Source organism: Haliotis rufescens, unplaced genomic scaffold (assembly GCF_023055435.1).
Source record: "Haliotis rufescens isolate VD_foot unplaced genomic scaffold, xgHalRufe1.0.p SCAF_16, whole genome shotgun sequence".
Lineage (NCBI taxonomy): Eukaryota > Metazoa > Mollusca > Gastropoda > Lepetellida > Haliotidae > Haliotis > Haliotis rufescens.
The window spans coordinates 20700639-20815569 of record NW_025963846.1 but is presented as its reverse complement, the minus strand read 5'-3'; the positions used below and the strand labels follow the sequence as shown (position 1 = coordinate 20815569).

Sequence of the window (114931 nt, the reverse complement as noted above, 5' to 3'; positions counted from 1 at the left end):
CTCCCCCACCGTCCTTGAATAAGAGATGCATCATAGATTTAAATACCCTGACTCTACGGTAGGTCCTACATTTGTATGGCGGATGTTTCAAGAAAATAGACTTAAATTCTTTTTACTGTTCTGTTTTAAAAATAACTGACAACAGTATAATTTGTTCATGACTGACAACACAGATTTTGCTCAAAACTTTATTTGTATTTTGACATTATACACAATTTTCATTTGAGCACTTGCTTCATCACATAAAAACAGTTTCAACACAAATGAAGTTCATACAGTTTACACCAGTATATATAATATAATGTACACAAAAAGTATGTACCAGCAATGTTCTAGAGATCAGCTATCACAATACATTTCAATTCAGTCTATTAACAATAACAACATACAAAATCAACGTGTCAATATGTTCCACTATCATATTTGTACAGATATATAGATACAGGTTATTCATTTACTCTGTTGCAATGAAACATTCCCACAAACACTTTGTATAGTGACAGTTTTAGTCATCTGAGTTTACACTGATATATGACCGTAACACATGTTCATAACATTTACTATTTAAATTACATTATCTGTTAACAGTTCAACAAAAAATATAATTAATTTCACTGTTCAGCAATCTGTGCCAAAACCTCTTGTGTCTTAGTAACCAGCTCTTAACATGATTTTCAGTAGATATTAGTGTTATTATATGGAATATTAATTAGCTCAGCTTACTAGACAGAACAGACTTTGACAAGATTTGGGCTTTGGACTAGTGGCTAAAGTCAGTCTATCTCATTAAAATCAGATCTTAGTTCTGATTTTAATGACATTGATGTCACAGTCTGGTACAGTGGGGTCAGTGCTATGCTTTGTTCACTGAATCTTTATCTACATATTGTTGTCTACAATGATAGTGAGTTACTGAAAGCACTGTTAAAAACATGTCCACTTTATTCTAACAACATATTGTGGTCTACAATGGCAGTGAGTTAATGCACTTATAGCACTGTTATAACCATGTTCACTGACTCCCTACTGAACCTATATACCATAAATCCTTGAATAAGTGCTGGAGGTTAATTTATGTAAGAAGTTCCTGACACCAGGCATTAACTTGGGGCAGGCGATTACTAGTATTCATAGATGTGTTTTCATTATTTTCATCTAGTTTCAAATGTGTCTTCTTGATGTCATGAAATATTTCAATCAAGATTTCACCAGGCAATTTTTAAGGCAGGTGCTTATTTATGGCAGGCATTTAATCGAGGATTTATGGTAGCTGTTGAAGCTGTTCTCCAACTGAAAGCACCGTGTTTGTTTCAACCTTGCCATGCCCAGTCTACAAACAGGCAGTGATAGAAATTATATATATAAAGCATGTCCTAGAAGGTTATTGCTATACAATTTGAATAAAGTGACCTCTAATTTTTAACCTTAACATTAGGGTTATGATGAGGGAGTCTTAACTTTGATACTTAATTTCAAACTCTATACAGGCAGATAAACCATTGTGTTATTAGTAAAATACTTTTATATTATCAGAAGGTTGCAGACAGACTGATTGTTCACACATCTAAGTACACATACATGGGTAGTAAGGCCATAACAGTAGAGAGTCATCTTCCAGTCTTTATTAATACACTTTGCTTCTACAGGGGTCCTCACATACAGGAATCAGTCAGGGAAGCAAACTATTACTAATATATCTTTTAGATCTGTGGACAAAATTGAAAAATATATTTAATAACAAACAGTGTTTTTCACCAAATATTTAAATATCATTTCTTTTAGGCATTAGTGAATTTTCAAAACTTTATTTTTGGCAAGTTATCAAGAATAAGGTCCTAGTGTTCTTAAATACTGCTTTTAGCCACATTAGAATATCTACTGTATTTCCTTGAATAAACGCTCGGATGTATATTTCTTCGAAACACACTTTATCCCTGGCGTTTAATTGCAAAGATAATAATGATGAGAATACCGGGCACAAAAATTACCAGGCGTTTAATCAAAAAAATATGGTAGCTATCTGATAGTTGTAAATTCCCAGAGTAGAGATAAATGGTTCAGTGCTGATTTGTCCAAGTGTGGCTATATTATAAGGCAAGTATGTTAAGATCTCTGCCTACAGATGTACAGAACCTTCAACTAGCACAACCTGTTAATCAGTTTTCTCTTTTTCCATTTCAGCACCAGGGCATATTGCTACATTGATGTTACATATACTCATGCATATAAATCTCACCAAAAATATCTTTAATACAATTACATAATCTAACACAGAGAGCAATGGTACTAGGTTTCTAATTCAAAGATTAGTACAAAATGTAGTTAAAAAAGTACACAAACCTTGGATTTGATTAAAAACATGTTTCAAAAAAGCATATCTATGTGTTAAAGCTATACACATGGTGGCTAGAAATGGATGTTCATCAGTGGGATCATATTCATATCCATAACCCATCACTACAGAGGCAATAGTAAAATGATGAAAACAACATTAGTTAATAGGTAACCCATAATATCAAGAACTGATCAAAATGAGAAAGTGCAGTCTATTGTGGCCTTGGAATAAACAAATGTCATAGGAATCACATCTATTGGTTACATTCTATTTAATGATGCTGTGTTTTCTAATGCTATGCATAGTATGTGCGTAGCAATACATCACCAAGTTCTTGAATCATGCATGTAGGACTCCGATCTATGGCAGGTCCTAGAACCATGTATGTAGGACTCCGATCTATGGCAGGTCCTTGAATTATGCACGTAGGACTCTGATCTATGACAGGTCCTTGAATCATGCATGTAGGACTCCGATCTATGACAGGTCCTAAAATCATGCATGTAGGACTCCGATCTATGGCAGGTCCTTGAACCATGTATGTTGGACTCCGATCTATGGCAGGTCCTTGAACCATGTATGTAGGACTCTGATCTATGGCAGGTCCTTGAACCATGCATGTGGGACTCCGATCTATGGCAGGTCCTTGAACCATGTATGTTGGACTCCGATCTATGGCAGGTCCTTGAACCATGTATGTAGGACTCTGATCTATGGCAGGTCCTTGAACCATGCATGTAGGACTCCGATCTATGGCAGGTCCTTGAACCATGTATGTAGGACTTCGATCTATGACAGGTCCTTGAATCATGCATGTGGGACTCCGATCTATGGCAGGTCCTTGAACCATGTATGTAGGACTCCGATCTATGGCAGGTTCTTAAATTGCCCCCGTTACTATCTTACCCCCCAGACACCCTGTACTATACATATAGGGTCAGTTGTATCTTAGGGTAGTCTCAGGACTAAGTTGTACATCATGCTTACAGGTCATAGTAAGATCTACTATTGAAAGATCTGAGAATCTGCCCTAGATCTCAGTCCTACCATAGATCTGACTCTCACATATATATGCTGTCACAAAGTGAGGTAAGAAAGTCCATACATGTCTAAGGAAAGAAAGCTACTGAGAAATGTTGTCACCAAGTATAGGAACGACACAACAGTCGTCAACAAAATGTATCTTTCTAAGTTGATCTAACATGGACTAAGAGACACACAGACGTTTTTCAAGTTACCCAAATTTTGGAAAAAGAAAAATAGAAAGGAAAGTCAACTATAGTGTTCTATTGAAAAAGAAATTAACCATAAACCAACACTGGCTATCCTTTTTTTGGATTAAATTTAGACTCTTGACTCAGTGCATAGTAACCAAGAAAAAAAGGAAAACAAGAAGTTCAATAGGATTAGAGACATTTCAAGAGATTCACTACCCTTCAAAGTAATTTACTGTGAGTCTTTCATGACAGGTGATTGAACTCAACTATATAACATGATGACAAGCCAATTCTGGCCATAAAGTTAGGTATCACACGTTTGTCAGTTCATTGTAGTACATGTATTTATTTTAGGTTATCTCTGTACCGGGAATGTGACACTCTGCCCTGTAGATAACACAAGGATGGGATGATCAGCCAACCACGTAATTAGGTGAACTCGTATTTGGACACAATCGCAAAATCAAATTTCAATAATAGATAGTGTGATCTATAAATAATTGATAACCAACAAATATTTTGGAATTCAGCAGTAAATGAGACATATGGTACATCTGCATAAGGTTTTTTATTATACCCGAGACCTAAAAGGTCGGGGGTATATAGTTTAACCAAGGTTCCGTCTGTCCGTCCGTCCGAAAACTTTGTCCGTGTGATTTCTCTTAAACTATTCAGTGGAATCATCTCAAACTTAGTACATATAATCTGTGTCATATGGAGGGGTGCAGTCAAAAGAAAAAAAATGTTTTTATTAATTTTCCATTTTTTAATGAATTTTTCAAACCCTAACCCTATCCATTATTTAATTTGAAACTACTGACACACTAGGTGGGTCGGGGGTATTAGTGAGCCATGCTCACTTTGGCCCTTGTTAACAGACATTTGAGACTGTCAGTATTTGTATTTGTCACAGTGTTGATTGTCATGTGTATAACTGATAACATGCCCTAGAAAGCAGGGAGGTCAGCAACATCAGATTACATATAAACTTGACCCACGTGCTCTCTCCTTCCACGTTGCATCATTTTTATCAGATAGTAGCATGTTTCCCTTGTTTATGGTCCACAACCATTGCATACGTTGTTCTTCACATTCGTGAGTCAAAAATAGTACATCTGAGAATGCTTGATATCTTGGTTGCACATCCAACATTTAACACCATGAAATGCCCAAATAATAAATGTTAATGCAGCAGCCTGTTCAACTGATGAACAATGCAGTATGTGATGGCATCTGCCTCTATCATAGTTTATAGCTGTAGTGTCCAAGTTCACTATCATAGTTTATAGCTGTAGTGTCCAAGTTCCCTATCATAGTTTATAGCTGTAGTGTCCAAGTTCACTATCATAGTTTATAGCTGTAGTGTCCAAGTTCACTATCATAGTTTATAGCTGTAGTGTCCAAGTTCACTGTCATAGTTTATAGCTGTAGTGTCCAAGTTCACTATCATAGTTTATAGCTGTAGTGTCCAAGTTCACTGTCATAGTTTATAGCTGTAGTGTCCAAGTTCACTATCATAGTTTATAGCTGTAGTGTCCAAGTTCCCTATCATAGTTTATAGCTGTAGTGTCCAAGTTCACTGTCATAGTTTATAGCTGTAGTGTCCAAGTTCACTATCATAGTTTATAGCTGTAGTGTCCAAGTTCACTATCATAGTTTATAGCTGTAGTGTCCAAGTTCACTATCATAGTTTATAGCTGTAGAGTCCAAGTTCACTGTCATAGTTTATAGCTGTAGTGTCCAAGTTCACTATCATAGTTTATAGCTGTAGTGTCCAAGTTCCCTATCATAGTTTATAGCTGTAGTGTCCAAGTTCACTGTCATAGTTTATAGCTGTAGTGTCCAAGTTCACTATCATAGTTTATAGCTGTAGTGTCCAAGTTCACTATCATAGTTTATAGCTGTAGTGTCCAAGTTCACTATCATAGTTTATAGCTGTAGAGTCCAAGTTCACTGTCATAGTTTATAGCTGTAGTGTCCAAGTTCACTATCATAGTTTATAGCTGTAGTGTCCAAGTTCACTATCATAGTTTATAGCTGTAGTGTCTAAGTTCCCTATCATTGTTTATAGCTGTAGTGTCCAAGTTCACTGTCATAGTTTATAGCTGTAGTGTCCAAGTTCACTGTCATAGTTTATAGCTGTAGTGTCCAAGTTCACTATCATAGTTTATAGCTGTAGTGTCCAAGTTCACTGTCATAGTTTATAGCTGTAGTGTCCAAGTTCACTATCATAGTTTATAGCTGTAGTGTCCAAGTTCCCTATCATAGTTTATAGCTGTAGTGTCCAAGTTCACTGTCATAGTTTATAGCTGTAGTGTCTAAGTTCACTATCATAGTTTATAGCTGTAGTGTCAAAGTTCACTGTCATAGTTTATAGCTGTAGTGTCCAAGTTCACTGTCATAGTTTATAGCTGTAGTGTCTAAGTTCACTATCATAATTTATAGCTGTAGTGTCCAAGTTCACTGTCATAGTTTATAGCTGTAGTGTCCAAGTTCACTGTCATAGTTTATAGCTGTAGTGTCTAAGTTCACTATCATAATTTATAGCTGTAGTGTCCAAGTTCACTGTCATAGTTTATAGCTGTAGTGTCTAAGTTCACTATCATAATTTATAGCTGTAGTGTCCAAGTTCACTGTCATAATTTATAGCTGTAGCGTCCAAGTTCACTATCATAGTTTATAGCTGTAGTGTCCCAGATCCCTATCATAGTTTATAGCTGTAGTGTCCAAGTTCACTATCATAGTTTATAGCTGTAGTGTCCAAGTTCACTATCATAGTGTAGTGTCCAAGTCTAATGATTTGTCTTTGGAGATAGATTAAAACATTATTGTTAATTTGTAGGACCAGTGCAGAACAAAATAAATGTACATTGAATACTCCAAATACAAACAGAACACTCTCTTGTCTAAATGCATGAGGTCAATTATGATATGAAACCCTCTCAGGTGATTGACAAAATGTTCAAAATAAGAAATAATAGAACAGTTTGTCAAAATATTAGACCAACAGCCACTTCAAGCAGCAAAACAGATTCCTTCCTAACAACTATCATTATTGTGAAAACGGCCATGGAAATGCAACATTAATATCAATATCTATGTTCCACACAGAGATAAATCTTGAAGACCAAGTGAAACATGTTTCACATGTGACATACATCCGTCACATTTCATTACAACACTACTGTTAGTATTCAGCATGTCATTGGTGTCTTTTGACAGAATGATACATGTATACAAAGAACAAAAGAAAATGTAACTACCTATATCAACTCCTTGTATGTACTGAACTATCAACACGGGCTATCTACACTATGCTACATTTATACACAATATAGCATGATAATATAATTCATAAAATAGAATTTGATCACACGTATCCCATATGATTTGTACACCCTCCAAGGATGGACACCATGAATCACATCCAATTAGTCCATCACTCAGTTCGGACAAGTGCTTTATGTGACACAACTACGGTATTTATGTTAGACAACAACTTGTCCATCCAAACCATCACTAGTTTGCGACTATCTGACGAGTGTCTGTGTCTAACCCTGCTTTCAGTAAAGTGTCATAAATGTTTGCACTCCCTATTAGACACTACAGAATGAGATCAAAGGTGAAATGACAAAGTTTTTGTATGAGGATTTTATATACATGAATCCAAATCGTGTCTCTTTCCCTTCCTTCCTACAAACATTTGGAATCAGCTTTAACACGCATAGTCACCACCTTCCTGTATTGGTATTAAACATAGTATTTTTCAAGTTAGATATGCAACATATTTCAAAATAAATTATAAACATATCCATTGTCGTAAAATAATATTTGTTCACACTCAGTTAAATTCACATCCTTTACTAAAGCAGAGCAGGTATACATATTTATATCCAATAGATCCCTCATTTGGTGATATTTCAATCCTAATACAATTCTAATACTTATTGTTGTGTAGTGTAGAAGTTTATCTCTTTTCTGAGTCAGTTTATCATCGCCGGGTCAACAGATTCAAGTCGTGGACAGGTCACTCTGGGGACTCTAGTTCGGATTCTCGGCCATCCCGATTGAGGCCACGTATGTGGACGTATTGAACAGTCTTGGTGTTATAGTTGACTGGGGGTCCCTCCCCCATCCATGACCGAGCAAACAATCCTTCCACTTCCTCTAGTGTCTTGCCCTTTGTTTCTGGTAATATCATTGCCAGTATTATTGCACCAAGAAAAGCCAGGCAGGCATACAACCAGAAAGTACCTGAAAGATGAAAATATACAAATTTTATACATGGGATAGTTTTGTTGTGTGAAGTAAATTTTGATGTGTGAAGTAAGTTTTGTTGTGTGAAGTAAATTTTGTTGTGTGAAGTAAGTTTTGTTGTGTGAAGTAAATTTTGTTGTGTGAAGTAAATTTTGTTGTGTGAAGTAAGTTTTGTTGTGTGAAGTAAATTTTGTTGTGTGAAGTAAGTTTTGTTGCGTGAGGTAAAATTTTGTAAAGTCAAAGTCCTTGGGACCATCACTGATATTCAGTAACAACAACAACAACAACAACAACAACAGTTTGTTGAGCGCATAGCTCCACATGCACTGTATACTCTAAGCACTACGTTATTAACTGTCAATGTATCAGTGTTAATTGATTATTTATTCTCAGCTGTATGTGGAGTATACAACCCAAGCTGCCTGTGAGGTGCTAGAAAGTTAACAATCCTGTTGCTATTTCATCCTACCGGGTACCCATTCAATGCTGGGTGAAAAGTGTCCTATTTAGAACAAAGTCCCTTGCCCATGAAGACGGCACATGTGTTGCATGTGCTTCAGTGTGGGGCAGGACGGAAACCCAAGAAACTCCCAGGAGCCACACCGCTGGACAGGGTAACCCAACCAATGACTCTCTGTGACCAACTTTAAGTAACTTCACCTCATTTGTGACCTGTGCACTGTACACAGGATGACAGGCCAACGTAAATCGGTATAATTTTTTGTCTAGAAAGATTAATCAAGTACAGCCTGGCCTCATGAGGTTTCACTGTGTATCAAGAACATCACTGTCATACATTGAACTAACACATTACTGGTGTAATACATTCAACAATAACACCATACAAGGGATCTTTTATAGTGATAAGCTTTTAAAAAAATCTTACTTCATATCTATTGATTAGGAAATCATATCTTGATTGTAAAAAATATAGTTTAAAACCCCCTTGAAAAGCAATCCAAAATATACGGTATTTTACGGATCTTCACTGATGCAGAGTCATTGAAGGGAGTTAACTCTGTTACACTTGTTTACATTTACAGACAAGGTATGTGGAAGGGCTGGCACGAGTCCAAATTTACTACCCGGGTACCTGACGCCCTATTACCTGATCCTATCCTGTTAATCCACTGTAGGTCTTGAGAGTTGGGAACAAATATTCTGATTGGGAATTGTTTTACCAGAGTCCTGGCAAAAACTATTCAGAAACACATATAAAACAATCTGATCATGCATACACTGAAGTTGACTAAAGCTTTTTCTTTACTGTAACATATAAAAGTCAGCAGGAATGCGTACATAGTCAGAAGGAAATGTGAACATTAGCAGATTGTACACCATGGAGTTTTATTCTTTTCGTCATTGACCACTATATTATGGACTAACCATGGTCCAGGTAGATCTGTGGGTCCAAGTCAGGACCCACTTATCCCGAGTATTCAGAGCTACCCCTCCCAGCCCTAATGGGGAGTATCTTTATCTGTTTCACATTCACACCAACGTTTTCACTTGAAGTCATCCAGCGAGTCAGTGAATTTGATTTTTACACAGCTTTTAGCAATATTTCAGCAATATTACAGCGTGGGACACCAGAAATGTCTTCACACAATGTACCCATGTCGGGAATCGAACCAAGGGTTTTCGGTGTGACGAGGGAACGCTTAAACCACTAGGCTACCCGACCACCCCACCCTACTTCAGTAAGAACACTATGTATTACCATATCTTGTGAGTGTCTCAGTGAGACTGATGAAGGACATGGACACAGCCAGGTTGAATGCCCAGTTGGTGAAGGTGGACACTGCCGTCCCAACGCTCCTAGCCCACAGTGGGTAGATCTCAGAGTTGATGGTCCATGGCATGGGACCCATACCTTCAACACAAACAAATCAGAAATATTTCCTTCTTAAGTAACAAGTAAATAATATTTAATATTCATAACAAAATCACAGCCTTTGCTTACTTCAGAATTCTCTTTCAGATTGATTTAGCTGAAATTTGAAATTATTGTTCATATTGTGACAGGATGCAGGAAATAGATTTACAGAAATAATTGGATAGCGGGTCCTTGACTATGACTGTTCACAAGCCAGTAGGCTTGCTCTTGTAGAACGGTAACAAATTAGTTTGGCCAAAAATAAATTACAGGGACTGGCTGTTTCATAAATGTGCTGTAGATAATTATTAAAGAAGTGTTCACTTCATGTCTTCACTTGTTTAACCGTTTAGTTTGTTTGTTGTTTACTTCTTCACTCAACAATATGCCAGCTGCATGTAAATAATCAAGTCTGGACCAGACAAATCAGTGATTGATGTCATGAGCAGTGGGCCAATGAGGTATGATGGCTTTGTTATCACTGAGCCTGACATACCGATACATTGATTTCTTACAACCAACACAGGTTGCTGGGTACCAATCACCGAGTCTGACAAACCGATCCATTACGTCCTACAACCAACACAGGTTGCTCGGGACCAATCACTGAGTCTGACAAACCGATCCATTACCACTTACGACCAACACATTTTGCTGGGAACCAATCACAGAGTCTGACAAACCGATCCATTACGTCCTACAACCAACACAGGTTGCTCGGGACCAATCACTGAGTCTGACAAACCGATCCATTACCACTTACGACCAACACATTTTGCTGGGAACCAATCACTGAGTCTGACAAACCGATCCATTACGTCCTACAACCAACACAGGTTGCTGGGAACCAATCACCAAGTCTGACAAACCGATCCATTACGTCCTACAACCAACACAGGTTGCTCGGGACCAATCTCCGAGTCTGACAAACCGATCCATTACGTCTTACGACCAACACAGGTTGCTGGGTACCAATCACTGAGTCTGACAAACCGATCTATTACGTCCTACAACCAACACAGGTTGCTGGGGACCAATCACCGAGTCTGACAAACCGATCCATTACGTCTTACGATCAACACAGGTTGCTGGGGACCAATCACCGAGTCTGACAAACCGATCCATTACGTCTTACGATCAACACAGGTTGCTGAGTACCAATCACTGAGTCTGACAAACCGATCTATTACGTCCTACAACCAACACAGGTTGCTGGGGACCAATCACCAAGTCTGACAAACCGATCCATTACGTCTTACGATCAACACAGGTTGCTGGGGACCAATCACCGAGTCTGACAAACCGATCCATTACGTCCTACAACCAACACAGGTTGCTGGGGACCAATCACCGAGTCTGACAAACCGATCCATTACGTCTTACGATCAACACAGGTTACTGGGGACCAATCACCGAATCTGACAAACCGATCCATTACGTCTTACGATCAACACAGGTTGCTGGGGACCAATCACCGAGTCTGACAAACTGATCCATTACGTCCTACAACCAACACAGGTTACTGGGGACCAATCACCGAGTCTGACAAACCGATCCATTACCACTTACGACCAACACAGGTTGCTGGGTACCAATCACTGAGTCTGACAAACCGATAAATTACGTCTTACGACCAACACAGGTTGCTGGGTACCAATCACTGAGTCTGACAAACCAATCCATTACGTCTTACGATCAACACAGGTTGCTGGGGACCAATCACCAAGTCTGACAAACTGTTCCATTACGTCTTACGATCAACACAGGTTGCTGGGTACCAATCACCAAGTCTGACAAACCGATCCATTACGTCTTACGATCAACACAGGTTGCTGGGTACCAATCACCAAGTCTGACAAACCGATCCATTACGTCTTACGATCAACACAGGTTGCTGGGGACCAATCACCAAGTCTGACAAACTGTTCCATTACGTCTTACGATCAACACAGGTTGCTGGGTACCAATCACTGAGTCTGACAAACCGATCCATTACGTCTTACGATCAACACAGGTTGCTGGGGACCAATCACCAAGTCTGACAAACCGATCCATTACGTCTTACGATCAACACAGGTTGCTGGGTACCAATCACCGAGTCTGACAAACCGATCCATTACGTCTTACAACCAACACAGGTGGCTGGGGACCAATCACCGAGTCTGACAAACCGATCCATTACGTCCTACAACCAACACAGGTGGCTGGGGACCAATCACCGAGTCTGACAAACCAATCCATTACGTCCTACAACCAACACAGGTGGCTGGGGACCAATCACCGAGTCTGACAAACCGATCCATTCTGTCTTACGATCAACACAGGTTTGCTGTGGACCAATCACCAAGTCTGACAAACTGATCCATTACGTCTTATGACCAACACAGGTTTGCTGTGGACCAATCACCAAGTCTGACAAACCAATCCATTACGTCCTACAACCAACACAGGTGGCTGGGGACCAATCACCGAGTCTGACAAACCGATCCATTCTGTCTTACGATCAACACAGGTTTGCTGTGGACCAATCACCAAGTCTGACAAACCAATCCATTCTGTCTTACGATCAACACAGGTTTGCTGTGGACCAATCACCGAGTCTGACAAACTGTTCCATTACGTCTTATGACCAACACAGTTTGCTGGGGACCAATCCAGCCCAAAATGCCCACAGGGTTCAGTTATAGCACAGTCCAGTGATTTCACTCACCTGGAGCAAAGAAGACCAGGTACAGCACAAGTCCCACCATCGGCATCCAGGAGTACTGGGTGGGGCAGTAGTCGTAGGCCCAGGTGATGGTCCCTGGGAGTTCGCTGGAGTTGCAGCGACCCTGTGTTGCCAACCAGGGATTGTCGTAGCTGGTTGGTAGACATGACGAGTTGGCAACAGCGTCACCAGCATCAACATAGCAGAAGCCACAGTTTAGGTCACGACGGCAGTCATTGCAGATTCTGGAAAAGAGTTGTAGCTAGTTGTATGCATTCAGTATGACTTCAATCTTGAAAATTAACCGCAGTGACACAAATTGTCTGTAAAAACAAATAATGGATGTTATTAAGATTTATCATCCAAAACTGGCTTCCACAGAAGATATTGCTTGGGTGAGATCAATGAAATTGCATCACAATTCTTTGCAGACCATCGTGACATCATATGTTACCATGACATCACAATGAAATGACATCACTAATCTATCTGCCACTGATGTTGGTTTGTACTTTTTCCACTTATGACACAAACAACTTACAAAAGTAGGAAGGATGATTTTGGATGATAAACAGAATCTTGTGTCTTTTGATATGAAATATATATACTCGTCGATAAAAAAGTTAAACTCCTCGGCAAGTCTTGGAGGTTTATAAAGGGCTTATTGACTCGTTTAACTGTAATCTGTTCATACTTCTTGATGATATATTGGATATAGCTTTAGATTGTTCAGTTGTTTGATCCCCTGGCCGCGTCCTACTGAAGGAAGTTAAAACATGGTAGTTGTTGTTACCCTACCTATAGCACTTGGCATCAAGGGGGAAACACAAGGACTGCTTAACTTGGAGTCAGTAGTATCTCATTTGGGTGGCACTATAAAATCGATATTAGAATCTTCAAAACAATGCTAAACCCCATGTCATCTCACCCCATCTTTATGAAATCCCCTCACATGGCACTCACCTGTATCTTGCACAGTGGGATTCTGCAGTGGAAGGCTCTACCAGATCTATAGGGGGCGTGTTGAGGGCAGACAGGTGGAACCCAACTGCTAGCCAAGCTAAACTCACTATGGCGCCTGTAAAGTCAGAAATACCACATGAAACATTCATCCAACAAAAATATTGTACAGAATGCAATCTGTTATGTACTTAAGTGACAAAATACTGTATTTATCTGAAAAAATTGTTAAGATTGATATCGCACTCGAGTGAAGTAACACTTTATGCTGGAACTACTTTCAATCTGCTTCAATGACACAATGCTTTTTAGTGTAAAATTGTGAAGATCCATAAGAAAATACATGCAAAAAATGTCTGTAAATACACACACACGGCTCCGAAACATAAGATGTATTACACTTTCAGATGTGAAGACTCAAGACTTAAGGTAATGTCAATAAAGGAGACATTAAAGTATTAGATACTAGATCTAACATTTCAATAAATGAATGGTTTCAGTTGAATATTGGTACCTCAATTATCTATCAGAAGCATAACAATTGGAAATAAACTGATGAGAAGAAATAAGGGAACACAGATACAAAGCAGAAACTATTAAGGGGTAGTAGGAGTGGGGTGTGAGTAGAAGGTTTGTGATGCACTAATGTACAGAAAATAATCACCCCCCCCCATATCCATGTACATTTTTTTTTCATGAACCTTCCTGAAAAGACAAAATGTAAAGCACTTTATATTTTACCATAAACTGTCCATTTCTTCATGACCCCCAGCCCCAACTCTGAATATGTGTATAATTTTTATGACCCTCCCCTAGAGACTGTCATATTTTTTGGTGACCCTCCCCTGATTCCCTCTGCCCCTTCCCCCACTCCATATAAAAAAAATAAAAAAATAAATGACCAGTCCCTAAGGCAACAAAAGCATTCAGCAAAAACTTGTTCTCTTGTTGTTGGAAAGAAAATGATTTTTTTCTTCTTATGTACGATTTCTCCAGTATGACTGCACCATATGCAGTTTGGAGGAAATTGGAAATCCTGTCCAAGAATATGGTGACATACCCATAAGACTTCCTAATGTCAGTGGGCGTCGCCCAATCTTCTCTACCAGATACAAGCCAAGAAGAGTAAACAGGAAGTTGACTGCAGCTGTTACCGCTGACAACCATATTGCAGCTTCATCACTCTTGACCCCAGACATGCGAATAATGGTGGCACTGTAATACCTGGAATTATAGGAAATGCATGAGACATAATTACTCCAGCTCCACAACGGGCTGACTTCCCTGAAGCAATAATTACGTAATCAGTTTTGGTCAATTTCACTCAAATAAACTTCCTTCATGCTGGGTATGACTGGCCTCCGTGCTTATTGAACACATTACCGGCCTGACTGACACCAATCTCCTTCAAAAGCAACTTCTCATGGTGTAGTGACTGAATGAAATTCTGAGACATATCACTGGACAGGGTATCGACCGATTCATTCAAACTATGCACTTTATATTGACGAGGAAAAATCATTCACAGACAAGGTCGATAACAGACTCAAGGCAATTTACTCTGAATGAATCTCACTGATTGAGCCATCTAACAAATTATCGCTATACTCTTTCTCCGTCTCCTACTTTTATGAGATTTACAATGAACATGGCTTGGTAAATGCCTTTATCTCAATTCTGTCTGCACGATTGTGAAAGTTGAGATAACAGTATGGTATGTTTTAATGCAGCGGTGATTAGGGAAACAGAGGCATTTCCTGGACAGACAAATCACCCCATGAGCTACAGATGCCATGACTGTGCATGTCCATGTCGGGTAGCATGACCAGTTGATAAATACAGGCATGGTTCAGACATGCCATGGGGATGTCTTACAAACTGAACAAGTATCGGTCTAGACATTGTTCTGTAGTAGAGATTCTCTCAAGATAATTCCTTTCATAATGAAAACAGATTCTTGTTCACAAATTATTCATGATACCATCACACTAAAAAAGGACAAAAGCTTTGTTTAGAGAAGTTTTGGATAGTGACAAATTCTGTTGATATAAATAATCAGTGTGAATGTCTTGAAAACGGATCTGTCATAACTGTCTTTGTCAAGAGTATATGGATAGTTGAAACTTTCTCCATGGCAACTCGAGATCTTGATCGAGTGCAATGACTGTCATAACTCCAGTCCTCCAACACTGATTTAGGAGGATTCAAATCATTTACAAATTTATTTGGCTAGCTTTCAGAGTTTATTGGGATCCAAGTAACTGATATGAAATGTGTCTGCGATATGCGTAATTCCAGAAGTGATGAGTGAGAACATCAATAGAACTTGGTCCCTGTGTACAGCGCTTCCAAAAGATCATGCAAGACTTACATGACTGTGTTGATACCAGCAACTTGCTGAAATATCTGCAGACTGCATCCCACTATCAGTGCCCTCCGAATGGCTGGAGTCTGGAGCATCTGGATGAATATTGGTTTATGTGCTGAAAAAAAAAAAATTAACTGTAAATATGCTCTTCACAGAAAACAGTTTCTGCATCACTAATCCAAAAAAGGAAACACATACTGCTCACTTTTGCTTGGGATACCATCAGAAATTATCAGTTATGATCTGTTATAACACATGTTATGAAGCAAGCTCTATCACATTGCATGTTCATCAACGTACAGCTTCAATAAGTGTGCAGGGAAGGAGGCATCAGTGTGAGGAGCTTTGGTGGAAACTTTCTAAGTTGATGTACATGCAGGAGAAGAATGGATAACAGAAAGAAGGAAGAGCGGAGAGCAAGGGGGTAGGGGGTGTTAAAAGAGAGAGGTAGAAGAAGGAAAGAGAGGAGATTTAGTCTGGGATGTTTTATAAAAAATAAGATAGTTTGTCCTCAGGTTTTACAAAATAATCATCCACTGGACATCCTGGTTGTTCTAAAATAATGTTTTTGCTTCCAAAACTAATTGTTTGGCTCTCCCATGCAATTTAAAAAAATGGCAACTCTTCATGTCTGGAAATGCTCTCTCTCTCACACACACACACACACACACACACACACACACACACACACACACACACACACACACACACACACACACACACACACACACACACACACACACAGAGTATCTAATGGTTGGTCCACTCATGACTGCAAACTGACCTCTGGATGCCTGCTGCTGTTTGATCTCGGTACATGTACTCTTGATGCTGTCAAACTCCTCCTCAATGTCCAGCTGCCCCCTCATGGACTGCAGCACCCGTCTCGCCTTCTCCTCCTTCTCGGTGATGATCAGCCATCTTGGACTCTCCGGCATGAACATGAAGCCAATGAACTGGATCATAGATGGTACACAGCCCAATGCCAACATGTACCTGAAACATCAAACCAGTCTCTGTCATGGACAGATCAAGGATAAAGCAATCAACTGGATCATAGATGGTACACAGCCCAATGCCAACATATACCTGAAACATCAAACCAGTCTCTGTCATGGACAGATCAAGGATAAAGCAATCAACTGGATCACAGACGGTACACAGCCCAGTGCCAACATGTACCTGAAACATCAAACCAGTCTCTGTCATGGACAGATCAAGGATAAAGCAATCAACTGGATCACAGATGGTACACAGCCCAATGCCAACATATACCTGAAACATCAAACCAGTCTCTGTCATGGACAGATCAAGGATAAAGCAATCAACTGGATCACAGACGGTACACAGCCCAGTGCCAACATGTACCTGAAACATCAAACCAGTCTCTGTCATGCACAGGTCAAGGATAAAGCAATCAACTGGATCACAGACGGTACACAGCCCAGTGCCAACATGTACCTGAAACATCTAACCAGTCTCTGTCATGCACAGGTCAAGGATAAAGCAATCAACTGGATCACAGACGGTACACAGCCCAGTGCCAACATGTACCTGAAACATCAAACCAGTCTCTGTCATGCACAGGTCAAGGATTAAGCAATCAACTGGATCACAGACGGTACACAGCCCAGTGCCAACATGTACCTGAAACATCAAACCAGTCTCTGTCATGCACAGGTCAAGGATAAAGCAATCAACTGGATCACAGACGGTACACAGCCCAGTGCCAACATGTACCTGAAACATCAAACCAGTCTCTGTCATGGACAGATCAAGGATAAAGCTATTAACTGGATCACAGACGGTACACAGCCCAGTGCCAACATGTACCTGAAACATCAAACCAGTCTCTGTCATGCACAGGTCAAGGATAAAGCAATCAACTGGATCACAGACGGTACACAGCCCAGTGCCAACATGTACCTGAAACATCAAACCAGTCTCTGTCATGGACAGATCAAGGATAAAGCAATCAACTGGATCACAGATGGTACACAGCCCAGTGCCAACATGTACCTGAAACATCAAACCAGTCTCTGTCATGGACAGATCAAGGATAAAGCAATCAACTGGATCACAGACGGTACACAGCCCAGTGCCAACATGTACCTGAAACATCAAACCAGTCTCTGTCATGGACAGATCAAGGATAAAGCAATCAACTGGATCACAGACGGTACACAGCCCAGTGCCAACATGTACCTGAAACATCAAACCAGTCTCTGTCATGGACAGATCAAGGATAAAGCAATCAATTGGATCACAGATGGTACACAGACTAGTGCCAACATGTACCTGAAACATCAAACCAGTCTCTGTCATGGACAGATCAAGGATAAAGCAATCAACTGGATCACAGACGGTACACAGCCCAGTGCCAACATGTACCTGAAACATCAAACCAGTCTCTGTCATGGACAGATCAAGGATAAAGCAATCAACTGGATCACAGATGGTACACAGCCCAGTGCCAACATATACCTGAAACATCAAACCAGTCTCTGTCATGGACAGATCAAGGATAAAGCAATCAACTGGATCACAGATGGTACACAGCCCAGTGCCAACATGTACCTGAAACATCAAACCAGTCTCTGTCATGGACAGATCAAGGATAAAGCAATCAACTGGATCACAGATGGTACACAGCCCAAATAAATATACTAAGTTTAAAAGATGAAAAAAAACCATATTTCCTTTCAGAAAATACACATATCAAAATTAAACTTTCCACTGCACCTCTTCTATTAGTATGGAAACTGTTACCTAAGTTTGTTACCTGATGAAACATTAACTCTAAACACATCATTTTTCCAAATGATGGAAAATTTCACCTGGAAAAGGATCACAATGTGTGCACGTGAAAATTGGGGAAGTTGTGCTCCATGACGAGGGGTATAGGGATGACACAAGTGGACATAGCATTTGCCTCTTTGTGTTTTTTCTGAGACATTTGATATGCCAAGTTTGTGGGCATCTGTTGTATATCATTTTTATGTTTACCACAGCACCGTTTCATGCCTTTGAGGGCGTTACCAACAACTTGGATCCACCCACAACCGACCTCGAACTGGGAGGCCAAAGATAACAACTGCGGTGCAGGATCGTTACATCTGGGTGTTCCATCTTTGCAACAGGTCGGTCCCAGCAACTGAAATTGCAGGAACTGTCCCAGGTCTAGGGTGAGTGTCCACACAGACAATACGGAATCGCCTACAAGAAAGTGGAGTTCGTGCAAGAAGACCTTATGTTGAACCTGTGCTGCAACGTCATCATCGCCTGTCACACGTTTTCTGGTGCAGAAACGTCCAAAGACGGAATTGGAGAAACTGGCAAAGAATTTGGTTCAGCAATGAATCATGTTTCCTCTTGCAACTTCATGATGGTAGAATCCAAGTCTACAGACGTCGAAATGAGCGCTACGCCCGTAACTGTGTTGTTGAGGTGGACAGATTTGAAAAGTACGGACCAGACAATCCAGTGATTAATATTGTGAGCCACAGTCCACGTCATCATGATTATAATCAACCAAGTCACCGAGCCTGACCACTTGATCTATTTGGTCATCTTTCACGACCAGCATGGGTTGCTGGCAACTATTCTAACCCTAGTGAATTGTAGCGTCTCACTCCTCCACTCCTGCCATCTTGTCAAGGGTATAATGGTATAATAGCCCAGAAGTCTGGATACCTAACTGGGTATATTCCTGAATTCAGCCATTAACATTTGGTACTCATGCCAAATATATATATTCCCATAAGGCAATGCTTTATCATAGTGTTAATTAAAAATATATATGGTTTGCAGCGGTGGCCTTAAAAAATATCTGGTTTCAAAACAAAATCCAAGGCCCTCCCCCTTGCGAATATCAAATCGTTGGTCCCTAAAGTCTTTGCAGCGTAAATAAAAAAACTTGACGAACAAAAGAAATATGTCTGAAATGAGACCAAACCTTTAAGTCTGTGATTTTATACAAGAGCCAGAAAGCATGAAATACAAACTATCCGTACCTCCATCCGTTCTGAGTGTCTGACCCAAATATTCCATCCACAACATTGGCCATGAACTGTCCAAACGCCACCATTGCGATGTTGGTGGACACCAGTGACCCCCGGGCATAGGAAGGGGAGCATTCCGCCAGGTACATGGGGATAGTTGTTGACGTCAGTCCTGAAACACACAAACATACAAATCTAAATCTGACCGACTCGAGTCTTCGGCGGGACGAGTGAACGCTTGAACCACAAGGCTACCCTATGGCCCCATGTTGCTTCATGCCGTGACATGAGTTAGGTAAGGTCCTGCATCAACACAAGAAAGACATAAAAGAGTATAGGACATGTTATCTGGTGTGAAAATGAATTTTCATGATCTGTACAAGAGTTCACAAGCAACTCATCATGTGTGTTCATTTAAACTTGTTTCCATAAAAAACAAGTGTATAGTTGACAAAGTCATCTTTATCCCCCGCCCATTTTAACACGTTATGGTCCCAAACCAGGTAACTGACCCAACATTTCTCTTAGCCTATGTCAAAAAAGCTGCAATGGGAATTCTAAAAAAAACATTTCTAAAACTCCTTAATATCAAATGGCACTAGTTCAGTATGCGCTTTATATATAGACATGCAATGTTTGGCAAGGAAATATTTAACAGTTTATTTGTTATACTACTTAAGTAAACCAATCCTATATTAAAACTTAAATCCAACTTGTTGTCATGGAAACATAAACAATAAAAATTTCTAAAAGTGCTATATATCAAAAGGCACCAGTTCAGTATGTGCCTGGTAGACATGCAAAGTTTTGTAAGAAAGTATTTAACGGTTTTTGAGTTATACTCTGGAAACGAACACCACCCCTGTAGAACCTAAGTCCAACTTATTGCCATGGAAACGTGAAAAATAAAAATTTCTAAAATTCCTAACTAGCAAGAGGCACCAGTCCAGTATGTGTCTGGTAAACATGCACAGTTTTGTAAGAAATTATTTAACGGTTTTTGAGTTACGCTCCGGAAACGAACAGCACCCTTCTAGAACCTAAGTCCAACTTGTTGCCATGGAAACTTAAAAAATAAAAATTTTTAAAATTCCTAAATAGCAAAAGGCACCAGTCTGATAGACATGCAAAGTTTCGTAGAGAAATATTTAACGGTTTCTGAGTTATGCTCCGGAAACGATTTCGGGACGCTCACCCCTCCCCGCCCCGCCCCGCCCCGCCACGCCACGCCACGCACGCACGCACGCACGCACGCACGCACGCACGCGGACGGAACCCATAATGTACTCAAGTGAAAAAAAAACTCACTAAAGTGCCACTGATCTTAAATATATCATAACTGTTACTTAAATTATGAGATTCTGTGTGGATTCTGGGCAAGAATTTATAGGTCTCCAGTAACCAATGCTTTTTGTAAAAGGGGCCAAAATGGATCGGGTGGTCAGGCTGACTGACTTGGCTGATTGCATGCCAACAGCATACAGATCGACTCAAAGGTTTAACAAATACTCAGTTTTCTATGGGAGCTCTGGATCTATTCTGACGACAGCATAGAGCATGAAAGATTCGTGAATTACTGAGTTTTCTTTGTGAGTTCTGGATCTTTTGTGTAAATAATCTGTCAGATACACACCACCTTTTATCTTTATACTCCATCATGTTTCCAAACACTAGTCTCCTCTGATAACACACAGAGCAGAACGTTTGATCAGGGAGCCAGTACGTAAAGCCAAGGAAGTGTCAGCTACAGTGCAGGAGACATGGCTTCTTTCAGTAACTCATCCTAACTGACACACCGTGTGGTAATCATCAAAACATTAAAGCAAAACATATGTAACAAGGGGAAATGAGCTCTTTCATGCCATGGCAACAGAAGAAGACATTGATCTGCCACTAAATCTCAGGCTGTGTCATGAAGCACGACAAGAGCAGCCTAATCATGTGTTTCAGATAAAACTGGAAATGACATATACAAAAAAAACCCCAGATATTTCTTCCTAGGCAATTTAGTAGATTATCATCAAGTTTTTATCCTGAACATGCGAGACAGGATACATTTAATTTTGTCTTTTAATTTCTTTCACAGAAAAATCATACACTGAAGTACACTTGGTGCAATTTGATGAGGCGACGGTCACACATTCTTGTCTATTACGATTCTCTTGTCCTGTGAGGCAAGGGAGCTTCCACAAAGTGATAGCAGCACTACGTCTATCATGAGCCTATGTTAAAATACGGGAGTTACGATCATCTTAGCACTATGCCTATCATAAGCCTAAGTTAAAATATGGGAGTTACAATCATCTTAGCACTACGCCTATTGTAAATCTATGTTAAAGGATGGGAGTTACGATCATCTTAGTCCAACGTCTATTGTAAGTCCATGTTAAAGTATGGGAGTTACGATCCTCTTAGTACAACACCTATTGTAAACCTATGTTGAATTATGGGGGTTACAATCATCTTAGTACAATGCCTAATGTAAGCCCATGTAAAAGTATGGGAGTTACGATCATTTTCGCACTACACCAATTATAAGCCTATGTTAAAGTATTAGAGTTATCATCTTAACGTAAGCCTATAATAAGTTAGGGGAGTTACAATCGTCTTAGCATTACACCTACTGTAAGCCTATGTTAGAGTATGGGAGTTATGATTGTCTTAGCACAACACCTATTGTAAGTCTATGTTAAAGTATAGGAGTTACAATCATCTTAGCACTAAGACACAGTACCCAAGTAAGACATACATGTACTTCACTATTCCTTATCTTGTGTCCTGTAAGCACAGGGTCCTATTCTACAAAGTGACTTTTTTTTGGATGTTTCTTATAGATTTCATATCCAGGACTATGTAAATATAAGAGTAACGCTATTTTTCAGGGCATTATCATTTGCAGAAGCCTGAGGTCTTCCATTAACTGAAATGACGGAGGGCCTTTGCAAATGATAATGCCCTGAAAAATAGCGTTACCATTATCATAGCTAAAATGGATAGAATTTTGTATCAAATAAAAAGAAACAACAATATCGGGTTTGAAACATTTACTGCAATCAACCAGAATGTCACTGACCCACTTTTACAAATATGGAAACATCATAGAACAAACCAGATGACGTCACTATTGAACGTGACGTCAGCTATCCTATCATATGACATCACCTAACAACGGGTGTGATAATGGCCCGTCGTCAAACAGTATGAGGGCATTATCAAGTTACAGTGGCCCGCTCATTTCTGATAACATGCAGGCAGTTTAATGATAATTCTATCCATTTTAGCTATAAATTAATCATAAAATTTTCATCCCTATCCGTCTCACTACTAAACACCCAACAGTTTTCTGTCCCCAAGAAAAGAATCAAATGTCGCTTCTTTCTTTGATTCATGAATTCCAATATAAACCTAATCCACCAAACTTTCATGAATCAATCTATCAACAGATGATGTAACCACAGACACCTTGAAGATCATGTTTGAAACAAATAAAATAAAAGAAATAAAATGTCTTACGACTCATAATCGAAATAATCGAATAATAAATACATTGTACTCCAACATGTTTTTTCAAATGGGATTCTTGAAATTCAGAATGGTGTGTAACATCAATAACATTTTGAAACAAAGATTTCAAAATGAATTGAGTGCTGACCATTTTATTTTCAAAGAGAACAAATTAAATTTTTGCAAAAAAAATTTCAAACAAAAGTGGTTGTTGTAGGGTTGGTAATTAAATGCTTATATTTCCATTCTTAATACATTCAGAATCAGTTTTATCCAAGTCAATTTTTGAATATAATTTCTTACCAGAGTGAAGTGAAAATATGTTTGTTAATGCTTCATGCCAGACTTTCTTTTGGGAAAGGGCCAGGTTCCCAGCCACCTTCTTGTGATTTTTCCAATCTTCTTCCTTTTCACACAAAGCTGCATGTTTTGGAAGCATTCAAGATGTATTGACCCCTGTACATATTTATCAGTCTTGTGCCTTCATCAGATTCAAGTACATACATTCTTGCAATTGCCTCGTCAGCCATCATGGAAAGTGTACTTTCATTAATACTGAAGTAAGGTATAACCCTCTCTATTTCTTCAGGGACAAAGTTTCCTCAACATCAAATTCTCTTAATGCAGCTAGTAGTGTTTGTTTAAGGGGAAATTGGTCAGAGTCATTTGCTTAACCGAATTTCTGTTCCTCAAACTACCATCAAATTGAGTTATCTCCCTTTCCACCTGAGTAAAATCAATGTCACTGTCCTTATTTGGGCACCACCCCAATAAAAGCATGTTCATGGAGTCCAGTCTTGCATTAACGAATCCCGCCCGTCCCGCGCGTCAACCCACACTGATTGATTGTCTGCCATGCGACAGGTTATCAATGAGAATCTACATCTAGTGGGAGCAGACGTACAAATAATCAAGTAGAACTCACAAAGACACCCAGGACACTTGTATTTCTATTCTGGCACCAGTTCCTGGTATATTTAGCTCTTGGTGATGTATTATTGATAAGGAAGGTGCTTGTAGCAGGTTCAGTGTTGCCATTGAATACTGAGAACAATACCAGTGTTGAGTCAAGCATGGTTTAAGACCACAAAGACTCTAGGTCTTTTACTCAAATAATGGAGTTGTGTTCGCTTATATTTTGTTAATGTGCAATTTAAAAGTATGAAATGTCTTTTCAATCCCAGATGTGTTATATTGCTGTTTGATATTTAGATTTTATTTCATGTATAGTTGTATTGATTGGCCCATTTTTATTTATTTAATGATTTGACTTTCATCCCCGCCATTTCACGACCAAATCCCCAGCCACACATTATTTTATTGTTCCCGAGTAGCTACGGATGAAACATAAACCACTTGATGAAATATGTTATATCTATATAAATAGTCCTATCAAACAATTAGGCTTCAAGTGAATCATGTAAAAACCTCACAGATGCCTTGAATAGCTTGTTTAAAACAACTTACATAGAGCATAAAATTCATCCTGTATTAATACTAAATGTATTATGACCCAGATGACCTTATGTTAAACTGTTGAAAAATTAAATTGTCAATTAAGGGATAGCTCTTCATGCGGAAAGATTAGAAACTTCCCAGCCCGCTGCAACGTTATGAGCTTTAGACCGGTACAGCCAGGTAGCCATATCTTGCTCAGGTATGGGCAGACATATGTTTTATCAATGAATCAGTACAACCAAACCCCATGGAAATCGGAAACAGTGAAAGTTTCGTGCCGAAATACTCATCAGGATTAAGATAAGTAAACATTCAATTGTTTCAAATTCCGACTTGTTTCCATGGAAACAACAATGTCATTACCTAATCTGCAAAGGCATCACTTCATTGTATGTTAATACATGTGCAGGATTTGCAAAGATGTAATGGTTTAGCTGTCTGATCACTACATATTTTGGTTCAAAAGATGTACCTGTATTGAAAATAATCGCAAACAAACAAATCTGTTATCACAAGGGTACAGAACATGATACAAATTTCATTAATTAAATATGATGTATCAAAACTGAGACTGCAATGCATGGGTGTCGGATGTATGACTGCTGTCATTTCGTAACATTCAGAGCAGCTGCAACTTACGACCTAGTGCCAGATACTCATCTCTAACAAACCCTGCTTAGACTACCCAAATACCTCTTGATCTCCCCTTAATGGATAACAACCTTCTCTCGTGTCGTAAGAATTGATCCCCCACTCCCATCCACTGATTACTCAGTGAGCTCTCCCCCGCACACCTACGTCTGTCTATCATTGCTCCATCTCCCAGGGTTGCAGGAAATTGTCCATCTCTTATCAGTGCCAATGCCCCTCTCAGTCTCTCTTTTGAAGAGTAGGAGTACCCACACACTCAAAACTGATGGCAAATCAATTGAAAATGGCTCCATTCACGTCCATGCAAACGTTACATCAAGATGGTGATTAATGGTTCATTAACCCATACAGGATGTATTGAACTGAGGCAGATCCTATATCAACATCAGCAGCATAAAAACTAGGGTGTATGATGGATGGAGAATATTGCTCAATACTGGGCCATGACTAGCAGGTAGGAGTGCGTGGGTGAGTCTTCCTTGCCTAAACTATCTAGGTCTGAAATCACCCATTTACCCAACAGCCAGGAGTCGCAGTCTGAGCAACAAACTTCGGGACACAAAACCAATCATGTCTTGAGGTATCAGAAGAGATTAATGTGTCAATTCCATTCCCACCACTACACCCATCAACAAGTGAAAGGTCTATCTAAATTATACGTTCAAGCCTAGCTAAATCAATTTCAGGAAAGGATAAATTCATGTTGTTGAGATATAAGATATTTCACTGTAATCCAATTCATAAGAAGGCCATGCATTGGCAAAGAAAAGGAAAAGCCAATAAACTTGGAAAGGTGAAGTCAAATTAATATTGCCTATCTCCGCCCAATTCAATTTCACATCACTAGACAGTATTCAACACAATGGCCCTGTTTCAGAAAGTGACCAAAGTGCTATGACGGCCTTCATTCTTCAGCATAGACACACAGCTGTAACCCTACAATCTCTTCTTTGTGAAACAGGCTCCATAAGTTCAACCTTTCCATTGCCCAAAAGGAGAAGCATGTTTATCATCCAAAACTGGCTCCCACAGGATATATTGCTCGGGTAAAATCAAGCGATATCTACACTGTAGATATCGCTGCAATGAATTTGCATCACAATGCTTTGCAGACCATTGTGACGTCATTGGTTACCATGACATCACAATCAAATGACATCACTAATGGCTCTGCTACTGAAGCTGTTAGCAGTACTTTTTACACTAAAGAAACTGCTTATTACTGTCTACAAACTGAAAGAGTTGGAAGAATGATGATGAATAAAATCTTACCCTCGTGTCTTTTGATATCAAATATATCAACACTCTTTAATAAAAACGGAAAAACTCCTTGGCAAGCCTCCATTTTTATTAATTTGTGTTGATACACTCGGGTGAGATTCAGTTTATCTTGGCATAAGGAGTGATCAGTGTAATGCCCTGTCTTATGGACTATCTTGGTCAGTTGCTAAGAAACAAGTGAAAGAGTGAGTGAGGGAGTGAGTGAGTATGGTTTTACGCCCCTTTTAGCAATATTCCAGCAATATCACAGCGGGGGACACCAGAAATGGGCTTCACACATTGTACCCATGTCGGGAATCGAACCCAGATCTTCGGCGTGATGAATGAACGCTTTAACCACTACGCTACCCGACCGCCCCAACAAGTGAAAGAAAAAACAAGACAAATTGTCATGGTTAAATTGAAGATAATAACACAAAAAAAGAGTGAACGTAGAGCTAATATAAGCTAAGTGTTCAGGACAAACATCTAATGGGCATAGGGGCGGTCGGGTAGCCTAGTGGTTAAAAGCGTTTGCTCGTCACGCCGAAGACCCGGGTTCGATTCCCGACATGGGTACAATGTGTGAAGCCCATTTCTGGTGTCCCCCGCCGTGATATTGCTGGAATATTGCTAAAAACGGCGTAAAACCATACTCACTCACTCACTCTAATGGGCATATGGTCAGCGTTTTTGTTTTTAAAAATTAATCTCAACATAATTGAAAGATGACATAATAACTCAAACAAAATATGCTGTAATTGATAATATTGTCAGTGAACACAAGTTGTTTTTTAATGTTGATAAGAAGGCTATCTTATCCACGAAAATAAGAAAACAAATGGCCTGGTCCTTAAAATGTTCAGAATATTGTCTTCTATTTGCACTGAATGAAATACACACAGTACTGCATTTACAGAGAGACGCTAGGGATTCCTTCTGGGACATAAAAAGACACCCATCTATATACGTACCATCTGATACATACCATCAATATCTATATCAGTCACTGCTTGGAATAGCTGCCACCTACATACAGTCTTACACTGGAGTCATGGCTGGAAACTGCACTGACTTCGAAGATTCTATGAATGTGAAGACAATACTGATGATCTCTTTGTCCTTGACTACCAAGAATATACTGTGATATCTTTGTCCTAGACTACCAAGAATATACTGTGATATCTTTGTCCTTGACTACCAAGAATATACTGTGATCTCTTTGTCCTTGACTACCAAGAATATACTGTGATCTCTTTGTCCTAGACTACCAAGAATATACTGGTGATATCTTTGTCCTTGACTACCAAGAATATACTGTGAAATCGTTGTTCCTGTCTACCAAGAATATACTGTGATCTCTTTGTCCTTGACTACCAAGAATATACTGTGATATCTTTGTCCTTGACTACCAAGAATATGCTGATATCTTTGTCCTTGACTACCAAGAATATGCTGTGATATCTTTATCCTAGACTGCCAAGAATATTCTGGTGATATCTGTGTTCTTGACCACCAAGAATATACTGGTGATATCTTTGCCTTTGACAACCAAGACCGCCTCCATGGTCTAGTGGTAGAGCGTCTGCCCGGAGAGTGGTAGGTCCGGGGTTTGATCCCCGGCCGCGTTATACCAAAAGACGTTAAAAGATGGTACTTAAGGAGCATTAAGGGGCTACAACAAGGACTGGTCGGCTCGGAGTCAGTATACTGTGTCTGAACGGAGTATTTATGTTAAACTGCGGCATGGTATCTCAATGGGCTAGCACTATAAATCGGCATCAGTCCTGACTAGTGCAAAAAGCCACACACATATCTTTGTCCTAGACTACCAAGAACATTCTGTGATATCTTTGTCCTAGACTACCAAGAACATTCTGTGATATCTTTGTCCTTGACTACCAAGAATATACTGGTGATATCTTTGTACTTGACTACCAAGAATATACTGGTGATATCTTTGTCCTTGACTACCAAGAATATACTGGTGATATCTTTGTCCTTGACTACCAAGAATATACTGGTGATATCTTTGTACTTGGCTACCAAGAATATACTGGTGATATCTTTGTCCTTGACTACCAAGAATATACTGGTGATATCTTTGTCCTTGACTACCAAGAATATACTACCGTATCTTTGTCCTTGACTACCAAGAACATGCTGTGATACCATTGTCCTTGACTACCAATATTATATGAATAAGAAAAATATTCTGAGGTGATATCATTGTCCTTGACTACTAAGAATATACTGTGATATCTTTGTCCTTGCCTACCAAAGATATACTCTGATACAGTTGTCCCTGACTTCCAAGAATGTACTGGTGATATCTTTGTCCTTGACTACCAAGATTATACTGGTGATATCTTTGTCCTTGACTACCAAGAATATACTGTGATAGAGTTGTCCCTGACTTCCAAGAATATACTGGTGATATCTTTATACTTGACTGCCAAGAATATACAGTGATAGCATTGTCCTTGACTTCAAAGAATAGACTGGTGATATCGTTGTCCTTGACTGCCAAGAATATACTGATGATATTGTTGTCCTTGACTACCAAGAATATACTGTGATAGCATTGTCCTTGACTTCCAAGAATATACTGATGATATTGTTGTCCTTGACTACCAAGAATATACTGTGATAGCATTGTCCTTGACTTCCAAGAATATACTGGTGATATCATTGTCCTTGACTGCCAAGATTATACTGGTGATATATTTGTCCTTGACTACCAAGAATATACTGTGATAGAGTTGTCCCTGACTTCCAAGAATATACTGGTGATATCTTTGTCCTTGACTGCCAAGAATATACTGTGATAGCATTGTCTTTGACTTCAAAGAATATACTGATGATATTGTTGTCCTTGACTACCAAGAATATACTGTGATAGCATTGTCCTTGACTTCCAAGAATATACTGATGATATCATTGTCCTTGACTACCAAGAATATACTGTGATAGCATTGTCCTTGACTTCCAAGAATATACTGGTGATATCATTGTCCTTGACTGCCAAGATTATACTGGTGATATCTTTGTCCTTGGCTACCAAGAATATACTGTGATAGAGTTGTCCCTGACTTCCAAGAATATACTGGTGATATCTTTGTCCTTGACTGCCTTGAATATACTGTGATAGCATTGTCCTTGACTTCAAAGAATAGACTGGTGATATCGTTGACCTTGACTGCCAAGAATATACTGATGATATTGTTGTCCTTGACTACCAAGAATATACTGTGATAGCATTGTCCTTGACTTCCAAGAATATACTGATGATATTGTTGTCCTTGACTACCAAGAATATACTGTGATAGCATTGTCCTTGACTTCCAACAATATACTGGTGATATCATTGTCCTTGACTGCCAAGTATATATTGATGTGATGTCCTTGTCCTTAAACAAGGTTTCTTTTTATACTGCCAACGGTAAATTTCGCAATAGAAATAATCAAAAGGATTTTTTTATGACTAAAACAATAAAACGTCATTTTGTTTTATCACCAAATCAAATGACAGTTTAAAATCCAACAGAAATGGAATAGAACAAATCAGATGCTATCAAAACTGATTGACTTTTACAGATCAGCATACTTTTAATTTAAAAATCTGTTTCATGCAAATATCCTCTTTAAAGTTTTTGTGTTTTTGTTAGAACATTTAATTCAAGTGTCCTTTTTTGGTAATTAACCTCAAATCAAACCTGATAGGCTTTATCTGATAAAATTTGCCTCCCTCTTGACATATTGACCACGCAAATCTTTAAAACAAGAAAAAAGCAGTACGATTTGTTACACCTTGATGGATACTACTCAGAAGAAGTTAAAAGATTCTCGATTTTTTCATTTGACTATGGTCAATCTGTCATGGTCAAGGTCCTTTGATGTATGCATACATGTAATCTTTAGTACAAAAATGTTAAAAGAAAGATCTATTTTTTGTTTCCATTTCCTTTGAGAACACCTGTTTTATTGTGGCATCATGACCAATTATCATTGAGCTGAAGGCCACCTAAACATCATTATCACATAGTTGCACTGACGTAAAGAAAGATAAGATTCTTTATTTGAACACAAATAGTTAATGTGAAAAAGTCTCTGTAAAAATGTTTGTTAAGGTCGATGATAATTGATAAGGTATCCTTGTGTAGGCGTTGGGAAAGTTCATTAAGCTCAATGAAGGAGGTACATCAATAGATCGGCTAACTTGGCTTAGTCCGGTGTTGCTGATGAGATGGCCATACATATAAATCAGTAGCAGCAGATTTACTGGACATTTTATCAATAACGTATTGACAATGTAGACCATTTCGTTGGCACTTCTACTGGAAGAGATGTTAGGTTTCCTACATTGTCCTTCATGAGTTCTGAATGGCACCATTTTACATTACACATTCTCTGGCCATAACTAAAAGCCGGAGTTAGGGTCTTAACTTTTTTTTTTCTTATCCCCTGAATGGTATTTAGCTTGACAGAGCATAAAATGTGCTTTTATTTGGAATGCCACATGCTGTGGTTCCATTTCAACCAGAAGATTTTATAGTTTCTGCGCGACTTCAGCAAGGAACGTAATGTACCACAATAAGCCATATTGATTCTGGTCTCCTCTGGACTCGTAAAATACCCATTGAGCATCCTATCTCATTGCCACTGTCCATCTCTCCGTCCCCACCTCAGTGTTACTAATATCACTGGTAAAAGATCAATGGGGGCCAACATAAGAACCCATGATAAACGTTTTCCCCTCAACTCCCAGCTTGGCCCCCACGTACAGGCTGATTGGTCTTGAGGCTAATGAACACAGTGAACAAGGTGGTATTGTGAAACTGGTATTATCAATTAGGGATGCTGGTACTAATTTGTTAAGACAAGTCACAGGGATCAGCCCCATGGTAGCCATAAATGACCAGATTCAATAAATCAATACCAACTAGCTGAAAACGCACGTCCCTTCTCTGCCACCAGTAAATATTGGGGAGGTAGAGAAGCTATTTCAGGGCAGATTGGACCTGCCAACACTCCCCAGTCTGTCAATACCTCAACCATAAACAACTAGTAAGATTCTAACAAACCTAATACATTATGGATACGACTGCTGAATTACAGCTCAAAGAAAGAAATGTCAGTTTAATGGCTTCACAGAGAGCTGCTCCTGTTAAGCATACACTTAACAAATGCTCTGTGCCATACAGCCGATATAAAACATGATAAAAACAACTTGATATAAAAAAAAGATATTTTATATGATAACAGATAGAAGTTATATATTATTATATATTTTTTGAATGGAAATTGCCATGTTACTTGATCAGGAGCCATAACAAATTGTTTTCTTGGTGTTTGATCTGTTCCTCTGTCCTTGAGGAGATCAGTTTGACCTTGCTGGTCCCTATCATGAGGAATATCACTTACACCAGTTGATCTGATCTTCAATCATAGTGTGCTGACAATACGAGATGTCACATAAACAGGTAATGGCATCCTCGCCCTCGGTACAACAAGGGTCATCTCCACTGACATCACAATCAATTTCACAACGCCACTACGAATTTCTGCTAAACAACATCAAAAGTTACGTTGGATCACGACTAAATCTCTAATTTCCGTTCAATCACATGCAAATTCCATTTGCAATGAAACATGTCTTTATCCCCTTTAAAAATTTCACTGCTAAATTTGCCCTAATGTGATCCGTCAAAAGATCAAATAAATATCTGTTAACGGTTTGCTTCCAGAAGATCTCAGGCAACTATGAAGAGTCAATGCTTAATTCTAAGAGGGACGAATCTTCTTAGTGGCTTTATTTCCTTCTACCACACACGGTTATACCAATTGTTGTACAGTCCGATATTCCTTGTTTAGATAATCTAAGCAAACAGAAGGTGGGTTGTACAGTCCGATATTCCCTGTTTAGATAATCTAAGCAAACAGAAGGTGGGTTGTACAGTCTGATATTCCCTGTTTAGATAATCTAAGCAAACAGAAGGTGGGTTGTACAGACTGATATTCCCTGTTTAGATAATCTAAGCAAACAGAAGGTGGGTTGTACAGTCCAATATTCCCTGTTTAGATAATCTAAGCAAACAGAAGGTGGGTTGTACAGTCCGATATTCCCTGTTTAGATAATCTAAGCAAACAGAAGGTGGGTTGTACAGTCCGATATTCCCTGTTTAGGTAATCTAAGCAAACAGAACGTGGGTTGTACAGTCTGATATTCCCTGTGTAGAAAAATCTAAACAAACAGAAGGTGGGTTGTACAGTCTGATATTCCCTGTTTAGATAATCTAAGCAAACAGAAGGTGGGTTGTACAGTCCGATATTCCCTGTTTAGATAATCTAAGCAAACAGAAGGTGGGTTGTACAGTCCAATATTCCCTGTTTAGATAATCTAAACAAACAGAAGGTGGGTTGTACAGTCTGATATTCCCTGTTTAGATAATCTAAACAAACAGAACGTGGGTTGTACAGTCTGATATTCCCTGTTTAGATAATCTAAGCAAACAGAAGGTGGGTTGTACAGTCCAATATTCCCTGTTTAGATAATCTAAGCAAACAGAAGGTGGGTTGTACAGTCCGATATTCCCTGTTTAGATAATCTAAGCAAACAGAAGGTGGGTTGTACAGTCCGATATTCCCTGTTTAGGTAATCTAAGCAAACAGAACGTGGGTTGTACAGTCTGATATTCCCTGTGTAGAAAAATCTAAACAAACAGAAGGTGGGTTGTACAGTCTGATATTCCCTGTTTAGATAATCTAAGCAAACAGAAGGTGGGTTGTACAGTCCAATATTCCCTGTTTAGATAATCTAAACAAACAGAAGGTGGGTTGTACAGTCTGATATTCCCTGTTTAGATAATCTAAACAAACAGAACGTGGGTTGTACAGTCTGATATTCCCTGTTTAGATAATCTAAGCAAACAGAAGGTGGGTTGTACAGTCCAATATTCCCTGTTTAGATAATCTAAGCAAACAGAAGGTGGGTTGTACAGTCCGATATTCCCTGTTTAGATAATCTAAGCAAACAGAAGGTGGGTTGTACAGTCCGATATTCCCTGTTTAGGTAATCTAAGCAAACAGAACGTGGGTTGTACAGTCTGATATTCCCTGTGTAGAAAAATCTAAACAAACAGAAGGTGGGTTGTACAGTCTGATATTCCCTGTTTAGATAATCTAAGCAAACAGAAGGTGGGTTGTACAGTCCGATATTCCCTGTTTAGATAATCTAAGCAAACAGAAGGTGGGTTGTACAGTCCAATATTCCCTGTTTAGATAAATCTAAACAAACAGAAGGTGGGTTGTACAGTCTGATATTCCCTGTTTAGATAAATCTAAACAAACAGAAGGTGGGTTGTACAGTCCAATATTCCCTGTTTAGATAAATCTAAACAAACAGAACGTGGGTTGTACAGTCCAATATTCCCTGTTTAGATAAATCTAAACAAACAGAATTAGTTAAATGTATGATTGCCCACATCTTGTCATGAGTGGACCATTGAGGGAACATTTCAGTTTTATGTTGGTTTTCTTTCCAGTAGGACACAGCATTTTAACCCTTTTCACGAACACCTGGTGTCATCACTGATTTTCAGTGATCTATTAATATAACTTTCACCACTACTTTACCTTTTACACCCAACAGAATCTGTTTCCTTGCATATTTGGGACTGCTTATTCTCTGGTGTGGACGTTTGATATCATATTTCATCTGAAGTTTCCAAATTGGAGACAGAGGTGGTGAAGAATTTTACAAAGCATTAATTGTGATGAAGGATCATGTTGACAAAATTCACAATGTATTTGAGCTGAATCCTCTTAGAAAACTGACATTTCTTGTATTTATTGTGTTTGATGACCTTCTTCCTGCTGGTACATGCATGTATCCCTACATCTCAAATCAGTGGCAGCTGACTGCAACATTCTGTCAGCGTCTCTTGATAAAAAGTAGCACAGTGAATCATCTCGTTTTCTGTCATTACAGCAACTTCAAATTATGAAGACATATCAATGTCAGAAATGTGCCTAACATAGTTCTTGCATGGCACTAAGTTGATCAGAAACCTGTCCATCAATCCAGATTAGTGAACACAATTGGCACAACATTAAAGATAAAACAACATTCTGCCGATGAAAAGACATTGGAAATATAATTTTATGCCTTGGTTGCCTTTGAGGAAGATGCCAATGGTGGGTATTGATTTCAGCCAATGACAAGCATCTTGTTCATCTATTGAGGTGCTAAACGAGAACAATACAAAAACATGACAGTGCCGCATAGGCACAAAACAATTCGAATCTGTTTTGTTTGTCATCACCTTGGACCACTGGATCCAGTCGCCGCTTATGACCAGCATAGGTGGCTGGGGACACGTTTGTTTATTTAGGAGAAAAGAACACGGAGACATTGCATCAAGGACATTATATCAAGATGACAATAAAAGAGGACATTATATCACGATGACAATACAAGAGGACATTATATCACGATGACAGTACAAGAGGACATTATATCACAATGTCAATACAAGATGACATTACATCGTGATGACAATACAAGATGACATTTTAACCACAATGACAATACAAGAGGACATTATATCACGATGTCAATACAAGATGACATTATATCACAATGACAATACAAGAGGACATTATATCACGATGTCAATACAAGATGACATTATATCACGATGTCAATACAAGAGGACATTATATCACAATGACAATACAAGAGGACATTATATCACAATGTCAATACAAGATGACATTACATCGTGATGACAATACAAGATGACATTACATCACAATGACAATACAAGAGGACATTATATCACAATGTCAATACAAGATGACATTACATCGTGATGACAATACAAGATGACATTATATCACAATGACAATACAAGAGGACATTATATCACGATGTCAATACAAGAGGGCATTACATCACAATGACAATACAAGAGGACATTATATCACGATGACAATACAAGAGGGCATTACATCACAATGACAATACAAGAGGGCATTATAAACACGATACACGAGTTTTATGAGGAGAACGAGAACAATACAACAAAAGAGATCAATTCCATTACCAAGACACACAAAGAGAAATTAACACAACACTGTTCAACTAGAGGACCAGATCGATCGGTGAGATTCCAAGAATGGCCGAGTTGGATATCTCATCTCCTCCTTGGAGATTTCACAATTTAGATTTACCATTTTAAGGAATTTACAGTATTTCTTGTTTCTTTGATGAACTGGAGAAATAGAACCACAATGCTCTAAAGCTCACATGACTATTTCTGGAATATCATATTAGATCCGATCCATGTATGACCAAACAAGATTAAGACTACTCAGAAGAAGTTAAAGAACATTCCATTCATTGCTGAGTGGAGAACCAAGAACATGCTCAACAGTCTCAGGGATGTGTAAAATTTCGAAAAATGCACCAAAACCTATTCACCATTTTCCACTTATTGTATAGGAAAATACATAATGACATTTCAATATGGCTGACTCAGGAACCATATTTATAATCTGGTCTTAATTCTGTGAGCAGGGCTTAAGTGTGTGAGTATGGTTTTACGTCGCTTTTTCAGCAATATTCCAGCAATATCACAGGGGGGGACGCCAGAAATGGGCTGCACAAATTATACCCATGTGGGGAATCGAACCCGGGTCTTCGATGTGACGAGCAAACACTTTAACCATTAGGCTACCCCACCGCCCTGAGAAGGGTTTAAACGCAGCACAGATGGGATCAACCACAGTTGTAGCATGGCAACTGTCTCTTGGAATGTTCACAGTATCTTCCAGCATAGAAAAACTGTTGATATTTGATATATTTCCTGCACGGAAACTGATGTAATATTTATAGATAATCAACCAGGGCTCTAGCATGCAGCCTCCTACACCAGAGAAACATCCCTCCAAGGTCACACACATATCAGTGTTACCAAAGTGTTACCACGACACAAGAAGAAATTGCAATGTCAAGAATACTAAACCTTTCTAAGGAGCAAAATGCCTCCAATTAATGTTTACATCAGGCCCCACAAATGAACCTCTCATATACAACAAAACAAACATTGTATCTTATTATGAAGGTAACTAACAAGCTTTAAACAGACAAAAACATACCACACACAATGGAAGATGAAGCCAGCAAATTGGTAACATCATATTTAAGGAATTATTTCAATTCATTCACTAAATTCATTAAAACAGTGTTTTTTAGTGTCTTTGAACTGGAGATAGACAGTTTCAAGTATCCCCGTGCTATGTTTTTTTTAGGACGCTTAAGTAAAATTCGTAGCTTTCTCTCTAATCACATGAACAACTGTAAAACATCTCATTCACTTAAAAAATAAGCCATCATCTGAGTAATTACAATTTCTTTGTGATGCTACATTTCCTGTCAGGCTTAATGAAATAAAAGAACTGGTTCTCAGGCAATGGCTTTTGAAAATAAAGTGCTGCTAGGTGATGTTTATTTTTATTTTTTTGTTCAAACTAATATGTAACCAAATAAACAATTGTGTAACCAAATAAAAAGTTGTTTACAATCAACTTGGGAAAGGGCCTCCCTACATTAATGTATTCCTTGATGAGTAGATACTGGAATACAGGATGTGACGACTGTTGGAATCTTTAAGTATTTTTAGTTTTTTTACAAATGGAAATAAAAACGAAACATGCGGCGAACTTTGTGATGCGGACGGTGCCCGAGAACCAAGATTATTAGTTTTTTTTAGCCTTATAGTGCATGTAATCGCGATAAACAAGGCCGTCTGAAAACTATGATGTCCGAAAACATATGATCCGAGGATACTTGTACACACTGTAAGGTATGGGACTCATCAAGTGATAATTGCTCATTATGTCGTGTAAATATGTACAAGGATGACTGATGACCTCCCCTGATGAACTCTTCCAAGGTGGAGGTAGAAAAACTACCTATGAGGGAATGGAAGGTTACCACAGTCATAGTGACATGGAATAATTATCTCCCATCCAACACAGTATTGCTCCAACTAATGGACTTGATGACACAAGACTCCTCATGAATAGTTTAAGACAAACCGATGAAGAAATAAAACTGCATTCAAAGAATGAACCTTAACACAGAAGTATTGACCATTCTGTGACCTGCTGATGTTAACATGTTGGACCATTCCTGAGCCATGGTATTTATATAACACGGCATGTAGATTGCTGGTCATAGATACCATCATGTATGATTATTCAACTCCATGTTACCAAAACAGGCGCTGTGTGTGTGATTTAAGGGATAAATAGCAGGTTCGATCTTGTAAATGGTATATGACATATCCTAGGACTTGGACTCGTATAAACATCCCCTGATGGCAACCCAGATAACAGCGAGACAGCTCTATGCATATTGAATCTCAAAATGGCCATTGATGGGAGGCCTAAGAGTTTTGTGTGGGACAAAATATTTTCTTAATACATTTTGAATATTATAATTGGGCATGAGTTACAGAACATGCACTGAGCATCCATCATACATCAATCATCATTGTTGTCTGTCTGGAATCTGATTTATTCCATCAAAAGTGGAGATTAATATTTTCACCATTTTCAACCGGGTATTTTAAAAGAAATTTCCAGTCTGGAAGAAGATAAAATGATTATTTTTAAACATTGTCGAACAGCCAACTATAGCTGATACTTGATAAATTACCATACTGTTGATCCGATCATTTACTCATTTTGCACTGAGATGTGATGGCGGATGACTATAATATGTCTTGACCTTCCATTCAAAGACAAAGCAATATTGCATATATGATGAGCTCATTCAGACTTGCAGAAGTTCTGCTGTAATGGTGAACCAAGGCACTGCGACATATGTTGATTCCTGCTATTTGATGGTGAGTAATATCGGTGAGCAATCTTGAATAAACATCCTGACAGGTGAGGTGAGGTGATTTAGGGTTCATCGTCACGGTCAAGATTATACCAAATACGTTAAAATATGTCAGTGTCAGTGAAGGCATCTTCCCAAGGCAAGAGAGTTAAATGACTTTAGAAGTCCAGTTTCCACCCTTGTCGAACTAGGCTGGAATTCCTGGGCTTGATCGTAGCGCCACCAGTGGTTATTACGAGTTATTACGAGTTATAAGCCTCTCCTATGGACCAATCGGGTTCCACCTATCATATCACTTGCATTTGATTCAAACAAAATGGCAGTGCACAGTCGAGACGATCTGATCGATAATCAAGATCTATATTGTGATAAAACGAGACTTACATCGCGAAGTGCATCAACTCACGTGAGCACCTTGATTAAAATCATGAAAAGATTTGGAAAATATCTGTTGACAATGAGCTGGGGGTGCACATGCTGCAATCGACCAAAATCATCACAACAGTTTGCGAACCGGATTTTGATTATGTTGCGCGATTTTGTTTGGACTATGCACAGACTCGTTAGCCCAGCCAAAATGTAACTCCATAATACCAGCCTAGTTCGGCAAGGGTGGAAACTGGACTTTTATAGTCAGTTAACTCCCCTGCCTGGGGAAGATGGTGAAGACCTTCAATTTTACTTGTTTTGGGTCTGCTTATCCAAACCATGCAGTCATTAATATATGCAAGTGTGCACCTAGTTAAACCATCAAACATCTAAATCCTGACAAGACATATGTAATAATTTTGATATTTATTATCTAGACTGCACAAGCTGCTTGGGGTGGTGTGGTAGCCTTGCGGATAAAGTGTTTGCTCATCATACCAAAGATCCAGGTTTTATTCTCCACATAGAAACAAAGTGTAAAGACCAATGCTGGTGCACTTATGACATTGCTGGAATATTTTCAAAAGCATTGAAATACCATACCCATGACTCACTCACTCACTCACTCACTCATGCTATTACCTGTGCTATCTTCAGTTTATTGGGTACATAATCGCTATCAATGCTAGAATTATAGAATTCAGTTCCAGTTTGTCGTCAGTGTTGGCAAATAAATAAATAATCATAGAGCAACAATTTCCACTGACATGTTCTCAATGATCAGGTCTAAAAACTCCAGTAGTCATGAGTCACACCACAAAACAATTATAAAAATTTAACACATCAAGATAGCCATAAACATCATGTGACACTAGGTGTAACAGTCTTACAGCTGCAGTCTTGATGGATCTGCCTCATAATCAAATCTAACTCTGAGAAAGCTCAGTTAGCTATAATATCTGTCCAAAAGATCCGCTGTGCTGCCTTTCTGTACAATGGTATTGTAATGGCTTGCAACATACAACAGACAGATTGCAAACAGTTTGGGACGGTCCACACTCAATTTCCCAACTTACTGTAAGAATTAGACTGAAACTGGCCATATTTGTGGATTAAGCAATCCAAAGATGACATTAGTTCACTCTTGATATCAATATTTGGCCTATCATTTTCTGATAATGGCCTATCATGTTTTTAAATGTCTGAGATTTTGGAAAATGGTGCTCACCAGTCCTGTAACACAGACAGTGGATCAATACACATACACTTCAATGGCCATCAATGACCTTGACTTATTCCTGCATATCCAGGTACAGCTGCACTGAAGATCAACATACTGTTATTGAGTATTTAAAATTTGTACTCGTTGAAACTTTTGTTTTATTACTTATTTAAGAGACTTCACAGGAAATGTTAAACAACTGACCTGGTCATATGCAGCCATTTTCAAAATTGCAGCCATTTTCAAAATGATATGTTGTCATATAAATAGTTTTTCCTTTGTATCCAAGCAACCTTTACTCCCTGCATTTTAGAAGAATGGAGTAAAGTGAGTAAAACATGAAATAAAACTGGACACAGCACCGTTCCACAGAGTGATCTCAGCACTAAGAAGAACGTAACTCCCATACTTTAACACAGACTTACGACAGTTGTAATTCCTTTGTGGACAAGTTCACTGGCCTAAAGGGGAAGACTGATAAATGTTCAGAACAAATTTCCATTTCTTTGTGATCATCTTGGATGAGTTCTTTTCTGAACAGGGTAAACATGGTAATTTGGACAGGTACAAGTCCAGAAGATAACAAACAGATGACCTGAAGTTGTGCGAGCATACTGGTGATTAAACTTCAAACATTGTGGGTGTGTGTGTGTGTGGGGGGGTTGGCCCAGTCGTCTAAGGCGTCGCGATTCGCTGTGCAGAGTGGCATCCCTTGGGCACGCCAGAAACCTATGATTGTGGGTTCGAATCCCCGTTCTCCCCAATTATGTTTCTAGGTTTGTCAGCACCATACCCGTGCTCGTGGGTTTCACGAAGTGGTAAATGTCTGAGACCTGCATCACTTCAGGCTTTCCTCCCACATTAAGCTGACACGCTGTGATATAACTGGAACACTCTTAAAAGCGGCGTTAAATCCAACTCACTCACTCACTCACTCAAACATACTGTATTGAATAATATGGGTATCTGCCTCAAACGTCATCACATTTTTCTGCCACCTGAACTTCAACAATAAGTTGATTGAGGCAAATGGTGATTAAACTTCAAACACACTGACAGGACAGTGCATATATAACATTACAATATAAGCCCATAATAGGGCTGGGACGGGTAACTCGGGTACCCGGGTCGGGTGGGTACTGAGTAGGACCCGGGTTCCATAGGATTACCCAGACTTGTGTTTAGTCACGTGATTATATTGTTTAATGGCAAAAATTATCTAGAACTCTATGGTTACACTATAAGTGATAAATGTTCAGATTTCTTTCTGACTTTACACACATTCCTTCTGACTTTATATGTTTGCATATGATAAAACATCAGTCAACTTTAGTGTGTGCATGACCAGATCGGTTTAAACGTGTATCTAAATTTATTTTGACAGGAGTACGGTCAAACGTTTCCCAATCAGACATTTTGTACCTTTCTCTTGAGACCTACAGCGGGTACCCGGGTAGGGTCGGGTAGTATGGGGGTGGGTACCCGGGTAGTAAATTTGGACTTGTCCCAGCCCTAGCCCATAAGTTGTTTGAGGCAAATGGGGATTCAAACATACTGTATTGAATAATACAGGTATCTGCCTCCAATGTACCTTACATTTCTGTCACCTGACCTTCGTCTCTTCGACCTCATTCCCATTTTGAAAACAGCTAAGACTGGATCATGCGCTGTCAGCCTTAGACCTGACATTGTCTTCGCTAAACAATTCTATTGTGGGATTTACCGACACTAGTCCAATATATTACCTAAGGGTAATACATCTCACATAACCAAGAAGCATTTCTCCAATTTACTTGTCCATCTTTTACAGGTCAGTTAAAGACAGAAGCCTATTACTACAGATTGATTCAACGCGCTCCCATTCTTCACGCAATCATAGCTGCAGCTCCCTTAATGATATTGTTAAAACAACAGAGTGCAATTTTGTTGGTTCAACTAAACAAATAAAATCAACCACCATATTCCATTAGGATCTTAATGTTTTGAAATTGGTTTTTGACATTAAACAATTGGATGGTAACTTGCAGTGCTAGAGGCTTAATGCCTGCATCGCGAATCAAGCACACTGATGGATGGAGGTAGTTGCCGGCAGCAAATCCATAGGGAAAATCACACCATTCTTCATCCCACTCTGACACATTAACAGCTTGTAATTTGATGAGGAAAACACATCATTACCCACTCCCTGGCAGTTATTCACTCTATTTTTAGCATCTGAATAAGTGAGTGAGTGAGTTGTGTTTAACGCCGCTTTTAACAGTATTCCAGTTATATCACGGCATGTCAGCTTAATGTGGGAGGAAAGCCCGAAGTGATGCAGTTCTTAAGATGTTTACCACTTCGGTGAAACCCTCGAGCATGGGTATGGTGCTGACAAACCTAGAAACATAATCTGGGCGAACCGGGATTCGAACCCACAATCATAGGTTTCTGGCGTGCCCAAGGGACACAACTCATACAAAGCATTAATGGCCAAGCTTTCATCAATCAGGACACAGTATGTCTAATGGGTGCTATTATTATTGCTATTAGGATGCCATTAGTGCTCGGTTACCAAGTGATCAACTACCAATGGTTTACCTTTATACGCATGCACACTAGCCATTTTCTCTACAAAACTTGATAAACATTTATGGATTTTCCTCAAATTACATTGGATTAATTTGTTAAAAAACATAGCTAACCCATACCCTACCTCACAACTAACACTAAGGAAGGTCAATGTGTGCCTATCCCTAATGATCGTAAAGTGTTGTTTGATCAGCAAGTCGTGCCCAACCTGAAGGATCGTGAAGGGGTGCTTGATCGGAAATGGGTGCCTTACCTTAAGCATCGTATTGGGATCCAAGTGAGTGTGAGTGAGTGAGTTGGGTTTAACGCCGCTTTTAACAATATTCCAGTTATATCGCGGCGTGTCAGCTTAATGTGGGAGGAAAGCCCCAAGTGTTGCAGGTCTCAGACGTTTACCACTTCGGTGAAACCCACGAGCACGGGTATGGTGCTGACAAACCTAGAAACATAATTGGGTGCGAACCGGGATTCGAACCCACAATCATAGGTTTCTGGCGTGTCCAAGGGACGCAAATCTACACAGCGAATTGCGGCGCCTTAGACGACTGGGCCACCCGTGCCCCTATGAGGATCCAAGGGCAAAGGATAGAGTTGGGTTAACCTACTCTAACCCTAACACAATTAACCCTAAGGAATAAAGAGGCATGCGAGATCTGTGAAGCGCAAGCCGGCAGCTGGAGCCAATTGGCGTTATGTAAGCAGCACCCCATAAACTGTATTGTTGCCAAAACTTGTTCACAAATTTACATTTGTCTCTTGCCTTGGTTGATTTGATATCATAATCACTGATGTTTACAAGCATGTTTCCCAATCTCTAGTTGTCAACTGTCACTGTTTCATTACCTAGAACTGATGTAGATTCATCTGAGAGTTTTCAAAGAAGTCTGATTTAATGAGCTTTCTTTGCTGCAGAAATTTTCCCTATTTCGCGAGTTTTCGCCACATGAGATATTAAGGCTCCAATAACTGTCAGAAATGTTTGCAGGCATTGCTGATCAAATTTCAAAGAAAGACATGCACAAATCAATGCCAGGATTAACCAATTAACCGCTGTTACAATATCTACCAAATAGCAAGACAACGAAGCACTGCCAAATTCCATGTAATTAGCTATTTGTAGACATGGGATTTCCAAGATATTTGCTCATGATTTCAAATGCATGCTTGGTGAAAACAAATGTCGTTTACTGGAAACATGCGACATTATCTAATACGTAATGTAGTTCCAAATTATCGTTTAGATTCGACAGTCAAAGTTCACTGATGGTTCACTACACATGAGAGGTATCATGTCTGTGAAGGCATCTTCAAATCCTCATGCTCAGAGGTATCTATCAGAGCAAAAGATCTGATTTCAATGGGAGGTGGTTTAGTTGATGAAGTGTTTGCCTGACTGCATATATATGTCATAGCGACTGATTTACGACACCCATTGTCTGAAGAACATTTAATTGCAAAGGCTCATTACCCTGGAGCCATGACATCTATATGCCTTGAAACACTAAATGCTGTTATTTATAAGATGCTAATCCTAATTGTTAATCTCCATTTTTGTGTACGTCGACTGTCAGCCATCCCGAACGAGATGTGCAAGTATGTCACTGATGATTTACTGTTTACATTCATATTTATTACTTACTAAATGTCAGGTGACCTTGGCTATATAAGCCTTGGTCCAGAGAGATTGAGAAGAACGAGAAAAGAAAGGTCTTACCCTTAGCCTAGCTAGGGTTAGGCTGGGTGCTCCGGGGCACCTAGATAACAACCACTACCACTATGTGCTGACCTGGCACATAGTGTCTTTTGTATGTATATATCTACATGTATAAAGTAAAACTGTATATACCGCAAGCCATCATCTCCAAGTTGTCACTTCCTACTGAGAACCATACTTCGGCCCCTTGCATATACGAGTATGCAAATTATTCATTAATCAACGTCAGACCGACACACGATGTTATATATAACACACGACATTCTATTGTGAACAGCTTACAAGATCACTGTGGTTAGCATGTCTCCTGCATATATAAACACACATTCATAAACAAATCAAGATCTATTTCTACAAGGGCAGGGGGATGGCCCAGTGGATGAAGTGTTCGCCTGACTGGACAATGCACATGACACGCCATTGTGAACAGCTTACAAGATCACTGTGGTTAGTATGTCTCCTGCATATATAAACACACATTCATAAACAAATCAAGATCTATTTCTACAAGAGCAGGTAGGTAGCCTAGTGGTTGAAGTGTTTGCCTGCCAAACCAAAGATCTAGGTTTGATTCCAGGTAAAACATCATGTCCACAGATGAAAACATAATATACTGTATCTAAGAAAATAAACAAGTGAGTGCATTAGGATAAATTCCACTTTGAACAGAAGGCAACAATGGGCACAGCAATTATAGAGCTATTTGGCTAAGGCTGGTGACTGTGGCTATTGCATCACAGATCTCGCGTGCCTCTTGGATCCTTAGGGTAGGTTACCCCAACAACCGATCAAGCACCGTTACGGTCATTAGAGTCAGGTACCCTTTCCAATCATACACCTCTTTACAATCCTTAGGGTAGGGCATCACTTGCCAATCATACACCCCTTTACAATCCTTAGGGTAGGGCATCACTTGCCAATCATACACCCCTTTACAATCCTTAGGGTAGGGCATCACTTGCCAATCATACACCCCTTTACAATCCTTAGGATTGGGCACCACTAGCCAATCATACACCCCTTTACAATCCTTAGGGTAGGGCATCACTTGCCAATCATACACCCCTTTACAATCCTTAGGGTTGGGCATCACTTGCCAATCATACACCCCTTTACAATCCTTAGGGTTGGGCACCACTTGCCAATCAAACACCTCTTTACAATCCTTAGGGTAGGGCATCACTTGCCAATCATACACCTCTTTACAATCCTTAGGGTTGGGCATCACTTGCCAATCATACACCCCTTTACAATCCTTAGGGTTGGGCACCACTTGCTTATCAAACACCTCTTTACAATCCTTAGGGTAGGGCATCACTTGCCAATCGAACACCTCTTTACAATCCTTAGGGTTAAGTACCACTTGCCAATCAAACACCTCTTTACAATCCTTAGGGTTGGGCCCCACTTTATGATCCTTAGGGTTAGTTGTGAGGTAGGATATGGGTTAGCTATCTCTTTTAACAAATTTATCCAATATACTCTCGAACAGTCATATCCCAGTGTCATAAATTTGGAGCAAAAGTCACAATGATGCAGACTGTTCACATTTACCGATTTAATGCAAATTACAGGTACAATGCTGGCAGACCAAGGAGAATATTAGAGAAAAGAATCCAAACATTCATGAAATATACAAATGTTTAAATGAAAGGGAGCTACTTAAAGGGAGCCGAACTTAAAAAACATGACATATAAGAATTGACTTGAGCTATATTCAGAAAGCATGACTTATGGTAAGGGTTTGACATATGCCAATAACAGGATAATGACCATACAGATGTTTTTTGTCATACTCTTTTTTCATTAATATCTGACACAGTTCGCAGATGATATATGTGCTGTCTTCCTGATACAAATTCCATCGATCATAAAGTACTATTTTCAGCAAAGTGTGATACATCATGGTCCTCTTACATCTTGCAACCATGCTGACTAGTTGCCAAGATGATAGTATGCTTGTTATTGTGCAAACTTGTTTTCAATTAAAGGGTTATTTGTTGATGTGTTTGAATGTTGTCATGCAGATAGTATTATTTGTAAGTGCTGGCTAGTTGCCATGAAGATAGTACATCCCCCTGCAGGTTTGTAGGTACCAATGATCAAAGTCTTTTGATGGACTCGAGGGAACAGTGTTTAAAATGATTTACTTCTTATTCATTCAACAGCCTGGGGAATAATGTAACCTAGCTCTCTCTTTCAAACATCACAGACCACTGAGCAAAGGAACAGAAACATGGTGCTTGAAAATCTGTAATTTAGAAATGAAAAATTTCATAAATGTTTCACATTCAAGATCACAGGTGGGTAGTAGAAGCAGGAGGCTAATACCTGTGTAATTTTAAAATGAGGTCAAATTAATTCCTTAAAGACACCCACAAAAATATTTTCAAAATGGTGATCTTTTCATTTACACAGCATCCCCAATATAATTTTCACTTTTCTCAAATTACAAGGAGCCATACCTTGGCAGCGGTATCATTTAGAGTATCAATATTTCGGGGGTCTTTTATTCACAATATTCAGAGGCAGGCACCATGAGTTAAACCCACTAATCATTTCATTTTGTGGTTTGTATACACAACTAGATTTTGTGAGAAATGAGTCCACTGCCACATATCCTGCAACCACATACTTTGGAATTAATAACATCTAACAGCAAGTGCTGAACGGGTATTTGAACATCTTCAAGACAAATGTTTCTCATAAATTCTGAGGACACTTTGCCAGGATAATGTCAATATCCCTTTGCAAGAACCTGCATGCTCACCATGAACCATGAACATCAACTTTTTTAGAACTCAGAAAACAAACCATCCAACTCTAACAAAACTCAGCACCAGTGGAAAATTGACCTTGTCAGGTCATAAAGAACTCTGGAAATTCCTTTTATAAAAGTTTCTCCTCTTAAATAAAAAACCTTCAAAGATGAGCATTGACTTGAAGATGCTGTGAGCCTTCAGCCCCTGATCAAACTATTTCTAATGTCGTTAATCTGGAACTGTTAACCTTTCAACTACTTCAATCATTTATAAAATAAGGCTGGTGCGCTGATGACTTTTTCGAGTGAGATATCTTCATCCATAAAATTAAAATACCCATGAAAGGATATTTTTTCATTTAGGAATCAAATCTAAAAGTGATGAGAAATCACAGTAAATGTTATTTCTGCACTGCTGTCTTTAGCATTTTGTCATCTCACCTGCCCAGGTTGCTCCTATTTTGGTGACTGCTGTATTTGAAGTTACTTTTCTGAACTAACCATAGATAACCTTATCATTGTTGTGAATATTCTCAACATTTAAGGGTGGTCCAGTGTCCAACAGTCACAGTTTGCATAGAGTTGTTTCCCTTAGAGGTGCCAAGATCTGCTGATCCTGTGTTTAAATTCCAGATTCATCCTGATTATGTTAGGTTTGTCTTGGTTTGTCATTGCATCAATGTGCTAGTGGGCTTCTCAAAACCAGTAAACATCTATGACCTATCACACATCAATGTGCTAGTGGACTTCTCAAAACCAGTAAACATCTATGACCTATCACACATTAATGTGCTAGTGGACTTCTCAAAACCAGTAAACATCTATGACCTATCACACATCAATGTGCTAGTGGACTTCTCAAAACCAGTAAACATCTATGACCTATCACACATCAATGTGCTAGTGGGCTTCTCAAACCCAGTAAACATCTATGACCTATCACACATCAATGTGCTAGTGGGCTTCTCAAAACCAGTAAACATCTATGACCTATCACACATCAATGTGCTAGTGGGCTTCTCAAAACCAGTAAACATCTATGACCTATCACACATCAATGTGCTAGTGGGCTTCTCAAAACCAGTAAACATCTATGACCTATCACACATCAATGTGCTAGTGGGCTTCTCAAAACCAGTAAACATCTATGACCTATCACACATCAATGTGCTAGTGGGCTTCTCAAAACCAGTAAACATCTATGACCTATCACACATCAATGTGCTAGTGGGCTTCTCAAAACCAGTAAACATCTATGACCTATCACACATCAATGTGCTAGTGGGCTTCTCAAAACCAGTAAACATCTATGACCTATCACACATTAATGTGCTAGTGGGCTTCTCAAAACCAGTAAACATCTATGACCTATCACACATTAATGTGCTAGTGGGCTTCTCAAAACCAGTAAACATCTATGACCTATCACACATCAATGTGATAGTGGGCTTCTCAAAACCAGTAAACGTCTATGACCTATCACACATTAATGTGCTAGTGGGCTTCTCAAAACCAGTAACTATCTATGACCTATCACACATCAATGTGCTAGTGGGCTTCTCAAAACCAGTAAACATCTATGACCTATCACACATCAATGTGCTAGTGGGCTTCTCAAAACCAGTAAACATCTATGACCTTCCACACATTAATGTGCTAGTGGGCTTCTCAAAACCAGTTAACGTCTATGACCTATCACACATCAATGTGCTAGTGGGCTTCTCAAACTAAGTAAACTTCTATGACCTATCACACATCAATGTGCTAGTGGGCTTCTCAAAACCAGTAAACATCTATGACCTATCACACATCAATGTGCTAGTGGGCTTCTCAAAACCAGTAAACATCTATGACCTATCACACATCAATGTGCTAGTGGACTTCTCAAAACCAGTAAACATCTATGACCTATCACACATCAATGTGCTAGTGGGCTTCTCAAAACCAGTAAACATCTATGACCTATCACACATCAATGTGCTAGTGGGCTTCTCAAAACCGGTAAACATCTATGACCTATCACACATCAATGTGCTAGTGGGCTTCTCAAAACCAGTAAACATCTATGACCTATCACACATCAATGTGCTAGTGGGCTTCTCAAAACCAGTAAACATCTATGACCTATCACACATCAATGTGCTAGTGGGCTTCTCAAAACCAGTAAACATCTATGACCTATCACACATCAATGTGATAGTGGGCTTTTCAAAACCAGTAAACATCTATGACCTATCACACATCAATGTGCTAGTAGGTTTATCAAAACCAGTAAACATCTATGACCTATCACACATCAATGTGCTAGTGGACTTCTCAAAACCAGTAAACATCTATGACCTATCACACATCAATGTGCTAGTAGGTTTCTCAAACCCAGTAAACATCTATGACCTATCACACATCAATGTGCTAGTGGACTTCTCAAAACCAGTAAACATCTATGACCTATCACACATCAATGTGCTAGTGGGCTTCTCAAAACCAGTAAACATCTATGACCTATCACACATCAATGTGCTAGTGGGCTTCTCAAAACCAGTAAACATCTATGACCTATCACACATCAATGTGCTAGTGGGCTTCTCAAAACCGGTAAACGTCTATGACCTATCACACATCAATGTGCTAGTGGGCTTCTCAAAACCAGTAAACATCTATGACCTATCACACATCAATGTGCTAGTGGGCTTCTCAAAACCAGTAAACATCTATGACCTATCACACATCAATGTGATAGTGGGCTTCTCAAAACCAGTAAACATCTATGACCTATCACACATCAATGTGATAGTGGGCTTCTCAAAACCAGTAAACATCTATGACCTATCACACATCAATGTGATAGTGGGCTTCTCAAAACCAGTAAACATCTATGACCTATCACACATCAATGTGCTAGTAGGTTTCTCAAAACCAGTAAACATCTATGACCTATCACACATCAATGTGATAGTGGGCTTCTCAAACCCAGTAAACATCTATGACCTATCACACATCAATGTGCTAGTGGGCTTCTCAAAACCAGTAAACATCTATGACCTATCACACATCAATGTGATAGTGGGCTTCTCAAAACCAGTAAACATCTATGACCTATCACACATCAATGTGCTAGTGGGCTTCTCAAAACCAGTAAACATCTATGACCTATCACACATCGATGTGCTCGTGGATTTCTCAAAACAGGTAAACGTCTATGACCTATCACACATCAATGTGCTAGTTGGATTCTCAAAACCAGTAAACATCTATGACCTATCACACATCGATGTGCTCGTGGATTTCTCAAAACAGGTAAACGTCTATGACCTATCACACATCAATGTGCTAGTGGGCTTCTCAAAACCAGTAAACATCTATGACCTATCACACATCAATGCGCTAGTGGGCTTCTCAAAACTGGTAAACATCTATGACCTATCACACATCAATGTGATGGTGGGTTTCTCAAAACCAGTAAACATCTATGACCTATCACACATCAATGTGCTAGTGGGCTTCTCAAAACCAGTAAACATCTATGACCTATCACACATCAATGTGCTAGTGGGCTTCTCAAAACCAGTAAACATCTATGACCTATCACACATCGATGTGCTCGTGGATTTCTCAAAACAGGTAAACGTCTATGACCTATCACACATCAATGTGCTAGTTGGATTCTCAAAACCAGTAAACATCTATGACCTATCACACATCGATGTGCTCGTGGATTTCTCAAAACAGGTAAACGTCTATGACCTATCACACATCAATGTGCTAGTGGGCTTCTCAAAACCAGTAAACATCTATGACCTATCACACATCAATGCGCTAGTGGGCTTCTCAAAACTGGTAAACATCTATGACCTATCACACATCAATGTGATGGTGGGTTTCTCAAAACCAGTAAACATCTATGACCTATCACACATCAATGTGCTAGTGGACTTCTCAAAACTGGTAAACATCTATGACCTATCACACATCAATGTGCTAGTGGGCTTCTCAAAACTGGTAAACATCTATGACCTATCACACATCAATGTGCTAGTGGGCTTCTCAAAACCAGTAAACATCTATGACCTATCACACATCAATGTGCTAGTGGGCTTCTCAAAACTGGTAAACATCTATGACCTATCACACATCAATGTGCTAGTGGGCTTCTCAAACCCAGTAAACATCTATGACCTATCACACATCAATGCGCTAGTGGGCTTCTCAAAACTGGTAAACATCTATGACCTATCACACATCAATGTGCTAGTGGGCTTCTCAAACCCAGTAAACATCTATGACCTATCACACATCAATGCGCTAGTGGGCTTCTCAAAACTGGTAAACATCTATGACCTATCACACATCAATGTGCTAGTGGGCTTCTCAAACCCAGTAAACATCTATGACCTATCACACATCAATGTGATAGTGGGCTTCTCAAAACCAGTAAACATCTATGACCTATCACACATCAATGTGCTAGTGGGCTTCTCAAAACCAGTAAACATCTATGACCTATCACACATCAATGCGCTAGTGGGCTTCTCAAAACCAGTAAACATCTATGACCTATCACACATCAATGCGCTAGTGGGCTTCTCAAAACTGGTAAACATCTATGACCTATCACACATCAATGTGCTAGTGGGCTTCTCAAACCCAGTAAACATCTATGACCTATCACACATCAATGCGCTAGTGGGCTTCTCAAAACCAGTAAACGTCTATGACCTATCACACATCAATGTGATGGTGGGTTTCTCAAAACCAGTAAACATCTATGACCTATCACACATCAATGTGCTAGTGGGCTTCTCAAAACCAGTAAACATCTATGACCTATCACACATCAATGTGATGGTGGGCTTCTCAAAACCAGTAAACATCTATGACCTATCACACATCAATGTGCTAGTGGGCTTCTCAAAACCAGTAAACATCTATGACCTATCACACATCAATGTGATAGTGGACTTCTCAAAACCAGTAAACATCTATGACCTATCACACATCAATGTGATAGTGGGCTTCTCAAAACCAGTAAACATCTATGACCTATCACACATCAATGCGCTAGTGGGCTTCTCAAAACTGGTAAACATCTATGACCTATCACACATCAATGTGATGGTGGGTTTCTCAAAACCAGTAAACATCTATGACCTATCACACATCAATGTGCTAGTGGGCTTCTCAAAACCAGTAAACATCTATGACCTATCACACATCAATGTGCTAGTGGACTTCTCAAAACCAGTAAACATCTATGACCTATCACACATCAATGTGCTAGTGGGCTTCTCAAAACCAGTAAACATCTATGACCTATCACACATCAATGTGATAGTGGACTTCTCAAAACCAGTAAACATCTATGACCTATCACACATCAATGCGCTAGTGGGCTTCTCAAAACTGGTAAACATCTATGACCTATCACACATCAATGTGATGGTGGGTTTCTCAAAACTGGTAAACATCTATGACCTATCACACATCAATGTGCTAGTGGACTTCTCAAAACCAGTAAACATCTATGACCTATCACACATTAATGTGCTAGTGGACTTCTCAAAACCAGTAAACGTCTATGACCTATCACACATCAATGTGCTAGTGGACTTCTCAAAACCAGTAAACATCTATGACCTATCACACATCAATGTGCTAGTGGACTTCTCAAAACCAGTAAACATCTATGACCTATCACACATCAATGTGCTAGTGGGCTTCTCAAAACCAGTAAACATCTATGACCTATCACACATCAATGTGCTAGTGGGCTTCTCAAAACCAGTAAACATCTATGACCTATCACACATCAATGTGCTAGTGGGCTTCTCAAAACCGGTAAACATCTATGACCTATCACACATTAATGTGCTAGTGGACTTCTCAAAACCAGTAAACATCTATGACCTATCACACATCAATGTGATAGTGGGCTTCTCAAAACCAGTAAACATCTATGACCTATCACACATCAATGTGATGGTGGGCTTCTCAAAACCAGTAAACATCTATGACCTATCACACATCAATGTGCTAGTGGGCTTCTCAAAACCAGTAAACATCTATGACCTATCACACATCAATGTGCTAGTGGGCTTCTCAAAACCAGTAAACATCTATGACCTATCACACATCAATGTGATGGTGGGTTTCTCAAAACCAGTAAACATCTATGACCTATCACACATCAATGTGCTAGTGGGTTTCTCAAAACTGTAAATGTCTATGACCTGTCACTCATCAATCACCTCCCTGAAAAAGTGGATGTTATCTGGGTTGAATCAGCTGTGGCCTTCCTGATAGAGTATCAGCTGACCCAGAATTTCAGAAACATGGAATAAAATCAGGAGAGAAATCATTAGAAAAAAGGCTGTAATATTTCTGACTCTTGAACATGTAAAGCCAAGCAGAACCAAACAGGGAAAAAACAACCTCAAAATATCTGAGTCACTGTGGAGATGTTTCAACATGATTGAAACTTGTGCAGATATGAATCGATATGTGGAGAAAGCGCAATAAATGTTTTGTAGGTGCCACATATGTACCTGACAAGGTTAAGACCTTGTCTACCTTAAATTTTGCACAAGTAAAGTCAACAGTCAAAATGAAATTTTGTGTTTTAAGTAGAATATGTATTTTGGAACATATTTTTATTATTTATATTGAATTATTTCGGGAAATTGACACAAAGTCAACCCTGGAAACATGTTTTTCAACCTTTACTTCTGTCTCCTGGAATATTGATCCTGAAACAAGCAAATAAACACATCTTGCATTGCAAATAATTTCCTATTGGAAGCATATTGTCCATTACAACAAAAACACTAAAATTCCAGAATCGGGGGCTTGATACGGTTCCTGTTACTCCTCTGTGTGTTCATCGGTTACTGCTACACAACACCACAGCTTCTATCTTAATAACATCATGTCAGCCCAATCCAGAACATAGCTCCTACAGACTAAAAAATACTTTAACCACAGATTTCCGGATCTTTTTTTCAAATGCAAAAAATCCTCCGTATCAATTTAAAGAATTGATTTAAAAAAAAGGTTAGTGGAAATCTGCATCAATGAAACTTGAAAAGCCAGTTATCAGTTTTGGGGGAGACAAAAACGCTTCTTGTTGCAATGATGAGTAGCAATTCTGCAGCAGAAATCACGATATCATATTGATTACAATTCTACCAGTCTGTTTTTTCGTTCTCGTCTTTTATATTTTCCCTATGTTGAAGAGCTAGGAGTAGAGCTCTCAATCAGCCCAGGAATATCTCTCCAACATGCCTCCTATAATTTGGGAGGGAATACTACAAGAATGCCACACATTACCATTGTTATTACCAAGGGGGTCTGTTATTATGTTATTATTCCATAGATGTAGATATTGACCAGAATATTTTGCGCATTCCACATCATAATCATAAAACTCAAGAGATAAACTTTATGGAACACTGTTATTAACTAAAATTTGGAGTTAATACACCCACAAGATGGAATGTTTTATATAGAACATAAATCCTGGACCACAATGGCCTCATGAATTTGAAACATGCCAGTAAAAATGACAATGAGGTATGATGCATGTGATTGACATGTCATCCACTGATCAATTAAATCATTCGTCCTTTCAAAATTAGGATGCAACCAAATTTCTTTTGAAGCTTGAAAGGAGTAATTATCTAAAGATTCTCATATAGTTTCAGTTCCTTCACAACAAAAACACATAGTTTCAAGCTAGTTCAACTATGGATACAGTACAACTGACATTGGACAATCTTTTGTCTAATAATACATGGTAATGATAGATTGTGTTTGGTTTTATGTTCTGATGGACTAAAGATGGACATGGAATTTATTACTCTCTAAAACCTCTAAAAACACAGAAGTCTGCCTCCTTAAAAAGATAGTGAGTGAGTGAGTGAGTGAGTGAGTTTTACGCCGCTTTTAGCAATATTCCAGCAATATCATGGCGGGGGACACCAGAAATGGGCTTCACACATTGTACCCATGTCGGGAATTGAACCCTGGTCTTCGGCGTGACCACGAGGCTACCCAACCGCCCCCTTAAAAAGATATATAAATACATAATAGAGTTTGCATAAAAGACAAACTTGTGTTTGTAAATGATTGAAATCAGACCAGGATTGCAAAACGGCCTGAATCTACTTGTCCCTCTTTCAAGACAAATCATGGTAACATAAGATGGGACTGCTTCTGTGCGTTCTACTTGACATTTGGAATGTTGCATGTTCAAACTGAATACCTCACCAACATATTACCATACAAGACTACCTGAAACACTGCCCAACACACTCCTCAGGCAATCTAGTAATAGCTAACAGATACAGACGTTCGTTTTCTCTTCTCATAAATGGCCGTCACATTAATCTCGGCAACTGACCTTCGCAACAAAGCCCGAATGTGCACGTGACGCTTCAGCAGCACAAGAACCGTGTGTGTAAGATAACCAGTCCTTATTGCCGCACGAAGCACTCAACTCCTGTAACCCTGATCATCTTTAGCGAGAAAGGATCAAGTAGATAGTATTGAATATGCCTCAAGGCATCGGAAAAAATTAATAAAGTATTGATTCTGCTATTCTGCGAAAATCTGCAGAATTAAGAGGACTTGAATCGTGCAAGCCTGATGTGTGTAGTCGTATTAAGTGACAGGTGAGGAATTATATAAGAGAAATGAAGATGATTAATGGTATAATCATCATGCTGGTTATGACAGCTAGGTATTGGATATGCTGTCATAACATCCTGGGTCAGTGGTGACAAACAGTTACTGCTGGACATGTCATTTGCATGTGCTGCACTAGGTAGGTTACATTGATGAATCACAACACAACCTTGTACTGTTTCACTAGAAGACCTTCGTCACAGTCATCTTGTCCTGTGTTGCTAGATGACCTTCATCACAGCAATCTTGTCCTGAGTCTCCGGATGACCTTCGTCACAGTCATCTTGTCCTGTGTTGCTAGATGACCTTCATCACAGCAATCTTGTCCTGAGTCTCCGAATGACCTTTGTCACAGCAATCTTGTCCTGAGTCTCTGGATGACCTTGGTCACAGCTATCTTGTCCCGTGTTTCTAGATGACCTTGGTCACAGTCATCTTGTCATTGTCTCTAGATGACCTTGGTCACAGTCATCTTGTCATTGTCTCTAGATGACCTTGGTCACAGTCATCTTGTCATTGTCTCCGGTTGACCTTTGTCACAGCTATCTTGTCCTGAGTCTCTTGATGACCTTGGTCACAGCTATCTTGTCCCATGTTTCTAGATGACCTTGGTCACAGTCATCTTGTCATTGTGTCTAGATGACCTTGGTCACACCCATCTTGTCATTGTCTCTAGATGACCTCTGTCACAGTCATCTTGTCATTGTCTCTAGATGACCTTGGTCACAGCCATCTTCTCATTGTTTCCAGATGACCTTGGTCACACCCGTCTTGTATTTGTCTCTAGATGACCTTGGTCACAGTCATCTTGTCCCGTGTTTCTAGATGACCTTGGTCACAGTCATCTTGTCATTGTCTCTAGATGACCTTGGTCACAGTCATCTTGTCATTGTCTCTAGATGACCTTGGTCACAGTAATCTTGTCATTGTCTCTAGATGACCTTGGTCACAGCAATCTTGTCATTGTTTCCAGATGACCTTGGTCACAGTCATCTTGTCATTGTCTCTAGATGACCTTTGTCACAGCTATCTTGTCCTGAGTCTCTTGATGACCTTGGTCACAGCTATCTTGTCATTGTCTCTAGATGACCTTGGTCACAGTCATCTAGTCATTGTCTCTAGATGACCTTGGTCACAGTCATCTTGTCATTGTTTCCAGATGACCTTGGTCACACCCATCTTGTCATTGTCTCTAGATGACCTTGGTCACAGTCATCTTGTCATTGTCTCTAGATGACCTTGGTCACAGTCATCTTGTCATTGTTTCCAGATGACCTTGGTCACACCCATCTTGTCATTGTCTCTAGATGACCTTGGTCACAGTCATCTTGTCATTGTCTCTAGATGACCTTGGTCACAGTCATCTTGTCATTGTCTCTAGATGACCTAGGTCACAGTCATCTTGTCCTGTGTCACATGGCAGTGCCTTGCTAGTGTACTTTCAAAGTTGACATTCAGGCATATCCTGCTGTTGGCATGTCCAGGTTTGGATTGATTGTGTGTCATCATACCTTGACTTATTGTCCCTTTTTGTCCTCTCAGTGGATAGAGCATCTGCCCAAAGATGGTAAAACAAGGGAAAAACCTTGTTTCCACTGCTGGTCAGGGTAAAATATCCAGGCTGCTGTGTTGACTGCCGACATTTATTTCACAGTAGCGCCATCAGGAACACTGTCAGCTGGTCCTGGTCTCCGTCCTGACACGCTAACTCAGACATCTCACAGGACAGATTTGTTTTTTCTTGCTGCACGAGCATTAAGATCATCTGGTTTATGAGATGAGGACAGTTATTTTTTACTTGAGCTAATGACCCCGTCTCCAGAGAGTAATATATCATAAAGAAAATGTCATCCTCTCTTCACCTTGATATCTGGTCGAACTATTATACCTCAGATCAGCCGGGAAGGCAATAAAACAGGAGTTAAGTACTGAAGCTCTAATCAAAATGGAAATGCTTTCAATCTAAAATTTACTCTTGCTTCTTACATCAACTATGATTGGTGATCTAGATGCGGATATGACAGATATGTTGTATAATGCTAATAGATACCTCATTTTCCATAGAACTGCACCATTGTCACCACAATACCATTGACATATATTACATATCATATCTTCTAACTTTAAAATAAAAGTCAATTTTTGGAAAATGTCATGAAGACAGAAACATTAATTTAATAATAAAATCCAATGTGAAATATCAAGCTTGTCTCTACAAGGACAGGAGCATTCATGTTAACAGTCTCAACTTTCCATGTACGAGTCATAACGTAATTAATGTTCCTTGATCTGAGAACTCTTCTGTGTCAAACAGGTAGAAATCACAAACATCAAGACGCAAATAGCTAAACCAGCATTGATATTTCTTGTCGTGGCAAATTAATGAGCATGAAGCCATCTCATATCTTTGTGCATGCGTCTGACATTAATGTTTCTACTAAACACTATATGTGGCTGAAATAAATTCTAAGACCCATTTTTCGTTTGTAATTGCAACGTAATTTCAGGTGAGGTGATTTATGCTTGAATACCTGTGCAATTCCTTCTAACAAAGCAATCAATGATATCAGGTGTCCTAAGCAGGTAAAAGAAGGACTAGTTTCCTGGATGCAATATTGATCTCTGTATCATGACTCTGTTGGGAAAATTATGATATTAATATTTTATGTCACACACCGAGACTCGGAGGCGCTTTGAGCGGAGGAATCTGTTTTAGTGCCCAGACTGGATATAAACATTTTGAAATTACATGACTGTCGGCCATAGTAGCATGTAAAAACAAATAATGTATCACAAATCACACATGATCATCAAATTTGGGTATTACCACAAATCATTGTTGGAAACTGCCATAAAGTCTTAAGCGGAACCAATATCAGAATGTGTTAGAAACTTCCTCCAACTTGAAATGCTGTGGGTATGAAAGTACAGCCAGGAGACAGGTGAGACTTATCGTCCCACACAGCCACTGAGTGAGTGAGTGAGTGAGTGAGTGAGTGAGTGAGTGAGTGAACGAACAGTTATTGAATTTTAGTAATATATTTGATTACGGATATTAATCTTTATCATTCAAGTGTGCATGTGTGTACATGCATGGGCAGACTAGTCTAAAGAGGCTCTCACACTTTGCCGAGTTGCTTCCCAAGTATGGACCCGAGCTGACTCGGGTGTACTCGTATGGAGCTCGTAGCATACTCGTCCTACTCGTAGTACCCTCGTTGCGACCTCGTGATGCTCGTACAGAACTTGTATGAGGATCGACTCCTATTGGACTCCTATGGGGCTTGTAAGACATTCGTAGCGTACTCGTATGATACTTGTATATAAGTAGTCTCTTCCCGAGTCCTTACCGAGTTAGGCTCGGGAGAACTTTGCAACCACCTCGGCAAAGTGTGAGAGCTGCTTTAGCTTCCCAAGACACCATCTGGGACCTCAAGGTCCCTAGCTTATTTCTGGTTGACAATGTCATATTGAAGGTGAGGACCTGCAGACATCTGTCATTCATGTCCCCAACTGGTAAGAATGACACCTGCATGTTACACTCTCATTTTGTTAATAAAAGAACACTGTACCTGTGAGTTTACCAAATTGGGAAACCTAAATAATTCCATTGAAAAGAAAACTTCTTTTGAAATTTCAAAAATCATCCTGTGTCTGAAAGTTAACCAACTCGTGACAGGAGAAAATAGCTAATGATCTCTTTAAAGCTTGTCAGATATTTCAGAAAGAATATCATAATTACTAATAATAAATGCGACAAAATCGTAAGAAATCACTGGTAAGCAGTGATAATTGTATGATTCTGACCATATCATAAGCATGTATTTATTATCACTATCAAACAGTGATACCAGGCTTTCCATGTGGCATCCATCACAAACACATGCAAAGGCAAGTCAAATGTTCACCAGACCAAACATAGGAACATATGGTACGAGTTAAAATAGTCTGGGCTAACAGGGTTTCACTTTGTAGTGAATCCTATTTTAAATGGACATTGTGTAGAAGGCAGTGTTTGCTCAAATTGAAGATCGGCTGTAATGTTCAAAGGGATATCAGGCTCAGGCAAAATGCTGGTCTAGCAAGGGTATTTTAAGTCATTTCAACACCACTTTGCAAACTCAAAATATCTAAAACGTCAATGCCAGCGAATAATCAGTCTCGATTATCTGCCTAAACAGTGATGACACCAGGTGTTCACAAAAAGCATGAGTATGTCCTGCTCTACCAGTAGCACCCGCCACTCGCATTATTTGCAGAAAAAAGGAAGTGTTTGTTTGTTTGTTGCCTAACACCTTACAGCAGTACGCCTGACATCTAATGGTAGCCTATAAACAATCACGTGACAGTGGACCATACAATCCAGTGACACAACAGCGCATTTACTGATTTATACATCATGTGATGTATGATATCCATCTAAAAGATAACGTTTACCCTCATTACACAGAGGCAATGTCTCAAGTTCTAATCATTGAATTAACTTCTTGACCTGTACTTAAATTGAGAAATATAGCCAGGGGCATATACGTATATATATACCGTATTCGACGTAATAAGCGCCCCGCTCTAATAAGCGTCCACGGCGATATTTGCTAATATATTGGCTAGTGAACAATCCCAATTAGCACCGTTCCGACTGATCCATGTACACAAGACTTATTTATTCGTGTATAATATGCACTCATGTGTGTTATATGCACCCTTAATTACTGGCAATTAAATTCTTGAAAAATATATCTGGTGTGTATAATACGCACAGACTTTTCTTTTGTATTATTTCTGGCTGTCAGCATAAACCACGAAATTTACGATCTTTCAACCCTTTCACCAAAATTATATTCTAATAAGAGCCCCCTATTTGTAATTTTGAGAACGCCCTGGGCGCTTATTACGTCGAATACGGTACCTGAAAAAAAGACAAGCATAAGTCCTTTATTTTCAAATACTCTGAATGTCCTTGTATCTTTTGGAAATATCTACATATTACATTGACTTCAGTTTGATAAATGTCTATGCTACCACTGATACCTGATTAAAGTTAGTACCGACCCATGAAGATCCGGGGTAGGACAGGTCTTCAGCAACCCATGTTTGCTGTAAAAGGCGACTATGCTTGTCGTAAGAGGCGACTAATGGGATCAGGTGGTCAGGCTCACTGACTTGGTTGATGCATGTCATCGTATCCAAATTGCGTGGATCGATGCTTATGATGTCAATCACTGGATTGTCTGGTCCAGACTCGATTATTAACTCGATCATAAAACTGTCTGTCCCTCTGTCTATTTACAGACCGCTGTCATATAGCTGGAATATTGCTGATTGCAGCGTTAAACAAACAAACAAACAAACAAATATAGTTGGTACCAGAACACTGAGTGTTCTTCCAGATGGCTGCACCGCCAGGACCATATCACATGACGTGAACAAGCAAGGGAAGTAACTCATGGGGTTGTCAAATAACTGTTGTCATGGAAACGATGTCATTACATAATCAGTTTTGATTTCTGTATTTCAATATGAATGTCACTTTGTCAACAAAACCAAATGTCTTTCGTCAGATAAAAGACACAGGATATAGTTATAAATATTGCTTTTTGACATTGACTTGCAGAGTAAGTGGTGTTTAATTATGTAGCTGTTAATGGTCCCTGCTGAAACCACCAACTGTACAAGCTAATCAACAACTCATTGCAGGAAGCAAGTGTTCGCAGCAGGACCCTGCAGGATGATTAAATGTCATAGCATGCCACCTGTCGTATCACACCTGTGAAAAGCCAATCTCCGCCTTTGTGTAAATCTTTAATTCTGATTGGTCAGAACCAGTGGTATATTACCTGACGGTGTGACACATAAAGAACGGGTCAATATTTTGATGGCTGTTTCCGTCAGATGAAGCTGAGATGGCACTTTGCAGGTTCTGCTTAACAAAAGCCATAAATATTTCAAATCTCTCAGAACATACTAGCTGTGGGCATTCTGGGAAGAATAAGTTCCGACGCCCTGGTACCCCATTTGTGTCATATGATCAAACTAATGTTTTGGTTGTTTGTTTGTTTGTTGTCTAACATCACACTCAGCAAAATTTTCAGCTATATGGCGGCGGTCTGTTAATAATCCAGTCTGGACAAGACAATCCAGTGATTGACATCATGATCATCGATCCACGCAATTGGGATCGATGGCATGCATCAACCAAGTTGACGAGCCTGACCACCTGATCCCGTTAGTGGGTTGCTGGCCTTTTCTAGGCCCCGATCTTCATGGGTCTCCCACTAATGATGATTGGTTAATGAGGTTTGGTGACTTGGCTGATGTATGTGGTGGCTTAATTCATATCCAGATTGCATGGAACGCTGCTTACATAATATCAAATACTGTTTTCTCTGGTGAAGACTCCATTGTTTAAGGCCATTCTGATTTAATTCGAACATTGCTGATTGCGGCGATAAGCAACATTCAGTTTCTTCACATCACCCAAGACCATGCATACAAGGGCTGGTAACTCTATGTTAACCAGTCAATTGTGCTCAGTTGATCATTAGGGTGATATATTCTGTCTGTTTCGTACAACTTAATGAAAACCATATCGAGGCAAATAATCTCTAGCATAGACTTATCTTAAAATATCTTTTTTAAATCTTATTGATTAATAATGTCAATGTCAGTGCTGTATGATTTTGACACTCAGTTAATTTACAGCATCAAACTTCTTCACATGTTATTTCACACATAAATATATATAAGTGTTGGATTTTCGTCAGGCAAATATCAGATATTTAGGTCAGATCATTTCAAAAAAAATTATTCAGATGAGATTACTCTGACTTTCGTATAAAAAACCCATAGTTTTGATTTCCCTATAAACACCAAAACACAAGTACCATTATACTGTAATGTAAAAATCACATCTACAAAATAATATCCTGAATTCTTACATTCTCTCAACAGAATATTTTAAAGGTATTCTTTGACCAGACGGCAATTAATTGTTTTGGAATTAACAAATTTTGGAATTTAAAAATAAAAAATTCAATTAAGGCTAAAAGAAATTAATAATCTTGGTTCTCAGGCACCGCCCGCATTTCGTCAGGCAAAAGTTCACCACACGTTTCGTTTTTATTTCCATTTAAAAAAACCTAAAAGTACTTAAAGATTCCAACAGTAGTCAAATACTGTATTCCAGTATCTACTCATCAAGGAATACATTAATGTAGGGAGTTGATTGTAAACAACTTTTTATTTGGTTACACAACTGTTTACTTGGTTACATACCAGTTTGAACAACCCCAAATTCTTTTTAAAAATGACACCACCTGAACGAACTTTATTTTAAAAAACATTGCCTGAGAACCAATTCTTTAACTTTGTTATGCCTAATATTGACCTTCTGGAGATTGCCCATAGATTGTTTGGCAGTGTGGCAGCCCATTGGTTGGTGAATGAGTTCCTACAGAAAGAGTCCTCTGTGCACAACATGAGAACATATTAATATTCTTGCTCTGATATTAACAGGCAAACTATAATCATTCAATTGTAGACAAAACATCAAAGGTTAAAAAAATTAAAAATGAAGGTTTCTAAGGCAATGACTTTTGAAAACTGGGTGTTGATGAGCATCTCTTCTGGTGTACACACATAAAATATTCATATTATTCAGTGAGAAAATAAATGCTTTCATGCGTGGGTGTTCAGGCAGACAATACCGTGCCAAAGGATGGAGTGTAAAGCGAAGTATTTTTATGATTTACACTTGGCCGAACATTATTCTAAAATTCTTCACTCCACGAACTAAATTGGAACTCTTTTCAGAGGTCACATGGTTAAGTGAACATGATTACTTTGCTTGCAATGTTTCATCTGGAACAATAGAAGTGTTGGTCAATAATACTTGTTATTGATGCATTTAGCATGCCCAACAAGGTTGAATATTGATTGTAAAATGTTTTAAAACAAGCTCAGTGTTTAATCACTTAAATACAGGTTGACATTATTCAGCTAGCCAAACAGCAGCCAAATACTTTATTCATACAGTCTTTGACTATAAGAAATTGTCCCTAAAAACTCTCTTCTATAGAAATATGGTAAGTTAACTCCAGAGAAGGTGGCACTATCTTTTTAAAGTCTTCAAGAGAGTAATTTATTTTCCAAAAGCATTGGATATTTTCCAGATTTCAACCAGTTCTTGCAAAAATGTCAGACTTCAGTCTGCTCTGATCTTCTCAACGTCTGTCCAGAATCCGTCCCTTCCACAATTTACATCTTCTTCCAACTAAAACTTCATTGATCTCAAACTGACTCTGGCTTTGAACGTTGAAGACAAATAAAATTAATTTCATTGCAAGATTTTAGAACTGAAAGTTGGTGGGTGTTCAGTGAGAACTTCCAAGAAAATAATTAAGAGAGTTAAAGTTGTCATGAGTGATACTTAATGGCCATCATGCAAGGCTGTCCTCATCACAACGTGTGCACTTGTGAGTGTGGGCATGCATAAATAACACCAAATGGTGCAGCTCGTTCTAAGGCATGAGATGAGCTTCTTAATCCAATAGTCTGTCTTTTATACCTATTTTCAAGTTCTACCTCACACAAATGTTAAGATCAACCAAAAATGATATGAAAATGCTGATAGACTTTTGACATAACATCATAGATACATGTACTTGGAAAAGAGTATGTTTATTATATAAAAAAATACATTGTGTAGTGGAGACAGACATCGAGTTTAATGTTGGGTTGCAAAATCATAAATCACTATAAAATCATATATTTCTACACGACTTTGACTTTTCATTGTAATATGACACAGTGCATACTGTTTTGCAAACCTGATTTTCATTTCTGGTGGATATACTAGTCAAAAGAAGTTAAAGAACACCTGATGCTTTCATAGTACCATAGTTAATGTCATATATACAACTCAAAAGAAGACAAAGATCACTTGATTCTTTCATATTACTACAGTTAATGTCATATATACCACTCAAAAGAAGTCAAAGATCACTTGATTCTTTCATATTACTACAGTTAATGTCATATATACTACTCAAAAGAAGTCAAAGATCACTTGATTCTTTCATATTACTACAATTAATGTCATATATACCACTCAAAAGAAGTCAAAGATCACTTGATTCTTTCATATTACTACAGTTAATGTCATATATACAACTCAAAAGAAGTCAAAGATCACTTGATTCTTTCATATTACTACAGTTAATGTCATATATACAACTCAAAAGAAGTCAAAGATCACTTGATTCTTTCATATTACTACAGTTAATGTCATATATACAACTCAAAAGAAGTCAAAGATCACTTGATTCTTTCATGTTACTACAGTTAGTGTCATATATACAACTAAAAAAAAGTCAAAGATCACTTGATTCTTTCATATTACTACAGTTAATGTCATATATACAACTCAAAAGAAGTCAAAGATCACTTGATTCTTTCATGTTACTACAGTTAGTGTCATATATACAACTAAAAAAAAGTCAAAGATCACTTGATTCTTTCATATTACTACAGTTAATGTCATATATACAACTCAAAAGAAGTCAAAGATCACTTGATTCTTTCATGTTACTGCAGTTAATGTCATATATACAACTAAAAAAAAGTCAAAGAACACTTGATTCTTTCATAGTACGATAGTTAATGTCATATATACAACTCAAAAGAAGTCAAAGATCACTTGATTCTTTCATAGTACGATAGTTAACCTTTCATGGCATGAATCAGGTTTTCTTTAACTTCTTTTGAGAAGTATATATGAGTAAAGAGAGTGGTGTTTGATAGTATAAAAAGACATAACATTGTATTATTTTAATAAGACCTCGGGTTTTTGTGGACAGACAGCAACATTCCAGGGGATGAATATGTGGCATTATTACTGCATGCGTCAGAAACTATTCCCTCACAGTGTGGTTAGATACACACAGACAAATATATAGCTGCCTCTTTATGCAGTGTTGAATAATTCATGACCCATAAATCAATGTGGAGAGAACAAACACCAGGCAGACATGTGGTGTGAGTAGCAAGACATGGAGTACACGTACACTGGAATCACAGGATCAGCAAGACATTGAGTACACGTACACCTGACTCACAGGATCAGGAAGCCATTGAGTACACGTACACTGGAATCACAGGATCGGCAAGACATTGAGTACACGTACACCTGACTCACAGGATCAGCAAGACATTGAGTACACGTACACCTGACTCACAGGATCAGCAAGACATTGAGTACAGGTACACCTGACTCACAGGATCAGCAAGACATTGAGTACATGTACACCTGACTCACAGGATCAGCAAGACATTGAGTACACGTACACCTGACTCACAGGATCAGGAAGCCATTGAGTACACGTACACTGGAATCACAGGATCGGCAAGACATTGAGTACACGTACACCTGACTCACAGGATCAGCAAGACATTGAGTACACGTACACCTGACTCACAGGATCAGCAAGACATTGAGTACACGTACACCTGACTCACAGGATCAGCAAGACATTGAGTACACATACACCTGACTCACAGGATCAGCAAGACATTGAGTACAGGTACACCTGACTCACAGGATCAGCAAGACATTGAGTACATGTACACCTGACTCACAGGATCAGCAAGACATTGAGTACACGTACACCTGACTCACAGGATCAGCAAGACATTGAGTACATGTACACCTGACTCACAGGATCAGCAAGACATTGAGTACACGTACACCGGACTCACAGGATCAGCAAGACATTGAGTACACATACACCTGACTCACAGGATCAGCAAGACATTGAGTACACGTACACTGGAATCACAGGATCAGCAAGACATTGAGTACACGTACACCTGACTCACAGGATCAGCAAGACATTGAGTACACGTACACCTGACTCACAGGATCAGCAAGACATTGAGTACACGTACACCTGACTCACAGGATCAGCAAGACATTGAGTACACGTACACCAGACTCACAGGATCAGCAAGACATTGAGTACATGTACACCGGACTCACAGGATCAGCAAGACATTGAGTACACGTACACCTGACTCACAGGATCAGGAAGCCATTGAGTACACGTACACCGGACTCACAGGATCAGCAAGACATTGAGTACACGTACACCGGACTCACAGGATCAGCAAGACATTGAGTACACATACACCTGACTCACAGAATCAGCAAGACATTGAGTACACGTACACCTGACTCACAGGATCAGGAAGCCATTGAGTACACGTACACCGGACTCACAGGATCAGCAAGACATTGAGTACACGTACACCGGACTCACAGGATCAGCAAGACATTGAGTACACATACACCTGACTCACAGAATCAGCAAGACATTGAGTACATGTACACCTGACTCACAGGATCAGCAAGACATTGAGTACATGTACACCTGACTCACAGGATCAGCAAGACATTGAGTACATGTACACCTGACTCACAGGATCAGCAAGACATTGAGTACATGTACACCGGACTCACAGGATCAGCAAGACATTGAGTACACGTACACCGGACTCACAGGATCAGCAAGACATTGAGTACATGTACACCTGACTCACAGGATCAGCAAGACATGGAGTACATGTACACCGGACTCACAGGATCAGCAAGACATTGAGTACACGTACACCTGACTCACAGGGTCAGCAAGACATGGAGTACACATACACCGGACTCACAGGATCAGCAAGACATTGAGTACATGTACACCTGACTCACAGGATCAGCAAGACATTGAGTACACGTACACCTGACTCACAGGATCAGCAAGACATTGAGTACACATACACCTGACTCACAGGATCAGCAAGACATTGAGTACACGTACACCAGACTCACAGGATCAGCAAGACATTGAGTACACGTGCACTGGAATCACAGGATCAGCAAGACATTGAGTACATGTACACCTGACTCACAGGATCAGCAAGACATTGAGTACATGTACACCTGACTCACAGGATCAGCAAGACATTGAGTACACGTACACCTGACTCACAGAATCAGCAAGACATTGAGTACATGTAAACCTGACTCACAGGATCAGCAAGACATTGAGTACACATACACCTGACTCACAGAATCAGCAAGCATTGAGTACACGTACACCTGACTCACAGGATCAGCAAGACATTGAGTACACGTACACCTGACTCACAGGGTCAGCAAGACATGGAGTACACATACACCGGACTCACAGGATCAGCAAGACATTGAGTACATGTACACCGGACTCACAGGATCAGCAAGACATTGAGTACACGTACACCTGACTCACAGGATCAGCAAGACATTGAGTACACGTACACCTGACTCACAGGATCAGCAAGACATTGAGTACACGTACACCTGACTCACAGGATCAGCAAGACATTGAGTACACATACACCTGACTCACAGGATCAGCAAGACATTGAGTACACGTGCACTGGAATCACAGGATCAGCAAGACATTGAGTACACGTACACCAGACTCACAGGGTCAGCAAGACATTGAGTACACGTACACCTGACTCACAGGATCAGCAAGACATTGAGTACACGTGCACTGGAATCACAGGATCAGCAAGACATTGAGTACACGTACACCAGACTCACAGGGTCAGCAAGACATTGAGTACACGTACACCTGACTCACAGGATCAGCAAGACATTGAGTACATGTACACCTGACTCACAGGATCAGCAAGACATTGAGTACACGTGCACTGGAATCACAGGATCAGCAAGACATTGAGTACACGTACACCTGACTCACAGGATCAGCAAGACATTGAGTACACGTACACCAAGACATTGAGTACACGTGCACTGGAATCACAGGATCAGCAAGACATTGAGTACACATACACCAGACTCACAGGGTCAGCTAGACATTGATTCAAAAGACATTTGGGATAGATTTTGTTTTCAAGAAGATAAGCTTACATTTAACATTCATTATACACAAAATGCTAAGAATCCATTATGCATGATGATCGTCAAGCGGGTATTGGCAAATGACGAAAGAAAGAATTCACTTGCCAAAGTTAGACAGTTTTATTTGGTTATTTTCATAAAGTTGTTAAAATGTGTCACTATCGTAAGTTAAGAAATCAAAATGTTGGTCTGGAACGGGTCTTATAATCAGTCAGGTGTTATTATTATTTCTCACCCATGAAGAACCGGAGTTAGTTCAGCAACCCATGCTTGCCATAAAAGGTGACTAATGGATCAGGTGGTCAGGCTCGCTGACTTGGTTGACGCAAGTCATCGTATCCAAATTGTGTGGATTGATGCTCATGATGTCAATCACTGGATGGTCTGGTCCACGCTCGAATATTATTATTCATGCCAGCTCAAAGATGGAGGAAAGCCTGAAGTGACCTAGGTTGTAACCCAACCAGCAGTTGCATGGCAAACCATGGATCATATTCAAGGTGTGTTTGGGATTCCAACCCATGGTCAATGGATCCTGGTATGGCTAAGGGACACAACTCTGACCAGTCAATTGAAATGCTTCATGCTCCCAGGTGAAGAAGAATCCTTTTGAAATACTGATTGTATGCCAGTTGTGTATGAAGATAGACACACCCAAATCTAATCAAACCACTCATCTTTACTAAGACAGCAAACAAAGGCCGTGAAATCCATCATATATTGACTTGCACCGCATCAACCCAGGAGTAATTTCTGATGAGGAAGTGTTTTATCTTCTCAGCATGCATCCCCAGAATCCATTCTCAGTGCAGGTTTGTGAGACAGACACATGCTGAAGTTGTGTTAAACATGGAAACATCGATATATCACTTACTGTTGTTGTACACATCAATACAGTATTTGTTCAAACCAAACTAACTTGCACCAAGTAAAACACTGACAGGTGTAGTATTTGTTTTTGATTGTATTTTTTGCCATCAACATTAAATAACGGGTATAGTTCAGACTCTGAACAGAGCTACCGTGAATGTGTTAGTGGGTTGGGATTAAGGAGGAGCAATGATCCATGGTCTTGGTTGTAAAGTTTAAGGGGGCTACACCTGGTCGTGTTGTCCAAGGCACCAATTTTTGCTGTGAACAGTTTTGGCCCTTAGATGTGCCAGAATCCTGTGATCGTCGGCTTGAATCCAAACTTTGTCGAGATTATGTTTTCAGGTTTGTCAGCACCAAAGAGAAAAAAGTCTTGGACATGCATCACTTTGGGTATCCTCCGAGTTTTTTTCAAAGTGGCATTAAACTGAACCCACTCACTTAAGGTTGATATTTACAAATACTGTTATTCTGTGTTTTTGTGTAGTCTGAGTAATCAGTATGTGCATCATAGGGCTGGAACGAGTCCAACTTTACTACCCAGGTACCCACCCCCCTATGACCCGACCCTACCTCGGTACCCACTGTAAGGTCTCTAGAGATAGGTACAAAATGTCCGCTGGGGAAACTTTGACCATACTCCTGTCAAAATGTATTTAGATACACGTATAAACCGATCTGGTCATTCATACACTAAAGTTGACAGAAGTTTTATCTTTATTCAAACATATAAAAGTCAGAAGGAATGGGTGCATAGTCAGAAAGAAATGTGAACATTAGTGACTTGTAGTGAAACCATAGAGTTCTAGATGATTATTGTCATTAACAATTTATCAGGTGACTAACCATGGGTCCGGGTAGTCCTGTGGGTTCCCGGGTCCTTCTCGCTTCCCATCCGCCCCGAGTACCCGAGTTACACGTTCCAGCCCTTGTGCATCATAAAAATTCATTTGGCAGAACATTTCACTTACACTTGTCATTGATCACTGTAAAATGGTTTATGAATGTAGGTTTCTCTGAATTTGTTGCTACCATTTTGTGTGCACTGTTCCTTTGATTGAGAAGAGATATGAGTGCTAGCAAACCCATAAAAGCTCTGCCATTGCATCGTTAATTTCATACTTAAATTCCTCATAAGAAATCCGGACTTGCTTGGGTCACAAAATATATATTGTCAATCAGAAAAACATTAATGAACTCACAATCAAATGGATCTCCAATCACTGACAATCATTACCAACCAATTTATCACTATGTTAATCACACTGCCCACAACAAATCGACTTTACTCCAGGGATTACGAGCAAATAGCCACATGACTACTACAAGAAACACACAAAACAGCCATTGCCAGCAACAGAGACACCTAATGATATTAAAACACTAGATGGCGCTGATTAACACGGCTCCCAGAATACACCACCCATACAAGTGGGCGGTTCAGGGTTCAGCGTGTCAGTGTTTATAGTCTTCAAGACACAATAATCACTGCAACCTTCCTGTACTCAAGCATTGGACTAATAAACTACTGTTGGGAATTTCTAACATCTGAAAATCAATTATCCCAACAGATCAATCATTGAAATTGTCCTGGTTCCTTGATAACCTATTGATGTACAGTCTATTACCATTACACAAGAATAACAAACTAATGAGACGCTAATAATTTAATTGATGACAACTGTCACTGGTCGGCATGTCTGCTGTCTTGGCTGGTCCAAGATCACTGAGCATGACTTTGTTTTTGCAAATTGCTGTGTGGACTAAAAACTGGAAGGTGGCCCAAACCAGCCAAAATAGGGGGTGGTCTAGCACGGAATGATGGTGCTGTGCCTGCGACACTACAGCAATACACAACTTGAAATAAGAAAGATTTGCCTCCATCATGTTCCTTGATGTTTCAGCAAAACATCGTGATCGTGGCTTTCAGAAGGTGGTACAACATCCAGTGTCACTTAAAGCTTTCCTCCCACATCAGCTTGACATAGGATTGAAATAGTATCCCTAACTCACTCACTGTCTAGCCTTGTATTCGATGTGCAGAAGTCCTTGGTTTGATTCCCACATGTATACAGAGAGAGAGAGAGAGAGAGAGAGGGAGGGAGAGAGAGAGAGAGAGAGGAAAGGAGGGTGGGAGAGAGAGAGAGGAAGGGAGAGAGAGAGAGGGAGGGAGAGAGAGGGAGGGAGGGAGAGAGAAGGAGAGAGAGAGAGGGTGGGAGAGGGAGGGAGGGAGGGAGAGAGAGGGAGGGAGGGAGAGAGAGGGAGAGAGAGAGAGGGTGGGAGAGAGAGGGAGAGAGAGAGAGAGAGAGGGAGGGAGAGAGAGAGAGAGAGAGAGAGAGAGAGAGGAAAGGAGGGTGGGAGAGAGAGAGAGGAAGGGAGAGAGAGGGAGGGAGGGAGAGAGAGAGAGAGAGAGAGAGAGAGAGAGAGGAAAGGAGGGTGGGAGAGAGAGGAAGGGAGAGAGAGAGAGGGAGGGAGGGAGAGAGAGGGTGGGAGAGAGAGAGAGAGAGGAAAGGAGGGTGGGAGAGAGAGAGAGGAAGGGAGAGAGAGAGAGAGAGGAAAGGAGGGTGGGAGAGAGAGAGAGGAAGGGAGAGAGAGAGAGGGAGGGAGGGAGAGAGAGGGAGGGAGGGGGAGAGGGAGAGAGAGAGGGTGGGAGAGAGAGAGGGAGGGAGGGAGAGAGAGAGAGGGTGGGAGAGAGAGAGGGAGGGAGGGAGAGAGAGAGAGGGAGGGAGAGAGAGAGAGGGAGAGAGAGAGGGTGGGAGAGAGAGAGAGAGAGAGGGAGGGAGGGAGAGAGAGAGAGGGAGGGAGAGAGAGAGAGGGAGAGAGAGAGGGTGGGAGAGAGAGAGAGGGTGGGAGAGAGAGAGAGGGTGGGAGAGAGAGGGTGGGAGAGAGAGAGAGAGAGGGAGAGAGAGGGTGGGAGAGAGAGAGGGAGGGAGGGAGAGAGAGAGAGGGAGAGAGAGAGGGTGGGAGAGAGAGAGAGGGTGGGAGAGAGAGAGAGGGAGAGAGAGAGGGAGAGAGAGAGAGAGAAAGGAGGGTGGGAGAGAGAGAGAGAGAGAGAGGAAAGGAGGGTGGGAGAGAGAGAGAGAGAGGGAGAGAGAGAGAGAGAAAGGAGGGTGGGAGAGAGAGAGAGAGAGAGGAAAGGAGGGTGGGAGAGAGGGAGAGAGAGAGGGAGGGAGAGAGAGAGGAAAGGAGGGTGGGAGAGAGAGAGAGAGAGAGAGGAAAGGAGGGTGGGAGAGAGAGAGAGAGAGAGAGGAAAGGAGGTTGGGAGAGAGAGAGAGAGAGAGGGAGGGAGGGAGAGAGAGAGAGGGAGGGAGAGAGAGAGAGGGAGAGAGAGAGGGTGGGAGAGAGAGAGAGGGTGGGAGAGAGAGAGAGGGTGGGAGAGAGAGGGTGGGAGAGAGAGAGAGAGAGGGAGAGAGAGGGTGGGAGAGAGAGAGGGAGGGAGGGAGAGAGAGAGAGGGAGAGAGAGAGGGTGGGAGAGAGAGAGAGGGTGGGAGAGAGAGAGAGGGAGAGAGAGAGGGAGAGAGAGAGAGAGAGAAAGAGAGAGAGAGAGGTTTATGTCTGATGGGATACATTATCACACACTTTACATTTAAACTACAATGAGTGTGACGGTGAATTACAGCTCTACCAACATGAAATCAGGATATCAATTCATAGATATTCTAACATTTCAGTGTCAAAGAAAAATAAATGACGTAAATACTCAAATAACCTAGTTATTTAAGAAAAATTCCAAACCCAATCAATATATGACTCCAACAATATCGCTAATTAAGTCCTTGATTCTCGTTTTCAGACTGACCAAATAGCCATTAGCCAGCTTTATTGAACTCCGAGTGTTTTCTCAATAGGAGGTCTCAAGGGGACCAATGCGATCGTCCAAGGATTAACTTGACTCCTATCACGATTTCTCCTCTTGCCCTTGACTCAATACGATGGAAAATAACCCCATTGGCAATTTCTATGCAATACATATTCAGCAATTTGGCATCAATCACAGTGCCCAGAAGATTGAGAATGTCTGCAAGCTTAGGGAGACATATTGCTGTGATGTCAAGTCTGCTTAATCACAGCATTCTTGATGTTTGTGTATGATGAAGATGCTGATTGTTCAGCGGTCACAATAGCAGCCTGCCTGCTATCCCGTGGCTAGTAGTTTTCCAGGAGGGCTAGTGATCTTTCAAACCTCCTATTCCACCTGTTTACTCTTTTATAATTAAAAAGTTCTGACAAGTGATGTGATTCGACACAAAGAATGCACAAATGGATTCACCCTAATCGCTATTTTTTACCTTTCGGCTATATAATCATGGTTTGGTGGTGGGGTAGCCTATTGGTTTAAAGCGTTCGCTCACCACACCGTAGGCCCGGGTTCAATTCCTCACATGGGTACAATGTGTGAAGCCCATTTCTAGTGTCCCCGCCGTGATATTGCTGGAATATTGCTAAAAGTGGCATAAAACCAAACTCACTCACTCATAATCATGGTTACTAGGCTTTGTCTAAATATGAGCTCAACAGAACAGCATAGTACACAGAAAACACAATTTTCTCTCCTATTGCATGTGTAATTAGAATTTCAATTTTCAGTCTGTACTGAAATGAGGTCCAGTACTCTTTGCTGTGGGTAGTCAGAGCTCCAGATAAGCTTTTGGTGTTTTTATTTTACCCATGCTTTTTAAAATCATTGGGTATCAGTAATTCTATCTGCGTATTCAAATTTCTGTTACCCACTAGTTTTTACAGATGTGGGTATTTAAGTTAAATATTTAAAAACACTATTCATCTAGTCCCTGCAAACTGGTGTCGTGTGGGTTCGAGAGCTTTATAGGACTAAAAAATACCACGATACTTCCACAAGAAAGTGTGATGGCAAATGATCATGATGTAACTGTCATCGTGGAGTTTGGTAAGGTTGACGGAATGTCCGTTTATAATTTCAAAATAAGTTGCTGATTTGCTAATTGAATACAGAGATTACAATATTTTGATGATACGCACAAGTTTTATTTTTGTAGCGTATCTGTAATGTTCGTTGCGTATTTGATACGCTTGGATTATATTTTACTGCGTATTTCTGCATTTCTGATGCGTATTTCACGCAGATACGCAGCTTATCTGGAGCTCTGGGTAGTGAAAGGTAACTGGCCCTCCTGGCCAGATTGATTTGTGACTTTTGTCCTTTATTGTGTGACTGATGAAGATCCGGGGTAGAATTGGTCTTCAGCAACCCATGCTTGCCATAAAAGGGGACTATCCTTGTCGTAAGAGGCAACTAATGGGATCGGGTGGTAATGCTCGCTGACTTGTCATCGTATCCGAATTACGTGGATTGACGTCATGATGTCAGTCACGGGATAGTTCCAGACATGACTATTTCCAGACACCGTCATATAGCTGGAATATTGCTGAGTGCAGCATTAAACAACAAACAAACAAACAAGTCATTCATTGTGTATGTTCAAGGCAGCTGTGTGTACGGGTTCGGAAGGATGCGTTGTTACTGCATGCACACTGAAAGAAGCAAGTCCTGACTTGGCAACTCTTAATGTCCTGTTGCAACTATCGTACGACCAGCCTTTTCATGTTACCTGGATCAATTCCTGGTATATTCAGTTTCAATTCTGCAGCTCTAGAATGACAAATAATTAGAATGGATATCACAGCAGCTGTAAACATTGAACTTGTTATGTTTTATTTACAAGACAAAAAAGTCTGGCAGACAAAACTTTGTTATTACACCTGTTTGTTCAACCATACACAGGAGTGGCAATTGAATCTCACACTGTGATACAAGGATCCAAGGTTAACGAAAAAACTGTTTCATTTGACCCCAGAAACTGGTGATCAATTTTAGCTCGTGGGTTTAACACAGTTGCAAATGTGTCTGACCTGCATCACTTGGGTTCCTGTTTCCATGGCAGTGTTTACAACCTGAAAACTCTCATGATAAGGCACTGCTTTCATTCATATATGAAAACAATATCCACAGACAAATCCTTACCATACATCAGAAATTTTACATAATTGAGTAGAGAATATAGTTTGTAATTTTCCCCTGCGAGCAAAGGTATCATGCAGACAAAGAAAGAATTCTAATCCAGGCAACACCTGGGATTTGAACCCACCATCACTGGATTCTGGCACAACCAAGGGAGATTACTCTGCACAAAGAATGGCAGCCATCCAGTCCTGTATGGGGTACTGGAGACCAAATCAGCCCTAAATCCCAATCTGTGATAAACTCTCACTACAAGCTCTGTTCTCTGTTTTCTCAACTGAGTCACCATGTGGAGGGTTAGTCTTATGGGTAGTGCACTCACCCATCAGACCTAGGTTTGAACCCAAACATACATACAGTGTGGGAAGCCTTGTACCCTCAACAAATGACTACACTGTTGTTCAAGCAGTACACAGCTGTACCTTCTCAATGCTGAATTTTAAAACCTTCAAACCTAATCAATCACCTTGATAAAATAAGCCATGTCTAGAACTCCATGATGGGTGAAACCACAAAAAAAGTCTCTGTCTCTGTCTTAAATCTATTCCAAAGAAAGTGATTTAAAAACCTTAATTGGATGTCTGTCTGTTTCCTATCCTCAGAGTTGTCAATCTCAATATTCAAATTGGCAGACAACATCTACTCTGGAACCAGACTCTTAAATTTAGAATAAATTTTGCAGATAAGCTTCGTTAGCTACAACTTTCAACAATCAATTTTGTGACGCACATATGGTCCAGCTTCTCTCATTCAAATAAAAGCTGGTAGTCTGGCTGTCCGAATTTGTTAATGACATGTTAATTATCCTAATGCCCATTTGTGAGATCCAGATACAATTCCCTACAGATACGTCACAGGAATGTCGAGCCACTGCTGCACTCAGTAATGAAAATGATTGTTTGTTCAAGCAATGATTTATGCAGTATCAATCAGATTTGGAGATATTTTTAGAGAAAGTGTTGGCAGGTGCATGTTTCCACACAACCGCTATTACTTCCACTCATGCAAACACACATATACTGTTGACTACAGTAGATACATTTATCCTGAGGCCTATATATAATGGGAGCTAAACACACAGTTGGTGGGTAGACGAGTAGATAGCTTGGTTAATGGGTGGGTAGGTGGGTAGGTGACTGAGCGTGACATATGGAATATATCCTGAGTGACATACAGAATAGAACTGTTTGACACATGGAATATAACAAGTATGATATATGCCATATGGCATGTATGATAAATGGAATATGACCTGTGTGATATACAGAATAGAACTGTATGAAATATGGAATATGACATGTATGACATATGGAATATGTCCTGTGTAATATACAGAAGAGAACTGTATGATATATGGAATATGGCCTGTATGATACCGTATATCGCTGTGTATAAGGGGCAAGTTTTTCTTACCAGAATTAGGGGGTTTTCAAAGGAGGGGTCGTCTTATACACAGGGTTGAAGAGTTTTGATGTTTTTTCCCCCTAACATAAAGACATTGCTGCGAGCATGTAACACCGAAAATACCATGTCAACAAATCCGTACTGAAGTACGCAAACTAATCATGTAATTACACTTTCTGGTTATAAAAAGAGTTCATTATATATTTGGACATACCTTTGTAATCTATTTTATTAGTTTTATTCAAAATTTCATTCAATAGTGTTTATATTCATTTTGGCGAAATCGTATGTGAATTGATTGGAAGATCGCACAATTCACCGTTATTTACAGCAACCACGGTCATATTACCACTATTGACGCCTTGAAATGAACTTTCGTGGATAGAGAATGGATATATATATCATAAATGCCATACTTTGACTCACTGAAAGTCATATTTGTTGTAGTTTGACTATTTTATGTTAACATAAAGTTTTCACTAACGCGAGAGCATCGACGATGATTGGTCAAATTGTTCCATACGAAAAAATATCCAACAATAGTGATCAGCTGGTGAAGTGCTTCTTTCCGATTTGCTTTATAGATGGGGTATATGAATTAGCATCAATTTTAAAGACTTGTACAGGGGGGTCGCCTTATACGTGGGGTCGCTTTATAGACGGCAATATACGGTATATGGAATATGGCCTGTGTGATATATGGAATATGGCCTGTGTGATATACAGAATAGAACTGTGTGATATATGGAATATGGCCTGTGTGATATACAGAATAGAACTGTGTGATATATGGAATATGGCCTGTGTGATATACAGAATAGAACTGTGTGATATATGGAATATGGCCTGTGTGACATACAGTATAGAACTGTGTGATGTATGGAATATGGCCTGTGTGATATACAGAATAGCTGTGTGATGTATGGAATATGGCCTGTGTGATATACAGAATAGCTGTGTGATGTATGGAATATGGCCTGTGTGATATACAGAATAGCTGTGTGATGTATGGAATATGGCCTGTGTGATATACAGAATAGCTGTGTGATGTATGGAATATGGCCTGTGTGATATACAGAATAGCTGTGTGATATATTGAATATGGCCAATGACATGTGTAGCTATGGACTTATTGATCTCTAGAGTCAGATCAATATTCTGTGAGAACAGCTTCAGCCATTTGTTGTGATGTGCTAATGTTTCATCAGCTTCAGTACACATACAAATCAATTTTACAACTTGACCGTACAACAACCGCATGTGCATCTGGAATCTGATACTGCTAACTGAACTAACTCTAGCCATATTAACAAATCAAAACCAATGTTGTCCAGAAATTGGTTTCTTTGACCTATCAACATATGGTATCCTGTAGTAAGAAATAAACTATCAACTGACATATTCCTTCATTCTGTCTTGAATGTGATGTTAAATCCTGTTTCACATCACTACCTTCATTTTGAATACCGTATTCGACGTAATAAGCGCCCAGGGCGGTCTCAAAATTAGAAATAGGGGCTCTTATTAGAATATTATTTGGGTGTTTATATGAACTGTTTATATACGACGGATATATTTTTCCAGAATTTAATTACTTATAATTAAGGGTGCATATAACACACGAGTGCGTATTATACACGGATTAATAAGTCTTGTGTACATTGATCAATCAGAAGGGGTGCTAATTGGGATTGTTCACTTGCCAATATATTATCAAATATCGCTATGGGCGCTTATTAGAGCTGTGCGCTTATTCGGCAAATAAGGTAGTTGCGAATCCATAACGTTTTACATTTTTAGAGTGAATGAGTGAGTGAGTATGGCTTTACAACGCTCATCTGTATTAGTTAAAAGGGATCGCCTCCGTGGTCTAGTGGTACAGAGTCCGCCCGGAGAGTGAAAGGTCCGGGGTTCCATCCCCGGCCACGTCATACCAAAAAACGTTAAAAGATGGTACTTGTTTTTACCCTGTCTGGTGCTTGGCATTAAAGTGCCAAAACAAGGAAGGCTCGGGATCAGTATACTGTGTCTGAGTGGGGTATTCATGTTAAACTGCGGCTTAGTATCTCACTATAAATCGGCATCAGTCCTGACCAGTACAAGCATCCACACACACATGTGCATGTACGTCGCTATATAAGTGCAATAATTTTAGACGCGACCTCATTTCACCCTCATCCATTTAAATGAGTGAATGAGCATGGTTTTACGCCGCTTTCAGCAATTTTCCAGCAATCTCATCACGGGGGACACCAGAAATAGATGTCACACATTGTGCGCATGTAGAAAATCAAACACAGACCTAATGCCATGACTAGTGCACACTTTGACCCACAGGCTACCTCCCTGTCCACTTACTTAGAAGTGTCATTTCTCACAGGTAACACAGACCATACTTTCAAATAACATCCGTGTAATTTTTCAAAGACATTTCTTCCAATAGCTACATGCTCTTGGGTGAGTGAGTGAGTTAAAGCTTAACGTCACATCGGCAATATTTCAGCCATATCGTACATGCTCTTGGTTGAAAATAGGCCACAAATGCTTGAACACACAATGCCATTTAGATAGCGGTCTAATGTCACAAATGTTACATTTGGGATAACACTTTCTTAGTAAAGTACAGATTGTAATACGTTTTTAAGTGGATGGGACTCAACCCCAAAGAGTACTAGAATCTGTTCTTTACTAAGAAAGTGTTATCGCAAATATAACATTTGTTACAAAATGCTCGGTCGGGAGATTTAAGACAAACTAGAGAGCTGAAGTTAAATTCTTCATTGTCAATTTGGACGTTCCTGATTACAAAAGATACTTGCATAGCAGTTGAAGCTGGTCCTTGGCTGTCAGTGAGAAAAAGGTCCTTGATTGTCAGTTACAGCTGATTGGTTGATATAGGGTGAGAGGTATTTCTTTTCCCGATTCAACATACTAGTTTCTATTCTGTCCACATCTGGATAAGGTATGATATGGCAATCAAGGCATCATATAATATGAGCAGTTTGTGAAAATGATTTCATGACACAAAGTACATAGCATGAGCCACGGCATATTTACAAGCTATCAAACTCTCATTGCTGACTACATCCACTGACACATTCAGTGCTTCATCAACAAGAAGAATATTAACCCTTCAACTGATCAAAGTTATAAAAATGCAATACATGGGTTATCATCTTGTGGACAAAACAATAAACATCATCACCCAATGAGATTCTGTGCTCCATCAAAAAAAGAAGAATATTAACCCTTCAACTGATCAAAGTTATAAAAATGCAATACATGGATTATCATCTTGTGGACAAAACAATAAACATCATCACCCAATTAGATTCTGTGCTCCATCAAAAAAAGAAGAATATTAACCCTTGAGCTGATCATAGTTACAAAAATGCAATACATGGATTATCATCTTGTGGACAAAACAATAAACATCATTACCCAATGTGATTCAGCCAATCAGGTTTACATTGAGCTGGGTAGGTAATAACTCACTGTGGTATAAAACCAATACTGCTGATTAATCAGACTACAAATCAAGTTGTTTGTAAGGAACTTTATTGCTGGAACATCAAAGGTTCCATGTACTAAGGGACCCAATCTCCTCCATAAGTCTACACACAAAATTGCATGGTGAATAAACCTAAATCAATAGAGTTTAACAAAGAGCATGGCAAAGAAACAGCCAACGGAGGATTTAGAGGAGAATTGATTCAGGCTCAATTTAAGTTTTACTCCCTGTTTCCATCCCCTACCTTTGAACTCCTCTGGGGGATGTGCGTAAGTGCATTAAACAATGTTCACAAGGGCATTTCAATTTAAGATGCAGCGTATCTGAATTTGTTTCTTGAACCATGTTAGAGGTGTGTGTGAAATACTACTGTAGCTCTTATTAGAGTTAGGGCTGTGCGGAGGTTTTTGGGTAATTGCTGGGTTCATTATTTGGACTTAGATAATAAAACCCCATAACAAATATATCGAAAAAGAATATGCATTAATAACCAGATAAAAAGTTATTTTCAGCAACATAATTATCAACGGATGGTATTTGATATGTTATTGATAATAATTTGTCATAAATTTTTTTTGATAACTGATGATAACTAATAATGGTACGTGATGAAAATGGTAATTGATGAAAATGATGATATTGGTGATGATAATTGATGATAACTAATAATGGTATGTGATGGTGATGGTAATGGTAATTGATGAAAATGATGATAATTGTGATGATAATTGATAACTTATAATGGTACATGATGAAGATGGTAATGGATGAAAATGATGATAATTGATGATAACTAATAATGGTATGTGATGGTGATGGTAATGGTAATTGATGAAAATGATGATAATGGGGATGACAATTGATAACTAATAATGGTACATGATAATTGATGATAACTAATAATGGTACATGATAATTGATGATAACTAATAATGGTACATGATAAAGATGGTAATGGATGATAATGATGATAATGGTGACGATAATTGATGCTAACTAATAGTGGCAAAACTACATCAAACACATTTTTCAATCTTTCCCAATTTGTCCTATAATGAATAACCTAGAGGAACTTCACTAAAACAGTTGGGCAAAAATGCAGTCTAAATTCAAACATTCTTCTTCAGAAGAAAAAACTTGTAATAATAATGAGAAAAACTGCTTCATCTGTATCCTGTTCAGCTGCCAAAGGGTCCTTGTTATTCATGTCATCACAAGACTATTGGCCGACATATGTAAAGGTGACAGAATTCGAGAGAAAATCATGTCAGACAGAAAATGAATGTTTTTTTGACAACGAAAAACACAATGATCCGATCAACTGTGGTCCACTAAAAGCTCTAGCGTCGCAGGTGCAAGAAAGATGTTCTCCTGGGCACAACACTGAATTTGATAACCGATGCTTGTACACAGAATTACAGATAATCAGCATTTCCGATTTATTCACGGACTCTCCAATTGGAAAGTTAGGCTTATTTCCCCAGAGACGTCATGTGTGAAAACAGTTACAGATTGGACACACAGAAGCAGTCTTGCTCACGGCACTAGTCGACATCAGGTGTTTGGTGGGGAGTGATTGAGAAATAAAAGACTTTCAATTGGATAAAATTGGCATGAAATTACTAAAAAACAAACTATCATGAGGACATGCAATCAGATTTATTGATTGTGTTTGCATGGTTACTACAGGAAGTTCTACAGCATCAGAATTTTGTGATTTTGTGACTGCATATCCCAAAAAGAAAAAGTCTTTTATTGTGATCTTGTAATCAGTACCACGAGGAGTCGGCTTAATTTATTTACATTACCAGCTCTAGCCAGACTTGTGGAAATACACAGCAATTAAGGCATCCAACCAAACTCTCATGAGAATGTATGTGGGCAAGTTGAGACGTGATGCGGCAAAGATAAATGTTTCTTTGTAGAACAAAAGACCATTTATGATATCATTTGCACTATCCAGATCAGCATTATAATATTCCCCCAATATATCTCCCACACAAAAGGCCAGCTCCAGACACTATGTGCAACACACCAAGGTTGGTGTCCACTGAACAGTAGCTGTGTTGTGATGATAGAACATATACAAGTATGTCTCTTGAACATGCCCCACTTCACCTGGTATGTACTCAGTTAAAGGTTCATCTTATGTCCCCAGGGGCAGAGATGTGGCCTAGTAGTTACAGCGTTCGCTCATTACGAGCCCCAGGTTTAATTCCAAATAAGGGTGAACAACACAACGGTGCACCAGTGCATCGTGAGTTTTCATGCGAATGATATGATACATGTTATGTTTTTTTCTGTATCAATACAAGATGATACACTTGCTAAAATAAATTACTTACTACTCGTTTAATGACCTCATGTTTTTGTCAGGCAAATATTGCAAAATATGTCTGAAATATTTATAGTAAGAAGTTTCCACACAATTTGACATAAATATGCGAATCGCGATACATACAATATCGTGACCTATGTATCATGATATGCATCATGTCCTTTCTGTATTGTTTGTAATTCCAAACATACGCCAAAGATCCGTGTTCGAGTAGGATTCTCCACATGGGTATAATGTGTGCAGGCTATGTCAGGTGTAACCAGCTGTACAATTGCTGGAATACAGCTAGGTCACACCCAGGTCTTCCCGGGATGCCGCAGCATGGAGATGGGACTGTGGGACTGTTGTCTAAACCAGGTGTTCCCGGGATGCCGCAGCATGGAGATGGGACTGTGGGACTGTTGTCTAAACCAGGTGTTCCCGGGATGCCACAACGTGGAGACAGGACTGTGGGACTGTTGTCTAAACCAGGTGTTCCCGGGATGCCACAGCATGGAGACAGGACTGTGGGACTGTTGTCTAAACCAGGTGTTCCCGGGATGCCGCGGCATGGAGATGGGACTGTGGGACTGTTGTCTAAACCAGGTGTTCCCGGGATGCCACAACGTGGAGACAGGACTGTGGGACTGTTGTCTAAACCAGGTGTTCCCGGGATGCCGCAGCATGGAGATGGGACTGTGGGACTGTTGTCTAAACCAGGTGTTCCCGGGATGCCACAGCATGGAGATGGGACTGTGGGACTGTTGTCTAAACCAGGTGGTCCCGGGATGCCACAACGTGGAGACGGGACTGTGGGACTGTTGTCTAAACCAGGTGTTCTCTGGATGCCACAACGTGGAGACAGGACTGTGGGACTGTTGTCTAAACCAGGTGTTCTCTGGATGCCACAACGTGGAGACGGGACTGTGGGACTGTTGTCTAAACCAGGTCTTCCCGGGATGCCACAACGTGGAGACAGGACTGTGGGACTGTTGTCTAAACCAGGTGGTCCCGGGATGCCACAACGTGGAGACAGGACTGTGGGACTGTTGTCTAAACCAGGTCTTCCTGGGGTGCCACAACGTGGAGACGGGACTGTGGGACTGTTGTCTAAACCATGTGTTCCCGGGATGCCACAACGTGGAGACAGGACTGTGGGACTGTTGTCTAAACCAGGTGTTCCCGGGATGCCACAACGTGGAGACGGGACTGTGGGACTGTTGTCTAAACCAGGTCTTCCCGGGATGCCACAACGTGGAGACAGGACTGTGGGACTGTTGTCTAAACCAGGTGGTCCCGGGATGCCACAACATGGAGACAGGACTGTGGGACTGTTGTCTAAACCAGGTGTTCCCGGGATGCCGCAGCATGGAGATGGGACTGTGGGACTGTTGTCTAAACCAGGTGTTCCCGGGATGCCACAACGTGGAGACGGGACTGTGGGACTGTTGTCTAAACCAGGTGTTCCCGGGATGCCGCAGCATGGAGATGGGACTGTGGGACTGTTGTCTAAACCAGGTGTTCCCGGGATGCCACAACGTGGAGACAGGACTGTGGGACTGTTGTCTAAACCAGGTGTTCCCGGGATGCCACAACGTGGAGACGGGACTGTGGGACTGTTGTCTAAACCATGTGTTCCCGGGATGCCACAACGTGGAGACAGGACTGTGGGACTGTTGTCTAAACCAGGTCTTCCTGGGGTGCCACAACGTGGAGACAGGACTGTGGGACTGTTGTCTAAACCAGGTGTTCCCGGGATGCCACAACGTGGAGACGGGACTGTGGGACTGTTGTCTAAACCATGTGTTCCCGGGATGCCACAACGTGGAGACAGGACTGTGGGACTGTTGTCTAAACCAGGTGGTCCCGGGATGCCACAACGTGGAGACAGGACTGTGGGACTGTTGTCTAAACCATGTGTTCCCGGGATGCCACAATGTGGAGACAGGACTGTGGGACTGTTGTCTAAACCAGGTGGTCCCGGGATGCCACAACGTGGAGACGGGACTGTGGGACTGTTGTCTAAACCATGTGTTCCCGGGATGCCACAACGTGGAGACAGGACTGTGGGACTGTTGTCTAAACCAGGTCTTCCCGGGATGCCACAACGTGGAGACAGGACTGTGGGACTGTTGTCTAAACCAGGTGTTCCCGGGATGCCACAATGTGGAGACAGGACTGTGGGACTGTTGTCTAAACCAGGTCTTCCCGGGATGCAACAACGTGGAGACGGGACTGTGGGACTGTTGTCTAAACCATGTGTTCCCGGGATGCCACAACGTGGAGACAGGACTGTGGGACTGTTGTCTAAACCAGGTCTTCCTGGGGTGCCACAACGTGGAGACAGGACTGTGGGACTGTTGTCTAAACCAGGTGTTCCCGGGATGCCACAACGTGGAGACGGGACTGTGGGACTGTTGTCTAAACCATGTGTTCCCGGGATGCCACAACGTGGAGACGGGACTGTGGGACTGTTGTCTAAACCAGGTCTTCCCGGGATGCCACAACGTGGAGACAGGACTGTGGGACTGTTGTCTGAACCAGGTCGTCCCGGGATGCCACAACGTGGAGACAGGACTGCAGGACTTTTGTCCAGCAAGGCTAGAAGTTTGGTCCCATTCATGTGAGTGAGTATTTACAATGCTTTGGCAGTATTCCAACCGTATCAAATAACATACCAAAAATAGCCTTTGAATATTGTACCCATGTGAAGAATCACAACCGGGCCTTTCCTATATGGTACCTCACCATACCACCATGAAAGTTTGTTTTCGACAGGCGAAATCCTCCGCGAAACGAAAAAATCAGAATACCCAGAGAAAGATCAACAACCCATTACACCCCAAACACAGAGCACCATAAGTAGAGGAAGACTCCTTGCGTGACTCCAGCAAGACCACAGCCCAACAAGTGGCTCATGTAACAGAACTATAGCTTGGGAGGAAGCTTGTTCTGCCCGATGTACTCGGTAGCCTCGGGACTGATGGTTGTGTCCGATGTTCCTCACTCCACCATCTGGGAGAACTAGATTACTGTTGGGATGTGAACTGTATTAAACTCTTTTATTGTCAGCCCAAATTGGATAGATATAATTCTGCTTATTATCAGAGCGGATTGAAAGATAGAAAAGAAGGGTACTCAAAATTTCTGATTAACCACCACATGGATTAGTTCCGATGGAAGGTTGTAGCTACAATGGGGTTCCCCAGTAAGAACTGTTCTATGAGAAGGACATCATTAACCAGATTATAAACCAAGTTCAGCATACGGCCACCATCACAGATAAGGCATGATGTTATTAAGATAATCTCCGCACTCAGAGAAATCTAGCTATCTATGACCTTAACTGCCAGTGGCCGCACCTAATTTGATTGAACCACAGGACCAAGTTGGTTGGCTGTTCCAGATCATACAATTCACCATCTGACGTATAATGCTCATGACATGCCCCATGAAAGCAAAGGAGAATTGATTTCACTGTGTGAAGAGCTCATAGCTTATCAGAATGACATATTGAATGCTGGTTAGAAATCTGTTTGTCTCTCCGTCACCACATTTTGTGTGTCAGAGATATTCTAGCAGTCTCCAAGTTGTTACTTATCTTAAGATGATTTTTTTATTAATGTGGCAGCAAAAATCAAACAGCTTACTGCCCTAAAACAGTTACAATCACTGGGATGGAAATGTATGTAAGTGTGGCACATGGGCACTCATAACTATGGTTAGGTGTGCCCTTCGGAATAAGATTGCGACAAATAGAAGAATAATTTTGATCCATCATCAAAATCAGTGAATGTCATTTCACAAATAAAATAAATAAATAAATAAATAAATAGATGGACGAACGAACGAACGAACGAACGAACGAACGAACGAACGAACGAACGAATGAACAAACAAACAAACAAACAAACAAATAAACAAAAAATCAAAAAGTCCCATAGAAATAATAAAAAATAAGAATACATTACACACAAGTAATCATTTTCTTTGAATACCAATGTACATGGCCATTTTCTTCACTTGGAGTTTTGGAAAGTTAATTTAAAGCTAATCTTCTCCAACTGTATTTGATTATGTCGGGTGTAAGAACATCCTCTTTCACACATAAGTTCAAACTAAACTCCAGCTCCTAACACCTGTCAAGACCTTCGGACACCTTCCAGCTTAACACACTGACAGATCCAACACTTGTGGCAAGACGAGTCTGCTATCATCAGACAATCCACTCTTCAAGTCCAAATGTTCACACATCAGAGTCAACGACCATCATTATGGTCAATAAACGTCTCGATCAAGAAACTACAGAGAGTCTATGAGAAGTGAGGCAAGTGGTTAGAAACATGCATACAGTCCAAGGCAGATGACAATTTTGAACAGTGGGTGCACACTATACCCAAGTCACAAAATAATCAAAGTTAGTGAGTGAGTAAAAGTGAGGTGAGTGAGTGGTGAGGTGAGGTGAGGTGAGATGAGGTGAGTGAGTGAGTGAGTGAGTGAGTGAGTGAGTGAGTGGAGGTGAGTGAGTGAGTGGGCGTGAGTGAGTGAGTGAGTGGAGGTGAGTGAGTGAGTGAGGTGAGGTGAGGTGAGGTGAGGTGAGTGAGTGAGTGGAGGTGAGTGAGTGAGTGGAGGTGAGTGAGTGAGTAAGTGGAGGTGAGTGAGTGAGTGGAGGTGAGTGAGTGAGTGGAGGTGAGTGAGTGAGTGAGTGAATTTAATGCTGTTTTGAACAGGATTCCAGTTATATCACAGTGTGTGTCTAAGGAACACAAGACTACACAGCCATTTGTGGCACCTTGTGCAATTTGGCCTCCCATGTCCAATCCCCACTTCCCACACACCCACCCCCTGACATCCCACTGCATGACCCCCAGGAGAAACCATCCCACTGTTGTCCATCACTGCCTCCTTCACTGGTCAAGTGTGTCCTAAACTAGCCCTGGGGTATTAGTGACATTCTGCAGACGGACATTCTTGAAACGTAAGGGTATTTACATCTCACGTTAAACTAATTAATGACCTGGACTCTCTGATGTCTGTCTTGGGTTCCTGGTAAATGTTACGTAGATATCTACATATTCCCACGTGCATCCCAGCTGATGTATTGGCCAATCACAATCTGTCTCCTGCGAGGCAGTTTAGCCAAGCAAGGAATTGGATTACGTTAATTACCGAAGTCTTGATAGTGATAGCAGTAAGAATGAATAGTGTTGGTCTCTACGGCATGACCTCATAGTAGTGCCTCTAGAACATCGGAGATCAGGAATATTAAAGGTCATCATTGAGCATTACCAGATGGCTTCCTGGGTGCCATTGTATAGAGGGATCTTAGTACTTAAATGAACAGAACTCCCATACTGCATCTTCCCAAGGCAAGGGAGTTAACTGACTATAAAAGTCCAGTTTCCACCCTTGCCGAACTAGGCTGCAATTATGGAGTCATATATGTTTCCAGAAAGATAAAGCTTCAGTCAAATTCAGTGTTTGCATGACAAGGTCGGTTTATACAAGTATCTAAATACATTTTGACAGGAATACGGTCAAAAGTTTCCCAATCGGACATTTTGTACCTATCTCTTGAGACTAACAGCGGGTAATAGTGGGGCGGGTACCAGGGTAGTAAATTTGGACTCATACCAGCCCTACTAGTTTGTGTCGGTTTGTTTCATGTCCAGTGAATAAAATATAGCAGTTTTGTCCATGATCTCAGTAATCAAAAAAGGTTGCCCAACTTCACTATTCGTCAACTAAATGCAACATTTCATGCATAGCGACCAGGGCAATGTTCGCAATCTGTTCGACATTCTACGGTACCATTCCACATGGACAAATTCCCCATTCCTAGCTACATCACATAGTTGAATATGCTTGTTTGTTGTTTAACATCACACTCAGCAATATTCCAGCAAAATGACAGTTGTCTGAACCCTGGTAACTAATCAAGTCTGGAACTGACAATCCAGTTATTGCTACCATGAGCATCGATCCACGCAATTGAGATACAATGACAAGTCACTTAGCCTGACCACCGAATCCATTTAGTCGCCACTTCCAACTAGCATAGTTTGCTGCAGACCTATGTTCTTTTGCGGAATCCTCACGAATCAGTTTCTTATATGAAACAGTTTGCCATGTGTGCAATAACTATGTTATTTAGGCAGCTAAAAACATGGCGCAATAAAAAAATCAATATGTTTCTTGCTCCCGACATCTACATGTTTACGTTTAAGATCACCTAATGATTTATGGGTACTAATCACCTGCTACAAAATGTACATCGATAAATAGAGAATGTTCTTTGGAGTTGTACTTATCTGCTGAGCATCGTGCTCCACAATGACCTTTAATTAGCATTCCTCAAGGACCACTCATATTACAGGGTGTTTCCACAGTCCATTGCCAGAGCGGGATGGTAATTTGGGGAATCTAGTCGTTAAAGTGTTGTTACGAAGACGTGGGTTTGATGGGGGGTGGGTACATTTTCTGAAACCATACTCTTGATGACCTTTTGTGTCTGGTCAAACAGTGATAAGCTACGTGTCATAACCTCATTAGTAGATTCATTGTGAAATTCACTCACTCACCTTCAAAATCTCTACCCTCAGGTCGCCTTGATAATACCATATGCATGATATGAGAATCAAAGTTTGAAACATTTTTTTTATTATTTTCACTTTTTTCAACTCAGGTATTTTGGGTTTGTAAGCTGCATACAGGTAAAAATACCATCATCTCTTTCCCCACTTTACAGGATTAACAAGGGATGATATTCTTGGAAGGGAAATATTTTTATTAAAATAAATATAGATATATATTAGACCAATACATACATCTGTTTCATTATTTCTCTTTCAGAAAAATATAAGTGATAAAACCCATTCCATACTAATAAAAAATCTCTGCTAAAAGCAGAATCCAATGTATAATTCAGTCTATATCGCAAGCATGTGTTTAAGAATCAATTTGTGATTATACCAGGTGTTCACGATAAGGTATCCTTATTATACCCCACTGGTGGCACCTATCAAAAACACATGCAAAGGCAAGGCAATAGTTCACCTGAAAGACATCTGCTGAAGTTGAGAAATATATAACTCTGAAAGCATCTGCCAAATTGCAAGCTATGAAGTATTGGATTGCGATGCTATATTTGGCAGCATGTCATTCAAATTAGCAACACTTTGTCAAATGAATGCATCCAGGCCAAGCTCCACACAGCAATGTTCATGCCTCGATTATCTTCATTAGGCCTATTCTAATTAGAAAACAACAGTAGCAGTACGCAGATTACTGAGCAGAATGACAGAGACAGGGCTCCGTGACACATGTGTTGTGAGAGTTACACTTAACACAGGTAACATGGCTTTGTGGAATGGCCCAGACCGGCATGGGATTTATATACCGTCACCTGAAGAATGGAAGATCATGTTCAACCCATGACTACATTCCACTTCAACTGTTGAGTCTGTGTTAAAGTATGAGAGTTACATCCATCACAGCTAACATGGCTTTGTGGAATGGCCCAGACCGGCATGGGATTTATATACCGTCACCTGAAGAATGGAAGATCATGTTCAACCCATGACTACATTCCACTAAAACTGTTGAGTCTGTGTTAAAGTATGAGAGTTACATCCATCACAGGTAATATGGCTTTGTGGAATCGCCCAGACCGGCATGGGATTTATATACCAGTACCTGAAGAATAGTAGATCGTGTCCAACCAATGACTACATTTCACTAAACCTGTTGACCACAGCATATTGAGTGAATGAGTGAGTACAGTTCTCTGCCACCTAGCAATATTCCAGCAATATCACAGCATGGGAGATTCTTATTAGGCAACAAAGAGTTTGTGAAGTGAGTGTTCTTTTACGTTACTCTCAGCAATTTGTCAACTATATCATGGCAGTCTGTAAATAACCAGGTACAGGAGAACCAGTGGTCGATAGAATCAGCAACCATACACACCACTGATAAACAATGACACACTTAGCCAGGTCACACAACGTAACCAGCAGATCCTCATGACTTGACTAATCACAAGCACAGAGGGGCATATTCTGTCCAGGAATCCAAGGGGGGCATACTGACAAAGCATAAATCATTAGTTCAAGGTCACAATGAAAGCAGGATGAAAAGGTCATTGAAGGTCACGGTATCCCACTGTGTGCAAGGATGCCCTGAACTGCATCAGTGTAACCACGGTAACGTGTATGATGTTAAACATATCTTCTTATCACTACAGGAATAGAGACATTATTGTGGACCATTGTTTTTCAGCATCCAAAACAATGCAAGACAAAGCAATACAATGTTCTGTGTTGCTGAAGCTTGCACATGTCCCAATAAAGCTGTCCTGAGTTGTCTATTGATTGTAGCTGAGCACAGCCCACTTCCACTTGGGCGTGCATAGTTCCTCTATTCCTTGATGATAGATGTAATCACTGATTTCTCATTGTATAGACCCATGAAGATCCAGGGTAGAATAGGTCTTCAGCAACCCATGCTTACCGTAAAAGGCAACTATGCTTGTCGCAAGAGGGGACTAACGGGATCGGGTGGTCAGACTCGCTGACTTGGTTGATGCATGTCATCGTATCCCAATTACGTGGATCGATGCGCAGGATGTCAATCACTGGATTGTCTGGTCAAGACTAGATTATTTACAGACTGCCGTCATATTGCTGAGTGCAGCGTTAAACAACAAACAAACAAACTCATTGTAAATTGCCTTCAGATGTGCTTGAAGATATACATACATATCAAACCCAGCTTTCACATAAGCTATGGAAACTGGAGTGAGTTTCACGCAGCTTTTAGCAATATTCCAGCAATACCTTGTGAAGGGGGGGTGGATACCCATGTCAGGAATTGAATCTTGGTCTTCGACGTGACGAGAGAACGCTTTAACCAGTAGCAACCTGACCGCCCCTTATGGAAACTGGAAATATATCCTTGAGCCCATGTTAGGTCTTTCCCACATACAAGGAATCTTTGTGTGCCAGAGAATAATCAGTCTCAATTATTTGCAGAAAAAGATCCCATGGGGCTTAAAAGGGAAAATGGGGCGGTCGGGTAGCCTAGTGGTTAAAGCGTTCGCTCGTCACGCCGAAGACCCGGGTTCGATTCCCGACATGGGTACATTGTGTGAAGCCCATTTCTGGTGTCCCCCGCCGTGATATTGCTGGAATATTGCTAATAGCGGCGTAAAACCATACTCACTCACTAACTCACTAAAAGGGAAAATAATGATGAAAATGAATGGATCACTGAAAATCAGTGATGACACCGGGTGTTCGCAAAAAGGGTAAGCATGTCCTGCTGTACTAGTTGCACTCACACAAACAACAACATTGTCACCTTCACCTTTCTGTTCTCTCCGTCCATCATCAAACATAACATGGCAAAGATTTCTTATGAATACGGAACCCGGTTTCGTCGCTCTTATGTAAAACTTCAGATCATGACACAGACTCAGCTCTGGACCAAGACAGCTCATTGTCTCTGATCATCATCATATGAAACATCTACAATGCTCTGAACTATTGCAATCACAGTAAATGACCTACTGCTCTTGTTAAATTAATCCATCATCAAACATAACGTGTAGGACACCAAATCATGCTGACCTCCTCTCTGGCTCCTGGTAATTAGCCTTGACTGTGGATTGTCCATCACCATGACATGCTGTCTGGTCTGGCTAGACAACCACACTTAGCCTGCTCGAGATGTTCCACTCCGACACAATCCATGGCGAGTAAACAGACCCGTATGTTGCTGCCCTGAACTGGACCAGTACCGGTGATTTATCTAAACCTGCTCAAAGGCTGGTTGTCTGCAGCAAATGTTTAGTATGTTAACCAGCTTGTTAAAGAATTATATACTTTGCCAAGAGACTTCTGAAATGTATGGTAATGGTTACTTCAGGTTTAGAGTACCGGTAAGCAAGTTTGGTATTACCATTTTGTGCCTTTGAATTGTATTTCAGTTATATCAAAGCAACAAACCCCTTTACACAATCTTAAGAAATCTCAGCTAAATCTCTGGTATTCACAAGAGTAGTAAACATCTAAGACCTGCATCACATCAAGCTGACAAGCCGTGACTGAAATGTTTTTTGAAGTGGCATTAAACCAAATTCACTCATTCACAAGTTGTGGGTAGAGTCACAAGTTGAAACTAGCATCTCATTGTTTTTTGGGTGTCGGGGTAGCCTATTGGTTAAAGTGCTTGCTCGACACACTGAAGATCCAGGTTCGATTCCCCATATGGGAACAATGTGTGAGGCCAATTTCTGTGTTCCCTACCGTGATATTGCTGGAATATTGCTGAAACCATAGTCACTCACTCACTCACTGTGGCTGGTTGTGGCTTGCAAGATCTAGCTTTGTCATAAATTCAAAATAACTTCTGTCACGCTTCTGACTCTTTTTGATTTTTCGATTCATCACCTTCCCCTACATTTGTCTTCATCATAACAATTTGGCAAAACATCTGATAAATGTTATTTGAAACTTGGGGGAATAAAGAGTTAGGATAAGGTTTCCATTGCCTGAGGTTCTACATGGTTACAACTTCAATGTTTAAGTGTCGTGATGAATGGAAATACAAGACCCATTATCATCTCGTCGTTATGTTCAACAGATCGTTGGCCTGGTGAACATGATCGAATGCTGTTCAGAAGCCATTCACTGCTGCCATCCAGTCTTCATTATCTGAAGACATGTTAACTGGAGGGTATATACAGGAAGTGTAGGTTTTATTTGAATTGTATGTAAGATATCACAAACATTTATGTTTGGACAGAATTAATTAATATTTTGATCGTCATCCAATTACTAAAAAATAATCATTTTACAAAGTGTTCTATGCATCTGTGTACATTTAGGAGTAAATCTAATAAAAGCTGTACAACAGCCTTACACAAGAAACAGCTGAGAAAGTTGCATAAAAAGAACTCACCTTTCTGCACAGAGCTATGAGTATTTCAGATACATCGTCTACTAAAGCTAGTGAGTGAGTTGGGTTTACAGCTACTAAATTTATCACTGCAAGTCAGATTAATGTCAAGAAAATCCAAAATGGCACAGCAAGGGCCATAGCCATTTACCACTAAATTATAATCAAGGAAAATCTTGGATTTGAACTTATGACCAGCTGATCCTGGTATGGCTAGGGGAACTTCAGTCTGTCAAACTTATCAGAGTCTGTTTCAAAATGTGAATCTACAGCCACGAATATCAAAACTCTCACGTGTGTATGTCGTCTCATGACAGTAGTAACACCAAGGTCGCTTTGTGAAACAGGGCCGAACAGAACAAACGACCAGATGACCTTGAAATGAGAACATCTGCACTAGAGCAGAAACCCTCTTTCAACAAGGAGGACATTTGTGCAGTAGCCATCCTAACCTAGTGTCTTGAGGATACAAGTTGATCACCCAGCCACTGAAGCAAGCTAATACTGCTAGACAATCATACTTTCAAGTAGACTGTAGGACACTCACGGACCAAGTGTGTCTCCACAGGGGATATTAGTTCTCATTTCACATAGAAAAATCCATTCTCTTTACCATGGTCATATTTGTTGGTATTTATGCAGCTTTATCCATCTGATTTGGATAAATACAGAATTGATTTTGTGATTTGATTTTATTTTGGGCATGGGATTTACTTACATTAGATTAAATTTTCATTGCAGAAGGATATTATGATATAACAGGCCTATAAACCTATTACGTTGGAACCTCAGACCACGTAAACCTTGCCTAGGCATCAGACGAACAGACAAGATTTTACTCTTCAATAAATAAGAAACTGATTGATTGGATTGAGGTTCAAGGTGGAGGTTCATGAATCAGGTCTTGTTTTTAAGTTACTCGTTCATTAAATTTGTAAACTCATTTCTTGTTTTTGGGCTTTCTTGGCCAATGTTTTATGCAACATGAATACAGTAAACTATGTTTATAACGAACACGCTTATAACAAACTGATGGATACAACAAACTTATTTCTTTATCCCAGCCATTTGCCGTATATACGTTATATGAATGCTGATAACGTACTATGGTTATAACAAACTAAAATTTGTGGTCCCAATGAGTTCAAATAACCGTATTTTACTGTACTTTCACCCCCTCTTTGTCCTTCATATTTGCATATCTTGATGTAAAAAGATCACAATTTCGCCTCTCTTTATTGTTGTATTGTATAAAATCTTTAATGTCTTCAATGGCTGAGAATAAATTTGAATGAATCAATAACATAATTGTACGATATTGTCAGAGCATCGCAAACCAATTGAGTTATGACAATTGAAGAAGACCAGCTTGAACAACAGTCAACATTTGATTGGCAGTTTGTGTCAGAACTGTGCAATATGGCGTCGGCAAAGAATGTCAACCCTGTGCTCCCTACGTCAAACTAACACTTCTTATTATCCCCCGCCCAACAAAGTTTGCAGGGGATTTAGAAACGGGCTCCGTCTGTCCGTCCGTCTGTCACGTTTCGTTTCCCGAGCATAAGCCAGAAGCCGTTCAATATTTTTTCATCAAACTTTGCAGGTCTGTCAAGTACATGCTGAACTGGTGCCTTTTGCTATTTAGAAATTTTAGAAATTTTTATTTTTTACGTTTCCTTGGCAAAAAAATGGACTTAGGTTCTGTGAGGGTAGGGTTCGTTTCCGGAGCATAACTCATAAACCGTTCAATATTTTTTCATGAAACTTTGCAGGTTTGTCATATACATGCTGAACTGGTGCCTTTTGCTATTTAGAATTTTTAGAATTTTTTATTTTTTACGTTTCCATAGCAACAAGATGGACTTAGGTTCCAAACTCTTCTTTTTTTTACAATTTCCATGACAAGTTCCATCTCGGTTAAAAAAGTTTAGGGTTTGTTTAGATTCAATTATGTCATAAATTCTGCAACAGGGGCGGGGGATATAGCCACGAATGCATGAATCTATTTGGGCTTAATTTCCAGCTTGTTTGTTTGTTGTTTAACGCCACACTCAGTAATATTCCAGCTATATCACGGTGGTCTGTAAATACTTCGAGTCTGGACTAGACAATAAAATCCAAGCGTATCAAATACGCAACGAACATTACAGATACGCTACAAAAATAAAACTTGTGCGTATCATCAAAATATTGTGAAGTAATCCTGCGTATTCGATTAGCAAATCAGCAACTTATTTTGAAATTATAAACGGGCATTCCGTCAACCTTGCCAAACTCCACGATGACAGTTACATCATGATCATTTGCCATCACACTTTCTTGTGGAAGAATCGTGGTATTTTTGAGTCCTATAAAGCTCTCGAACCCACACAACGCCAGTTTGCAGGGACTAGATGAATAGTGTTTTTAAATATTTAACTTAAATACCCACATGTGTAAAAACTAGTGGGTAACAGAAACTTGAATACCCAGATAGAATTACTCATACCCAATGATTTTAAAATGCATGGGTAAAAATACCCACAACACCAAAAGCTTATCTGGAGCTCTGCTGATCTTTGATTTCTTTTTTTCAATAAAGAAACTACCAAAATCAATATTTTGATACATTCAATAGCGCTATAAGATTTGACTTGATACCCTCTCTCAACTGAAATGGTCAATAATATTATGATTCACCTCAAAAGGATTATAATAAACACTTTCTGAAAACTGGCCATTTATGTCAGCACCTGTAACATATGGAAGCTGTTGACGAATATTCTCTTTTCCTATTCAGCTAATTGGAGGACTTATGAATAAGCTAGAATGTCAAGGGGTCCCACATACTTCATTACGACGTGTGATGTGCCATGATAATTTTGTTTCAAAAGTGCCTGAAGATTTGTGATGCAGCTCTGTGGCTTGTCTACATTGGATGTGATCATGGGAATACCGACGTTCTCCCAATCAATACAAGGGATTCTCATCCATTAGGACATTTTGAAGATTTCTTCCGGTCTCAGAAGGATGAGACATGGATTACAGCTGTACGCAACGGTTCCAGATAACCGTATTAGTTGGGGACAACTTTGAGGTCACTTTATCCCCATTAGGTCGTAATGGTATTACAAGATGAAACACTTCAATCTCAATTAATGTCCTTGTCACCCATTTCTGAAAACATAAAAAGATAAAATCTGGTGGTAAATCCCAGACAGTCTAGAAAAGATTGTTTTGTTGCAATGTAAGCACTAAATGTCATAAAGCATCTTCTGTTTACTGCTATTCATCATTTTATGATGTGAAGTATTCTTGTTCAAGTGAAGGAGTGAGTGAGTTGAGTTTCATGCTGCATTAACAGTATTCCAGTTCTTTGAGGAGCATGGGTATTGTGCTGACAAACCTAGAAACATAATGGGGCAAACCGAGATTCGAACCCACAATCATAGCTTTCTGGCTGTCCATGGGATGCAACTCTGCACAGTGAATGTCAGCGCCTTAGACAACTGGACCGCCCATGCCCCTTGTTTATACTAGACTGCAGTTACACCATAAGTTGTAGCAGTATCACAAGGGTTACATGGGCTTCTAAAACCTAATGAGGGACGCATAAAACCCCATGTACACCGAGTGATCCTGCTGTACAAATTTATCTTACCGACATGTTTTAGGATGATATTATAAAAGAATTCAAACAAATTCAAAATTGATAGGAAACAGCTGTTCGATTGAGCTGAGGTCAGATAAGTAGAGGGTTTGGGCTAAGACCCAAGCGTAATCTCGAGTGACTAGTTTTGAGCTTAGGGGCTCTCTTCAGACTGTTTGTAAGCAGGTAGGCGAGCTCCTTATATACACTTTGTGTTCCAGGTATTCCCGATAGAATAGTACCGGTGGAATGGTGGACCAATGAGCTGAGGTTATCTTGCACTATGTCACATGACTTCCATTGACGAGGAAAAAGTGTGCATTTTGCTTTGAAGGAGGGTATAAGGGATTTATTCTGTCTTTCAGAAATGCACATGCAGCCTGATTTGCTCATGGCGGGGTATAAGAGATTTATTACCCCACTGAGAAATTTATTCCCTTCCAAGGCGGGTCACACAGTATTTTATCAAGATCATGTGGACTAATCAGATCTCATCATTCTGACATGGATGTATGATAATTACTTATGTGTGACATACATGTATAATCTTCAGAGAAAATATACCCCAAAAACTGAAATGCCAATAGATATACTGAAAATTCACCTGCTTACGTTACAAGGTTGGTTAACACTATGGCCATACTTGTGGGTTTCACCAAAGTTGTAAGTGTTTAAGGCCTGCATCAGGCTTTCCAACCACATAAAGCTGACAGGCTGTGATATAACTTGAATACTGTTCAAAGTGGCAAAGTGACTAAAAGCACCAGTGGCTAAAGGGAGACTAGTCTCAGGCTAATTGGCAGGTTCAAGTATTTCAGTGAGTGAGTGCGTGAGTGAGTCCATGAGTGAGTGAGTGAGTGTGTGAGTGCGTGAGTGAGTGAGTGTCTGAGTTGTTTGTTGTTGTTGGTTTGTTGTTTGACGCTGCACTCGGCAATATTCCAGCTACTTGACGGCGGTCTGTGAATAATCGTGTCTGGACCAGACAATCCAGTGATTGATATCATGAGCATCAATCAACGCGGTTGGGATCAATGACATGCATCAACCAAGTCTGTGAGCCTGACCACCTGATCCTGTTAGTCGCCTCTTACGACAAGCATAGTTGCCTCTTATGACAAACATAGTCGCCTTTTACGGCAAGCATGGGTTGGTGAGTTTGGTTTGGTAAGTGAGTTTTTACTTCACATTTAGCAATATTCCAGCAATATTATGGCGAAGGACACCAGAAATAGGCTCCACACATTGTACTCATGTGGGGAATCAAACCTGGGCCTCCGGGGTAATTAGCGAACATCTCACCACTTGGCTACCCACCCCATATAACCCTCAAGTACAGCTTACTCAATACAATGAATTTTATAAATTTTTGATTATCTTAGAATCAATGATTACTCTAATTACATAAAGTCAAAGTCTCATTTTCACACATGGAACTTAAACTGCAGGGCCTGTGTCCAAGGGTGGCCAAAAAAGAAACAAATAAGAAGTGGTAATTCGATGGTGATGTATTTGATACAGGTATGCTAGTTGTGTAATCGACATGAGTATGCAGCATTTCGGCGAACAGGTTCATCTTAGTAATATTTCGTAACGTTTGTCAATTTAGGATCACATTCAACTCTCAAGAGTATACTATCTATTGCCAAGTAGGTTATTCCTCCCACTACACCTTGTTTGCAAACTAGCACCAGAAAGTAGAACACAGTCCCCTTTAAATGATACAAGTTGTGTATCAGTGCATGTTAAACCAATAATGAAATACATTCCCTACACTCAACCCAATTATGTTTAATAGTCGATAACTAACATTGCCTGTCCATTAAAGTCCAGTATGAGAGTGAAAAAACAACAACTCCCGAACTGAACGATTAATACTTTGTCTCAACATATGCTATTGAAACGTTTGATCTAAATGTCACCACATCAATTATTAAACAGAAAGCTATTTTGAAACTGAGCATGTTGGAAAACCAATTATGTATGGGATATTGCTGTAGGCTTGGGGCTTCGTATTAAAAAAAAGTGTGCGTTTTATTGGCTTGAGATGTTGCCAGTGTATTCAGATATCAGTCGTTCATAATGGGGCAAGGTGTTTATGTGATTAAGGGCTGGTGCACTGCCAAACTTTGCGCCACAACATGCAGTGTTGAATATTCACACAAAACACTAGCCAGGAAACCGGACTCACAAAAGTTACCATCCCGGTTAGAAAGTTGTCAGTCCAGATTTTAAACAAATGTTTATTCATATTTTTACATATACAATTTCATGGACTTACAATATCACCATCTTTTCCCAGTTTGCCTGCTTTGGGATCTTAGTTTGGAATCCTAGATAAATCCCTCGGTTTAAAAAATCAACACGAACATCAGGCGTACATTCTCCAAAAGGAAAACAGCCTCTCTCGGATGGCCGGGCCAATCTCATTAAAATCAGATCTTAGTTTTCGCTACGGCTAAACAAAGATCTGAGGACATCCCATTTAGGGTCACGTCAGAACAACCTTTCGCGAATTTTGACCGACCAATGAAATGACTGACAAGAAATCGACATTAGCCAATCAGAAGGAAGCTTTCTCGAGCTTTACGACACTATTTTCAAACTGGCGACTACGCTTCTAAACATATTTTGACGTATTCTCAATTAAAAAAATTAAAACTGATAAGAACACTCTGGAATGGCTTATAGAGGGCGTAGATTGTATGGATATAATCATTAAACCCGTAACTGTCGTTTGGAATACCCCGTGCTAAATATTTTGTGGTTGCATAATTAGAAAACACATTCCGACTGTCACTTTCATGATCTGGTAAGCGACGCTCTGATTGGTTGAATGAAAGGTCGTTCTGACATGACCCTTAATTATAATGGGATGTCCTCAGATCTTTGTTTAGCGATAGCGAGAACAAAGATATGATTTTAATCTGATTGATGGTGGAGCAGGCAGGTATTTCCAACACAGCGATACAGAGAAACATGTGTGTTAAGGATGAAAGTGAGGCGAACTTGTCTCAAGCTTAATGTTGAAAATGATTCATAAACCATTGACACACACCTTCAGGAGCTCCGAACATGTAAATGTCATTGTTTATACTGGGCATGTTACATTTATTGATGAAATGTAAATAACAACTTTTCAACCAAATCAATACAACTGGCTCAAGTTCCCCAGTTCATTGCTCTTGAATCTGAAAGCCAACTCCTTGACAAGTCTCTCAAAGTACTTATTCATCAGACCAAAACTATTTGTTATGATAACGGCAAAATGACTCCATTCATTTCATTGTCCTCTAAAACATTGCATATCTTTCTTTTCTCCCTCGCTTGGCCAAATGTTATTACAAAGCATCCCCAAGGGTCCCTATTCATTCAACCATGAGGCTGTTTCATTTCCAGCACACGTCATACATCTTATGAGTTCTGTAGTCTTACTGGAGCAAATTTATCTGGTTATATCATGAAAATTGACCCCTACTAAATACAAATAGTAACCCAATATATATTTCAGCGACAGAAATATATATTTTTTATCAATTGTGCCACAGAGCACTTAGTCTGTCTCCCAGACCCTTGAGAAAACATTTAATAAATGAATCCAACTCAAGTCTAGAATGATTTGGCAAGTCTAGATTGCCTTAGCTCTATTAAGCATTGTTCTGGGCTCCATTTGGATTTGATTTCATATTTTGTATATATATTTTAAAATAAGATAACTTTATTTCTGGGAATAAATGTTAGTCGACAGGGCATTTTAAAGTGTGCCAACTAGTAGAATAGTTTTGATGCATAATAGATCATTTCATCAAGGCAAGATAATAAAACAGTTATAATTTTGAAAGTTTAGCATCAAGCATGTTCATATCTGCATCATTTGCCATGTGTTTGTCACTTTATGTAGTTTTATATAACAAACAGTTGTCACAAGGTAATGTTGTTAAAACTGATTTCTAAGTGTGCCGTTCAGGAACAAATTATTTCAACTGTGCCTCGGCACTAACATAGTTTTAAGCAAAAATATGTTGAAAAGAATATTTTCCATAAGACTGTTACATTATTTTATGGCAAACTTTGGTTTGGCTCTTCCATGAAACAAAAATATGTCTTCGCCTGGCCTTATTATATTTTCCCAAACTCCATCCCCTGAGGGTCTAGATGTGACTGTATCACAAGTACGTGGAGGTTCGTGAACTGGAGGCTGATTAACCTCTATTCCTCTCAACAAAATTCTGACACAGATTCTGTATAAATTCTCTTTTTTATTATTCAAATTACTGCAAGTAATAGGCTACACGAGCAAGGCATTTTGCATTCAGATCGAGCATGACTATATCGGCAAAAACAGATTTATCATCCAGCCAGTTACCATGCAAAATCATCAATCATGGGTCTCATAGTCCGTAACCCAATGTCTCTCATGCTGTGGGTGACCACTGTGTTATCGAAAAAATAAAACCAGCTGTTATGTTCTATTTCCCTAATGAATAATTACTATTAATAAACACATAATCACCATCAGTTCGTTACGAAATTACCCTATGGATAATAAAAGTATTCATCCAAAGAACATAACCAGTATTGTTGAGAGGAAATATGTAATTTGGTGGCAGAGATGGGCATTTCACAATGGGAGTCAGACAAGGTTGGGAAATGGAAAAATGTGGAGACATTTTAATCTCGTCCTGTTGATTGGAAAATTCCATCAATACTGGGAGCGCGTCATGTGATGTTGCAATCAATGGGGATCAATACCTGAACAGGACTGACCGGTTCAAACATACTTTCTTTGCCACATAGGAGGGCATGAGACGGATGGTACAATTTCAGGAGAGACTGATGGTTGTTGACATGAGCACACAGAAGTGAATGATTCTCTGCGCAGAGAGTCAACATTGACGGAAGTATTAGCTATACATGTGATGAAGGTGATGTTCACCGAGGAGGTACTGGCGGCAACGTCCACGTGGTGTGTGTGTATATGTGTACGATGTGGGGGGGTTGGTGTGACGGATGAGGAGGCGTTGCTGTGTGGGGGGTGAGGGGGTGTTGGTGCGGGGGTGAATGGGTGGGTGTTGGTGTGTGTGGAGTGATGGGGTGTTGGGATGTTGGAAGTGGATGAGGGGGGGGGTGGGGGGGGGGGGGCATTGATGTGGGAGGTGCGGGGGTGTTAGTGTGGGGGATGGCAAAGCTCTTGAATCATGATACTCCTCGCCATCAAGAGACCTAATTTGTTCTTGGTAATAGGTTTCAAAAAAGTTTAAAACTTGAGGAAGATTATTAAGCTTTGAAAACATTGCAACACTAGCTCTTGAAAAATAATGTGTCTCTGATTGTCAATCTATAGCCCATTTGAGGTTCTTAACTTACAAAGAATTTCTGATCAAGTATACAAAACATAAAACTCTGGTTCAATATTTCAGATGAAAATACAAGAAATACCCAACATATTGTAAACTAAGTGGCACTTATTCTTTAAGTCAATAATCAGGACATAAACAAGTTACCGTATTGGACATAATAATAGGGGGCTCTTATTAAAATATTATTTTGGTGAAAAAAAACAGAGTTGAAAGATAAATTTCGTGGTTTATGCCGACAGCCTGAAATGTTTATGTACGGCAGATATATTTTTCCAGAATTTAATTGCCCATAATTAATGGTGCATATAACACAGGAGTGCGTATTATACGTGAATAAATAAGTCTTGTGTACATTGATCAATTGGAAGGGGTGCTAATTGGGATTGTTCACGTGCCAATATATTAGCAAATATCGCCGTGGGCGCTTATTAGAGCGGGGCGCTTATTATGTTGAACACGGTAGCTGGCCTAGCTGATAGTGTGTGGGTGGGGTGTGTAGCAATCTCATTGAAGTCAGATCTGTAACTCCAATACAATACCTCTCTGCGTGAATATCACCATGAGGACGCCTCCATAGGAAGTAGAGTCAAGTGAACTTATTTATCAGCCAATCAGAGTAGATGATTCTAAACTCTCAGTATGAGTAGGGAAAACATTCAAACCAGCATATCTGATTTTTAATGAATAACATCGGGGAGTTCCAAATGCAAAAACATAAAACCACTATTTCTTTATTGTGGACATATTAAATATCTTGTTGTTTCTGAGTGCCAGGGTATCAATACCCAAGGTCAGGAAAAAACAGGCATCAAACCCCGGACCTTCCGCTCTCTGGGCGGATGCTCTTAACCACTAGACCACGGAGGCGGTCTTTATAATAATTTTCATTCTCAGCTCCCTGGGTAGTATACAATCCAAGCTGCCTGTGAGGTGCTAGCAGGTTTACACAGTGTTCCCGCTGGCTTTTACAACTGCCAGTCCCAGTAGACTGGCAACTCTAAAAATTACCCGTCCTCCCCATTTTTTGTCAGTCCCAACTTTAAACAAGTAAATTCTTTCAACATCATCAACAATGCTGTGTACATTTATGGCTGACAATTCAATCACGTCATCTCTGAAGTAACCAAGTGAGATTGACATGTCATTCATACAAAGTTCAGTCAGAATTTTCTCTTTCCGCCCAGAATATTTCACTTTGGTTCGAGACTATTGATTTATCACTGATGTTTTGTTCCATAACAAAGATTTATTAGGTGTTATATTTTGCCGGTTCACAGGGATGGACAGACAAATGAATTAAAGGTCCAAGCCTAATTTTATCAGTAAAAAAATCGTAATTTCCACAGCCACATTACCATCTCATCCTTCTGTGTACACATTCACTGCTGAGTGAACAGAGCCATATTTCAAACAAAGTCACCTGCCCAAGAAGTCACCACATGTGCTGCATATGCTTCAGTGTGGGCCAGGACCGAACCTCTAAAAACTCCGGACCCAAACTGCGTGAACAGAGCCATATTTCAAACAAAGTCACCTGCCCAAGAAGTCACCACATGCGCTGCATATGCTTCAGTGTGGGCCAGGACCGAACCTCTAAAAACTCCGGACCCAAACTGCGTGAACAGAGCCATATTTCAAACAAAGTCACCTGCCCAAGAAGTCACCACATGCGCTGCATATGCTTCAGTGTGGGCCAGGACCGAACCTCTAAAAACTCCGGACCCAAACTGCGTGAACAGAGCCATATTTCAAACAAAGTCACCTGCCCAAGAAGTCACCACATCTGCTGCATATGCTTCAGTGTGAGGCAGGACCGAAGCCTGAGAAACTCAAGAGCCAAACTGCCAAACATGGCACCCATCCAAGGACTCTCCGCAACCAACGCTACTCAGAACCCAAACTGCCAAACATGGCACCCATCCAAGGACTCTCCGCAACCAACGATGCTCAGGACCCAAACTGCCAAACATGGCACTCATCCAAGGACTTTCCGCAACCAACGATGCTCAGGACCCAAACTGCCAAACATGGCACTCATCCAAGGACTTTCCGCAACCAACGCTGCTCAGGACCCAAACTGTCAAACATGGCACCCATCCAAGGACTCTCCGCAACCAACGTTGCTCAACTTCACCTGATTTGTGATCTCTGTGCTGTACAAGTACATATGAAAAATGTCTAAACATTCTTAACATACTACATATATTCATCACCAACATCCATTAGAATTTTTCCCTGACAGAGATACCGGTACTTCCTATCCATTTCACAGAAGGCAGTCGAACTTATTAAACATCATGTAATTTGTCAAATATTCCTTCAAGATGTTTACTGAAGACAACAGAGAGTTCGTGTATGGATTATCCATAACTAGAAGAAAGAATATGTTATTTATAAGTCAAGTGGAATGCATTTATTGAACTGAAGAGGTACTTTTCCAATATGTCATTGGAAAATCTCTCCCCAGAACTCCAAGCAGGATTTGTGACGGCTAGCTGATGCCCAGGCTGTAATTGGCACAGTTAAATTTCTACCTTAGAACAAGAACCAGGAATGTACAGCTGAGCAAATCAGCTTGTTAAAAATTCCTTACTGGGAAAGGATGTATTTTGGTGAGATGTTCATGTTCTTAAACACTGTTCCGAGCATATTGAACAGCATTTTGGTGAGATGTTCATGTTCTTAAACACTGTTCCGAGCATATTGAACAGCATTTTGATGAGATGTTCATGTCTTAAACACTGTTCCCAGTATATTGAACAGTATTTTGGTGAGATGTTCATGTTCTTAAACACTGTTCCGAGCATATTGAACAGCATTTTGATGAGATGTTCATGTTCTTAAACACTGTTCCCAGTATATTGAACAGTATTTTGGTGAGATGTTCATGTTCTCAAACACTGTTCCCAGTATATTGAACAGTATTTTGGTGAGATGTTCATGTTCTTAAACACTGTTCCCTTTGGAAACTGTTTTAAAGTTTATCAAGAACATTAATATTTGTTTGTGGATGTACATGTTCTGCTCTCAGGGCAGATACTCTGTCCACTTCACCGTGAAGGTGGTTAGTACCAAATATAAGAGTGAGTGAGTGAGTTTGGTTTAACGCCGCTTTTAACAGTTTTGCAGTTATATCACGGCGTGTCAGCTTAATGTGGGAGGAAAGCCCGAAGTAATGCAGGTCTCAGACGTTTACCACTTCAGTGAAACCCACAAGCACTGGAATGGTGCTGACAAACCTAGAAACATAATCGGGGCGAACCGGGATTCGAACCCACAATCATAGGTTTCCGGCGTGCCCAAGGGACGCAACTCTGCACAGCGAATCGCGGCGCCCTAGACGATTGGGCCACCCGTGCCCCTTCCAAATATAAGATAGCTATGTGATAAATTGCAAAGAACAATGAAGAACGAAGCATGGTTTATTTCATGATATAACATTTCATTCTATAATGACATCATCTCTGTGCCCCTCATGGTTAATTCTCCCTGCAGTGTTTCATTGTACGATAAACAACTCCCACTCGTTTATTTCTTAATGAAAGTGTTCATACTGTGCCATCATCACCCATACAAAACTGACCAAATACCAGGCATAGGTCCCCTCCTCATCATGTTGCTGAGTTGCCTCCCTTAGGCGTGACAGAAACCGATTTAAGTGGGTTCAGATCTACGTTCCCCTGATTATGTTTCTAGGTTTGTCAGCACCACACCTGTGTTCAAGAGATTAAAAAAAGTTGTAAACGTTGGGCTGACATGATGGGATATAACTAAAATACGGTTCAAATTAGCACTAAACGCAACTCACACACTCACTCTTGCTTCTATACATCCTGTAGGGTTGTACACAGCAGACTTTATTAGGGTCACTTGGTACTATTACATTTCTGTCAATTCATTATCAACATAAATAATAGAAACTTGTTTAGTTCTAATAATTTCCTGAATTCAATTTGTTTTCCAGTTGGTTGTGTCAATCCTAGTTTCTTAATGTCGTTTATCAGCTTTTCAAAATGTCACTTCCAGGTCACCGTGAACACGGGCTGAACATTCAAGTTGACATAATTGAGAAAACTGTTCTCAGGAAGCAATTTTTATCCTCTGGTTTATATTAAATCCTATTTTTGACAGCAATACCATTTTTCCAATTCCTTCAACAACTGTTTTATTTCATTCACACATGCTTGACTTGGTATCAGCAATTAACTTACAAAACCTCCAGGCCCTTCACAACTAAAGGGGTTTCTGCATTTTCACAATTTCTATATGCAAATCAAAATATATCATTTAGAATTGAATCATTATAAGAACAAATGTCAGGAAATGATGTTTCCCCCAACCGTCTCCAATCACCTCCCGTTTCTTTCAGATTAGAGATGATTAATCTCAAGAAAACCTCCCAACATTGGAGAAGGCTCCATCCCAACACGGCTAACAGTGAATTATCTCTCTCTAATAGGGGAGAGGAAAATACATTCTTAACACTAATGTCAATTTGACATGCACTTTGGCATGTTCTATTGACCGACCGTAATCAATAACACTGACCAACTAATGTGAAGACAATTATGTTACAAGAGAGGACATAGTTTATCTTCACACAATGACATGTGCCTAATCATAAATAATAGCTCTATATGAAATCAATTCATGTACACATGTCTTTTCTCAGAGTCTCCAGACCACTCAGCAGAGCTGCTGGTAGTGCAAAGTAATGCTGTGTATTTTCATTGTTTGTTTGTTCGTTTGTTGTTTATCGTGCACTCAGCAATATTCCAGCTGCATGATGGCAGTCTGTAAGTAATCGAGTCTGGACCAGACAATACAGTTATTAACATCATGAGCATCAATCCACGCAGTTGCGATACGATGACATGCATCAACCACCCGATCCCGATTCTGACCACCCAATCCTGTTAGTCGCCGTTTACGACAAACATAGTCGCCTGTTACTTCAAGCATAGTTGCCTTTTATGGCAAACAAGGGTTCCTGAAGACCTATCTTCCCCGGATCTTCAGAGGGACAAGCAAGGTTTGCTGAAGATCTGTTCTACCCCGGATCTTCAGGGGGACAAGCAAGGCTTGCTGAAGATCTGTTCTATCCTGGATCTTCAGAGGGACACGCAAGGGTTGCTGAAGATCTGTTCTACCCCGGATCTTCAGAGGCACAAGCAAGGCTTGCTGAAGATCTGTTCTATCCCGGATCTTCAGAGCGACAAGCAAGGGTTCCTGAAGATCTGTTCTACCCCGGATCTTCAGAGGGACAAGGAAGGGTTGCTGAAGATCTGTTCTACCCCGGATCTTCAGAGGGACAAGGAAGGGTTGCTGAAGATCTGTTCTACCCCGGATCTTCAGAGGGACAAGCAAGGCTTGCTGAAGATCTGTTCTACCCCGGATCTTCAGAGGGACAAGCAAGGGTTCCTGAAGATCTGTTCTACCCCGGATCTTCAGAGGGACAAGGAAGGTTTGCTGAAGATCTGTTCTATCCCGGATCTTCAGAGGGACAAGCAAGGTTTGCTGAAGGCCAATTCTACCCGGATCTACACGGGTCTATGTTCATTGTGGCTCTATCTTTTACAGTAACAGTTTGAGAAAATGAAGTCTCAATATTAATGTTACCTCCCATGTCACATGTGTGACATTTCTTTTAGTTCTTTCTTTTAATTAACACCCAAATTTAGTATTCATTAAATATCTCACCCAAGGTGACACAAGAACAAAATAATATATTCTTGTTAATCATTTCATGAAACCTGTATCTCTTTCTTTGTTTAAAAGCTAATTACAATGTTCACAGCATTTCTGCCCAAAATAGCAATTTAATCTCACCAATACTGTCCCTGAAATGTCAAGATGTAATGAAAATATATTCCAGGGAGTTCCACTAAAGCTGCCAAATGTAACTGTGCTGCTGTGTCCTATTGTCAGAGGGATAAGTTAGGATACCGTATTCGATGTAATATTCGTCCTGCTCTAATAAGCACCCATGGCTATACTGGCTAATATATTGGTGAGTGAGCAATCCCAATCAGCACCCCTTCCGACTGATCAGTGTACACAAGACTCATTTATTCGTGTATAATACGCACGCGTGTATTATATGCACCCTTAATTATGGGCAATTAAATCCTGGAAAATATATAGAGTTTTCTTTTGTATCATTTCAGGCTGTCAGCATAAATCACGAAATTTACGACCTTTCAACTGTTTTTTCTCCCACCAAAATATATTCTAATAAGAGCCCCCTATTTCTAATTTTGAGAGCCCCCTGGGTGCTTATTACGTCGAATACGGTAAGTCTATTTCAGTATAAAGGCCACAGGTCCGAGTACAGTATTGATACATGTATTGTGGCCAAAGTGGTGGTACAATAACAAGAGGTAAACAGTGCAGTTAAGTACAGTTAGAATTACAACAATGAAGAAAGTAAGGGTATCTCTGATGTATTTAGTGCATAATGACAAGGTTTCAATGTTAGAACTTTGCAGTAAAGTTCTGAAAGAATATTCATTTTGTAGATTAGTAGTAGAATATGTGTGTCTTAAAATATCACAAATTGGCCATACGAACATAAAATGCAACTCATCCTCTATAATATTTTTACAAAAAGGACAAAATGTAAGGTTTCTAGCAACACCCTCCCGCCTACCTACATCTTTTATTATTTGTAATTCTCCAATTCTTCGTAATGATCTTCTTTGGTCTCTTTGGTGTACATGAAGCATATGTGTGTCAATTGCAAAAGTTGACTTTATAGTAGAATAAAAATCCAAATTTGAATGCTCATTTACTTTGAAATCAGTGATTGAACACATCAGTCTTTAACTCATTGTTGAAATTCTCAAAGAAACAAATTGGTATTTCCGACTTGTAGAATACTTTACATCAGCCCGCAGTACCCAGCAGGTTCTCTTTGAAGGATACTTGATCAACAAGAATGCACAAGAATGACAGACAGCACAACACTGGCGTTGTGTGATTAAATCTTGCTCCGGCAAGTGCACTACTGTTGGTGATTTTGTGAGGATTGTTTCAGAGCTTGGATAGCCATTATCCGCCATTATGATCCTTTGAAGTTTGAATTATGTTATTAATTCTTGTTAAACATGGTTGATATTTATAATATTATGTTGAATAAACCATACTAATTTATTAATTACTTTTCTGCTCTACAATTTGTTTTCCTACAATCTGCAAATGAATTAGCACAAGATCATTCATAATTATAATCCTGGTGTTCCCTATAATTCAAACCTAAACATAAACACAGTTATGAGTTAACGATCTGTGTGGAACAGTCCATATTGATAGGTAGAAGGCAGGGGATTAGTGGTCAGTCATGCATATCCTATGTTGTTATAAGCTGTATGACAAATGGTCTGTATGACTGATGGGAGGATACCATAATACTGCTCCTGCCATGCTGCTGTAATTCATCTTCAAGTTGGTTCATAAACATACTAAATAAAAGGAGACTTAGAATACAACCTTGACAAACACCACTTAAACAATCAGTGAGTGAGTGAGTATGGTTTTACGCCGCTTTTAGCAATATTCCAGCAATATCACGGCAGGGGACACCTGAAATGGGCTTCACACATTGTACCCATGTTGGGAATCGAACCCGGGTCTTCGGCGTGACGAGCGAACGCTCAAACCACTAGGCTACCCGACCGCCCCACTTAAACAATCAAAATATTTGGAAATGCTATCATTTGATATTTTAACAGCTGCTGTTGTCTTGGAATACATATCACAAATTATATTCAGTACTTTGTTTTCAATATCTTGTTGAGCTATCACATACCATGAAAGATGTCTTTTGATAAAATCAAAAGCTTTATGAAAAAGTATGAATATACAATAAAATCTAACCCTGGATTTGGATAAATATTTCCGAATTAGTGATTGTAGTGTAAAAATATTATCAGTTCTAGAATAGCCAGTATGAAATCCAGCTTGACATTCAAGGTTTTTGTTAAACAAATTTACGAAACTTTCAGGTATATTACTTAAAACACATGTAAATACTTTACTGCATGTGTCGATTAAAGAGATTTGTCATAGAGTTTGACAGTGAGTGTGTGTAAAGTTGCTGCTGTTAAAAGTATTTCTCTACTGCTGGGTCTCAGCTCAATATGAGTGAGTAAGTGAGTGATAGAGTGAGTGAGTGAGTGATAGTGTGTGAGTGAGTGATAGAGTGAGTGAGTGAGTGAGTGAGTGAGTGGTATATGCCACACTGTACCCATGTGGGGAATTGAACCTGAATCTTTGACGTGACAGACCAATGTGATGCTCATAGATGGTTACCACTTCGTTCAAACCCAGAGAAGATGCCCTGGGTATAATTAAAGACCAAGGACCAATGTCAGCCTCTCACTTGTCCCTAGACTCTGACACTCTGTATTATAGTGCCAGCCAGCCCACTGAGATACCATGCCACAGCCAGAGCTGACCAGTCCATGTTTAATCACATTAATGCTGAGTGCCAGAAAGGGAAACAATGTGTACCATCTTTTAACATCTTTTGGTATGATGCAGCCAGGGATCGAACCACCGACTTTCTGCTCTCCGGGCAGTTGCTCTATCCACTAGACCACATAGGCAGTGTACCATCTTTTAACATCTTTTGGTATGATGCAGCCAAGGATCGAACATCTTTTGGTATGATGCAGCCAAGGATCGAACATCTTTTGGTATGATGCAGCCAAGGATCGAACATCTTTTGGTATGATGCAGGCAAGGATCGAACATCTTTTGGTATGATGCAGACAAGGATCGAACATCTTTTGGTATGATGCAGGCAAGGATCGAACATCTTTTGGTATGATGCAGCCAAGGATCGAACATCTTTTGGTATGAGGCAGCCAAGGATCAAACATCTTTTGGTATGATGCAGCCAAGGATCGAACATCTTTTGGTATGATGCAGCCATGGATCGAACATCTTTTGGTATGATGCAGCCAAGGATCGAACCACCGACTTTCTGCTCTCCGGGCAGTTGCTCTATCCACTAGACCACATAGGCAGTGTACCATCTTTTAACATCTTTTGGTATGATGCAGCCAAGGATCAAACATCTTTTAGTATGATGCAGCCAAGGATCGAACATCTTTTGGTATGATGCAGCCAAGGATCGAACATCTTTTGGTATGATGCAGCCAAGGATCGAACCACCGACTTCCTGCTCTCCGGGCAGTTGCTCTATCCACTAGACCACATAGGCAGTGTACCATCTTTTAACATCTTTTGGTATGATGCAGCCAAGGATCGAACATCTTTTGGTATGATGCAGCCAAGGATCGAACCACCGACTTTCTGCTCTCCGGGCAGTTGCACTATCCACTAGACCACATAGGCAGTCCGCAGATCAAATACAAGCCTGACATTCCCAATGGGCAATACAGAAAAACACAAGCTCAGTTACATCAAATTTCCCATCAGAACAGTCTTTAATAATTCAGTTGTTGCTTGTCTTTGAAAATGATGTAACTGCCTGTGCTGGAATGTTTCAAAGGGCATTCAAAATCGTTTATTAAAAATAGAAATTGTATTGTACTAAAAAATGAATTGAAATAATCTTCCCAATTTCATCTTTGAAGCTCCAAGCATGAAGTAATATGTGACAACATAAAAACATAATTTTGCAGCAGCAACATTACAGTCAACTGCCTGCATCCATTAAATTTCTCTTCGTGACCAACTACACTTCTTTTTCATTATTATCTGACTATGAAAATAAAAGTACATGTCATCTGAAGTGGTTCATCAAACAAGCCAAATAATGGCTTTTGGCTTTGTGGTGGAATTCATTGGAGGCAACGCCAGGGGGTAATAAAGCTGAAACAGATCAAATGCAGTCCCTTGCCAGTTGTCTGCAAAGTCTCCATATCATCTGAGAAAGTACTAATATCCCACTCAACCCACCCTTACTCTCCAATATGCCTCACCCTGCAGAGAGCTTAGCAGACAAGTCAGCAGAAGTGCGTGCAAATTCCACGTGTCTTAATAAGACCCCGTTAATATCTGTCTGGATGGATCGTCCACCAATATCAGATACGGAGGATCGATACGCAATGAAAACGTCCAATAATTGATACCTCTCACTCAATGGTCTTCAAGTGGACCACCAATTAGAGCTCAAAAATGGAAAGGAAAAAATCATTGGAGCTAAGCTTTTGTGCGTTATGGCGTAATCCTGTCACTGATCAATGAAGCGAAGGTCCATTCATAAACTCAACTCATTAGCGGGAAGATATTGTGTACGATCACTGTGGAGTTATTAACTCGACAAGGAAACGTATAATAGCTCTATAATACGCTTGGGTCTAACTTCATGGTCACCCTGGGAACTCGCGGTCGTAGGGTGTCTGAAGCGAAAGTAGAAATGTCGTCTGCTTATATCCATCAAGGTCGACTGTCAACTATTTGGAGACAAAATCTTTAATTACAACATTTATACACCAGGGGATACATTCATATCAACAATACTGTGCTCTGCGTTGAGGCGTGTTGATGTTAAACACCCGAAACATGTTATAGTCAACTTATTACCTACCTATTCCGGCACCGACGACAATCCTTCCAGAGAGAAGCGCAAACTTATCCTTGGCGATTCCCATACAAATAGACCCAAGGGTAAAGATGAGACTTGCGATCATGATGACAGGTCTTCGCCCAAGTCTGTCGTTGAGGAATCCCCCAACGAGGGCAAATATTGCAGCAGCACCTATGGTCACGCTTACTATCAACTCTTGCCAAACGGACGAAAGGTTGAAAGCATTTCGTAGTAAAATCATAGCCCCCGAGATCACGCCGGTGTCATATCCGAACAGAAATCCTCCAAGAGCGGCGAAAAACGTCAGAATGTATATGAAAGGCGGGGTAGTTTTCTTAGTTTGAAGACTATCTATCTTCAAATTTAACTTTTCTTCATCGGAGTCCTCGCACAGTTTGTTGGGTCTTGCCTTTTCGGCCGTGTTGCCACTGTTAACCTTGGCCATGATGAGAGTCGCGTGGAGACTGTGACAGCTCGCGGATCAATGCCCTGTCCGCCCCTTCCCGCTCCAAGCGGAGATACTGACTGAACGCCGAGTCTTGGTGCCGTAGAGATATTGGCAACAAGGGAGGTAATTCTGATGGTGTTCAACAGGCGCGGAGCGTTTTAAGCACATCGATCAACAGTTCCCCGTTATAACGCTGCTTCTACTCGAATGACAACAGCTCTGACTCTGCCAAGTCCCTTAACAATACGTTTAAATGGTGCAATTCCGTTGAGTATTTAAAATATTTGCAAGTGCAATTACTTTGAAGCCCAAAAAATATGTAGCCACGAAGAAGGATGTATGAACGCTGCCAATATTGATCAATAATGACATCTGTAACAAGATTTTGTAGTTCTCAGTTTGGGCAACAGTGTTGACGGAATTGCGAAATAAAATGATATAAGGGGTCTAGGATTTTAACCATTTTGAGCCGTATTTTGGAGGCCTCTGGTTGAAAGTTTATTATACTAATTCCGTGGTCTAGTGGTAGAGCGTCCGCCCGGAGAGCGGAAATTCCGGGGTTCGATCCCCGGCCGCGTCATACCAAAAGACGTTAACAGATGGTACTTGTTGTTACCTTGTCTGGCGCTCGGCATTAAGGGGCTAAAACAAGGACTGGTCGGCTCGGAGTCAGTATACTGTGTCTGAGTGGGGTATTCATGTTAAACTGTGGCATGGTATCTCCGTGTGCTAGCACTATAAATCGGCATCAGTCCGGACTAGTACAAGCAGCCACACACACACACACACACACGTGCATGCACGTCGCTATATAAGTGCAATAATCTTGGACGCGACGTTAAACCGCATTTCACCTCACCTTAACAGACATGTAGAGATACTGACAGAAGCTGTAGTTCCAAAGATGATGTATACATTGCAGATACTTTTTCCAGTACTGCAGATGTTATTTTAGACATTTCTGTTCGGATATTGTTGATATGAAAGAAGCTTATATAACAAATTGACCATATGCTTCATAGTGCAAGGTACTTCATATCAAAATAATGGCCAGACAGTGATAAGACTGGAAAGCTAAAGAACTGCCTGTGACGATGATTCGATT

At 40.0% G+C, this 114931-nt stretch overlaps 1 protein-coding gene across 1 annotated transcript; it reads right to left on the bottom strand.

Moving 5' to 3' along the window:
- Nucleotides 1-6332: 6332 nt before the first annotated feature.
- LOC124122039 (proton myo-inositol cotransporter-like) lies at nt 6333-113890 on the bottom strand. Its single transcript, XM_048396974.1, has 9 exons — nt 113379-113890; nt 19734-19893; nt 16505-16716; nt 15724-15835; nt 14413-14576; nt 13356-13470; nt 12396-12637; nt 9530-9682; nt 6333-7806 (listed from the first exon to the last, which is right to left on the bottom strand). The coding sequence occupies exons 1-9, from the start codon at nt 113821-113823 to the stop codon at nt 7580-7582; spliced, it is 1830 nt and encodes a 609-aa protein (XP_048252931.1). The 5' UTR covers nt 113824-113890; the 3' UTR covers nt 6333-7579.
- Between the last annotated feature and the right edge of the window lie 1041 nt (nt 113891-114931).

Bases quoted from the DNA above. Each gene is read 5' to 3' on its own strand.
- LOC124122039 (XM_048396974.1), bottom strand. From the start codon at position 113,823: ATGGCCAAGGTTAACAGTGGCAACACGGCCGAAAAGGCAAGACCCAAC. The intron at 16,717-19,733 runs GTACGGATAGTT...TTGATGTTTCAG, and splicing joins GACACTCAGAACGGATGGAG to GTACATGTTGGCATTGGGCT. The intron at 15,836-16,504 runs GTCAGTTTGCAG...TTTTTTTTTCAG, and splicing joins ACAGCAGCAGGCATCCAGAG to CACATAAACCAATATTCATC.